Source organism: Pseudophryne corroboree, chromosome 3 (genome assembly GCF_028390025.1).
Source record: "Pseudophryne corroboree isolate aPseCor3 chromosome 3, aPseCor3.hap2, whole genome shotgun sequence".
Classification (NCBI taxonomy): domain Eukaryota; kingdom Metazoa; phylum Chordata; class Amphibia; order Anura; family Myobatrachidae; genus Pseudophryne; species Pseudophryne corroboree.
Genome location: NC_086446.1, coordinates 283,262,361 through 283,406,539, shown reverse-complemented (window position 1 = coordinate 283,406,539; position 144,179 = coordinate 283,262,361). Strand labels below are relative to the sequence as shown.

The following is a 144,179-nucleotide window of genomic DNA, read 5'->3' as shown; positions in this document are numbered from 1 at the left end:
TGAGATACATCCGATATGAGGTTGGGGCACATTTATCCTAAGTGCACATCTTCTAAAGCAGGCATTCCCAACTGCGGTCCTCGAGGCACACCAACAGTGCAGGTTTTAGTGATATCCAGGCTTCAGCACAGATGGTTAAATCAAAATAACTGAGCTACTAATTTAAGTCACCTGTGTTCAAACCTGGATATCATTAGAACCAGGACTGTTAGTGTGCCTTGAGGACCGAGGTTGGGAAAAAACGGGTTTAGTTTGATTTACCTACAACCAAAATCCCCGACAATCAAAATCCCGACAACAATTGACAAATTACTGACATTTAAAATACAGACAAGGTCAAAATAACGACATTTAAAATGTCGACAGGTTAAAAAGTCAACACACGTTTTTCATTGTTTTTAGTGTATGTCGATATATGTTGACATGAACACCATATAAGTATACCGCGTCCCATCAGTGCCTCGCTGCACTCGACACACTATTATATTCCGTCAGTTTCAATGAAAAAATCATGAAAAACTCGTGTTGACTTTTTGACCTGTCGACATTATAAATGTCGATATTTTGACCTTGTTGGTATTTTATATGTCAGTATTTTGACCTTGTTGGTATTCTGACCCTGTCGGGATTTTGACCATCGCTCAGCTGTTGTCGGGATTTTGACCGTCAGGATTTTGATTGTAAGTAAATTGACTGTGGGTTTACTATGATGTACCTACAATCAAAATCCCGATGGTCAAAATCCCGACAACAATTGACAATACTATCAATCATGAAAATACATGTGAGTTCACTTACTCCTTACAACAAACACCTCCTGCCTGTATAACCTGGACACTCAGCACAGAACTCCCTGTTTGGATATTGCAAGAACTTTCCTCCTTCACCTGAAACTACTTGAATTTGTACTTTCAGTTTTTCACAAACATCTGAATGCACATCTGTACCAATGTCATTTTGACTTTATACACTTGAAAGTCCTGTTTGAATTACCACTGCTGCTTTTTTATTCACCCTAACCTCATATCCTCTCATTTCCAACACAGTTTACAGTAAAGTTACATTTCTGCACCCATATAACCTACATGTTTATTCCGCTTGATACTAAATTATTACTGTTCAACATATACATTTATCATCACTGTACTTCCACCTGCATTTCTGCAAATCTACTGCTCTGTCTCTCATATGGCCTCTGTTCCTATTTCTAGTCTTCCTCCCTGTATTTACCACATCCACGCTATGTGCAGGTTTTCTTCAACTCCCCCATCACTCAGTGTCTACCTAATTCTTTCTTTTGCCCCATTCCCTCCTCTATCCTTCACTCCTAGTCTCCTACACCTCCTCCTCTCTCCCTTCCTCTGTCTCTCATCTATCCCTATGTTTCCCTACCCCTCCTCTCCCATTACCCCGCTTTCACCTCTTCCCCTAACCCACCACTAAGCCCTGCGACACCCCTCCTTTCCTTTTCACCTCACCTCACCTTCATCCATATCACACCGAATTCCCTCCCTGCACAGCTCCTGCCGGTTCCCTTCCTAGCTCAGAACTCACACCATCGCTAAACTCTCTTCATCCGTGTTTTAGGGGGTCAGTCCGAGTTGATCGTAACTGTGCTAAATTTAGCACAGCTATGATCAGAAACACAGACATGCGGGGGGACGCCCAGCACAGGGCTAGCTCGCCCCGCATGTCAATCCCTGCCCCATCGCTGAAGTAAAAAAGCATCGCACACAGTGATGCTTTTTATACTTCAGTAGTAACTCCCAGCCAACGCAGCTTTAGCATGCTGGCCAGGAGCTACTCGTCGCTGCCCGGCTCGCAGTGGCTGCGTGTGACGTCACGCAGCCACTGCGGCCCACCCCCTGCACGGTCCGGCCACGCCTGCATTGGCCAGACTGCGCCCATAAACCGGCGACCAAAACCGTGCCGCCCCCTCCCGCCCAGCGACCACCTCTGCCTGTCAATCAGGCAGAGGTGATCGCTAGGCAACGATAGCCGTCGGCTGTCAGCCATGCGCAGTTCTGACCTGAACGCTGCGCTGCGAAGAACTGCAGCGAGCGTTCAGGTCAGAATGACCTCCTAAATCTCTCCTCAATGCTACAGCAACTCTGATAATCTCATTCATAACTTTCCGCCAAACTCTCTCCCTCTCTCCTGTGCCCTCTGAAATGCCAGATCTATCTGTAATAAACTGATCCCCACCCATGACTTTTCCTCTCCAACTCCCTGAATCTCCTCACTATTAAAACCTGGATTTCCCCCTCTGACACCAATTCTCATGCTGTGCTATCCCCTGGGGACCTCACATTCTCACATACCCTCAGGCCGGGATCAGTACTAAATGCCGCCGGCCGGAATCCCGGCGGTCGAAATCCCGACGCTGGAATCCCGACCACACAATCCCGACAGGGGTGGCGAGCGGAACGCAGCCCTTTGCGGGCTCGCTTCGCTCGCCTCGCTACGCGCGGCACACCATTATATTCTCCCTCTATGGGTGTCGTGGACACCCACGGAGGGAGAATATGTCGGGATTGTAGCAGTCGGGATTCCGGTGTCGGCATTTCGACTGCCGGGATTCCGGGCGGCGGCATCTTGACCGCATCCCCTCAGGCCTGGGGGTCGCTATGGTGGTGGTTTTGGTGTTCTTTTATCCTCCAGTTACTCCTACCAACTCCTGCCCTCTGAACCATCTCTCAAATTCTTTTCATTTGAGGTCCATGCTACCTGTTCACCTTTGCATAGCTGTCATTTATCATCCCCCTGGCACTCTCTACAAATTCTTAAATTACTTTGCTTCGTGGTTCCCTCACTTCTTCTATCCAGATCTACCCTCCATTGTCTTAGGTGACGTCAACATCCGAATCGATACCCCTACAGAATCTTCTGCCTCTAAACTCCTTAACCTCACATCATTGCTTGGTCTCCCACAATGGACCTCCTCACGCTCTGATGTGAGTGGGCAGTCACTTGATTTGGTATTCACTCACTGTTGTGATATTTCTATTATTCCAACTCCCCATTCCCCCTCTCTGACCATCACCTGCTTTCTTTTAACTTATCCCTCTCTGCTTCTCTATCACTACCTCCTAAGGCTACCATCACTAAGCCTAAAGCTAAGAACACCGTTTCCTTATTGTCCCTGCTTGACTCACTTTTCTCTCCTATCCTCTCTCTCTCCTGCCCTGAACAAACCACTTCCCAGTACAATGCCTCCCTTACTTCTTTTAGTAACTCTGTTGCTCCAGCAACCACTATTCACCCTCACAGATCAACACCTGAACCCTGGTACTCTTAATTCACCAGATATCTGAAAAATGTTGGCCAATTGCTGAGCGACAGTGCAGGAAATCACCTTCTGAGGCATATTTATGCTCTCATCCTACAGTGCTGTTCTCCCCCTCTCTAAACAGTTATATTTTGGGAAACTCATCTCCTCCCAGTCTTCAAGGTCTCTTTGTCACTGTCAACTCTCTCCTATGCTCACCCCCACCTCAACTTCCCCCCTCACTCTCTGCCCTTGACTTTACGACCTACTTCACATCCAAATTGACTCCATTCATCAGGGCATCACATCCCACAAGACCCTCTGCAACCTGTCCCCTCCTCTTCTCCCTGACCAACCCTCCCCGTTCAACTTACCAACTCATGGGCCTCATACGGTCCTCCCCCCATCCACCTCCCCACTTGACCCTATCCCTTCCTGCCTCCTCCGGTACCTCTCTTCTTCTGCCTGTCCCCATCTTCCCCACCTTCTCAATCACTCCCTCTTATCAAGCACTGTCCCCCCCTGACTTCAAGCATGCCCTTGTCTCCCATTTAAAAAAAACCTACAGTTGATCCCAACACTCTCTCCAACTACTGACCCCTCTTTCTTTTTTACCTCCAAACTCCTTGAGCTTATTGTTGACAACCACCCTACTGCCTTTCTTTCCTCCCACTCCCTACTTGACCCACTCAGTTTGGCTTCCGTACTCTCCACTCCACTGAAACTGCCCTCACAAAAGTCTACAATGACCTCCTTGCTGTCAAATCCAAGGGCCACTACTCTCTGCTTACTGTTCTTGACCTCTCTGCTGCTTTTTGGCACTATAGACCACCCTATCCTCCTGCAAATCCTTTCTCTCCCTTGGTCTGCATAATTCTGCAATCTCCTGGCTATCCTCATACCTCTCTGACAAATCCTTCTCTGTCTCCTCTCATGATCCCCCCCCCCCCCCCTCTCACACACTTCCACTAACAGTTGGTGTCCCGCAAGGTTCTGTTTTTGGACCTCTTCTTTTCTCTCTCCATACGTCCTCTTTAGGTGAGTTCATTAGCGCTTTTTACTTCCAATAAAATTTCTTTGCTAATCTACCAATAGGGTTTGAGGTAACAATAAGGTTAAAAAGGGGCATACTAGATCGTCTAAGTGGTTGTTATCTGCCATGAAATTCTATGTTACCTTTCCTCTCCTGACCTCGCCCCCTCTCTCCTCACTTGTATCTCCAACTGTCTCTATCCCTAGCTCTACTTGGATGTCCCAGCGCTTTCTTAAACTTTACATGTCTAAGACTGAGAGCTGATGATCTTCCCACAATCCCGCATAATCTCATCTCCACAATATCATTACTTATTGATGTCACAACTATCTCCACTATCCCCCAAGTGTGCTGTCTTGGAGTTATCCTTGACTCTACCCTCTCCTTCAAACCACACATTCAGCAACTCTAGCAGTCCTGCCATTTCCATCTCAAAAATATTTCCAGGATCAGACACTTTCTCAACCAGGATGCTGCGAATAAGACCCTCATCCACTCACTGGTCATCACTAGATTGGCCTACAGTAATCTCTGTCACACGGCAGGTACTCACCGCCGCGGGTCCCGGGATTCGTCCCCTGCTGGCGCGGCTAGTGGTGGTGCTCGGTGGCCGCATGGGGACGCGGCGTGGTCAGCGGCAGGAATGGCGGCTTCCTGGAGACTGGAGGGAGGACCTAGTGGCCCACAGCCTCCCTGTGTGTCTGCAGTATAGGGGGCGGCCATGTTGGAAACCAAGTGCAGCACCAGTGAGCGTAATGGGTGAGTGTCAGCCAATCCTGTTTTTCTGCTACCTATAAATAGGCTGGAAATTTTGCATTCTGTGCCAGTGCTTTGTTGTGGTCACTTTGTACCCTAGCTCTGTGCTCCCACAGATTACTCTGTGCGTCTCTAGGTAATTTGGTCCCATCCTGCTCTCCGAGTTGTCAGCCGGCTCTCGCTGCACTACGCCCGCCAGCTCCCCAGAGCACGGTCACGGTCGACCACTCTCCCACCAGTGTCTTCGAGTTCCCCAGGATTCCCGTAGTGGTTCGTCAGCCTCAGTCTGTGTCTTTTGGTCACATCTCCGCATCATCCAGTGGACGATCCTCACAGTTCCTCAGTTACGTCTTCGCTTCAGCTAGCTAACCCGTCTTCACAGTTCTTCATTCCCATCTTCGCATCATCCAGCAACCAGTCTTCACCGTTCTCCATTTACCTGTATGTATCATCCTGTACCCAGTCTTCACAGTTCTCCTTCCACGTCTTCGCATCATCCTGCAACCAGTCTTCACAGTTCTACATCCATGTCTTCGTATTATCCAGCAACCAATTTTCACTGTTCCTAAGCCATGTCTTCGCTTCATACAGCAACTTAACTTCACAGTTCTGCAGTCACGTCTTCGTATCATCTAAAGCAAATTCTTCACAGTTCTTCAGTCTCGACTTCGTATCATTCAGTGGACATTCTTACAGGTTTTCACCCACGTTATCATCCCATCCAGAAACCTATTCTTCGCAGTTCATCTCACGCCCCACGTCACCCTGCAAACCTCGTCATAGTTCCACAGTCATGCCCCTTCTTCAAACTATCTCTCTCTGCAAGCACCAACCTCTCCCTTCAGGAGATCAGAGACTTCCTTCTCTACAGTTTATCAATCCTGAACTAGTATTAACATCCTACCGCTTAATTCTGTTTGGCTGCTGTTAATAAATATATGAAAAGGAATTATCTTCATCCTCCTTGTTTCCTGCACTCAGGAGCATCTGCTCCTTCAGTTGGTCTGAGTCCAACGGATTCAAAAAAACAGCCTGTCTTGACAGTAAGCACTGGCCAGATGAATCCGCTAGGTGACCAGGCCTTTGGAGGCGATGCTACGGCCAACAGTCTCTCATGCCTGGATAATCAAGAGTCCACCCAGTCGCAAATAGTTAAATTTATGCAAACTAGGTCTGACCGTTTGGATGCTTTTCACGTGGCCATTAGGCCCCCACAGTCCCCGGCACTGATAGTCTCCTCCTCTGCTGCAGTTCCTCCGGTGACAGTCCCAATTTCTCGACTGCAACTACCTCAACCTAGCAAGTTCGATGGAACCCCGAAACTCTGTAGGGAATTCCTCAACCAGTGTGAGATACAGTTTGAGCTTCAGTCGACCAGCTTTCCATCTGCCCGTACAAAGATCACTTACATTATTTCTCTTCTCACTGGTCAAGCATTGGAGTGGGCATCTCTGCTTTGGGAGAGAAGGTATCCAATCCTCTCCGATTATGTTGGATTTGTTTCTTCTTTCTGGAAGAGCTTTGATGAGCCGTGTCGAACCACCTCAGCGCCCCTAGATATCCTTCATCTTCGGCAGGGATCACGTCTGGTCAGTCAATATGTAATCCAGTTCCGTACTTTGTCATCAGAATTGGATTGGAATGAGGAGGCCTTAGTCGCTGCCTTTTGGAATGGCCTTTCTGACAAGATTAAGGATGACTTGATGGTCCGAAATGTGCCCACAAAATTGGATGAACTGATTTCCATTAGCAACAAACTGGACTTGCGGTATAGAGAACGTTGTTTGGAGAAATCTAGGTCTGAACGTTCAAGTCCTCGTTTCCGGTCACGACCTTGGCAAGATCTCTCTTCATCTCAAATTGCTCCCGCAACTGAAGAGCCAATGCAAATTGGTCGCTCTCGACTTTCAGAAGAGGAGCATTCTCGTTGCAGCCGGGGAAACCTTTGTATGTATTGCGGCTCCTCAGAACACTTCGTGAAATCTTGTAACCTCCGGTCGGAAAACTCCCACTCAGTAGCCTATCTTGCCACGGGCAAGCAGGTCTTTTGCCCGGGGCGCCGCCTTCCGGAGGGCACCGGTGCCATCCGGAGGGCGCCGCACCATGGCAAGATCCACTGCTGCTGTGTCCCCCGCTGCCGCTGCCCGCTGTCCCCGCTGCCCGCTGTCCCGCTGTGAAGCAAGCGTCTAGCGTCTAGTTTCCCTTCGTGGCCTGCCCGCTGTGAAGGGAAACTAGACGCGTAGCGTCTAGTTTCCCTTCGTGGAGAGGACCTTTTCTGTAATGATGTGCAGTGCGCGTTGACGTCATCGTGCACCGCACAGCAAAGGTCCTCTTCACGAAGGGAACTAGACGCATAGCGTCTAGTTTTCCTTCGTGGAGAGGACCTTTGCTGTGCGGTGCGCGATGACATCATCGCGCACCGCACATAATTTCACTGTACAGGGGGCATAACTGACCACGCCCCCTGTATGAAGCCACACCCCCTATGGCCACCCGGGGCGCTAAAAACCCTGAGCCGGCCCTGCTCCCACTCCTAGCTTACTCCAGAGAGGTTAAGCTAGGAGTTACTTTAGAGTCACGTACTGGAAAGGAGCCAACTTTGCCCATTAGTTTGGAAGCTCCATCTTCTGTCATCTTTAGCTCAGCTATGTTAGATTCTGGAGCAGCTGGGAACTTAATTTCTTCCACCATCATTCAGCAATTTAAGATTTGGACCGTGCCCTTGGAACAAGCAATTTCTATTACCACGGTGGATGGAAGTCGAATCCCGGAAGGCATAATCACCTTTCAAACTACTTATCTTAGAATGAATGTGGGCGTATTACACTCTGAATATATCTCCTTTTTCGTGATTCCCAAAGCCTCTCACGATGTGATTCTCGGTTTAACTTGGTTGCAAAAACATAACCCGAAGCTCTGTTGGCGAACTATGGAGATTCAATCCTGGGGAGAATCTTGTATCAATGGTTGTTTGGCCCCAGTTAAACCTCTTCGTTCAGCTCATGTCTTCGAGTTACCCACAGTTTACCAGTCTTACATAGATGTCTTCAGTAAGCAAGGGGCAGATTCCTTACCACCTCACCACGAATGGGATTGCCTGATCGATTTGGTGCCGGATAGGACTCCTCCCAGAGGGCGAATTTATCTGTTATCCATTCCTGAGACTCAAGCTATGTCGGACTACATACAAGAGAAATTAGCCAGAGGCTTTATTAGACCTTCGTCATCTCCTGCAGGGCCAGGTATTTTGTCAAGAAGAAGGATGGTGGACTGCGGCACTGCGGCCATGCATCAATTACCGTGGACTCAGCAAAATCACGATCAAAAATCAGTATCCACTTCCTCTCATCCCTGAGTTATTTGACCGAGTGAAGGGGGCCACAGTTTTTATCAAACTTGATCTTCGAGGTGCTTATAACTTGATTAGAATTCGTGCAGGGGATGAATGGAAGACGCCCTTTAATACTCGGGATGGGCATTACGAGAATCTCGTAATGCCGTTTGGCCTCTGCAATGCTCCAACTGTTTTCCAAAGTTATGTGAATTAACTCTTTCGGTATCTTCTTTATAAATGCTTAGTGATACACTTAGATGATATCTTAATATTTTCCAAAGATCTAGAGTCCCATCATCTCCAAGTCAAGGAAGTGTTAACTCGTCTATGGAGGAATCATTTATACTGCAAATTGGAGAAATGTACCTTCGAGGTAGCTTCCATTCCATGTTTGGGTTTTATCATTTCCGGATCTAAGCTACGGATGGACCCTGCCAGAGTCCAAGCTATTCATGACTGGTCAGCTCCCACGACTCTCAAAGGGATTTAACGCTTCCTTGGCTTCGGCAATTTCTAACGGAAGTTTAAGAGTTACTCCTCCTTGGTCGCTCCCATCACGGCCTTGACGCGTAAAGGAGCGGATCCTTTGAATTGGACTCCTCAAGCTACTACAGCCTTCCTTGATTTGAAACAAGCCTTTATGTCTGCTCCCATTCTTCGTCAGCCTGATCTTAATTGTCCATTTCTCGTGGAGGGGGATGCTTCCACAGAGGCAGTCGGGACTGTTTTGCCACTGGTTTACGAGGATAAGAAGATCCATTTATGCGGTTATTTTTCTCAAAGATTCCTGCCTGCTTAATGAAACTACGCCATCAGGGAGCAGGAATTGCTTGCAATTAAGTTAGCATTTGAAGAATGGAGATATCTTTTAGAGGGAGCTCAACATCCCATCACAATATACACTGATCATAAGAATCTTCTATATCTTCAAACGGGACAATGTCTCAATCAACGTCAAGCAAGATGGGCTCTCTTTTTCTCCCGGGTTAATTTCAAGCTCACTTATCACCCAGGATCCTTGAATAAGAAGGCTGAATGCCCTCTCCTGGTACTTCAATTCTTCTGAATCCAATGATCTAACCAGTAAACAAGTTATTGTGAGTCCAACATCTTTCCTAATGACTCGGATTTCTTCAGCTCCTATACCTCCGCCTGAGAAAACGTTTGTCGCCTCAAACCTCTGGAAATGGCTATTAACTTGGGCTCATGCTTCATATTTTATGGGTCACCCTGGGGTCCACAAGACTCTTGAATTTATTCAATGGTCCTACTGGTGGACACGTCTTAGAACTGACATACAAGAATTTATTGCCGCTTGTCCTAAATACGCCCAACACAAAAATCCCAAGCGACCACCACCTGGGTTACTACATCTGTTATCCATAGTCAAAAGACCTTGGACCCATGTCTCGATGGATTTCATAACCGATTTACCTCTGTCGAAAGGACGAAATACCATCTGGATGGTGGTAGATCGATTTTCAAAAATGGCGCTTTTCGTTCCTCTTTCAGGTCTGCTCTCGGCTCCAGTGCTTGCCAAATTGTTAATCTCCAGGATCTTCAAGCTACATGGTCTTCTTTTTGAAATAGTTTCAGATCGAGGCACGCAGTTTGTGGCCAAATTTTGGAAAGCACTCTGTTGTTCTCTAAGCATCAAATTGAATCACTTCAGCATATCATCCCCAGTTGGATGGACAAACTGAATGGGTAAATCAAGATCTCAAGCCCTTCCTTCGTTTATATATCTCCTCTTCACAAGATGATTGGTTGGACTTTATTCCGCTGGCAGAGTTCGCTCATAATAATCTCTTTCATTCATCTTCTGAATCTACTCCGTTCTATGTCAATTTTGTTTTCCATCCCCGAGTAGCGGAATTTCAGCCTCTTCCAGCTCAGGAGGTACCAGCAGCTGACTTAGTTCTCAAGCAACTTTCTAAAATATGGACTCAAGTCTGCAAGTCTTTAGTTAAAACTTCCATACGTTATAAGTCCTTCACAGATAAAAGACAGACGGCAGGACCTAGTTAAAAGGTGGGGGACCAAGTCTGGATATCTATTCGCAACCTCAAGTTCAAAGTGCCTTCCATGAAATTTGCACCCAAGTATATTGGTCCTTTCCCTATAGAAAGAGAGCTTAATCCTGTGGCTTATAAAATCAAACTGCCGTCGTCCTTCAAGATACCCAATGCTTTCCACTAGTGATGTGCACCAGAAATTTTTCGGGTTTTGTGTTTTGGTTTTGGATTCGGTTCCGCGGCCGTGTTTTGGATTCGGACGCATTTTGGCAAAACCTCCCTGAAATTTTTTGTCGGATTCGGGTGTGTTTTGGATTCGGGTGTTTTTTTACAAAAAACCCTCAAAAACAGCTTAAATCATAGAATTTGGGGGTCATTTTGATCCCATAGTATTATTAACCTCAATAACCACAATTGACACTCATTTCCAGTCTATTCTGAACACCTCACACCTCACAATATTATTTTTAGTCCTAAAATTTGCACGAGGTCGCTGGATGACTAAGCTAAGCGACTCAAGTGGCTGACACAAACACCTGGCCCATCTAGGAGTGGCACTGCAGTGTCAGACAGGATGGCACTTCAAAAAAATAGTCCCTAAACAGCACATGATGCAAAGAAAAAAAGAGGCGCAATGAGGTAGCTGTGTGACTAAGCTAAGCGACCCAAGTGGCCGACACAAACATCTGGCCCATCTAGGAGTGGCACTGCAGTGTCAGACAGGATGGCAATTCAAAAAAATAGTCCCCAAACAGCACATGATGCAAAGAAAAAAAGAGGCGCAATGAGGTAGCTGTGTGACTAAGCTAAGCGACCCAAGTGGCCGACACAAACACCTGGCACATCTAGGAGTGGCACTGCAGTGTCAGACAGGATGGCACTTCAAAAAATAGTCCACAAACAGCACATGATGCAAAGAAAAATGAAAGAAAAAAGAGGTGCAAGATGGAATTGTCCTTGGGCCCTCCCACCCACCCTTATGTTGTATAAACAGGACATGCACACTTTAACAAACCCATCATTTTAGCGACAGGGTCTGCCACACAACTGTGACTGAAATAACTGGTTGGTTTGGGCCCCCATCAAAAAAGAAGCAATCAATCTCTCCTTGCACAAACTGGCTCTACAGAGGCAAGATGTCCTCCTCATCATCATCCTCCGATTCCTCACCCCTTTCACTGTGTACATCCCCCTCCTCACAGATTATTAATTCGTCCCCACTGGAATCCACCATCTCAGGTCCCTGTGTACTTTCTGGAGGCAATTGCTGCTGGTGAATGTCTCCACGGAGGAATTGATTATAATTCATTTTTATGAACATCATCTTCTCCACATTTTCTGGAAGTAACCTCGTACGCCGATTGCTGACAAGGTGAGCGGCTGCACTAAACACTCTTTCGGAGTACACACTGGAGGGGGGGCAACTTAGGTAAAATAAAGCCAGTTTGTGCAAGGGCCTCCAAATTGCCTCTTTTTCCTGCCAGTATACGTACGGACTGTCTGACGTGCCTACTTGGATGCGGTCACTCATATAATCCTCCACCATTCTTTCAATGGTGACAGAATCATATGCAGTGACAGTAGACGACATGTCAGTAATCGTTGGCAGGTCCTTCAGTCCGAAACAGATGTCAGCAGTCAGCACTCGCTCCAGACTGCCCTGCATCACCGCCAGCGGGTGGGCTCAGAATTCTTAGCCTTTTCCTCGCAGCCCCAGTTGCGGGAGAATGTGAAGGAGGAGCTGTTGACGGGTCACGTTCCGCTTGACTTGACAATTTTCTCACCAGCAGGTCTGTGAACCTCTGCAGACTTGTGTCTGCCGGAAAGAGAGATACAACGTAGGTTTTAAATCTAGGATCGAGCACGGTGGCCAAAATGTAGTGCTCTGATTTCAACAGATTGACCACCCGTGAATCCTGGTTAAGCGAATTAAGGGCTCCATCCACAAGTCACACATGCCTAGCGGAATCGCTCTGTTTTAGCTCCTCCTTCAATCTCTCCAGCTTCTTCTGCAAAAGCTTGATGCGGGGAATGACCTGACTCAGGCTGGCAGTGTCTGAACTGACTTCACGTGTGGCAAGTTCAAAGGGTTGCAGAACCTTGCACAACGTTTAAATCATTCTCCACTGCGCTTGAGTCAGGTGCATTCCCCCTCCTTTGCCTATATCGTAGGTAGCTGTATAGGCTTGAATGGCGTTTTGCTGCTCCTCCATCCTCTGAAGCATATAGAGGCTTGAATTCCACCTCGTTACTAGAGATGAGCGGGTTCGGTTTCTTTGAATCCGAACCCGCACGAACTTCACTTTTTTTTTCACGGGTCCGAGCGACTCGGATCTTCCCGCCTTGCTCGGTTAACCCGAGCGCGCCCGAACGTCATCATGACGCTGTCGGATTCTCGCGAGGCTCGGATTCTATCGCGAGACTCGGATTCTATATAAGGAGCCGCGCGTCGCCGCCATTTTCACACGTGCATTGAGATTGATAGGGAGAGGACGTGGCTGGCGTCCTCTCCATTTAGATTAGATTTAGAAGAGAGAGAGAGATTGCTGTGATACTGTAGATTAGAAGAGAGTGCAGAGTGCAGACAGAGTTTAGTGACTGACGACCACAGTGACCAGTGACCACCAGAGACAGTGCAGTTGTTTGTTTTATTTAATATATCCGTTCTCTGCCTGAAAAAAACGATACACAGTCACACAGTGACTCAGTCTGTGTGCACTGCTCAGCCCAGTGTGCTGCACATCAATGTATTGTATATAAAGCTTATAATTGTGGGGGAGACTGGGGAGCACTGCAGGTTGTTATAGCAGGAGCCAGGAGTACATGATAAATAATATTATATTAAAATTAAACAGTGCACACTTTTGCTGCAGGAGTGCCACTGCCAGTGTGACTAGTGGTGACCAGTGCCTGACCACCAGTATATTAGTAGTATTGTATACTATCTCTTTATCAACCAGTCTATATTAGCAGCAGACACAGTACAGTGCGGTAGTTCACGGCTGTGGCTACCTCTGTGTCGGCACTCGGCAGGCAGTCCGTCCATCCATAATTGTATTATAATATATACCACCTAACCGTGGTTTTTTTTTCGTTCTTTATACCGTCGTCATACTAGTTGTTACGAGTATACTACTATCTCTTTATCAACCAGTGTACAGTGCGGTAGTTCACGGCTGTGGCTACCTCTGTGTCGGAACTCGGCAGGCAGTCCGTCCATCTATAATTGTATTATAATATATACCACCTAACCGTGGTTTTTTTTTCGTTCTTTATACCGTCGTCATACTAGTTGTTACGAGTATACTACTATCTCTTTATCAACCAGTGTACAGTGCGGTAGTTCACGGCTGTGGCTACCTCTGTGTCGGCACTCGGCAGGCAGTCCGTCCAACCATAATTGTATTATATACCACCTAACCGTGGTTTTTTTTTCATTCTTTATACCGTCGTCATACTAGTTGTTACGAGTATACTACTATCTCTTTATCAACCAGTGTACAGTGCGGTAGTTCACGGCTGTGGCTACCTCTGTGTCGGCACTCGGCAGGCAGTCCGTCCAACCATAATTGTATTATATACCACCTAACCGTGTTTTTTTTTTCATTCTTTATACCGTCGTCATACTAGTTGTTACGAGTATACTACTATCTCTTTATCAACCAGTGTACAGTGCGGTAGTTCACGGCTGTGGCTACCTCTGTGTCGGCACTCGGCAGCCCGTCCATAATTGTATATACCAGTGACCTAACCGTGGTTTTTTTTTCTTTCTTTATACATACATACTAGTTACGAGTATACTATCTCTTTATCAACCAGTCTATATATTAGCAGCAGACACAGTACAGTGCGGTAGTTCACGGCTGTGGCTACCTCTGTGTCGGCACTCGGCAGCCCGTCCATAATTGTATATACCACCTAACCGTGGTTTTTTTTTCTTTCTTTATACATACATACTAGTTACGAGTATACTATCTCTTTATCAACCAGTCTATATATTAGCAGCAGACACAGTACAGTGCGGTAGTTCACGGCTGTGGCTACCTCTGTGTCGGCACTCGGCAGCCCGTCCATAATTGTATATACCAGTGACCTAACCGTGGTTTTTTTTTCTTTCTTTATACATACATACTAGTTACGAGTATACTATCTCTTTATCAACCAGTCTATATATTAGCAGCAGACACAGTACAGTGCGGTAGTTCACGGCTGTGGCTACCTCTGTGTCGGCACTCGGCAGCCCGTCCATAATTGTATATACCACCTAACCGTGTTTTTTTTTTCTTTCTTTATACATACATACTAGTTACGAGTATACTATCTCTTTATCAACCAGTCTATATATTAGCAGCAGACACAGTACAGTGCGGTAGTTCACGGCTGTGGCTACCTCTGTGTCGGCACTCCGCAGCCCGTCCATAATTGTATATACCAGTGACCTAACCGTGGTTTTTTTTTCTTTCTTTATACATACATACTAGTTACGAGTATACTATCTCTTTATCAACCAGTCTATATATTAGCAGCAGACACAGTACAGTGCGGTAGTTCACGGCTGTGGCTACCTCTGTGTCGGCACTCGGCAGCCCGTCCATAATTGTATATACCAGTGACCTAACCGTGGTTTTTTTTTCTTTCTTTATACATACATACTAGTTACGAGTATACTATCTCTTTATCAACCAGTCTATATATTAGCAGCAGACACAGTACAGTGCGGTAGTTCACGGCTGTGGCTACCTCTGTGTCGGCACTCGGCAGCCCGTCCATAATTGTATATACCAGTGACCTAACCGTGGTTTTTTTTTCTTTCTTTATACATACATACTAGTTACGAGTATACTATCTCTTTATCAACCAGTCTATATATTAGCAGCAGACACAGTACAGTGCGGTAGTTCACGGCTGTGGCTACCTCTGTGTCGGCACTCGGCAGCCCGTCCATAATTGTATATACCACCTAACCGTGGTTTTTTTTTCTTTCTTTATACATACATACTAGTTACGAGTATACTATCTCTTTATCAACCAGTCTATATATTAGCAGCAGACACAGTACAGTGCGGTAGTTCACGGCTGTGGCTACCTCTGTGTCGGCACTCGGCAGCCCGTCCATAATTGTATATACCAGTGACCTAACCGTGGTTTTTTTTTCTTTCTTTATACATACATACTAGTTACGAGTATACTATCTCTTTATCAACCAGTCTATATATTAGCAGCAGACACAGTACAGTGCGGTAGTTCACGGCTGTGGCTACCTCTGTGTCGGCACTCGGCAGCCCGTCCATAATTGTATACTAGTATCCAATCCATCCATCTGCATTGTTTACCTGAGGTGCCTTTTAGTTGTGCCTATTAAAATATGGAGAACAAAAATGTTGAGGTTCCAAAATTAGGGAAAGATCAAGATCCACTTCCACCTCGTGCTGACGCTGCTGCCACTAGTCATGGCCGAGACGATGAAATGCCAGCAACGTCGTCTGCCAAGGCCGATGCCCAATGGCATAGTACAGAGCATGTCAAAACCAAAACACCAAATATCAGTAAAAAAAGGACTCCAAAACCTAAAATAAAATTGTCGGAGGAGAAGCGTAAACTTGCCAATATGCCATTTACCACACGGAGTGGCAAGGAACGGCTGAGGCCCTGGCCTATGTTCATGGCTAGTGGTTCAGCTTCACATGAGGATGGAAGCACTCAGCCTCTCGCTAGAAAACTGAAAAGACTCAAGCTGGCAAAAGCACCGCAAAGAACTGTGCGTTCTTTGAAATCCCAAATCCACAAGGAGAGTCCAATTGTGTCGGTTGCGATGCCTGACCTTCCCAACACTGGACGTGAAGAGCATGCGCCTTCCACCATTTGCACGCCCCCTGCAAGTGCTGGAAGGAGCACCCGCAGTCCAGTTCCTGATAGTCAGATTGAAGATGTCAGTGTTGAAGTACACCAGGATGAGGAGGATATGGGTGTTGCTGGCGCTGGGGAGGAAATTGACCAGGAGGATTCTGATGGTGAGGTGGTTTGTTTAAGTCAGGCACCCGGGGAGACACCTGTTGTCCGTGGGAGGAATATGGCCGTTGACATGCCAGGTGAAAATACCAAAAAAATCAGCTCTTCGGTGTGGAGGTATTTCACCAGAAATGCGGACAACAGGTGTCAAGCCGTGTGTTCCCTTTGTCAAGCTGTAATAAGTAGGATTAAGGACGTTAACCACCTCGGAACATCCTCCCTTATACGTCACCTGCAGCGCATTCATAATAAGTCAGTGACAAGTTCAAAAACTTTGGGTGACAGCGGAAGCAGTCCACTGACCAGTAAATCCCTTCCTCTTGTAACCAAGCTCACGCAAACCACCCCACCAACTCCCTCAGTGTCAATTTCCTCCTTCCCCAGGAATGCCAATAGTCCTGCAGGCCATGTCACTGGCAAGTCTGACGAGTCCTCTCCTGCCTGGGATTCCTCCGATGCATCCTTGCGTGTAACGCCTACTGCTGCTGGCGCTGCTGTTGTTGCCGCTGGGAGTCGATGGTCATCCCAGAGGGGAAGTCGTAAGCCCACTTGTACTACTTCCAGTAAGCAATTGACTGTTCAACAGTCCTTTGCGAGGAAGATGAAATATCACAGCAGTCATCCTACTGCAAAGCGGATAACTGAGTCCTTGACAACTATGTTGGTGTTAGACGTGCGTCCGGTATCCGCCGTTAGTTCACAGGGAACTAGACAATTTATTGAGGCAGTGTGCCCCCGTTACCAAATACCATCTAGGTTCCACTTCTCTAGGCAGGCGATACCGAGAATGTACACGGACGTCAGAAAAAGACTCACCAGTCTCCTAAAAAATGCAGTTATACCCAATGTCCACTTAACCACGGACATGTGGACAAGTGGAGCAGGGCAGGGTCAGGACTATATGACTGTGACAGCCCACTGGGTAGATGTATGGACTCCCGCCGCAAGAACAGCAGCGGCGGCACCAGTAGCAGCATCTCGCAAACGCCAACTCTTTCCTAGGCAGGCTACGCTTTGTATCACCGCTTTCCAGAATACGCACACAGCTGAAAACCTCTTACGGCAACTGAGGAAGATCATCGCGGAATGGCTTACCCCAATTGGACTCTCCTGTGGATTTGTGGCATCGGACAACGCCAGCAATATTGTGTGTGCATTAAATATGGGCAAATTCCAGCACGTCCCATGTTTTGCACATACCTTGAATTTGGTGGTGCAGAATTTTTTAAAAAACGACAGGGGCGTGCAAGAGATGCTGTCGGTGGCCAGAAAAATTGCGGGACAATTTCGGCGTACAGGCACCACGTACAGAAGACTGGAGCACCACCAAAAACTACTGAACCTGCCCTGCCATCATCTGAAGCAAGAAGTGGTAACGAGGTGGAATTCAACCCTCTATATGCTTCAGAGGTTGGAGGAGCAGCAAAAGGCCATTCAAGCCTATACAATTGAGCACGATATAGGAGATGGAATGCACCTGTCTCAAGTGCAGTGGAGAATGATTTCAACGTTGTGCAAGGTTCTGATGCCCTTTGAACTTGCCACACGTGAAGTCAGTTCAGACACTGCCAGCCTGAGTCAGGTCATTCCCCTCATCAGGCTTTTGCAGAAGAAGCTGGAGGCATTGAAGAAGGAGCTAAAAGGGAGCGATTCCGCTAGGCATGTGGGACTTGTGGATGCAGCCCTTAATTCGCTTAACAAGGATTCACGGGTGGTCAATCTGTTGAAATCAGAGCACTACATTTTGGCCACCGTGCTCGATCCTAGATTTAAAGCCTACCTTGGATCTCTCTTTCCGGCAGACACAGGTCTGCTGGGGTTGAAAGACCTGCTGGTGACAAAATTGTCAAGTCAAGCGGAACGCGACCTGTCAACATCTCCTCCTTCACATTCTCCCGCAACTGGGGGTGCGAGGAAAAGGCTCAGAATTCCGAGCCCACCCGCTGGCGGTGATGCAGGGCAGTCTGGAGCGACTGCTGATGCTGACATCTGGTCCGGACTGAAGGACCTGACAACGATTACGGACATGTCGTCTACTGTCACTGCATATGATTCTCTCAACATTGATAGAATGGTGGAGGATTATATGAGTGACCGCATCCAAGTAGGCACGTCACACAGTCCGTACTTATACTGGCAGGAAAAAGAGGCAATTTGGAGGCCCTTGCACAAACTGGCTTTATTCTACCTAAGTTGCCCTCCCACAAGTGTGTACTCCGAAAGAGTGTTTAGTGCCGCCGCTCACCTTGTCAGCAATCGGCGTACGAGGTTACATCCAGAAAATGTGGAGAAGATGATGTTCATTAAAATGAATTATAATCAATTCCTCCGCGGAGACATTGACCAGCAGCAATTGCCTCCACAAAGTACACAGGGAGCTGAGATGGTGGATTCCAGTGGGGACGAATTGATAATCTGTGAGGAGGGGGATGTACACGGTGATATATCGGAGGGTGAAGATGAGGTGGACATCTTGCCTCTGTAGAGCCAGTTTGTGCAAGGAGAGATTAATTGCTTCTTTTTTTGGGGGGGGTCCAAACCAACCCGTCATATCAGTCACAGTCGTGTGGCAGACCCTGTCACTGAAATGATGGGTTGGTTAAAGTGTGCATGTCCTGTTTTGTTTATACAACATAAGGGTGGGTGGGAGGGCCCAAGGATAATTCCATCTTGCACCTCTTTTTTCTTTTCTTTTTCTTTGCATCATGTGCTGATTGGGGAGGGTTTTTTGGAAGGGACATCCTGCGTGACACTGCAGTGCCACTCCTAAATGGGCCCGGTGTTTGTGTCGGCCACTAGGGTCGCTAATCTTACTCACACAGTCAGCTACCTCATTGCGCCTCTTTTTTTCTTTGCGTCATGTGCTGTTTGGGGAGGGTTTTTTGGAAGGGACATCCTGCGTGACACTGCAGTGCCACTCCTAGATGGGCCCGGTGTTTGTGTCGGCCACTAGGGTCGCTAATCTTACTCACACAGCTACCTCATTGCGCCTCTTTTTTTCTTTGCGTCATGTGCTGTTTGGGGAGGGTTTTTTGGAAGGGACATCCTGCGTGACACTGCAGTGCCACTCCTAGATGGGCCCGGTGTTTGTGTCGGCCACTAGGGTCGCTAATCTTACTCACACAGCTACCTCATTGCGCCTCTTTTTTTCTTTGCGTCATGTGCTGTTTGGGGAGGGTTTTTTGGAAGGGACATCCTGCGTGACACTGCAGTGCCACTCCTAGATGGGCCCGGTGTTTGTGTCGGCCACTAGGGTCGCTAATCTTACTCACACAGTCAGCTACCTCATTGCGCCTCTTTTTTTCTTTGCGTCATGTGCTGTTTGGGGAGGGTTTTTTGGAAGGGACATCCTGCGTGACACTGCAGTGCCACTCCTAGATGGGCCCGGTGTTTGTGTCGGCCACTAGGGTCGCTTATCTTACTCACACAGCGACCTCGGTGCAAATTTTAGGACTAAAAATAATATTGTGAGGTGTGAGGTATTCAGAATAGACTGAAAATGAGTGTAAATTATGGTTTTTGAGGTTAATAATACTTTGGGATCAAAATGACCCCCAAATTCTATGATTTAAGCTGTTTTTTAGTGTTTTTGGAAAAAAACACCCGAATCCAAAACACACCCGAATCCGACAAAAATAATTCGGTGAGGTTTTGCCAAAACGCGTTCGAACCCAAAACACGGCCGCGGAACCGAACCCAAAACCAAAACACAAAACCCGAAAAATTTCAGGCGCTCATCTCTACAGTCGTTACCACCTCTTGCTTCAGATGATGGCAGGGCAGGTTCAGGAGTGTTTGCTGGTGCTCCAGTCTTCGGAACGCGGTGGCTGAATGCCGAAAGTGGTCCGCAATTCTTCTGGCCACCGACAGCATCTCTTGCACGCCCCTGTCGTTTTTTAAATAATTCTGCACCACCAAATTCAATGTATGTGCAAAACATGGGACGTGCTGGAATTTGCCCAGATGTAATGCACGCACAATATTGGTGGTGTTGTCCGATGTCACAAATCCCCAGGAGAGTCCAACTGGGGTAAGCCATTCTGCGAGGATGTTCCTCAGTTTCCGTAAGAGGTTGTCAGCTGTGTGCCTCTTATGGAAAGCGGTGATACAAAGCGTAGCCTGCCTAGGAACGAGTTGGCGTTTGCGAGATGCTTCTACTGGTGCCGCCGCTGCTGTTCTTGCTGCGGGAGGCAATACATCTACCCAGTGGGCTGTCACAGTCATTTAGTCCTGAGTCTGCCCTGGTCCACTTGTCCACATGTCCGTGGTTAAGTGGACATTGGGTACAACTGCATTTTTTAGGACACTGGTGACTCTTTTTCTGACGTCTGTGTACATTTTCGGTATCGCCTGCCTAGAGAAATGGAACCTAGATGGTATTTGGTACAGGGGACACAGTACCTCAATCAATTCTCTAGTTCCCTGTGAATTAACGGTGGATATCGGAAACGCGTTTCTCACCACCCAGGCTGCCAAGGCCTGAGTTATCCGCTTTGCAGCAGTATGACTGCTGTGATATTTCATCTTCCTCGCAAAGGACTGTTGGACAGTCAATTGCTTACTGGAAGTAGTACAAGTGGTCTTCCGACTTCCCCTCTGGGATGACGATCGACTCCCAGCAGCAACAACAGCAGCGCCAGCAGCAGTAGGCGTTACACTCAAGGATGCATCGGAGGAATCCCAGGCAGGAGAGGACTCGTCAGACTTGACAGTGACATGGCCTGCAGGACTATTGGCTTTCCTGTCTAAGGAGGAAATTGACACTGAGGGAGTTGGTGGTGTGGTTTGCAGGAGCTTGGTTACAAGAGGAAGGGATTTAGTTGGCAGTGGACTGCTTCCGCTGTCACCCAAAGTTTTTGAACTTGTCAATGACTTCTGATGAATGCGCTCCAGGTGATGTATAAGGGAGGATGTTCCTAGGTGGTTAACGTCCTTACCCCTACTTATTACAGCTTGACAAAGGCAACACACGGCTTGACACCAGTTGTCCGCATTTCTGTTGAAATAATTCCACACTGAAGAGGTGATTTTTTTTGTATTTTGACCAGGCATGTCAATGGACATATTCGTCCCACGGACAACAGGTGTCTCCCCGGGTGCCTGACTTAAACAAACCACCTCACCATCAGAATCCTCCTTGTCAATTTCCTCCCCAGCACCAGCAACACCCATATCCTCATCCTGGTGTACTTCAACAGTGACATCTTCAATTTGACTATCAGGAACTGGACTACGGGTGCTCCTTCCAGCACTTGCAGGGGGCGTGCAAATGGTGGAAGGCGTGGCGTAGTATTGGGAAGGTCAGGCATCGCAACCGACACAATTGGACTCTCCTTGGGGATTTGTGATTTAGAAGAACGCACAGTTCTTTGCTGTGCTTTTGCCATCTTAAGTCTTTTAAGTTTTCTAGCAGGAGGATGAGTGCTTCCATCCTCATGTGAAGCTGACCCACTAGTCATGAGGAACATAGGAGAGGGCCTCAGTCGTTCCTTGCCACTCCGTGTCGTAAATGGCATATTGGCAAGTTTACGCTTCTCCTCAGACGATTTTAATTTAGATTTTTGGGTCATTTTACTGAACTTTTGTTTTTTGGATTTTACATGCTCTCTACTATGACATTGGGCATCGGCCTTGACAGATGACGTTGATGGCATTTCATCGTCTCGGCCATGACTAGTGGCAGCAGCTTCAGCATGAGGTGGAAGTGGATCTTGATCTTTCCCTATTTTACCCTCCACATTTTTGTTCTCCATTTTTTAATGTGTGGAATTATATGCCAGTAATATATTTATCAATAGCAATGGCCTACTACTATATATACTGCGCACAAAAACTGAAATGCACTACAGGTATGGATGGATAGTATACTTGACGACACAGAGGTAGGTAGAGCAGTGGCCTTCTGTACCGTAATGCTATATATTATATACTGGTGGTCAGCAAACTGTGCAAAACTGAAATGCACCACAGGTATGGATGGATAGTATACTTGACGACACAGAGGTAGGTAGAGCAGTGGCCTACTGTACCGTACTGCTATATATTATATACTGGTGGTCAGCAAACTGTGCAAAACTGAAATGCACCACAGGTATGGATGGATAGTATACTTGATGACACAGAGGTAGGTAGAGCAGTGGCCTTCTGTACTGTACTGCTATATATTATATATACTGGTGGTCAGCAAACTGTGCAAAACTGAAATGCACCACAGGTATGGATGGATAGTATAGTTGACGACACAGTGGTAGGTAGAGCAGTGGCCTACTGTACCGTACTGCTATATATTATATATACTGGTGGTCAGCAAACTGTGCAAAACTGAAATGCACCACAGGTATGGATGGGATAGTATACTTGACGACACAGAGGTAGTGCAGTGAACTACTGTACCGTACTGCTATATATATATAGTTATACTGGTGGTCAGCAAAATTCTGCACTGTCCTCCTACTATATACTACAATGCAGCACAGATATGGAGCGTTTTTCAGGCAGAGAACATATAATACTGGTGGTCACTGGTCAGCAAAACTCTGCACTGTCCTCCTACTATATGATACTGCTGGTCCCCAGTCCCCACAATAAAGCAATTAGCACACTGAGCACAAATATTTGCAGCACACTGAGCACAGATATGGAGCGTTTATCAGGCAGAGAACGTAGATATTTGCACTTGCAGCACACTGAGCACAGATATTTGCAGCACACTGAGCACAGATATTTTCAGCACACTGAGCACAGATATTTGCAGCCCACTGAACATAGAAACTGAGAGGACGCCAGCCACGTCCTCTTACGATCATCTCCAATGCACGAGTGAAAAATGGCGGCGACGCGCTGCTCCTTATATAGAATCCGAATCTTGCGAGAATCCGACCGCGGGATGATGACGTTCAGGCGCGCTCGGGTTAACCGAGCAAGGCGGGAGGATCCGAGTTGCTCGGACCCGTGCAAAAAAAGGTGAAGTTCGGGCGGGTTCGGATCCCGAGTATCCGAACCCGCTCATCACTACTTTCCACATATGACTTCTAAAGCCTTTAATTCTCAACAAATTTCTTGCAGCCTTGCCCAAACCTCCTAAAATTTGCACTTTGTAAGATGAAGAGTTTGAGGTTAAAGAAATTCTCGACTCTCGTCATCGTTATGGACTTCTGCAGTATCTTCTTGACTGGAAAGGGTATAGACCCGAAGAGAGGTCTTGGGTTTTCGCTGAGGATTCCATGCTCCAAAGTTGATACAAGATTTCCACTCCAAAAATCCTAACAAAGTCCGAAGGTGTTTGGAGACCACCCTCAAAAGCGGGGGTACTGGCACACGGCGGGTACTCACCGCCGCGGGTCCTGGGATTCGTACCCTGCTGGTGCAGCTGGCGGTGGTGCTCGGTGGCCGCATGGGGACGCGGGGCGGTCAGCGGCAGGAGTGATGGCTTTCTGGAGACTGGAGGGAGGACCTAGTGGCCCGCAGCCTCCCTTTGTGTCTGCAGTATAGGGGGCGGCCATGTTGGAGACCAAGTGCAGCACCAATGAAAGTAATGGGTGAGTGTCAGCCAATCCTGTTTTTCTGCTACCTATAAATAGGCTGGGAATTTTGCATTCTGCGCCAGTGCTTTGTTGTGGTTACTTTGTACCCTAGCTCTGTGCTCCCGCAGATTACTCTGTGCGTCTCTAGGTAATTTGGTCCCATCTTGCTCTCCGAGTTGTCAGCTGGCTCTCGCTGCACTATGCCCGCCAGCTCCCCAGAGCGCGGTCACGGTTGACCACTCTCCCGCCGGTGTCTTCGAGTTCTCCAGGATTCCTGTACTGGTTCGTCAGCCTCAGTCTGTGTCTTTCGGTCACGTCTCCGCATCATCCAGTGGACGATCCTCACAGTTCCTCAGTTATGTCTTTGCTTCAGCTAGCTAACCCGTCTTCACAGTTCTTCATTCCCGTCTTCGCATCATCCAGCAACCAGTCTTCACGTTCTCCATTTACCTGTACGTATCATCCTGTAACCAGTCTTCACAGTTCTCCTTCCACGTCTTCGTAGTATCCAGAAACCAATCTTCACAGTTCCTAAGCCACGTCTTCGCATCATACAGCAACTTAACTTCACAGTTCTTCAGTCACGTCTTTGTATAATCTAAAGCAAATTCTTCACAGTTCTTCGTTCTCGACTTTGTATCATTCAGTGGACATTCTTACAGTTTTTCACTCACGTTATCATCTCATACAGAAACCTATTCTTTGCAGTTCATCTCACGCCCCACGTCACCCTGCAAACCTCGTCATAGTTCCACAGTCATGCCCCTTCTTCAAACCATCTGTCTCTGCAAGCACCAACCTCTCCCTTCAGAAGTTCAGGGACTTCCTTCTCTACGGTTTACCAATCCTAAACTAGTATTGACTTCCTACCGATTTATTCTGTTTGGTTGCCGTTAATAAATATATGAAAAGAAATTATCTTCATCCTCCTTGTTTCCTGCACTCAGGAGCATCTGTTTCTCCGGTTGGTCTGAGGCCAACGGATTCACAAAAACAGCCTGTCTTGACAATCTCCTTCTATCTGGCCTCTCTGACTACCAACTCACTACACTCCAGTCTATCCTCAATGCAGCTGCTTGGCTCATCTTCCTCTCCAAATGCACTAAGTTCCCCACTCCTCTCTTGCAAGCCCTACACTGGCTACCCTTGCCATCCAGAATACAATTCAGTTGCGTAACTCACAGAGACATTTGAGGTTCTGGTCACTGGGCTCCAGCTGTGAGTGGGGCGTCAAGAAAGAAAGACAGAGGCGACTGCTGAACTAGAACAGATCTCTCTCCAGTCATTTCATAGTGATTTTCTGCAGTCACTGCTTACTGCTGTCAAATGTCACAAACTCCCTTTAAAGGGTCTGGAATATGTCTTCTGATAACAGATCAAAGTGTCTACAGTGCGCTGCAGCTGCTGTTGTATGTTATATGATGAAAGAAAGGAGAGCAGAAGTTGGTTTTAAGGAAATGCACTCATGATTATACGCAGTACGGATGGTGTGGGGCAGTATGGATGGTGTAATGGATAGAATTACTGCCTCACAGCACTGAGGTCATGGGTTCGATTCCCACCATGGCCCTAACTGTGCAGAGTTTGTATATTCTCCCCGTACTTGCGTGGGTTTCCTCCGGGTACTCCGGTTCCCTCCCACATTCCAAAAATATACTGGTAGGTTGATTGGCCCCCAACAAAATTAACACTAGTGTGAATGTGTCTGTGTGCACATGTTATAGGGAATATAGATTGTAAGCTTCACTGGGGCAGGGACTGAATAGCCAAATATTCTCTGCAGAGTGCTGCGGAATATGTGTGCGCTATATAAATAAATTGTAATAATAAATAATAATAATAATAAAATTTTTAGGGGGGTTTATCAAAGCTTGGCGAAAGATTAAATTGTGAAAGATAATGTACCAACCAATACACTCCTATCATTTTTCAAACACAGCCTGTAAAATGTAAGTCAGAAGCTGATTGTCTGGTACTTAATCTCTCACAATTTTATCTCTCTCCAAGCTTTGCTAACCCCCCTCAGGGCTCTATTTAGGGCTTGGTATGAAATACCACTGGTCGGGATGCCTGTGGTCACATGACGAACACCGGCATCCCGACATTGAAGATCCCACTGTTGGAGGGGTAAGTATTTACCCGCCACCCTAACCCTCCGGGATTGGCGGCTACTGCTAACCCTCCGTGGGTGGCGGGAAGGGCTAAACCTCGGGAGGTGGCAGCTTAGGCTAGCCCACCGAGTGCCTAACCCTAACCCTCTCCCCCTGGGCCATAAGCCTAACAGTTACCCCAATACTTACTTTGGGATGTCGGTATTCCGGCGCCAGTCTCCTGAGTGGTTTCAGGATTCTGGCGTCAGTCACATGATCACCGGCATCCCATCTTTGGGGATGCTAAGCGCATCCCCTCTATTTATTATCATTTGCAGCCAGCAAAAGATTTCTTATTACCACAATTAGCTGCAATAAAGAATTTTTATTCTTGTCAAGTTGCTGAGACGTCAGCACATGTTCTAGCCGGGGCACTGGGGAGCAACACCTTCTATTTTGCCTCCGGGTGCCTGGCATGAACTTACGCCCCTGTCTTCAGCTGTCACTGGACAAGTGTTTTGGTGTAAATATACTGGGTACCTGGCCTGGAAATAACACTTAGTAGACTGTAAATTAGTCTACATAAAACCTCCTGGATTTTCAAATGTGAGTACCTACAGTATTTGTGGATTGGGGACAATGCCACGCTTGGGGATCCATAACAACAGCACACTGACAGATAGTGTCCCAGAACAATACCACAGACACTTGGGGTCCCAGAACAATGACACACTGACTCTAGATGTCCTCAATTAATGCAAGCTGACACCCAGGGGTTTATTTACGTAGTGCTGGGTTGAAAAATCCGGCGCTATTGATCATGTTTATGCCCAAAATTTTAAAAGACAATGACGTTACAAGCCTATTTTTGCTAGTAAAGTCATTTCCCTTTTTAATTTCGGGGACACATACAATAAAAAGCACCAGGTTTTATAATACAATACTTTGTAAATAAACCCCTAGGTGTTCATGAACAATGGCTCACTGACACTTAGGGGCTCAGATCAATGGCACACTGATAAATGGGGTCGGACAGAGAAAGCAGCACACCCTGTCATGTAGTTACAGCGCTGAGGACGCATTTAGTACACTGATCTCAGAGGGCAGAGGCCACAACAGCAGCAGCGAAGGTGAGGGCTGGAGATCTCAGTGCAGCCTGTTTGGCACAGCCCTTACCTTCCTCACGGACTGCTACTCCCCCCACTACAGTGCGGCAGAAGCATGCTGCCGGACCCTCTTCTAGTCTATGAAGACACAGTGTGACTGTGGAAGCAGTGAGGAAGCTGGTAAGTGTTGTGACCTGTGGCACACACTGGAAATGGAGGTTATTTTATTGTCTACAGTAGCTACTGCAACCTTGCAGGTTTTATTTCTCTGTGTCGCTTATTCCTCTCCTTTTAGTCCCTAACTCTCTCAGTCTCTCCTACATCTCACTCTATCCCTCCCCGTCTCTCTCCCTGTCTCAGACACCCTACCCCCCACATCCCCATCTCTCTCCCTGCCTCACTCTCTCACCCCCATGTTTCGCTTTCACCCCATGTCTCGCTCTCTCTTCCCCATGTCTCTCTCACCCCAACATCTCTTGTTCTCCCACACTATTACTCCCTGACTGCCACCTTTTCTGCACTACTACTACTCCCATCCTTACTCATGACTACGACTCTGAGCTTGCTTCCCACTACTACTCCCATCCTGCCTTTCTTCCCACCACTACTCCCATCCTGCCCCCTGCTCTGAACTACTACTCCAATCCTTCCCCCTGATCCTCACTAATACTCTTAGCCTGCCTCAAGAGGTGGTGGGCGATAGGCTAACCAGCCCTATCCCCTAGCCTCACAGTACAGTACCCACCCTAACCACCACCCTTACCACCGGAAAATGCCCCTAATTCACCATACCTCCTGGCATCCTGAACATACCCTACCCCCTGACCACCTAGTCATACAGTACCCCCACAGCCCTGAGACATACACTAATCCCCCTGCCACCCAGGTATGTACACTACACAACATACCACCCCCCATCGTCAGCCCCAGGGTCATATACAGCTCATCCCCCCCAGTGTGTCATTGTAGCACTCTACACCTCACCTATCAGTCATGTATAAAATTTTATCCTTACAAATTAAATTATGCCCTCCTCACAGATTAGGTGCAGGGTCAGATTAGGTATAGGGTCAGTGGTGGAAGACAATGGAGGCGGTTGCCATCAGGCTCTAGCCCTGAAGGAGGCACCTCTCCTCCATTGTCCCAGCTTCCACCTTCACACTAAGTGCATTATGCCCCAGCTGCAGTATCTAGAGCGACCTGGTGAGCGGGACCAGGCTGGAGGTGTGCTGCTGCATCAACACCAATAACTCGGTGAAGTTTGCTAACACCGTGGCGGTGATTGGTGCAACATGTCAGGGATTGTAATGGGCATAGCTGGAGTGTCAATAGCTGATGGAGAGTGAGGGCGGGCGCTGGCAGTGTTAATTTCCCTGCCCACCCATCATCTTTCTTCCCAACCAAACACTGGCTGTCATGATGACGGGGAGCACAAACGGAGGTATATGCACTCAGAACTCACAGGTGACCTAATTCATATCTGTTTCCATAAGGGGCGCAGCTCTTCCTTTCATGTCAGCCCTCCCCAAAAAAACTTACATGTATATATCTGTGCCCCCCTCCCCAGTATGTGTCACTATAACCCCCAAAGCCCCAGTATGAATATCTCCATGTCACCCCTACCAGATCCCAATGTGTGCCATCATGTCACCACCCCAGGCCCCAATGTGTGTCAACATGTTGCCCCCACCCCCAGAAGTCAGCTTGTACGTCCCCATGTCCCCCAGGTCCCAGTATACAATATGTTGTCCCCATGTGCCTACAGGCTCCAGTATGAATGTCAACATGTTACCCCCACCCCCCAGGCCCCAATGTGTGTCACCATGTCATACCCCCAGGTTGCAGTGTGTGCCACAATGTTGTCCCCCAGACCCTAATGTGTGTCACCCTGTCCCCCCAGGAGTCAGTGTCCCCCATGTCCATGTCCCTCCAGGTCCCAGGGTAGGTGCAGTAGAAGTCCATAGCTCACTGCATCCAAGCCCCGTAATTATAGCATATGCGTAACATTGGGGGAGCATCAACATCTATCATCTTGGATGAAGGTACGCCACTGTGCAGGATGCTAGAATGGACACCAGGGATGTGCAGTCAGGGGAGGCAGGGGATTAATTATTAAAATATGCAGGTCTTACACTATGGCCCTTATTCCGAGTTGATCACTCGCTAGCTGCTTTTAGCAGCAGTGCAAACACTAGGCCGCCGCCCTCTGGGAGTGTATCTTAGCTTAGCAGAAGTGGGAACGAAAGGATCGCAGCATTGCTACAAAAAAAGATTGTGCAGTTTCAGAGCAGCTCGAGATTTACTCCTAGCTAGCGATCACTTCAGCCTGTTTAGTTCCTGTCTTGACGTCACAAACACGCCCTGCGTTCGGCCAGCCACTCCCCCGTTTCCCCAGCCACTCCTGCGTTTGTATCCGACACACCTGCGTTTTTACACACACTCCCCGAAAACGGTCAGTTACCACCCAGAAACACGCACTTCCTGTCAATCACTGAACGAACAGCAGTGCGACTGAAAAGCGTCGCTAGACCTTGTGTGAAACTGCATAGTCTTGTGTGAAAGTACGTCGCGTGTGCACACTGCGCACCATACGTATGCCACCTACTTAAATATATACAAACTGAAAATTCAGCACTCACCATAGAAAGCTCACTTATCCTTACAACATCAATAAATAAATGATAGGGGTTTAGTTGGTGAATTGGCCAATGCACGGAAGCCTGCAAACCGATGTGCTGATTTTTAGCCTGATCGCTGCATTGCGAACAACGGTAGCTAGCGATCAACTCGGAATGACCCCCCTATGTGTGATACAGTTGCCAGGTTTTAATTTTTAAGACTCTGTGATAGTGTAGGACCTGCATGAAGGTGGGGTAGCTTGGTGATCGGTTTGCAGGCTTCCGTGCATTGGCCAATTCACTAACTAAACCCCTATCATTTATTTATTGATGTTGTAAGGATAAGTGAGCTTTCTATGGTGTGTGCTGAATTTTCTGTTTGTATATATTTAAGTAGGTGGCCATGGGCTACATGCACCCCACCCTATGAGTGGTGAGTGCAGACATTGCACCCCACTTCTGGGGAGGCAAGTGCTGTGGTTTTATATTTGTTTGTGTATATATATATATATATATATATATATATATATATATATAAAATCAGTGCCTCCCCAGCCTATGACCTCACCGCACATCACTGATGGACACCACAACCCCCCAGCACACTGGGGACATACACTATCTATCCCCCCTCAACACAGACCCCATCCCCTCAACAGACCTCATCCCCTCAACAGACCCCCACCTCCATTAGGGCTGCTTCCATAAATTTATCATGCTGATTTTCCATCACAATCTGCCCCTGTCCTGAACAATTGCACACCTACACTTGGAGTACCAGAACAATGGCACACTGATAGATGGGGTCCCAGAACTATGGCACACTGATAGAGGGGGTGCGAGAACAACACCACAGAGACACCAGGGATAAAAGGACAATGGAACACTGACGCTTGAGATCTCACTTGAAAACACTGTACATTGGTTACAATACATGACAAGATACATAGGGGTCTATTCATGCAGCAGAGAAAAGCCCTGTTTTGCGGTAAACAGGGCTTTTCTCTGCTTACCGCAATTCACAGAGCGGGTTACCCTGGAGAAGTCCCTAACTTCCCCAGCGGCACCCCCGCTCTGTGGCTGAATCGCATCACCGTACGTTTGTATGGTGACTGCAATTCATATAGGAACGGAAATCCCAGTTTTCCGTTACCCTTCGCAAAACCCCATCGCCATCTCAGACAGGGAGGCTTGTACAGGAGAAGAGCATTGAAGACGTCCGTCTCCTGCCTTCTCCCCGCCCCCTTCCCTGACAAGAGCCAATCAGAGGAGCCCAGGGCATATGCATTTGCATATGCCGGGTCACCTCCTCCTTGCTGCCCTTGCCCGCCGCTGGAGGTCTCGTTTCCCCGGAGCATGCGCAGATGACACCTGGAGGCAGGGGGGACGACACTGAGCATGTGCAGAAGACCCCAGCCGCGGTATGAAGAGAGAAGACTGGAGAAGCCGGGATCGCGGAACAGCCGGATACCGCATCGCATCAGGGAACAGGTAAGTATTAATGAATTGCGTTAGAAATCTGAAAAAAACCCTGAAATAAGAATGCGATGTTTAGTGAAAAGTTAAACATAAACATCGCATTCTTACATGAATAGACCCCATAGTGTATTGTCCCTTATCTGTTCTAACTGTAAGGTGTGTTGTTGTTGTTGCTTGAACCTATGTGGTAAAGAAATAAAAGAAATGCTGCATAACTGAATAAACAACATTTCTGACTGTTGCTCCCATTCAGCATTCAGTATAAAAAGCAATTGGATAATGTGTAGAGCCCAGCTATTCTCAATGACATATATACTGCCAGCAGAACTCTCTGCATCAGCCATCCCAGTTTCCATAGTTACTCTGCATTTGTGGCAGAACATTCATTCTTTCATTGCTCACCCTACGATTATAGATGTATAGTCATAAACAAGTTGTACACGCACAGAATTTGTGAAACACATGGTAATGTACAGATAATGTGGCTATTACATTATTTTCTATTCCTTACAAGTTAAACACATCCCCCTTTAGCATGACCCTGGTGTGTATTTGTATATGCGTTTACCTCTCTCTTCAGCCCCGACAGCACTGCAGGGGGCACCACTGTGTGCAGACTCTGTCCTCACTCAGTAACTCCTCTCGCCGGACCTTTCAGCAGCAGCGCTGGGGCCTCCCGCTTTTTCCGACTAGTCCCACCCCCTCTCTTCCTCCTGCTTTCAGTTTCACTTCCTCCCCCTCTGCCCCTCTGTGATATATAATCATTCTTACTTTTCCACGTTTGCCTAAAACATTTGCACAGTACTATACAACATTAGGGCACTTTCATTAAAAATTCCAGCAGTGGGATGTAATGGCGTCCAAGATCCCCACAGGTGCAGAATACCGGCCGATCTCAGACTTTTTTTTAAAGGAGCAATCACTTATAAGGCAAAACCATGCCTTGTAAGTTACTGCCCCTTTAAAAAAAAAAAAGGAGATTTACGGTAAGAACTTACCTTTGTTAAATCTCTTTCTGCGAGGTACACTGGATTCCACAGGGAATAACATCGGGGTGTAGAGTTGGATCTTGATCCGAGGCACCAACTGGCTAAAGCTTTGACTGTTGCCTTGCACCACCAAATCTATAACCATGCCTCCGTGCACAGGAGCTCAGTTTTGTTAACCAGTCCAATGCAGTAGCAGGTAAAAGAGACGATAACAGTTAGTAGCCACAGCGAACCACATTCTCACAACAAAAGGTACCAACGGCTAATGCTATACAAACCCAAAGAAGCTAAGTGCGTCAGGCTGGGCGCCTTGTGGAATCCAGTGTACCTCACAGAAAGAGATTTAACAAAGGTAAGTCCTTACTATAAATCTCTTTTTCTGCTTCAGGGTACACTGTATTCCACAGTGAATAACATCGTTATCCAGCCTTACCTCTCCAGGTTTATTCTCCAAAGAGCAGTCTTTGGATGTGGTACGGGCTCTCTGTATTTATATGAAGAGAACAGCTTCACTTAGGAGATCTGATTCTCTCTTTGTTCTTTTTGGTTTTCACAAACGTGGCTGGCCTGCTAATAAGCAGACCTTGGCCAGATGTATTAGAATAGTGATTGCACATGCTTATGTACAGGCTGGACTTCCAGCTCCTGCTACCATCAAAGCCCACTCTACTCGGTCTGTTGGACCTTCTTGGGCAGCCCGCCATGGTGCGACCCTTGAACAATTGTGCAAGGCGGCTACGTGGTCCTCAGTGAACACGTTCATAAGGTTCTATGCCTTCGATACTTCCGCCTCCCAGGATGCTTCCTTTGGATGCCGGGTTCTTGTGCCCGCTACAGTGCGTCCCCTCCCATGAGGAACTGCAATCTCCTCGGCCCTTGACGGTGTTTCTCCCCCGAACCTACCGGACTTCACTGGGGCGCCTGTACCGAGGCGAACCACTGGAGACCGAGGTGGGGGTGAGGAACGAGTCCGGAGTTACATAAGTGTTCACTCCCTGCAAATCCAACCACACTGCCCAGCATTGCACGGACCCAAACATCTACAGGCCTACCCCACTACCATCTATAGCGCCTACACATTGTATGCGGGACGCCGCATACAAAGAGACTGTACCTCTGAGAGGAGATTCATTTGTGCAATTGACCTAAGGACATGGTACAAAATTTCTTTCTTAACAATTATTTTTTCACTTTTTCTCTTTTTTCCGTTTTTCTTCTTTTTGGATTTTTTATAACCTTTGAATTTTTTCTATAAACTTATGGACTTTATTTGTTAATTTTTAGCGAGTGCACTACGCAAATATTCAGGTCAGTAGAAATTTTATCTGCTATAACCCTTATTTCATTATTAAAAACTAAGTTTTGAATTTATCTGAACAAGTGTATATATTCTATTACACATCTACGTACTAGCTGGCACCTCGCCTGATTCATCAGGTGTTATAGGTTTACTAACGGGCATCATTTATGGTCGACATACATAGCTGGCATTTCACCTTATTTATTTAATTTATTAAATTTATGAGATAGGCACCACTTATTGCCAGCACATATATATATATATATATATATATATATTAAAGGTAACATACCCATTTACACGTAGTTAAGGATTGAGCGCAGTGCTTTAACTCCCCATTTCAATTGTTCCAATAGGTTGGTCACCTATAAAAGCACAGCAGCTTATCCTAACAAAGAGAGACGCAGTGCGCCGAAAATAACCCTCTCTAGTATTGTAGTAGTTGAGAGGAAGACATGGAAGAAGGTCCTATGGGATAGGGTGATGTATACTGGCTGTAACTATTTCTTATGTAACTGTAACTCTGTACCACTCACTTAGGCTTATACATGTAATACTGAATGATATCCTGTACGTATGTTATTTTGTATGCATAACTTTTAATATCAAATACAAATATATCTCTGAGCGTTGGACCTCAGTATACCATGTGTGAGACTACTTGCTTTCTCTTAAGGGACATAGTGCTGCGACATTTAGTGCACTATTTTCGTATATGGTAATAAGATGCACCTTGCGTCCGCAGTATATATTAACGCTAGTATTTAAATGGTTATTTCAAATAATGGAAATTCACAACAGACTCTGATGCCCCCTGGTCTTAATAGGAGACAAGGCATTAACTGAGACCAAGGAGAACAAGGGTAAAACTAACTAAGACTGACACGACTAAAACAGAGTAGGATACAAAAAATAACAAAGTAGTTTATGTGCCGCGCGGCCACCTGGAACAACAGCAAATCAAGTAATGCAGCCTAACTGCCAAATATGAACCCGTCATAATAAGGCGAGGACAGCAATGCAGAAACCTCCGCAAAAATGACACAACCAAAAATAGATAAAGAAAATACGGTTTCAGCCATCAAGTGCAGCAGAGCCGCTACTCACGACACCACGAAAGGTGTGCGCAGGAAACGACTGGAACCCAGAGGCTTCGGATACCAGACCACTCTACTGGAAGGCAAGTTGGAGGACAGCAGGAAACAATCTCTCAGACAGGACTCAGGAAACGGGATACAGGACACTGGAGTTCACAAGCTGGATGCAGGAACACACCAGAGGCAGGAAGACTGGCTCCACAGGAAGCTGCTGACAGGGACCAGGAACAAGCTTGCAGGAAGCTAACCAAGAACTGGAACATACAGGTACAATAACAAACTTCTATCACCAGCTCTGGATGCAGGGCCAGCCGAGAAATAAAGGAAGCATGCCCCAATCAGGATAGCTGGAAGCCAGGCATAAGGTAATGGCTCATAACAGTACCCCCCCCCCCTTGAGAAGGGGTCAAAGGACCCCAAAATCCAGGTATCCAAAGCAAGGGATCCATAAACAAAAACTAGACATGCTGGTACACTAGACAACGGCAAGAAGACAGAAACAAGCTGTGGCTACCCTGTTGTAGGAAAGCAAAAAGATTGGCAGTACTGAACTTGAATGCATCAAAATTCTTAGCAGCACACCATGTGAAGTAAGAATTCCAGACCCTATAATAAATCCGAGCAGAAGCCAGTTTACGGGCCTTCAACATAGTTTGAATGACCGCCTCAGAAAACCCTTTTGCCCTCAGTACTGAAGCTTCAAGAGCCATGCCATCAAAGCCAGTCGGGCCAGATCCTGGTAGACACAAGGGCCCTGAACGGGGAGGTCTGGGCGCTTCGGAAGCAGAAGAGGACTCTCTATCGAGAGACCCTTCAGGTCTGAGAACTGATGCCGTCAGGGCCACACCGGAGTGATCAGAAGTAGTATTCCTCCTTCTTGCTTGAACTTCCATATTACCCTGGGCAGGAATGACACCGGAGGGAACACGTACGGCAGCCGAAAGTTCCATGGAATTGCCAGTGCATCCACGGTCCACTGACCCGGAAGAGAATGTTGTTCCATGACCGCGCCCCAACCCTGCAGACTGGCATCCGTCATCAGAAGGACCCAGTTGGAAATCCAGAAGGGACGACCCCTGCTCAATTGTTGGTCCTGTAGCCACCAGGTCAGTGACAGGCGAACCTCCGGAGTTAAGGAGATCATGTGATTCCTGATCCAGTGAGGCAGGCCGTCCCATTTGGAAAGAATTAACCTCTGGAGAGGGCGGGAGTGAAATTGAGCGTACTCTACCATGTCGAGAGCTAACACCATGAGGCCCAGTACTTGCATCGACGAGTGTATCGACACACGTGGGCGAGATAAGAAATGTCTTATTTTGTCTTGAAGTTTCAGGACCTTCTCCGGAGACAAAAACAACCGCTGGTTGTGGGTGTCCGACAATGCCCCCAGGTCCACCATGCTCTGAGCAGGGACCAGGGAGGATTTCTTCCAGTTGATGAGCCATCCGTGGGCTTGCAGGAATTGGACCGTCAGTTCCAGATGATGAAGGAGAACCTCTGGTGAGGTTGCCAAGATCAACAAGTCATCCAGAGATGGCAGGATCCTGATGCCCTGACGGTGGAGGAGAGCCGTCATGACCGCCATAACCTTGGTGAAAATTTGTGGAGCCGTGGTCATACCAAAAGGCAAGACCTGGAATTGAAAATGTAGGTTGCCAATAGCAAACCTCAGGTATTGCTGATGCGACACGGCAATTGGAATATACAGGTAAGCATCCTGTATGTCCAGGGATACCATATAGTCCTTGGGCTCCAAAGCCAGAACAATAGAGCGAAGTGTTTCCATACGGAATTTGGAAACTTTCACAAATTTGTTCAAAGACTTGAGGTTGAGAATGGGCCGAGAGGACCCATTCGGTTTCGGGACTAGGAACAGCATTGAATAGTACCCCCTGCCTCTCTGAGCCAGAGGCACCGGCACTTGTCACTCCTGTATCCAGGAGAGACTGTACCACCAAATGGAGAGTTTTTGCTTTTACCTGATCCGAAGGGATGTTTGTTGAGCAAAACTTGCGAGGGGGACATTTCTTGAAAGAGATGGCGTACCCGTGAGTGACGACTTCCCTTACCCAGGCGTATGAAGTGGTCTGTAACCACACCTGGGCAAACCGTAGAAGTCTGCCTCCCATCCTGGAATCCCCCAGGGGGAGGCCCGCCCCGTCATGCAGCAGGCTTGTCTGTTTTGGAAGCAGGCTGACAGGCCGCCCAGGCACGTTTAGGTTTGGGCTTAGTGGATTTGGAAGTGCGAGTCTGTTTCGGGTACGCCTGACCTTTTGCTTTACCTGGAGGTCGAAAGGAGCAAAAGGAAGTACTCTTAGCCTTCAGAGCCGAAGGAGTAGTACTAGGCAGACATGCAGTCTTAGCTGATGCCAAGTCAGCAACAATCTTGTTGAGATCTTCCCCAAAAAGTATGTTTCCCTTAAAAGGGATCACCTCCAAGGTTTTTAGAGTCCAGGTCTATAGACCAGGACTGCAACCAGAGAATCCGACTAGCCAGAATGGACGTAGTAGACGCTTTGGCCGCCAGGACACCTGCATCAGATTTTGCCTCCTGAATATAATGAGAGGCTGTAATAATATATGAAAGACATTGTCTAGCAATATCAGGAAAATCAGACGGTAGTTTCCACTTCAACTTCCTGAACCCAGGCTTCAATAGCTTTTGCCGCCAAGAAGCCGCAATAGTGAGCCTATGCACAGCTACTGCAAGAGTGTAAAATTACTTCAAGCAACCCTCCACATGCTTATCCGTCGGTTCCTTCAGCGAGGTGACGGTAGTGACAGGCAGAGCAGAGGACACCACCAGACGCGTGACTTTGAGTCCACCGGCGGTAGTGTTTCCCAATTTTTACTTAACTCTGCAGAGAGGGGATAACGAACTAGCATCTTTTTAGACAGGAAAATTTAATTTCCTGGATATTCCCAGGATTCCTGACGTATGTCAACCAAGTGATCACAATGGGGTAAAACTAATTTAGTAACCTTCTGACGTTTAAACTTATCTGGTTTCTTAGAGGTAGCTGGAGGCTCTTCATCATCATCAATTTGAAGAATCAGCCTGATAGCCTCCAAGAGGTCAGGAACATCCACTTGTGTCAGAGATTCCCCATCAGAAGCATCTGCATCAGTGTCTGAAGGGTCAGTGTAAGCGCCATCTTCATCGGATGAAGCATCCGAAATATGTGTGGATTGTGAGGTGGTAATGGCCCATTTAGATGACCTCTTGGACTTAGGCGGGCGAGGGTTAGGATTTTGTTTAGTCGGAGACTGATTTAATTGCTGTAACTGAGAGGACAGAGTATCGGCCCATGGCGGATTAACTGCAAGGACAATATATGGCTGTAATGGCACAGGAGGTCCCATAGGGGGTGCAAGTCTAGTTACTAGCGTAGTCAGTAAATTAGAGAAAGCAGCCCAAGGTGGGTCTTGATTTGCCCCGTTGCTGCAGACTGATTGTGGGGTACAGAATCCCCAGTACCTGAACCCTCAGCTGCTATGTTTTCCTCCGGGTATTCCGTGGCGTCAGCACTGCATGGTGCAGGATCAACCATGGACCCACCACCCTGTTTAGCAGACTTTATATGTAAGCGTAACCTTAGGGTGTAATAGTACAATTTAAGCAGACAAATTACCTGACAAAAAAAACCCTGTTTAGTGTGACTTCAAGCAGAGCACAAACAGAGGATTTAAAAGGTATGGGGTGACTGTAAAACACAGAGAAAAATACCAAATAAGTATATCCTGTGAGACACTATATTATATGAGAACCCTGATGCACTTAGCCCCCTTCAGAATACAGAACATAGGGATAGCAATATGTGTGAGATACATGGAATAGAGATCACACAACAGCTATAGGCACACACACAGTCACATGTACAATGCAGAAATTATTACAAACAACAATAAAACTGCACTGGCAATACTAAGTAACTGTACTACCTAGTAAAGCTGTAGGTATATAGATATAACAATGCACAGTAAAGACTGGATTTATATCACAGGGTACTAGTACTAATTAACCCCAAAGTTATGCACTTGTTCTTAACTAACACTGTCTAAATGACATGTAGAATACTTAAGTTGCTTGTAAATGCACAGCGCTGATGATGCAGGCGGCTTTACAGAGGAGACATTGCCCAGCAGTTCCAGAATCAGCTCAGCATGTGTGTAATGGCGCCCAAACGCTGACAGGGAGTGAGGGAGACAGAGAGATGCAGCTCCAGGGCGGGAACATTTACAGTAAATGGCGCCTGTGGATGGGGGAGGGGCTACAGGTCAGAGCCTTATCCCCTTGCTGGGCTTCACCACCAGGTACTGCGGCGCCTATTAAAATGGATTTTTATGTTATCCGACCTTTGCCCTGGTGGCCTAGTGGGGTCCCTGTACTGCCACAGTGCCCACGCCAGCACGCATGGCCCTTCTCCTAGAGACCACGCCAGAACGTGGTTTTCAGCGGGTCCCGTCTGGGGGACCCTCTTACCTCCTCTCTATGATGCGGCCACGCGGTCCTGGAGAGCAGCAGAAAGTGTGTGTGTGCCCTGAAGAAATCAAGAGCCCTCCGCTGTAAGTACCCGGCAACCAGGGCGCAGGAGCATACAGCGCCGCTGGGGGAGGTGAGGGAGCCGCAGCACGATATGTCAGTATGACATATAGCACTTTTAAGTTCCTGTGCTGCGGCCCTTGAAGTCTTCTATCTTCTTAAAAGCTCTCTTCAGGGCTTGTTAGCTGCCTGCACTGCAGGCACCAACTTACAAACTGAGCTTCTGTGCATGGAGACGGGGTTGGAGAGGAGGCGGTGCAAGGAATCCTGGGAACAGTCAAAGCTTTAGCCTGTTGGTTCCTCGGATCAAGATCCAACTCTACACCCCGGTGTTATTCCCTGTGGAATACAGTGCACCCGCTGCAGAAAGTCCTCCGGTGACCTTGAATGCCATTACATCCCGCCCCAGGACTGCTTCAAGTTCCCAATAAAGCCTTGAACTACTATATTGTCTTGTTTGTAACCTGCCAGATACCCATAGTGGGGGAAACCATTTTGTGTGCTAAACTAATATTCACAAGAATACAGGTTATCCATTTGCTAGGATCCAGTCATGTCACTGAGACACCTCAGCTCACAATATTTCTGCCAATACTGTGTCATTGCAACAGTTACAGTGACACTATTGTTACTTGTCCCTAGTAGGTTGATGAGCATCTACATTCTCATGGATATTGGTTTAACTCAGGAGTCTCCTGGATATTCCGGGAGTGTAGACAAGTATGTTTATAAGTGACATACATAGTAAAAAATACAAAAGACAATATAACAGATGTACATACTTAATACAATATGTTTTAGTTGAAAGATAATGGCCCAGATGTGTCAAGCCTTAGAGAGTGGTAAATAGCACGGTGATAAAGTACCAACCAATCAGCTCCTAACTGTCATTTTTCAAACACAGCCTGTAACATGGCAGTTAGGAGCTGGTTGGTTGGAACTTTATCACCATACTATATATCACTCTCCAAGGCTTGATAAATGGGGGCCAATGTATTGTACACTGTAGATTATATAGATAGTAAAGACACTGAGGAGTTCTGTGACCATAGGCTTTTATATGAACTTAAAAATTACTTTTAATAATAATTTAAACCGGACAGGATACATGATCACTTTTAAAACTAAAAACATCTATTATACTATAGAAATTCATTAATTTGGAAGTAAAATAATTTCTATTCAATAAAAAAAAAAATGAAAACTGCTTTCAAACTTTTTTTTTATATTTAAACATTATGCCAGTTCTTTAAAAGTGGTTTCATTTTGGTGTTAATCTAAACCATGTCTATATTACCTTTACAAACAAGAAGTCATGTGTAATAGGGTCAGAGTTTTCCAGAGGTGCGGGATGCCGGCCGAACTCGTAAGTTTTTTTAAAGGGGCAATAATTTGCAAGGCAACACAATGCTTTGTAAATGATTGCCACTTTAAAAAAACAACCGCTGAAGTGTGCCAATCATAGTGTTGGGGGAAATAAAATAATGTAAGAAATAGGCGTGTTTTCCAAAATGCAATAAGCATTTCTTATGTTTGCATGATCTGTCTGAGAAAATGTTTTAAAGTTGCCAATTTTATTGGCACTCAGGGAGCCATCAGTTGTCAGTCAGGATGAGAAAAATGTAAAGAAATAATTCTATCTATGTATACAGTCATCTTCTATATGTAGTACAGATTATCCTCCATATAATCCAGTGGTCTCCAGACTTGGTCCTCAATTAGCCCTAACAGTTCACATTTTCCAGGTCACCTGTGGATTTTTAAAAAGTGACAGTTGTTCATATACAGCGCACCTTCCGGATGACCTGGAAAATTGAACCGTTAGGAGTCCTTGAGGACCGAGTTTTGGAACCACTGATAAAATCAATAATTCACAGATTAGTTATTGTTCTCAGAAATTGTATAACATGTGCTATAAGATTTCATTTTAAAATAAATTGGGTAAAACAAAGAGAATAAGAAAGACAGATATCCAGAAGTAGAACTTGAGTTTTATTTCTGAAGTGAAGTCAGGTTGGTTTTTGAAAGTTCCCTGAGGCCGGAATCACAGTATTTGAAAGATTATCACAGAACAACAGCTAGTCTGCATCAGCCTTCAATGCAACCTTTTATTATTAGCATTATTTTTTTGTTATTTTACTTTAAATATTAACAGGATTTTTTTTCACATAAACAATCACGTAACAGACTCACAAACATGACAAAATAAATATACAACAAGTTCACATGTTTTTTTTCTTAAATAATTAATAAATAAATAAAAACAGTATTTTATATACTGTCATCAGTGCCTGGAATATTGTGGCCTTTTGTGGTAGAGAAGACTAAGTGAATTGCACAAAATATCACTAAAGTCTTCCCTAGCACATAAGGGATTACATAAATTAAAGAAAATTAATTACAACAAAACAAAACAAAAAAATCTATTTTTTCCCCTTTGCCCAATAAAATTAAAATGAACAAAAAATATCAAAACTCCTGCTTTATAAAATATCTTTAAAAAAGTCCCATTGTTTAAAAGAATAAATAACAAAATATATAAAAAATAACTAGGTTTCATCAAAACTATTAGCTGTAGATAGCGTTTTTATTTTTTATTATTTTTTTTCCCATGGAATATAATTTATCAAGTTTTTATTTATTGTTTTAATTTTTTTTTTGGTCTTTCCCCTTATTACCATGTGGTGTCCAGTTAAAAAAAATAAATTAACATAAACTTTAAATAAATATCAAATGTTCACATATGAATTTGAATTAATAAATTATAACAGAACTTGCCAAAAAAATGTAATAATTTACACAATAATTAAATCTATAACTAAGTCTCCATGGAAGTGCAGCTGTTCTATAGGTAATATTCTAACTGGTTTGCATTCACAAACAGGTTTTTATCCTATTTACAAAAGCAGGGCTTCATTTCCAAGTGCAAAGTACACTGGATCTTAAAAACTAGTAGTTCATTTTTACAGAGATTTAAGAGTTTTTCATGTCCCTTAGTATTTTTTCCCCCTTGGTTTAAAATCTCCATGTTAAGATTCTGCACTGCATAATACACTTCTGGATGATTTCCACAGAAAGCATCAGTGCATTAGTTGATATTTTTTCTACAGGTCATTACTTGGAGCTCACACAGGTCTTAAAGTGCACAGTGAGAAATTAAATAGTAATTAGAACCCTTTAGTGCTGTATGTTGCGCAAGAGATAACTCCAAACATCCTAGTAGTATTCTAACCATTGGAAATGTGAATTGTTTCATAAAGGGAAATGGTATAAAGGCATAGTGTATAGTCAGATGTAATGATGCACTTTGGAAATATTACAGTGTATTTCTTTATGCTTTTTGGGTCACGATAGTGCATCTCAATAGTAATTTGCTGTGAAAATAAATATAAGTTTCTGTTCTATTTAATCTGGAAAGATCCTTCTGCCAGTTGCATCATTCTTATGTATCAACATGACAGGTCCTGACGTTCTTTTGAAGCATAGATTTACAAAGTAATGATAAAATATACATTTATACATCTCAGTTTGGACATGAAATGTTTCTAGATATAGGAAAATCCACTTCTTACTAGTTGTTGAAGGCTCTACTACAGGATTCTATGGTGTATTGAAAATAACCAATAACTGTCTTTCGCATAAATAAAAAAGTAGAAAACAAATCCCTGTTATTACAATAAAAATGTCCCAAAAATAAATACATTTCAGAATGTGAGACCTCAACATGTCAGAGCAGCTGACATTCATACACCGTGAGAGGTGGAGATGGTCTTGGATTTTTGCCTTTTTATAAATTCTGACAGAGAATACGAGGAGCCAAATAATTGTTGAGCTGGCAAACCAACCCAAAAGGCAAACTACCATTCCTTTAGGGTGCATAAATGTTTCTGTTGTACATTTCCTGCACTCTAGCACAGGAGGGACAAATATAATACACAATTCTAAAAATGGCAGACATTGTATCATGACACAATGAGCTGACCCTCCAACGATCTATTGCCATTTTAATTGACTGCAAAATCGCCTTCACTGCCAGGCTGGTCAGCAATACTTTCCGCCACAGCTCATAAATGACCGCCAACTGCTTATGCTAGGGTTAAGACACACAAAAAAAAAGGACTATGCAGTTGGTAACTCCAAAAGCTTTCCCTGAGAACCTTTAATCCTTTGCGCTTCTGTCGGAATTAAAGAACTGCTCTTCAAATGTTTCTTGTGAAAATCAAAAAATAAAAAGTATTGACAACTCTTCTCATGAATAATACTCGTCTTTATCTTCCCCTGCCAGATAATTTGCAAAAGACACAAGGAGTGAGATGGCCCAGACAGAGAGTCAGCAGAGATAAAGCTTCCATTTTGGCTTCTGGGTGAGTTTGGTCCATGTACAAACCTCAGGGATTTGCTGCAGATAAATTGATCACTCTGTGTTTTCATACACAGGGAGAACATGACATGGGCCGATTTACAGTCATATGTCACCACTAATTACAGGTGGGAACCTCCTTGCTGTGAATGAGCCCGGACTTCCTGTCTGGTTTCCACATTTGAAAGACAAAACAAGTTCAGTATCTGTCCAGCTTTTTGGGCTTTTTCATTGAATTTTTTTTTTTTATATTATTATTATTATTATTATTTTGGTCCATTAAGTTTTGTGATTTAATGCACATAGCACAAGGTCTGTGAACCTGAACACTAGACAAGAGAATCCTCATATTCCCTCATTACACCTGGATACCTTTGACTGCTTGCTTGATACTCTCAAGCAATGCTTTGTTCTCTGGGTTTTGGTAACACTCTTGGTTGCTGTACATGTCAGTCAAAGTAGTCACATAGGCATCAAAATTCTGTTCACTGATGGGTTCCTGTAAAATAAAAGATACATACTTTACTAGAAACACACACACACACACACACACACACACACACACACACACACACACACACACGTCTTGGATACCTTATCTAGAAAGCTATTTAAAGTCCGTTCCATAATATGGAAAGGGAAAAGTATATTATTGACCCATTTTGCTAATTTGGTCATGCACACAGTTATGATCACCAGTTTTTATGTGTTTTAATAGATTTTCGGCATGTACTACAAGAAAACTCCTTATCTGGAAAACTCCAGTCCCAAGCAATCTAGATTATAGATCCTTAGCTGTTCAGTGCCTCAGCAATATCACACCTTCCTAGTGAATTTATTGGCTGTAGACTCATGTATAGAGCAGAAAAATGTGAATCTCCATTGTGTGGAAACAGTGGTCAGCCACTAAGATATATATAAATGACTGACAGGTCCTATCAGTGAACTTTTAGGCACTGTGGGTGCCTGGCTCCCGGGCATTGTCTGCTTTGGAGTTAAAGAAGATGTACACCTATTTTTCTCTAGTACCTTTCACTTAGTAGGTGGACAATGTTACTGGTATTGGCATAGGTGAGTTTCACTGGAGAAGCATTAGTCACAAACACAAGAACCTAGCATTTCTGCTAAATGATGGAAAGAAACCATTCTATAATGTAGAAAATTCTAACAGACTGGGCTAGGGTTGAGCAGTACTCTAACTGACCACTACTCTAACACTTACCATGTGTGGAAGGCGGATATTTGTTAGACTTCTTATGAGGGCCTGGCTTAACCCAGAAAGTTCTACAAACAGGGCATCATTCTGCTCCTCTATAACCTTATTCTCATCTTCAATGTTCTTCAGATTCTTCTCCATTGATGTTATCTGTAGTAATTAGAAAAATATTTAGAATTAGCAATCCATACTAATTTAGGTCTTCCTGCATAAACACTCTAATCATAAACTATACATCCATCGGGAGATGGTTACCAGTGTGGCCTCCTTAAACTCTGGCACTGCTGCAGTATCATCCAAGATTATGACATGGACCTGACACACTTCCTAAGCCATTACCTGTCACTATACATTACTTACGCCTGATTATTCATTTAAGTAGGTAGACCACTGCTTCTCATTAGACTGTGCTTTATATCAGTCATATTGTCTCAACATCAGTTGTAAGATAGCGTAGCTGGCAGAAACATGGTCACAATGTTGATGTGCATAGTGTGATCAGATTTCTGTGTCTAAAGGGAACATCAGCAGCTAAAATTCATCGGCAACTTGTTTGAGGTGTACAATGATAATGTCATGTCATAGAAACAGGTTTGGGTTTGGTGCACTGCCTTTGATAACGGTAGGACAGATGTTCAAGATGAGCAGCAATCTGGCCAGCCAGGCATGTCCACCACAGAAGACAACATGTGCGGAACTGAAGAGCTGATTCAGGAGGATATACAGTATGCATTCGAGTTACTGATATTGCTGACAAACTGAACATCTCAGTGGGTACTGTGCACAACATCGTTCATGAGCAACTGGGGATACAGGAAAAAGTGTCCATGCTGGGTAGCGAAACAACTCACAGTAGTTCACAAAACCAATAAGATGGGATTGTCTCTAATGCACTAGATGTGGTATCATGAGAAGGGAGTAAAGTTCCTGTAGCATGTTATTACAGGCGATGAAACATGAATGCATCATGTGACACTGGAGACGAAGCAAGAATCCATTACATGGAAACACGCAGTGTCCCGACTTTCAAAGGAATTCAAAACAACTTCATCAGCAAAGAAGGTCATGGTGACCATGTTTTGGGAGCACAAGCACGTGCTTTTTGTTGATTTCATCACCAAGGGACATACTATGAATGATTACTTCTATTGTGACACATTGAGTCAGTTGCGGAGAGGAAATAAGTAGAAAATCACTTGGGTTGCTGCGAACAGGCATCTTATTGCTACACAATAATGCCAGGCCACACTAAGCCAACCGCAAGCCGTCATGTCCTGGCTTCAGGCACTTGCGGGCTTGCTGCGGTCTATGGGTGTCATGGACTAGTGGAATAGTCCCTGTTAGTCAGCATGAAGACTGTTGGGTTGTCCAACGCTCGGGATTCCGGAGTCGGTATAGTGACCGGTGGGCTCTCGACCGCCAATCACATGACTACATCCCTCTACTGACAACACTACATGTTCCTTTTGCACCAGTTTTCATAAATGTACCACCCTAAAAGTTTCTAAACATAATACAATGTGTTAAGTGTCCTGCACATTGGGCAGAGAGAATCAATATGACGGTGACAGACTACAAGACACATGAAGCACTGACCTGAGTCTGTAAATTCACCATGTCAGTTTCCATCTCGGTGTTGGATTCTGTGAGCTCGTTTATTTCTTTATTGAGCTGCTTGATTTCTTCATCATTCTCTAACACTGTGAAAAGAATTCTGTCAGAATGGCAAAGAAAAGTGGCTCATAGTCATATACAGCACAGTGCCACAGTGGTTACTATTGCTACATCACAACACTGGGGTCAAGGCTTAGAATTTTACCAGTTCCCTATATGTGTGGCATTCGCATATATATGTGTGGTAGAAAATAAAGATAGTAAGCTCCACCGGGGCAGGAATCGAAGTGAATGCTTAAATATGTAACAAACTACAGTATATAATATGTTGGTACTATATAAAGAATTGTTAATACATAAAAACAGGTCAAACACGAGCTGAAGTGGCTTCTTGGCTCAGCTGTCATGTCAGATCTCTGTACATTCAAGTATGGCAATTTTTCAGAATGCTTGGCTCTGCCAATGCATCGTGATCACAGTCTGATAATACAGGTAGTATGGAGTTTAACAAATTGCACTGTGGAGTTTGGAGTATGGAGTTTAACAAATTGAGTATAGAGTTTAACAAATTGCACTGTGTCCATTATCCTTAAGGAAAGCATGGCCATTTTTTAACTTACCATCGCTGGTTTTGAATTTTGTCCCAAGAAGCTCATCTCCTGAGAGTTTTCCCTTTTTCCCAGCAAAAGAGGCACGCGGACAACCTGACAAACTGTAAAAACAAGAAAAGAGATTTCAGTAGCGTTCTGGATAGCCAGATTATACAGAGTACCAACTGCTGCCATAATTTAGGACAGAGGTGGGTGTGGTAGATTAGACTTGGTCGACAGTGTCTAGGTCGACCACTATTGGTCGACAGTAAGTAGGTCGACAGGGACTCTAGGTCGACATGTACTAGGTCGACATGAGAAATGGTAGACATGAGGTTTTTTTTACTTTTTTTGGTGTTGTTTTCTCCATACAGTGACAGGGTACCCCAATTAGTGCTTTGCTCGCCATGCTTACCATTCCCAATTGTTGTCCACGTGGATCGTAAAAAATTAAAAACAAACGAAAAAAAGTTAAAAACTCATGTCGACCTTTTGTCATGTTGACCTAGAACATATTGACCTAGAGTCCCTGTCGACCTAGAAACCATGTCGACCTACTTATTGTCAACCAATAGTGGTCGACCTACACAATGTCGACCTACTTACTGACGACCTAAACACCGGATCCCGGACAGAGGTATACACAGGTTTTCAAAGCAGGTTTGCAAGAGAACTGGTACACATACTGATTTCTGTGAGTGGATCACATGGCCTTGTATTAGCACAAGATGGTTCATTCTTTAACCACTTTTCCATAAAACATACAAAGTTAGAACTCTTGAAGTCATTTGCTTTTACCTCCTGTGAGTTAAGAAACTCCCATTGGCATGACCTGATCCATCGCAACCAGGTGTGGGGCATGTGGGACCCTCATTCTTAAGAGATTTCCAGGAGAATGCAGATCCATTGAGAGTGCCTTCTTTCTGTCTACGAGCAGCCAATGGGCATCCAGATGCACTGCGGTGAGAGGCGTATTTACCACTGATATGGCCGAGTCCATCACAACCTGGCACTGGGCACCTGAGTAGACAGTGGAAAATGTTTTGATACAAATATAGTCATGAATAGGTCACATATTAAACACATGCATTTACAACCAAAGTGTAAGCTGAGCATGGCTGAGAAGTGAGAACACAAGCTTTTTGAATTGAGAAACTGAATATTGGTTTGGCCCACCAAATGGTTTCCTCCATAAAAAATGAAAGTTCCCAAAATGCACTTCACCTTAGATTTGCACAGTGCACCTTGATAGACTATCTATCTATCTATCTATCTATCTATCTATCTATCTATCTATCTATCTATCTATCTATCTATCTATCTATCTCTGAGGGGGCATAAACACATTACATGAGTCACGTTTGTTTGCATTAAAGCTTTTTTATTAGATTGCTTGGAGCGTTCCCAGAAATGTGGTTTACCTCTGAATGCAGCATGCCAGTACAGAGAACAATGGCTGTGCAAAGGGAGTCATTGGTCTCTTCACTTATTTTCTAGTAATCTGCAGTAGTGTGTGGATGGGTCATATAAAGGGGATTATATTATTTTTTCATTTTAACAACAAGTTTTGCTTTCTTTTGTTTTAACCCAGTGGTTCCTAAACTTTTTTGAATCACAGCATCCCTAGGCCAAAAGTTTCTTACGGAGAAGTTTAGAAATAAAAATTAAATGCAGTAAATTGTGTTATACAGTATGTCATCTTTAGGTTCAGTTATGTGGTGAGGGACAAGATTTGTTTCTGTTTGCCCACATATTTTATGATTGACAGGCACCATGACTAGTTTTGCCTATTACAGTGACCATAAATAGTCTGAATTAGTCCTGCACCACCAATCCAAGACACCCCTGCAGGTGTCCTGAGGCCCGCCAGGGAGCCACGGCAGACAGCTGGAGAACCACTGTTTTAACCTTTTTTGGTGTAGAGCACAGGGCCCTTTAAGATGGTTAATTATATCTGAAACACTGGAATGGTAAAGTTGCCACTCCAGGAAATGAAATCTTGTTATTACTATTGTCCCAAATGCACAGAAGGATTGGGGAGAGCCCCGGTGCTTTGTAGTGATCTGGATTGTGTCTGTCTCCTATGTAGTACATCTGGAAGTACATTTCTTCACTAAAGAACATTATCCAGTAGATCAAATTATAAGTAAAAGATTGTCCTTTACAGAGTGGGAATGGACGGCAAGGAACTCTCCTGGAAATGCATCACTGTAATCATGATGATAATTGTGCTCTGCAAAATGACATTTTCTTCTGCACTGCTCTGCAAAATGAAGGGCACTGTGACTAGTGCTCTGGCTTTGTGCACCAACCCCTCTGCAATTTATATTATTCTCCACAAAGCTTAGCACTCTGGCAGAAATATTATCTTACTGGAGGAAACTGAAAGTCACAGTGGGCCCAATGCTGCATTTGCACTGTGGCCAGGCCGTTTTGCACCACGTGAGTTACCTCTGATTTGTGAGCTCACTTCAAGTCAGTTGCTCAGCTAGAAGTATGAGTTTGTATTATTTATTTATTATGCTAGAAAACTAAGGGACATATTTATCATTGAATATTAATTTTGGGGGAGACCTGCAGATATGAAGAATCGCCAATATGTGCCATGGCGGGATCGCACCAGATATCTCCGATATCTGTCGTGGTCCATCCATTTCCATCTGCAAATGCAGCCACATAGGTTTCTATGGGAGCTGATATGGAATCAAATTTACCAAGCTCCGGAATGTGAAGCAGATGGTGTTAGCCTACAGTAGCTTATGAGCTTTTTTTTTGCAAATTCTTCTAGAGAGAGATCCTCCAGATCCCTCTCTGTCAACCCCCGGGGGCACGCATGTGCAGTGACCGCAGGGTACGCGAACCAGGAAGCATTGAGACAACGCTACACTATCACACTGCTTTCAACTCATCGCCAGAACAAGCTCTTATCGGAGCCTGTCTCCTGGAACCAGACAAATAGTAAATTTGCGTGAAAATCTCAATTTTCATGTTGCAAATTTACAGGAAAAATATTTAGCTCATTCGCATTAAATATGAAGATTATGATAAATATGTCCCCTTAAGTGCTTTCGGAAGCAGAAGTAAAGAAACTGAATCATTTTTATCAAGTTAATCTGAAAAAAAAAATGCTGATCTTGATTTTAATTGTCTGTAAATGCAGCACAATTTTCTACTAATATCCTCGCCAGCAGGAATCTGGGAAAATGTCATAAGAAAGCTGTGTGTTTGTACGATGAGGAGAAAATTACCAAACCCTCTGGAGACAGAGGCCGCTTTCACAGTCACACCTTAATGGCACTTATGCTACCAGCCTTACGTGGTTAATATAACTTTCATTACATCTTTGTGCAAGTAATAAACAGTGTCAAACATCTGTCTGCTCTGCGGTAACCCCTTTGAGGGTTTTCTCAGATAAACTTAAGAGGAACATGGATGTGGATGCAAAAAGGCTCCTTGTCATGTTCTTGCCTGTTTGCTGTTGGATAATTGTAAAAAGAGGGATTTGCTTTAACATCTGCCGTCGTTTATTTGAAGAATGATTAACACTGCAATGGATCCTGAATTGCTCTTCTCACAACGGGTGGTGTCAGAGCTCAGCCTTGTTCCAGGCAGCTTTTAATACCCTGATGGAGCGACAGAATAGCTTCTATTCCAGAATGCTTAGCCCAACCGCTGGGGGTAACTATTGATAGAAGGCTGGTTGCCTACCACCCAGCGACAATATGCACTTGGCAGCAACGGGAGATTATAAATATGTCGCTGTTGCGTAACACTTTCACCATAGTGACTGCCACTCACCACTGATGGAAGCTAAGATTTAAATGCATTTCATTTTTCATTTCTGCCTGTAATCACCCTGGTATACACAGTTCTTGGAAGATATACATACTTTTCATGGTGACTACCCCAGTAATAAAGAAAACATCACAGAATAAGTTATGATTTAACTGGATGCAGCGCAAGTTCAATGCACCATGCTAAATAAAGTTTACAAAAACTTCTATGGACTTCCAAGTAGTGATGTGCACCGGAAATTTTTCGGGTTTTGTGTTTTGGTTTTGGATTCGGTTACGCGGCCGTGTTTTGGATTCCGACGTGTTTTGGCAAAACCTCACCGAAATTTTTTTGTCGGATTCGGGTGTGTTTTGGATTTGGGTGTTTTTTTACAAAAAACCCTCAAAAACAGCTTAATTCATAGAATTTGGGGGTCATTTTGATCCCATAGTATTATTAACCTCAATAACCATAATTTCCACTCATTTTCAGTCTATTCTGAACACCTCACAATATTATTTTTAGTCCTAAAATTTGCACCGAGGTCGCTGGATGGCTAAGCTAAGTGACACAAGTGGCCGACACAAACACCTGGCCCATCTAGGAGTGGCACTGCAGTGTCAGGCAGGATGGCACTTCAAAAAAATTGTCCCCAAACAGCACATGATGCAAAGAAAAAAAAGAGGAGCACCAAGGTCGCTGTGTGACTAAGCTCAGTGACTCAAGTGACCGACACAAACACCTGGCCCATCTAGGAGTGGCACTGCAGTGTCAGGCAGGATGGCACTTCAAAAAAATTGTCCCCAAACAGCACATGATGCAAAGAAAAATGAAAGAAAAAAGAGGAGCAAGATGGAATTGTCCTTGGGCCCTCCCACCCACCCTTATGTTGTATAAACAGGACATGCACACTTTAACGAACCCATCATTTCAGCGACAGGGTCTGCCACACGACTGTGACTGAAATGACTGGTTGGTTTGGGCCCCCACCAAAAAAGAAGCAATCAATTTCTCCTTGCACAAACTGGCTCTACAGAGGCAAGATGTTCACCTCATCATCATCCTCCGATTCCTCACCCCTTTCACTGTGTACATCCCCCTCCTCACAGATTATTAATTCGTCCCCACTGGAATCCACCATCTCAGATCCCTGTGTACTTTCTGGAGGCAATTGCTGCTGGGGAATGTCTCCACGGAGGAATTGATTATAATTCATTTTGATGAACATCATCTTCTCCACATTTGAGGGAGGGCAACTTAGGTAGAATAAAGCCAGTTTGTGCAAGGGCCTCCAAATTGCCTCTTTTTCCTGCCAGTATACCTACGGACTGTCTGACGTGCCTACTTGGATGCGGTCACTCATATAATCCTCCACCATTCTTTCAATGGTGAGAGAATCATATGCAGTGACAGTAGACGACATGTCAGTAATCGTTGGCAGGTCCTTCAGTCCGGACCAGATGTCAGCACTCGCTCCAGACTGCTCTGCATCACCGCCAGCGGGTGGGCTCGGAATTCTTAGCCTTTTCCTCGCACCCCCAGTTGCGGGAGAATGTGAAGGAGGAGCTGTTGACGGGTCACGTTCTGCTTGACTTGACAATTTTCTCACCAGCAGGTCTTTGAACCTCTGCAGACTTGTGTCTGCTGGAAAGAGAGATACAACGTAAGTTTTAAATCTAGGATCGAGCACGGTGGCCAAAATGTAGTGCTCTGATTTCAACAGATTGACCACCCGTGAATCCTGGTTAAGCGAATTAAGGGGTCCATCCACAAGTCCCACATGCCTAGCGGAATCGCTCTGTTTTAGCTCCTCCTTCAATCTCTCCAGCTTCTTCTGCAAAAGCCTGATGAGGGGAATGACCTGACTCAGGCTGGCAGTGTCTGAACTGACTTCACGTGTGGCAAGTTCAAAGGGTTGCAGAACCTTGCACAACGTTGAAATCATTCTCCACTGTGCTTGAGTCAGGTGCATTCCCCCTCCTTTGCCTATATCGTGGGCAGATGTATAGGCTTGAATGGCCTTTTGTTGCTCCTCCATCCTCTGAAGCATATAGAGGGTTGAATTCCACCTTGTTACCACCTCTTGCTTCAGATGATGGCAGGGCAGGTTCAGGACTGTTTGCTGGTGCTCCAGTCTTCTGCACGCGGCGGCTGAATGCCGAAAGTGGCCCGCAATTCTTCGGGCCACCGACAGCATCTCTTGCACGCCCCTGTCGTTTTTTAAATAATTCTGCACCACCAAATTCAATGTATGTGCAAAACATGGGACGTGCTGGAATTTGCCCAGATGTAATGCACGCACAATATTGCTGGCGTTGTCCGATGTCACAAATCCCCAGGAGAGTCCAATTGGGGTAAGCCATTCTGCGATGATGTTCCTCAGTTTCCGTAAGAGGTTGTCAGCTGTGTGCCTCTTCTGGAAAGCGGTGATACAAAGCGTAGCCTGCCTAGGAACGAGTTGGCGTTTGCGAGATGCTGCTACTGGTGCTACTGCTGCTGTTCTTGCTGCGGGAGGCAATACATCTACCCAGTGGGCTGTCACAGTCATATAGTCCTGAGTCTGCCCTGCTCCACTTGTCCACATGTCCACGGTTAAGTGGACATTGGGTACAACTGCATTTTTTAGGACACTGGTGACTCTTTTTCTGACGTCTGTGTATATTTTCGGTATTGCCTGCCTAGAGAAATGAAACCTAGATGGTATTTGGTACCGGGGACACAGTACCTCAATCAAGTCTCTAGTTGCCTGTGAATTAACGGTGGATACCGGACACGCGTTTCTCACCACCCAGGCTGACAAGACCTGAGTTATCCGCTTTACAGCAGGATGACTGCTGTGATATTTCATCTTCCTCACAAAGGACTGTTGGACAGTCAATTGCTTACTGGAAGTAGTACAAGTGGTCTTCCGACTTCCCCTCTGGGATGACGATCGACTCCCAGCAGCAACAACAGCAGCGCCAGCAGCAGTAGGCGTTACACTCAAGGATGCACCGGAGGAATCCCAGGCAGGAGAGGACTCGTCATACTTGCCAGTGACATGGCCTGCAGGACTATTGGCTTTCCTGTGTAAGGTGGAAATTGACACTGAGGGAGTTGGTGGTGTGGTTTGCAGGAGCTTGGTTACAAGAGGAAGGGATTTAGTGGTCAGTGTACTGCTTCCGCTGTCATCCAAAGTTTTTGAACTTGTCACTGACTTCTGATGAATGCGGTCCAGGTGACGTATAAGGGAGGATGTTCCTAGGTGGTTAACGTCCTTACCCCTACTTATTACAGCTTGACAAAGGCAACACACGGCTTGACACCTGTTGTCCGCATTTGTGTTGAAATAATTCCACACCGCAGAGGTGATTTATTTAGTATTTTGACCAGGCATGTCAATGGCCATATTCGTCCCATGGACAACAGGTGTCTCCCCGGGTGCCTGACTTAAACAAACCACATCACCATCAGAATCCTCCTTGTCAATTTCCTCCCCAGCGCCAGCAACACCCATATCCTCATCCTGGTGTACTTCAACAGTGACATCTTCAATTTGACTATCAGGAACTGGACTGTGGGTGCTCCTTCCAGCACTTGCAGGGGGCGTGCAAATGGTGGAAGGCGCAAGCTCTTCCCGTCCAGTGTTGGGAAGGTCAGGCATCGCAACCGAAACAATTGGACTCTCCTTGGGGATTTGTGATTTAGAAGAATGCACAGTTCTTTGCTGTGCTTTTGCCAGCTTAAGTCTTTTCATTTTTCTAGCGAGAGGATGAGTGCTTCCATCCTCATGTGAATCTGAACCACTAGCCATGAACATAGGCCAGGGCCTCAGCCGTTCCTTGCCACTCCGTGTCGTAAATGGCATATTGGCAAGTTTACCCTTCTCATCAGATGCTTTCAATTTTGATTTTTGGGTCATTTTACTGAACTTTTGTTTTTTGGATTTTACATGCTCTCTACTATGACATTGGGCATCGGCCTTGGCAGACGACGTTGATAGCATTTCATCGTCTCGGCCATGACTAGTGGCAGCAGCTTCCGCACGAGGTGGAAGTGGATCTTGATCTTTCCCTATTTTATCCTCCACATTTTTGTTCTCCATTTTTTAATGTGTGGAATTATATGCCAGTATCAATAGCAATGGCCTACTACTATATATACTGCGCACAACTGAAATGCACCACATGTATGGCTTGATAGTATACTTGACGACACAGAGGTAGGTAGAGCAGTGGCCTTCCGTACCATACTGCTATATATACTGGTGGTCACTGTCAACAAACTGCAAAACTAAAATGCACCACAGGTATAGAATCTAGATGGATAGTATACTTGACGACACAGAGGTAGGTAGAGCAGTGGCCTTCCGTACCGTACTGCTATATATACTGGTGGTCACTGTCAGCAAACTGCAAAACTAAAATGCACCACAGGTATAGAATCTAGATGGATAGTATACTTGACGACACAGAGGTAGGTAGAGCAGTGGCCTTCCGTACCGTACTGCTATATATACTGGTGGTCACTGTCAGCAAACTGCAAAACTAAAATGCACCACAGGTATAGAATCTAGATATATAGTATACTTGACGACACAGAGGTAGGTAGAGCAGTGGCCTTCCGTACCGTACTGCTATATATACTGGTGGTCACTGTCAGCAAAACTCTGCACTGTACTCCTGCTATATAATACTGCTGGTCCCCAGTCCCCACAATAAAGCAGTGTGAGCACAGATATATGCAGCACACTGAGCACAGATATGGAATGTTTTTCAGGCAGACAACGTATACTGGTGGTCACTGGTCAGCAAAACTCTGCTCTGTACTCCTCCTATATAATATACTGGTGGTCCCCGGTACCCACAATAAAGCAGTGTGAGCACAGATATATGCAGCACACTGAGCACAGATATGGAGTGTTTTTCAGGCAGACAATGTATACTGGTGGTCACTGGTCAGCAAAACTCTGCACTGTACTCCTCCTATATAATATACTGGTGGTCCCCAGTCCCCACAATAAAGCAGTGTGAGCACAGATATATGCAGCACACTGAGCACAGATATGGAGTGTTTTTCAGGCAGACAACGTATACTGGTGGTCACTGTCAGCAAAACTCTGCACTGTACTCCTCCTATATAATACAGCTGCTCCCCAGTCCCCACAATTAAGCAGTGTGAGCACAGATATATGTAGCACACTGAGCACAGATATGGAGTGTTTTTCAGGCAGACAATGTATACTGGTGGTCACTGGTCAGCAAAACTCTGCACTGTACTCCTCCTATATAATATACTGGTGGTCCCCAGTCCCCACAATAAAGCAGTGTGAGCACAGATATATGCAGCACACTGAGCACAGATATGGAGTGTTTTTCAGGCAGACAACGTATACTGGTGGTCACTGTCAGCAAAACTCTGCACTGTACTCCTCCTATATAATACAGCTGCTCCCCAGTCCCCACAATTAAGCAGTGTGAGCACAGATATATGTAGCACACTGAGCACAGATATGGAGTGTTTTTCAGGCAGACAATGTATACTGGTGGTCACTGGTCAGCAAAACTCTGCACTGTACTCCTCCTATATAATATACTGGTGGTCCCCAGTCCCCACAATAAAGCAGTGTGAGCACAGATATATGCAGCACACTGAGCACAGATATGGAGTGTTTTTCAGGCAGACAACGTATACTGGTGGTCACTGTCAGCAAAACTCTGCACTGTACTCCTCCTATATAATATACTGGTGGTCCCCAGTCCCCACAATAAAGCAGTGTGAGCACAGATATATGCAGCACACTGAGCACAGATATGGAGTGTTTTTCAGGCAGACAACGTATACTGGTGGTCACTATCAGCAAAACTCTGCACTGTACTCCTCCTATATAATACTGCTGCTCCCCAGTCCCCACAATTAAGCAGTGTGAGCACAGATATATTCAGCACACTGAGCACAGATATGGAGTGTTTTTCAGGCAGACAACGTATACTGGTGGTCACTGTCAGCAAAACTCTGCACTGTACTCCTCCTATATAATACAGCTGCTCTCCAGTCCCCACAATTAAGCAATAAGCACAAATATTTGCATCAACATTAATAAATGGAGAGGACGCCAGCCACGTCCTCTCCCTAACATTTCCAATGCACGAGTGAAAATGGCGGTGACGCACGGCTGCTTATATAGAATCCGAATCTCACGAGAATCCGACAGCGGGATGATAACGTTCGGGCGTGCTCGGGTTAACCGAGCCATACGGGAGAATCCGAGTATGCCTTGGACCCGTGTAAAATGGGTGAAGTTCGGGGGGGGTTCGGTTTCCGAGGAACCGAACCCGCTCATCACTACTTCCAAGCACAGCTTTTGTCTGTTTTGAATATAGGATATGGTATATACCACTGTACGTGAACTCAGCCCAGGAATCTCTCCTTGGAAAAAAATACTCTTGTTAGTATTTATATCTGCCGGATCGTACGATATATTGTCTAGTGTGTACCCATTTTTAGTTATTTAAAACTTGCGTATGATAAATGCTGCTCCTGCCAATCAGCTCCCAGCTGTCATGTGTTGATGACAACTGGAAGCTGATTGGCTGGAGCACCATTTATCAAACGCAATTAGCTAAAGCTCATTGATAAATGGGCCCCTAAGTCCTTAGTTATCAACAAAGCAAACTAAATCTCATCTAGGGCCCAAGGGATAAAGGAGACTGGAATAAGGTGACAACGACACTGGCATTCTGTAATGGTAAGCTGGTGGCTCAGCAATACAAGAAGAAGCAGTTGTACTGACTTCTAAGACTGGCCTAAGTGATTATGTGGTTTCATAATGACATTCTACAAAGCAACCTCCTCTAATATCCTCTGAGCTGTATCCAGCCGCTACTGGAAATCACTGTTATCTCTGTGGGACTGGCTGAGTTTATAACAAATACTACCAGACCACCCTGCTAGTCTAATAAATATAGCGGCACTTATATGCTAAACATTATTGGGCACTGCTGGTACAACCATATTGGGGCAGACATTGCTGTTGATAGGAGGACACTGCTGGTGTAATCATGAGGTAGAACAGGTTTATTTTGTATAATCATGTAAGGGCTGAGTAACTGTTTGATATCTGACACTGCTGGGGTAATCATGGAGTTGACACTGCCAGTGCAAACATATTGGTGTAAATGTTTCTAGTGTAATCATGTGGAGGAAGACACTGCTTGAGTGGTCATTTGAGGGCAGACACTGGCCATGTAGTCATGTGAGGGCTGACCCTGCTTGTGCAGTCATGTAAGGGGTTACACTGCTAGTGTAATCACCAGAAGCACTGTTGGTAAAATGTGTGACAGAGATCATGTACACCAAAGGAGCGACCAGTAATATGGTTCCACTCCAAAGGGCACCATTTAGCCTACATAAAATTCTGTTTTGCCCAAACCATCTGATATTGTTACAGATATCTGCAACATGAGTTGCGTTATAGAGGCCAATTAAGAAATTATATGAATTTCAATAAAACAGCCTCGTCAGACACAATTAACCACAAATAAATTGCCTGCAACTAAGTATCCCTGGATTGCAGCAGTAAAAAAATTTCTGCGCAGTAAGAAGATTCATACAAAACAAAAATCACTTTCCATAACATAATAATATGTACAGTATAATGTTCCATAAAGTGAAACATATTCCAGCAAGACCTGTGTTACCCAAAACACCAGCCCTCACGCTGCCATTTGACCAAAATATTCCAAGTTCATACAGTTGTATGATGTGCTACGTTGAGCCGTGTGGGATTTAAAGCATTAAAAGTGAAAACCAAACTAAATTGTTCCAATTTTCTGAATGGGCATATTAGCTAGTAGGGACTAGTGCTTCAGGCTCCAATATGGCTGCCTTCACTGTGTGTCTCCCTGATGTAATAGGCTTCCTGCAAATGAACTGGTTGCCTGTTAATGACTGTAAGCCAGGAGTTAGTGTGCCTTGGAGACTGTGGTAGGGAACACTGCTGTACTGTAATAAAAAGTGAATTCATCTTAGCTGTGACAAAATATATAAATGTATATATCTATACTACACAGAGGAATCCTGCATGCAGTTAAGGGCACTTTAAAGTTCTAATCCTTCTACATGTTTTCATATACAAACCATATTTTGTCAGGTTTAATTTGTTTCAATCGTCAGTTTTCTCATGTATTTATTATTTACTGTAAATAACACGACAAGCTTTCGTTCTCACAAGACTCTCAGGTTCTACTCACTTCATTAGCTCCGGGTCGTCCTTGTCATCTTTAGTGGGTGTAACTTTCATTCCGCTTTTCTTGGCACGAGGACAGCCTGACAAGCTATAAATTCAGAGAGGAGGATGTAATTATTGCCATATGCTCTGCTCAGATACAGTGCATCCTATTCCCAGACTGTTCACCTGAATGGCCTCAGTGAAGCTATATTGAGAACATACTACAGAATGAGCTCAGTGAATTAGGCACCGCTGAGTCCCTGGGGCAATTATACAGAACGCTTTTTACATCACAGTAAAGATGAGAATAATGCTGTTCATAGTAATATGATAAATTCAAAGAACTCCTAAAGAATATTGCCACCAAAATCTAAACTGGGTGGACTCATGTCACATTTGTAAAGTAACAAAATGTCACTTACGCTTTGCCATTCCAGCAGCTACACCATGTCTGTAACGGTACAAGGAGGAGACGCTCTCCTACTGCTCAGGTTAGGCTTGTTTCAAACTCCCCATTAGGGAGCGAGCTTCTAGGAGTTTGACCCCCTTGGATCTCCTGATTGGACTGTTAGAGACGTCGTGGGGCATAATATGACATGGACATACATTTCAGGTGACTACAGTAGCTCCCAAATCTACATATGTTTATCCGAATGTAGCATATATTAATTCAAGCATCTTGCAGTAGCTGTGCACAGTATTTAGTTCATTTCTTCCCATCTCCCTTCACAAAAATCAAAATGAACCCATTTTAAACATTAAAACAGCCCAGACGGGTGAGTGCAGTGTAAGTGACACGTCACTGGATTGGCTGTGGCACCATGCCAACACAGAGAATGTATTCACTACATACATATATCTATGTTGTTAGATGCAATGGTCTAATTCAACTGCCAATTAACTATATAGAAGGAGTTGTAATACATAAGGAAAGCAGTCCAAAAGTTCTTTTAATTATGTTTTTTTTAAATTCCATATAATATATTAGTTGTAGTTGTTCTTCAACTTCTTCTAATACTAAAATTATGTCATTGGGTGTGCTAAACTGGCCGGTCCTTTACCTAGAGGGTGCTAAGAGGCAATAATGTTAAATAAATCATGGGCACTTGGGATTAGTTTATGAATCCAAAGGGGCGGTGGCCCTTAGGTAGAGCCATATTTATCTTCCGTATCATATAGTTTTAAAGATTAATAATAATAATAATAATAATAATAATCTTGTAAAAGAACACAGCATTGCTAAAAAAAAAGGGACCCATAATCACTAATTAGTATTAAAATAATTGTTTTAACAAATCTATAGATAATAACAAAGATATGTGGCACAGAGGTCTTGCGCTAAGTGTGCTCTATGTAGTTAGAGAATGTCTGGTGACTTATACTTTAGACTATAGGAAACCTGTAGCTCTTCTACTGCTGTTGAGCTAGAAGGGGCTATAGAGCTAAAGGTTGCTCACCTTTAATCTGCATTGCTCTAGTATACCCGGAAATGCCCTCCTAGCATCAACCTCTGTGTTTCAAGAAACTGGTACTTAATTGTGCACAGTATTAACTTACCATTACTAGTTAATTACATAATTAATATAAGTTAATATACATAATTTTGGTAACATTCCTACTTATAAACTTTTTTCAGCAACAGCCACTCCTGCATATATAAGATAACCAGCAAACGATGAGGAACATGATGCAAGTCATGGAAAGACCTCGTCCCAAGGGATTTTGTTACTTAAATCAGGAAGAGGGCCTAGGAACATACTGTGGCTTATACAAAGAAGATAATGACTTCCCAGAGGAGCTTACCTCCGATGAGATGCATAATTTCCTGTAATGTGTCCGGAGCCATCGCATCCAGGAGTGGGGCACCTGGAGAAAATGAAACAAATGATGAAAGTCAGAGAAGAGGTGGGAAAACCAGATGTACTTTCTTCATTTCAATTTTAAGAAAAGATTGTTATACATGTAATAAAATGGACAGGTGTATTATTCTTACTATTTGTGCGTAATAGTCTCTCAAGGACTCGATTTGAAGCTGAAACTAATTTTACTGGCATTAGATTCATATTCTATTGATTACACTGTTCAGGGCTGTTGTAGAGTGTCCGTTGGCTACACACAACAAAGGGTTGAATATCCAGGAGAATGCAGACTATCGATTCATGGTGAACTAATGACACCACCACTGGGCTTCATACTTCAGTGTACCTCAGTGATGTCACTAGCGCCTAGTAAATTGCTAGGCTGAGTAATGCTCCACAAAATGAGTTCTTCCATTATCTGTACCTTGAATGCCAATCATGCTCAATATCACCCTAGCACTACCTCCATCAGGAGCAGAGACCGTTTAAGGACTGATATATTTGTATCTGACATTTTATTTGCAGCAAAGTAAGAAAGCAAAACGTGCAAGGTGCAGAGATTAGCTCTGGATAAACTGAGACAAAATCTGCTCAGAGCTCAATTGACAGAAGTTTGGAGCCGATATGTATCATTTTTCACATGGCTCTTTTAGTTTTGGAAATCGAATCAGTTCATTGGGTCAGTCTCAGCAGATTTTGACAAGCAGGAGGGGCAGAAGAGAGGGTTAAGTGGAAAGGCAGAAGTAAGAGCAGCAGTTCAGCTCAGCGCAAACATACTTGAGATCAGCAGAGTGGGCAGCCATGAGGTTTCTGAGACTCTTGTCAGCAAGAGGACAACCAGAAAGGCTGAAAGAGAACAGATAGAAATCTGGATAAGCCAAAATAAAAAAAATAAAAAAAAGAGGAGTGCGGGATAGTACTAAACAGCCTGCAAGCCAGAGCGGAAAGGAGCGGTCAAGAGATGTCTAACCTGCGGTGAGAGGCATAATTTCCAGTAATGTGTCCGCTTCCGTCACATCCTGGGGTAGGACAGCTGTATGGAGAGAAGACTGTATTTTAACATAAAGCGCAAGAATAAAACAAAAGCCCCAAAAACTGTTGGAAACCCCAACAAAACATCTGTGGGAGCTTCCAATCAACTGTGTGCTGGACGTCATGTGACATAGGAACTGTTGGGCTGTGCAAAATTAGGTGAAATAAGCAAATGGTAATCCATGGAGCCTAGTATGATTTTAACTGTAATATTTCTGATACAGTTTGGAACCTTGATACTTGGGCACCATTTTTCATACTTGTCTATAGTGTTGACTCACGTCGCAATAAGCACAGTACACGTGCTGGGATACTGGAATATGATCATTAACATGCATGTTATTTCTATCAGGTTACATCACTGACTTTGTGGCACACAAAATCATGGTGTTTGCAAAGAAATGTAGATTTTCTCCAAAATTCATTGAATGGGTCAACACAAGCAGCCTGGAGCAATCTCCGTTTCTTCGGTTTCAACTAAAATTGTCAAAAGCTTTTATCCAGGCAAAACAGCTATCCAGGGATTATTTTATAGGAACTGTAAAGTGGTGAATTAATTGCTCCAATAAACATGGAAGGCATAATGCTGCGCTCTAACACTTGCTACGTTTGCTTTGTTGCTGTCCTGCCTACAACATTTTATAAGACTTATTGCCAATAAAAATTCAAACACCATGTGACTCTTTGAATGCCATGACAACCATCACTAGCAGTAATTTAATACTTAATAACCACATAAATTCAATGCACTGATCACTATGCACACCAAAACACAATGCAAATAACAAGGAACAAAAAAGTGCATACACAAGACAGTACGAGTGCAATACAATAGACACTGAGTGCCCAGCCTGTGGGACCTACAGTAGAGCAATACAAGACAGGAACTACAGAAGCAATAGGTATCAATCTACTCATGGGGGGAGGGCAAGGCAGGTGGCGTTCAAGAAATAACAACTCAAATGACCATATCCACAAGTAAAAACTTCTAAGGTTTCTTGGATTCCTAACATAAAAGACTCTCTTGTCTACAAGGTTTCTTGGATTTCTAACATAAAAGACCCTTGTCTACAATTCTTTGTTGCAGGCAAGTAACTTTCTGAAATGTCTACTTCCAAACATGTGCTTTCATTCATACTATTCTAAATCTGCAGGCTCTCATCCAGATATACTGTAGAGTATTTTCAGGCTAATTGATGCAGGTAGAAGATGAAGATGCAGGTAGAAGATGAAGCATTGCAGACTCAGAAAATCCACCAGTCAGTTTCGGAAAATATCTAGTTCCTAGGACAAAAACTAATCTAATATGTAATAATGCTGGGGAACGATTAGCATGTTGTTTGTGTAATCTGATCACAGTGAAATTTATACATTCCAGAATAAAGACAGGAGGTCATGGTTAAGGGGCCCTATACACTCGGCGATGCACCGCCGAGGTGCCCGACGGCCGATACGGCCGACGAGCAACCCGGCGGCGGGGGGGCAGTGACGGGGGGAGTGAAGTTTCTTCACTCCCCCCGTCACCCGGCTACATTGAAGTGCAGGCAAATATGGACGAGATCGTCCATATTGGCCTGCATGCACAGCCGACGGGAGACCAGCGATGAACGAGCGCGGGGACGCGCATCGTTCATCGCTTAAGTCTCCACACTGAAAGATATGAACGAGTTCTCGTTCATTTATGAACGAGATCGTTCATATCTTTCAGAATATCGCCAAGTGTGTAGGGCCTATAAGACTGGAAAGGGGAACTTAAACATTTGGCCCCAAAAAGGACTACAGTATGTCTAGGGCCTGGAGAATGTTTATAGTTTTTAAAGGAGATAATCCTATATAAATATTATACATTTTTTGACATTTTTCTTTTTTCGCTACTTCATCACTGATGTTACCAGATCCTTTTAAGGAATGTTTGAATAGACATGAAATTCACTGACGTCTAGTAAATCCAATTTTCATGAAATATTGCAATGCATACATTTTTCGGAGTGTGTATCGACACACCAAGTGTAGCCAACCACTACAGGACTGGATCATAATGGCCAAATGTTTCATTCCACAAATATCAAAATTTGCATTGCATAACCTTCCAATATCACTTGTCCTCTTGCTGTAAAGATACATCACTCACATTTCTATGTAGTTGTGTTCTAAATTAAGGTTTTGTGCAGAACTTACTCATTCAGGAGGGTTCCTGCTTTTTTTCCTCCATCGCCCCCTTTTGGACTTGCGCACCCCCCATCACGTACTGGCCGAATATCCCGTTGTGCAGCAAAATATCTAGGAAAATATTTTTCAAGTAAGTCCAACGGGAAAGCCATGTTCTGCCAGACTTAAAGTATACACATCGCCTGTACAAATGGGAGGAAGATATTTTGTAGGCTAAATCAGGGTTTATGAGAATAGATCCAATTAGTTCACTCGGAAATAGTTACACTGCCGAGGCTGTACTAAGGTATAAGGCATGCCATACCCGATATCATTAGTTTCACTTCCTAGTGAATTGGGCTGCGTTCTAATGGATATTGATTCAGCATACAAAATAGTTGCCTCCACAGTGTGTAGGAGATGGCTAAATTTTAATGTAGGGGTACGTCTGGGCAAAATGGGGACCTTTTACATGTTTTAAGGGAAAAAGAAACGGACAAACCAAACTAAATTGCCCTGTGCTTCAGAATATAATTTTTTTTAGCCTAGAGCACATGTGTGTTTTCAGAATCACAAAACATTATATTGTAACCCCAGTGATGGCATATAATTTTACTGTAACACTTCATAAAATATCTTTATGCCCCTAGGTGTTTCCTAAAATCCTCTTTTATTAACTGGTGTTAAACAAGAGCACCTTAGATAATGAATGGAACGCCAATGTTGCCAGTAGACCCACTTACCTGCCCTCCCAACAAGAGTATGTTATGGGCCCTTATAAACAGTTTCACAAACTTCCCTACTTGCCAAATCAGTATTCATGTGTCTGCTTCTCCGACTAAGCTAGTGTGTCTCGCATGCATAAATAATTCAAGATATGTTGCACTTTACTTACGTCAGCAGCTCTTTCTTGCTGTCCTTGGAAAGAAATTTCAGTTTGAAATTGCTTAGTGTGACATCGCCAGGGTATTTACGCTCTTCAAAGTTCTCCTCCTGCATCTCCTGGTCATCAGCTTCTGATGAAGCAAAAGAGGCTCCAGCAGGTTCGGACTTCAAAGAAATATGTAGATTAAATTTAGGAATGTCAGATATTTTTCTTAATTGATTTTCAGATCTACAGCAAGGTGCGTTATAATGAGCATGCGCATTAAGGGGATGATTCAGACCTGAACAGCAGGCGATCAATGATTAACTGCAAATGTGCACTGCAATGCGCACGCGCGTCTGCAAACAACGATAGGCATCACCGGTCAGCGACAGGCTGGTGCGAAAATTTCAATCGCACAGCCATTCGCATGCTGAATGACAGGAAGAGGACATTTGTGGGTGGTAACTGACCGTTTTCTGGGAGTGTCAGGGAAAACACAGGCATTCCCAAGCATTTTCAGGGAGGGTGTGTGACATCAGCACCGGACCCGATCAGCCTGTTCTCTTCACACTGTAGGAGTAAGTCCTGGGCTGCACACAGACTGCACACACTGAAAAAATCATTCAATGGTGAGCGAGGTGCGAACGGATTTGGAGCTGACTGAGGGATTTTTAGCAGCTCGGCGTACACATGCGATCGCACACTTGTATGGCGAATATACACTCCCCTTGGGTGGCAACTATCTGATCGCAGGACAACAATTTTAGCAGCCCAGCGATCAGGTCTGAATCACGCTCTAAGGCTTGAAAAAGTTCAAAAGGGATTCAGTTTATGGCAGCAACAGGATCACAAATGCTCCAAATATCCTTTTTTGAATAACCTTAATATCCATTTAACCTTTAGGCATAGCCAGGGCTAATTTGTAGAGACAGGAGGTTCTTACATCATTACATGGTTACCAACCTAGTGCTTCACATCAGCAGCCACAGATGAATGCATTGCCACTGGCCATGAAGTACTATTTGCTGCAATAAACTTTACTCCGTCAGCAACTATTGTGCTTTAAGTATCCGATTAGTGAAATGGTCCATTAGAAACACACAAGGTGTCCCTCACAACCTACTTCTTCATGTTCCTCTTCTCGTTGGCGATTTGGTTTGGTGTAGTCAATAGGCCCATCCCAATCATCTTGCCGAGAGGTCTGGCTGGATTGGGGTGAAGTCATGGTGCTACTTGTGGCACTGGTGCAGTTTTGGCGTTGGGATTGATCTGGAGATTTCATACTAGGACTACTACTGCAACTGCTGCTGCTGGGGAATGTGCTCTCCCGTTTCCGATGTTTGTTCATACTCAAGTCCAATGTGCCATTTTCATCTACTTCAATGTCCATAGACTGTAATCACAGACAAAGGTAATTTTTTTAACCACATCTTCAAGAGTAGATGTTCTTCAGCAGAAGAAGGATAGAGGGATGTACCCTCTACAGCAGGGTTTCCCAACCGCGGTCCTCAAGGCACACTAACAGTCCTGGTTTTAGTGATATCCAGGCTTGAACACAGGTGACTTAATTAGTACCTCAGTTATTTTGATTTAACCGTCTGTGCTGAAGCCTGGATATCACTAAAACCTGCACTGTTGGTGTGCCTTGAGGACCGTGGTTGGGAATGCCTGCTCTACAGTAATCAAAGGCCATAACAACGAAAATGCTACTTTCCCTACTGCATTCCCTACTGGTAACCTAGACCAAACTTGCCTACTCTCCCAGAATGTTCATGAGACTCCTGAATTTTGAGGTGTTCTTCCGAACTCAATGGAGAGCAGAGCACCCTACTTCCCCACTGTGCAAAAGGGGGTGGGACAGTGGTGATGCAAATCACATAACAACACCCCCTGCACTTGCTCCTAAGACCTCCTCTCCAAAACACTAGAAAAGTATACAGTACCACATTTAACAGGAATCTGAATAGACAACAGAGAACTAAAACATGTTACATTTAATTTGAGGCACACCTGTATTGTTCCATCATCTTCTCAATAAGGATATGTGTATTAATAAATGTATATTAATCAGGCTGTGCTACACATAACAGCTATAGATGTGTCCTCATACATCTTGCCTCAATACACCACATAGCGAGAGATCATGATGCCTGGCGTGAGCTGACAGGTCCAGTGCAACTCCGTCCCCCTCGGGCTGTTTGGTGCGACTAGAAGGGTTGTTTAACGTGCAGGGAGGCTAGATGTATTTGGACACATCTGTACTGTAAGCTTTAATATGTCTACTGGAAAATCTCAGACGTAATAATATACCCAGAACTCATAAATCCCTCACTTAGGAACAGTAACGTAATACTCACTTTGCTTGGCAGGTCCTGCTGCTTTGTACTCAGATTCTCTGGCATCTCCCAGCATCTAGTGGAAAGATTCAAAATGGCGGTTGCTGCCATATGAGCAGCCTCTGCATCATGGGTGTAATCAAAGCCAGACGAGGACGAGGATGTACTTTTAACATAACTGCTGGATGGACTGTGACTGGGTGACGAGGCCTTTGGAAAAGGTTTAGCTAAACAGGAACAGGGTAACCCAAAGTAGGCACAATGAGATATTAGCAAACTAATTCTTTCTACCAGCACACACAATGAGGGTAAGGAGGGGAATCATTAAGCATAAATATGTGATGTGCACACATGTATTGGAACCAACATCATATTAAAAAGCCATCATTTATCTAGCACAGTTGGAAAAAAAATTGGGTGATATGGGTTACAGCAATGCTTGTTTCAACCACACCAACTTATTACATGACTGCTGTCATATTTCCTACAGCAACTGCTGTCATATTTCCTACAGCAGGATAGATGTTATTTCATCTTGGTGGCGGCAACCATTCTCCTTAATGTAACCAGATTATTCTATGGTCAAATTGATCTGTGATGGCAGAAATGTCATTAGTGTTTTATCTAGAAATGCTCTCAAATTCTTATTGGGTAAGAAAGAATGGGCTAAACTGGGATATCTATTATCTAGGTGGCATAGCCTGAGCTGACATGGGGCATTTTTATTTACCAGTTACTGGCTTGCACTCACAATAAATTGTAAAAGGAATAATTCTTCTATTGACTAACAGTATAACAAGTACCACCAATCACAGAAATAAGAGCTTTTTTGCTCCTTACCCATATAAAGGTCCTGCTGTCAATGTTCACTTTAGCTCCACATTTCAATAAAGATTAAATGACATATTTTGCAGATAACACACTTTACAATATTATCTATTCAAATATTATTAGTTATTTAATGAAAACCTGTACTTTAAAAAAAATTGTGAAATGCCATTTCATTTTGCCAGGATCCCGACAGCCGGCAACTTAAACGTATACCCATTTTACAGTGCATTTTGAGTTAATATACAGTGTACTGAATATAACAATATCTAATCACCAGCAACTTATACAACTACCTAATGAATTCCGTTCTAGGCTACCTCAGCTACCGCATATCTAGTGTATACTGACCCCTCTGGGAAATTTAAACCATGGGAGGTGTCATCTTCAATTTGCCTCTGCCTCCTTGATTAAGTTTTTCATTTAATAACTCTTTTCAGCTCAGATGGATTTTCAATCAGTGAATTAGTATGAGAATAGGAGTGTTGGGATGGTCTGTCCTGGCTATTTTGCAGGAATTTATTTTGTCAGTACAATTACCTGGAGAAATGCTCCTCTAATACTGCAAATAAGGCGAACTTATTCAGCAAGAGAAATATATTTGCTGAGAAACAAATGACTTTCCCATCAGTCCTAACCCGGCCTGTCAGTGGCACTGCCACATTTGGCCCATGGCCAACGTCATCATTCTGTGCTGTGTGTGTTTCAGCTCAGCAAAAAGGAGTGTGTCAAATTGTGCTACAAATAACCAGACCTGTCTATGAAGCATGAATGCATTTTACTGAGCCAGCAGCTGTGTCAGGATTACACATAGATCTCGGAAAGATGGATTTGTTATGGAGGAGAAAGCACTCTTGAGGCTACTGAGATCTGCAAACAGTTTTGCAAAACCTTCTTATATGCTTTATAATGGTCTAGACACAGATTATATATGCAGATTGTACTGTCACCCCCAGCTCTATCCTAAAGGGAGTCTTTGGACCTGCAGATGACTTTGGTTTACTAATATCTTCATGCTCACCTACAACATTTACTAAATGCATAACTTTATCTAACTGGCTTCACTCCAGTCTATTATTTCACTAAAGCCATTATATCATCCAAGCAGTGCTGTTTTTTTAATTAAAAGTTAAAATAATTCAGATACAACCAAAAACTATAAAATTTTCCTAAAGGTGCAGACCTGTTTTACCCAAATAAGGATTGTTTCCTGTGTAGTTTGTTATATAGACAGTTCATTTATTGTACACTCTGGACTATGAGGAATATTCATCTAAGGGCGGAACTACCTATGCCCACCTTTGCCCTATACATCAACAAGTTACTACAAGTAATAACACAGCCATAAGATTTGCTGCATACAAAAAATGTTTCACCACAACACTCTTCATATGGAATGGGTTCGGGTGACCGGCGGTAAGGAGACTGCCGGTCACCATACCGACGCCGGGATCCCGGCTGTTGGATGGCTGATGGGGGAGGGTGAGCACAACAAAGCCCTTTGCAGGCTCGCTCTGCTTGCCACTCAGCGGGTGCGGAGGATCGCTGCACTCGCCACAGGTTATATTCCCATTCTAGGGGTGTCGTGGACACCCACCAGTGGGAATAGTCAAAATAACTTCCCCCCCCCCCCCAAATCTAACACTCTCTGCACATGTTATATCTGTTGGTCGAACGACGAGCTATTCAGGCTTCGGGATCCCGGCATCAGTATTGTGGCGCCGGTCACATAACCACATCCCCTTCATATATATATATATATACATATATTCTAGTCATGCATGGCTAAGCAACATGCTAGGCTGCAATAAGAAGATCATGCTTATCACCACATATTAGGCCTAATTCAGAGATGGATGTAATCGGACGCAGCTGCTGTGGCAAAAATTTGCTAATGTCTGCAGAAGGTGTCTGAAGGAAAGATATGCATCCTGCCTACATCTCAGATCGGAAAGATACAGCAGCAGGTCACAATCACGACTGGCATAGACCATCTGAGCAAGCCTAAGTTTACTCAGAGTGGCTCCCTCCTGCAGCTTGTGCGGCCTCACCACTCCCAGAAAAAGGTGCCGACACGCGCCCATTTTCGAAATTTGGGCAGCCCTGCCCCTAAACGGCTGTAGCATGCCCCGGGGTTTGGGGGCACTGCATGTGATCTCACAGAACTCATCCTGCACATGCACAGAATGAATCATGCGCATACACAGTCCCACAAACATCGGAGAGGTACATAAACCTTTAGGTTTACGTACAGCTCTGAATCAGGCCCATTGATAAATATGACCCCTATGGGTGTTTTTATAGCACAACAAGGTGTTGGATCTATTATAACTTAAATCAAGCTAACTTAATTCATTATCGCCATTAATTACAACCATGTTGTCCATATACAGTATCTAGGTCTCATGATGAAAGGTGGTGGCTCATACTTACATTTAAAGGCTTTGGGTGAGGTTTCGCTTGTCTGAATCTTTGGGGCAAGCAAGCGTTTGCCGAAAACCTGAGCATCAAAACTTGCATAATCAAAGGTAACCTTGGAGTACTTCTCCAGTTCCTTGGCTAAATTGGCTCTTGGCGTTGCAGGAACCATGTTGGGTCTATAGCTGCCATACTGTGGAATCTCCAGCTGCTTTACAAAGCACATGGGCCTGTCATATGTGAAGAACATACAGGTTGTATCAAGATATCTATAAAATGCTTTCCATACAATCATTCAACCAGTGGCTCTCAAAGACAATCCCCACAACTAGGGAAGAGCCAATCACAATCTAGCTGTTATATTTCTGTCTCTCTAAAACATTCAAATTAACATGTGCATGGCTGCTACGGGCTTTGCACAACAAATAATGGGCCTAATTCAGACCTGGGGGTATATTTACTAAGCTCCCGATTTTGACCGAGATGGTGTTTTTTCTTCAAAGTGTCATCTCGGGAATTTACTAAACTCAAATCTCGGCAGTGATGAGGGCATTCGTATTTTTTTGGAAGTCAAAGAAAAAAATTACAAATGAATACACCATCGGTCAAATACGCCTGTTATTTGGTAGAACTCGGTAATTTACTAAAAAGTGTAATTCACAAACACTGCCGGCAATAGCCAAACACTGCCGTGAAAAAATACAATTCGTAAAAAAAAGCTAAAATATAACAGTCCTGCTTTTTTTTACCGTGTTCTGATAGGCATGCACGGATCCATGAGATCCGTGCATGTTTATCAGTGGGAAGGGGTTGGATTGTGTTAAATTTGCTGGACAAATATGCGTGGGGTCCCCCCCACTAAGCAAAACCAGCCTCGGGCTCTTTGAGCCAGTCCTGGTTCACAAAATATGTGGAAAAAAATGACCGGGGTTCCGCCATATTTCATAAACCAGCACCGGGCTCTGCGCCTGGTCCTGGTTCAAAAAATACGGGGGATAAAAAGTGTAGGGGTCCCCCGTATTTTTGAAACCATCACCGGGCTCCACTAGCCAGGTACATAATGCCACAGCCGGGGGACACTTTTATATTGGTCCCTGCGGCCCTGGCATTACATACCCAACTAGTCACCCCTGGCCAGGGTACCTTGGAGGAGTTGGAACCCCTTAAATCAATGGGTCCCCCCCTCCAGCCACCCAAGGGCCAGGGGTGAAGCCCTAGGCTGTCCCCCCCATCCAAGGGCGGCGGATGGGGGGCTGATAGCCTTTTGTGAAAATGAGAATATTGTTTTTAGTAGCAGTACTACAAGTCCCAGCAAGCCTCCCCTGCAAGCTGGTACTTGGAGAACCACAAGTACCAGCATGCGGTGGAAAACCGGACCCGCTGGTACCTGTAGTACTACTACTAAAAAAATACCCCCCAAAAAACAGGACACACACACCGTGAAAGTAACATTTTATTACATACATGCACACCACCATACATACATACTTACCTATGTTCACACGTGGCTCGGTCCTCTTCTCCATGTAGAATCCTAGGGGTACCTGTGAAAAAAATTATGCTCACATAATCCAGGGTATCTTCTTTCCTTTGTATAATCCACGTACTTGGCAAAAAAATAAAACGGAAACCCGACCACGCACTGAAAGGGGTCCCATGTTTACACATGGGACCCCTTTCCCCGACTGCCAGGACCCCCCTGACTCCTGTCAAAGAGGGTCCCTTCAGCCAATCAGGGAGCGCTACGTCGTGGCACTCTCCTGATTGGCTGTGTGCTCCTGTAGTGTCTGTCAGGCAGCACACGGCACAGATACAATGTAGCGCCTATGCGCTCCATTGTATCCAATGGTGGGAACTTTGCGGTCAACGGTGAGGTTACTTTCGGTCAACCGCTGACCGCAAAGTTCCCACCATTGGCTACAAATTTGCTGCTGCGATCAGGTCTGAATTAGGCCCACTGCCCCAGTTTTCATAAACATGCCCAAGAATGTAAAATGCCTATTTGCCCTTACCTGAGTATCCTGTCTGAGTTTGAACTATTTTTGGTGAGATCTCCGGGCTGTTGTTTCTCATGGGATCTGGCCAGTTTTTCTGCTGCAGCAATGGGGCATCCGGATAAACTACAGAAATAAAAATCACAAAACTTGAATTAAAACTATGGCCCATAATAATCTGCCATAAAAGGCACAGCTCTGTAATTTTTTATAAGTCCCTTGCTAAAAGTATGAGAATTTCCTGTCATAAAATGTTTTCATGGGCTTCAGTTCCCATCGATGGTACCTTCTGTGTGTGTTCCGGTTGCTGTTCACGTGACCCTGTCCTGTGCAACCGGGGGTCGGACACTTTAGTACATTCTCGTGCATGGCCAAAACTGTGCAAGAAAAACACAGACAACATGTAACAAAAGCAGTTTTTATTCTACCAAACATGAGCTTTGGCTCTCCAGTTGTTATGGAAATATAATTCCCATTATGCCCTGCCAGGCTGCTTTGGTGCCAGACTTTGCAAGGCAAGACGACATCTTTTCCAAAGAGGCAGCTGTTGACCCACAGGAGCAGATCGTAGCAAACAGCATATAGGGCCTAATTTAAGGTTGATTGCAAAACGTGCAGTGCAGGTGGGGCAGATGTAACATGTGCAGAGAGAGATTAGATTTGGGTGGGGTGTGTTCAAACTGAACTCTAAATTGCAGTGTAAAAATAAAGCTGCCAGTATTTACCCTGTACAGAAACAAAATAACCCACCCAAATCTAACTCTCTCTGCAAATGTTATATCTGCCCCACCTGCAGTGCACATGGTTTTGCCCATTAGAGGAAAATGTTGTTTTGCAATCAACCTTGAATTATGCCCATAATGTAGTCTTACTCGTGTGCTATTTTCAGAGCCAAGATTGTAAAAGCAATATTTTGTCATGCATGCATATTTAAATGAGCTATAAGAGGTGGCAATAGCTTCAGCGCAATCTCTACTTTGAAAGATGGTGCAAGACTTTCTCACGATGCACAAGGCCTTGATTCAAATGCCAGCTCTAAGGTAGCGTTAACCACTACTTTCATTGGAGTGTTGTTGGTGCACAAGGTAGACTAGATTGTACAAAGTACTCCATGCTCTGGTAAAGTTACTGGTGCCTAATGAACTCACTGGCTGCATTCTCATGAAATGCTGCAGTCCACGAAATGACTGCCTCATATATTAATGAAATGCAACTTATATGTAAGCAGAAAAATGGTGTAAAACTAAGAGCTTACTCTCTGGCGGTATTCTGTCCTTGTGGGGACATCCTGAGAGGCTTCTGTGATGGGGATATAGGCCTGTAACATGTCCTGTACCATCGCAGCCTGGCGTGGGGCATTTGATTTCTCGTTTTTCAGGTCTTGCTGCATCTGAGAACGAAAATATAAAAATCAGTTAAAGAATTTCAAGACAAAACAACCCAACTTTCTGTCAAACGTTTTTTTTCTTCTTTTTAATATGGTACATAGATGGAAGACACTGGGGTAAATTTACTAAGATTCGTATTTTCCCGTTTGAGGTCAAAGTTCAATCACGAATGACATCGAAAGTGTAAATATGCTACTTTTTGAATTGATTACGACTAATTTACTAAGCTGCCGTATTCTGCATTTTCGGGTTTTCCGATGTCGATGTCATTCTTTTTTTTGGCAGTGTTTTACGTGAGTGACTTGTAAAACACTGCCGACTTTAATACAATGAATCTCGGCCGGATCTGAGAGATCCGTGCTGGGCTTCATTGTGCACCTTGTAAAAAAAAATAAAAATGTTTAAATGTAAAAAAAAAATTGCGTGGGTTCCCCCCTTCTAAGGCAAACCAGCCTCGGGCTCTTTGAGCCGATCCTGGTTGCAGAAATATGGGGAAAAAATGGACAGGGGTTCCCCCATATTTAAACAACCAGCATTGGGCTCTGCGCCTGGTCCTGGTTCCAAAAATACGGGGGACAAAAAGCGTAGGGGACCCCCGTATTTTTGAAACCAGCACCGGGCTCCACTAGCTGGACAGATAATGCCACAGCCGGGGGTCACTTTTATACAGTGCCTTGCGGCCGTGGCATCAAATATCCAACTAGTCACCCCTGGCCGGGGTACCCTGGGGGAGTGGGGACCCCTTCAATCAAGGGGTCCCCCCCCAGCCACCCAAGGGCCAGGGGTGAAGCCCGAGGCTGTCCCCCCCATTCAATGGGCTGCGGATGGGGGGCTGATAGCCTTTGTTCAAAGTGAATGATATTGTTTTTAGTAGCAGTACTACAAGGCCCAGCAAGCCTCCCCCGCAAGCTGGTACTTGGAGAACCACAAGTACCAGCATGCGGCAGAAAAATGGGCCCGCTGGTACCTGTAGTACTACTACTAAAAAAATACCCCAATAAAGACATCACACACACACCTTGAAAGTATAACTTTAATACATACATGCACACCAACATACATACATACTTACCTATGTTCCCACGCAGGTCGGTCCTCTTCTCCAGTAGAATCCATGGTGTACCTGTAGAAAAAATTATACTCACATAATCCATGGTTGAAGGCTCCTCTGCTTGTAATCCTTTTGTAATCCACGTACTTGAAAAAATAAAAAAACGGACACCCGACCACGAACTGAAAGGGGACCCATGTTTTCACATGGGACCCCTTTCCCCGAATGCCAGAAACCCACTCTGACTGATGTCTAAGTGGGTTTCTTCAGCCAATCAGGGAGCGCCATGTTGTGGCACCCTCCTGATCGGCTGTGTGCTCCTGTACTGTCTGACAGGCGGCACACGGCAGTGTTACAATGTAGCGCCTATGCGCTCCATTGTAACCAATGGTGGGAACTTTTTGCTCAGCGGTTGACCGAGAGTGACCTCACCGCTGACCACAAAGTTCCTACCATTGGTTACAATGGAGCGCATAGGCGCTACATTGTAACACTGCCGTGTGCCGCCTGTCAGACAGTACAGGAGCACACAGCCGATCAGGAGGGTGCCACAACGTGGCGCTCCCTGATTGGCTGAAGAAACCCACTTAGACATCAGTCAGAGTGGGTTTCTGGCATTCGGGGAAAGGGGTCCCATGTGAAAACATGGGTCCCCTTTCAGTTCGTGGTCGGGTGTCCGTTTTTTTTATTTTTTCAAGTACGTGGATTACAAAAGGATTACAAGCAGAGGAGCCTTCAACCATGGATTATGTGAGTATAATTTTTTCTACAGGTACACCATGGATTCTACTGGAGAAGAGGACCGACCTGCGTGGGAACATAGGTAAGTATGTATGTATGTTGGTGTGCATGTATGTATTAAAGTTATACTTTCAAGGTGTGTGTGTGATGTCTTTATTGGGGTATTTTTTTAGTAGTAGTACTACAGGTACCAGCGGGCCCGTTTTTCCGCCGCATGCTGGTACTTGTGGTTCTCCAAGCACCAGCTTGCGGGGGAGGCTTGCTGGGCCTTGTAGTACTGCTACTAAAAACAATATCAAACACTTTTCACAAAGGCTATCAGCCCCCCATCCGCAGCCCATTGGATGGGGGGGACAGCCTCGGGCTTCGCCCCTGGCCCTTGGGTCGCTGGGGGGGGGACCCCTTGATTGAAGGGGTCCCCACTCCCCCAGGGTACCCCGGCCAGGGGTGACTAGTTGGATATTTGATGCCACGGCCGCAAGGCACTGTATAAAAGTGATCCCCGGCTGTGGGATTTTCTGTCCAGCTAGTGGAGCCCGGTGCTGGTTTCAAAAATATGGGGGACCCCTACGCTTTTTGTCCCCCGTATTTTTGGAACCAGGACCAGGCGCAGAGCCCGGTGCTGGTTGCTTAAATATGGGGGAACCCCTGTCAATTTTTTCCCCATATTTTTGCAACCAGGGCCGGCTCAAAGAGCCCGAGGCTGGTTTGGTTTAGGAGGGGGGACCGCACGCATTTTTTTTTTTGAAAAATTATAACATTTCCCACCCCTTCCCACTGATAAACATGCACGGATCTCATGGATCCGTGCATGCCTATACAAACACGGGATAAAAAAGCAGGTCTGTTTTTTTTTAGCACTTTTTCACGATTTGTATTTTAGCACGGCAGTGTTTGGCTATTGTCGGCAGTGTTTGTGTATTGCACTTTTTAGTAAATGACTGATTTCTACCAAATTGCAGGCGTATTTGACCGATGGTGTATTGATTCGTGATTTTTTCCAAGGACTTCCAAAATATTACGAATGCCCTCATCACTGCCGTGATTTTTGCTTAGTAAATTACCGAGATGACACTTTGAAGAAAAAACGGCATCTCGGTCAAAATCGGGACCTTAGTAAATATACCCCACTGACTTTATTTGTAAAGAAGCAGATCTGTATGACAAAATATTCCAGCTGGTGAAGCAGACATTTTCTGACACAAATAATGGGGAGATGTATCAACACTTGGAGAAAGTGGAGAGATAAAGTACTAACCAATCAGCTCTTAATTGTCATTTGCAGGCTGTGTTTGTAAAATGCCAGTTAGAAGCTGACTGGTTTGTACCAGCGACGGCTGCTGCTCCTGGGCTGAACGTGGGGGATTGGCCAGCACATATAGACATACATGTACAGTTGTATGTAATATATGTGCTGGCTGCCTTTCCTGGGGATTAGCAGTCTCAGCATGCACAAGACACAGGCACACAGAGCTCAGCCTGTATATCATTAATAAGCCCGGCTTATTGAAGATAGGCTGAACATTGTGGGCATGTGTCCCTTGCGTGCTGCGGCTGCTGATTCCCGGGTAAGACAGCCAGCACATATATTACATACAACCTTACATGCATGTGTATATGTGCTGGCCGGCTCGCCCCCTGTAGTTTTTGGTCAGCACTGCAGCCCAGGGCCAGTAGCCACCGATGGTTGTTACTTTATTTATCTCCACTTTATCTCTCTCCAGTTTGCTAAATCTCCTCCTTTGTGTCATGCACTTCAGTACAACTACTGTACTGTTAGTGTATTTCTTCTATGTATTATTGTTACATTTGCAATGTACCCAGAGTATTTATTAGTGTGAATGTACCATATTTAGATATTGAACTTTTAAAATAAAAAAGGATTTTACAGTTCCCAGGTAACATTGGTTTTTCTAGTGTCACATCTTTAACCTTCCTGTATTTCAATTTGCATATGGTAAAGGTCATGCCCTACATAGCATCGGTAAGGTGACCGTGAGAAGGGACAATGGGGGTCATTCCGAGTTGTTCGCTCGCAAGCTACTTTTAGCAGCTTTGCACACGCTAAGCCGCCGCCTACTGGGAGTGAATCTTAGCATATTAAAATTGCGAACGAAAGATTAGCAGAATTGCGAATAGACACTTCTTAGCAGTTTCTGAGTAGCTCCAGACTTACTCGGCATCTGCGATCAGTTCAGTGCTTGTCGTTCCTGGTTTGACGTCACAAACACACCCAGCGTTCGCCCAGACACTCCCCCGTTTCTCCAGCCACTCCCGCGTTTTTCCCAAAAACGGTGGCGTTTTTTCGCACACTCCCATAAAACGGCCTGTTTCCGCCAGAAACACCCACTTCCTGTCAATCACATTACGATCACCAGAACGAAGAAAAAAAACCTCGTAATGCCGTGAGTAAAATTCCTAACTGCATAGCATATTTACTTGGCGCAGTCGCACTGCGGACATTGCGCATGCGCATTAGCGACTATTCGCTCCGTTGCGACAAAAAAATAACGAGCGAACAACTCGGAATGACCCCCAATGTAAGGTGCTCTAGTCAATACAATACGATTACTGACTCAGTTGTATACGTGAATCAGTTGTGCAGCCATCAGGCTAGCAATCGACTAACACAGTGAAACTATGCAATAACTCATAACAACCAAATTAAAAAAATAACGTTGGCTAGAGTAACCTAAAATATTGTGCTGTTTACAGAATGCACAGCAGGACATGCACGAGGTTTAGTAAGAGATCTGTCAAAATCAATGAAAAGATTACAATGTTTTTAGTTCTAAAGTTTTCCATATAAGTGATATAATTGCACGAGAATGGCAGACATACACTCTGGAATTCCTCTCTAAAGGTCCGTGAACTCCGTCGTTTACGGACATATCGCGTCAGCCCCGCAGCACAGCCGACGACCAATAAAGCTACCGATATATTGGCGCATCACTGTGTGTGTACGTGCGGTCGGCCGACCGCCCGTACACATGCTGCGGCAGCCAGCGGTGGCTGACAGCTGAACTGGGCGCTCGTGTGTACACGCCCGCCCAGTTCATGACATCAGTCCCCGACAGATCGGGCAGTGTGTATGCACAGCACACTGCCCGATCCGTCCATAGATATATATGCCGATCAATTGATCGGCAAATATATCTATCAGTGTGTACCCACCATAAGATGGATGCTATCTGCAGGACAAGTCACAGACATGCAAATCTGCAGTTGCCAAAAGTCTATAAATTCCAGGAACAAACTCGGATTTTTAAGATTTGTTTTGTGAATTTTTGACAAGATAAATATTGTAAAATTTGTTAATTAATATCCAACTACATAATAATTCCTTTTTTTTATTTTGATCTCAGAAGTTCATACTTACAGAAACCGAATATTTGAAATGGAGAAAAGTTCAAATTATCAAATCCATCAGTTATTATATGATGGGGATTGTAGTGCATGGATACAGTATCATGTGTAATTTGTGTAGATGCACTAACTTAGCTACAACATGTCCCAGTATCTAACAACTAAAAGCAGATGATGTACAGTTTAAATATCTCATGACATTTTCTTATTATATTTATAAACAGTTTCTTATATAGCCAGGGGCATTTTAACAGAGGAGGGGGCCTGTGTGAAGGATCTGGGTGGGCCTCCTCCTCTCCCTGACACAGTAGGCTCCGGCATTGTGCTGAAGTCTACTGCGCATGCGCAGGTCTTCCGGAAATATGGTGCCTACTACAGTATGTTCTGGAAACTAATTTCACTACTGCGCATGTGCGGCAGCAACTTTGGCTGTGATTTTTTCCGCGACTGCAGCTCCCGATGTGGGACTCAGGAAAGGTATGGATTGTGGGTGCAATGTGTGCGGTGTGGGCTTCCTTTGCACACATTATAGAAACGCCAATGTATATAGCACAGCAACTTACATTACACTTTACAATTGGAAACAACAGTGATAAAACAAAACTGGGTAATAATAACAGACAGTCATTAAAGTGGACTTGACATCCACTCAATGTGGAAGCAGCCATTTTGTGGGCTCAACCCACCATCCTGGACATAGCAGCCTATGAATTCACTGGGAACTAGTGACATCACTAAGGCATCAAAGTGGAGTCAGACAATTAATATTCATGAATGCAGATGATCAATTCACTACAAATATTCAGCCAGCCAATTCACTAGTCACTGATGCAAAAAGTACTTGGTACCTCATGGCTCAGTGCATAGGGCCTTATTCAGGTTGGACCGCATCTGCAATGCAAACGCATTTTCCCGAATATAGGGCTAGTACGCAGAGCCCATTCTGTGCAAACCCGGCCTGGGAGGTGTGATCACATTGCAGTGATGTGAACGCCTGACTGACAGGCAGAGGCGTTTGCTTGCCCGCGATGCGGTGTTGTAGGGGCGTGGCAACAAAAAATAGCAAAACTGCAACTGAAGCTGAATAAGGACCAGCACAGGGCAAGGCCGCACAGCATGCTGAGTGCAGCCCAGCACTGTGATCACAATCTAATTGCGATCGCATTGTAATTAGATCGTGGTTGCAGCAATTAGGGTCGACCCCTGCCTGCTTAGTCTGGCTGCGAAGGCAGGCACATCTCCTCCATCGCAGCGGCCACGTGAGACGTCATGCTACTGCCTTGAAATCGGCCTGGACCCGCCCGCGTTTTCGTCACCATGTCCCCACAATACTATGTCACCACCCCACTAACGCCTCGGCCTGTCAAACGGCAGAGACTTTCACATCACTGCAATGCAATCTCATCTCCCGGGCTGCACATGCGCAGAACTTTGCATGCATTCTGGACGTATATTCTGGAAAATGCAATCGCATCGCAGGTGCGATCCACCCTGAATAATGCCCTGAGGTCCATAGTGAGAAGTGGCTGGTACAGGCCTCAAGATTATAATATTCACTATTTGCAGGCAAGAGGACCACTTTAAAGTTCTTTAAGATTGCCTTTTTTTCAGAGGCAGAGAATATGCTGACAACATCTTTTCAGATTTTTAATAAAACTTGTATTCATCCCTTTCTAGAAATATTACACAGTAACAAGGTGCTTTAAGTGCTGAAGCCGCTAAACTGAGATACAGAAAAATGTCATGTCGAAGCTAAAAATGACACAGGAAATCAATGGCCAAGATCGTTTTCCCTTTCACGTTGGCTAATCTGTTTCCGGTAAACTAGCAGACAGCCACACAGATATTATTTTACATTTTTCGCAGCACTGCTGGGAGAGTCATATTCTTAAAGCTCTCAAATGGATAAGCAAGAGGAAGTGAAGGAAAAAAAGCAAAGACTTGTAAATCGCTTATGAAGCAGAAAATTTTGCTTATCACCCTTGGCAACAGCATAATGAACTTCAATCTGCAGAAATACATTACGTACAGTCTTTTTTCTAAAACATGTTAACATCTACAGATAAGTAACACGCTTTTCTAGACAGCTTTTTGCAGTGTTGGATGTGATTGTGAATGTGTTTGATTTTAATTAAATCTCAAAATTAGTAGAATCAAATTTTGCTTTCTCAAAACAAAGCTAATGGCAATTTAACTCCATTTCTTGATTTATGGACGCTTAAGATTTAGGTAAAACATTAAAGTGCAGCCTAAAGTGATTACTATGGAGGCAGTCATTTTGTAGGTTTAGCCACAATTAAAGAGTATGCAGTTACTGAAGGCACTAGGAACTAGAGATATCACTGAAGACATATGCCTCAGTAATGACACTCGCTCCTAATGTATGTTTAGGATGCATTATCCAGGCATGTATGATCTACAACTGGTTGAAAGTAATGAATTAACAGGTTTACCGTAAAAGCTTTTTCTCATGGTGTCTATTGATCGATTTTGCTTTTCATCGGTTTGGAAATTCTTTATATTTTCGGTGGTCGTTCTACTTGGCTCCCGAACAACTTTGACTTGTTCAGCTTTCAGAGCTATCGCTTGTTCTAAAAGCCCCAGGTTCCCTCGAGTCATCATGTCATACATCTCAGACTCATCTGTTACAGCTGATTTTTGAGAATGACTGTCATCGTCTTTATCATCATCTGACCTGACCTCTACAATGACTGAAAATTCAGGTTTTGGGCTAAATGGCCCTTCACAGTGGATTTTAGAGGGGTCCTGAGAAACATGGGGCATATCTTGGCTCATCATTTCAGAGGTGTGTTCTTCTTCTTCTTCATCATCTTCAAGATCATCATCATCATCATCCTCATCAACCTCATCATCATCCTCTTCCTCATCATCTTCATCATCCATGTCCTTCTTGCAAGCCTCCTCGCACATCACATCATCTCTGGGCTCAAGACATGACTCGCTGCTCGGCTCACTGGTCACTTCGATGACTTCTTCAGCATCTTCCGTCTGTATGATGATCTCTTTGTCACATACCTCTTCCACTGCTGTTTCCTCAACCACCTGCTGGACTACCTGCACCACGCCAGAACTCGGCTTAGGGCTCTCCAGTTCACTTTCTGGCAAATGCCCTTCTGATACCAAAGTTTCTTTTGCTATTTGGCCCAAGTTTAAAAGAGAATTGGCAATGATTTCCTGATAACTGCTATAAGTGGCTTTTGTGGATGTGTTGGTGTTAGGCGACGGTCCTTCATACGCTGCTTTAACAGAGCTTTCAGATGCAGCTAAAAAAACAAAACAAAGAAAGAAATAGGTTATATTTATCCTGCCTGCAATTACATTGTGAAATACACACATCTTGTTATTATGTTGCTTGAAAGCACATCTGGAGCAAAACCCTGATTAGCTGTGTCACAGACTAATGATAAGGGCACTAGTTAGTGAATACCCAGCAGGCTACTGTGATCCTATTTATGGGAAATCCAGATTATACTTCCAATGAATGTTTGCTAGTAGTCTTCTACATTCACTTATAAGGGAGAATATGTTAATCAAGCATTTATATAACAATTTGGTTTTATATGAAGTTCCTCATATCTAGGTTTGTTGTTTGCTACCTGTACCTCACCTGTAATATGTAAAAGTCTTCCCCAACGATGGTGTGTTTCTTATATCCATTAAAGAACACTCCAACTGCCCTATTGTATATAAATCCAAATGATCTCTCCCACATATTAGTAATAAATGAATTGTAGTAGGTAAAAGATAGAGAAGCACCTTCTCTGGGGTCTGGACTGGGAGACTCTTTGGGTTCGGTGCTCTCAGATTCCTCTTCTGTCTCCACCAATGTTCCTTCAGAATCTTCAGTGCCAGACTCCTCATCTTTTGCCTCTGTCTCCTCACTGCCATCACTGTCTATGTTGTATCCCTCATCCAGGGCAAGCTTGAGAGGGTGTGACTTCCTCTTCGATGAGAGGAGCTCAGACTCTGTATCGTGCAACTTGCGTTTTCGGGCCAAGGGACAGCTTTGTAAACTGCGGGATGCCGACAGGAAAAATCCTAGTGAAATAACTTATATTTTCCAACCTATTTAAGTAAGGTTTTATGGTAAGACTAGTCTATTCAAACAAAAGCCTATATGTTTTCATGGATTCAATGAATTACCTTCTATGTCTTGCATACTTTCCACTGATGTGTCCTGAGCCAATACAGCCTGGGGTGGGACAGCTTCAGAGAGTAAAGAATAAGATAGAAGAGATGTTAGTGAAGCAGCCCTTCCCATCTCTCTCTCTCTCTCTCTCTCTCTCTCTCTCTCTCTCTCTCTCTCTCTTGCTGCTTACTCTGTATCTCATTCTGATGAACCGTATGACCTGGCCTTCGTGTGCTTCAAAATTAATGAAATACTTCACCTCCCTTAATTAATTGAGTGCTTCATTATAGTTGTACAGCTACGCTTAATTAAAGATTTGTATGTGCATGGCTGCAGTGTAAAGACACCTTCCGTGTCTACATTAACTCTGCGACTACAAAAGGAGACAATTAGTGAATGCTATCTGACATCAGATGCAAAGGATAAGAGTGAGGTTAGAGGAACAAGGCCCATGAAGATTATTGTGTTTTTAACATCTGCCTCTGTTACAAATACTGTGTTTGTGTTTTACTGGAAAACCAGACTGCGCATAAAAATAATTTACATTGAACTGCACAGTGACATTTATGTTGCCCTTATTCTTTTTGATTTGCACAGTCGTGGCCTGTTTTATATTTAATAACAAACCCTTAAAGAAGAGCTGCAGGGAACATCTTTTTTGGTTAACTACAGACATAAAGGTAAATATAAATAGCCAGTACAGCAGCAAGTACTTTAGGAGCGAGCAATTGCTTGTCATGGCTACGGCAATGTGTTTTATAAGCAGGGGCACTATATTTAAAGAAAGTCTATTATTAATATTTATTTAAGTTTAAGTGCAGTATGCCGCCTACACCTTGTGGACGTCATTTATGAAGAGCAGCAGATTTACACCACAAAATGCTTTGGATTTGCACTGTTGAGACTGGACCAAGAGCGCTTATAGATGCAAGCCTACATTCTACACATGGATGACGCCTCTACAACTTAAAGTACACACCTAGGTGTGTGAGGAAAATTCAAAATCTCCAGAGGCGCACTTTACAACACTGTAATACCCTTTACACATTAGCATCTAAATCCTGGCTCTTTGAGTGTGAACGTGCCTCAACTCGGGATTATGGTAGGTAAGAAAGCAAACTACAGTACCCTGCACTTTACCAGGGTCGGGGCTGAGACCCACGGATTTTCCAACTTTTAAACCCAGCAAATTCCCGGCCCTAAGCTGAAAGGGGTATTAATGTCACAGTAAACCCTCTTAGAACTTTCTTTGCACACATTTCATTAAATACAATTTTACTGTTGTAAATTACTGTCTGAGATAGCCTTATTTATTAATAAAATTGTAGTAATAATGAGTGAATGGACATCAAGACTACATTTATTACATGTGGCAATTGAATATTACATTGCTTGGAGAGCACATGGAAATACATTCTTTAACCAACACAATATTTACCAATGAAAGACACAAAAATGGATCCCAGGAAAGTCCATGATGAGACTGGTGCAAAACCAATTTCCTTTTGAGAAATGAAAATGGCCATGGGTCCCCTTCAAATGGATCCTCTCCTCCCCTTTAAAATCTTGCTGCACATAAGGAAACCTGTGTCTGTGCTACTCCATGTAGCGAGACGATGCACCTACTCTGTACTCTACTAAGAATACCTTCCGTTAATTCAACTCCCCCCTCTGGCAGTAAAAACTTTTACTGATTTGGAAACTGAACCACATTCCTTCATATGACTATGTGCTCCAATATGAATATAAGTGCAATGATGCAAATGAAGATGCAGAGAGGGTACAATGCTAATTTCACACTACACATTCTGTGTTTGGGAATTGGTCTTCAGTGGAGGAAGCCAATTACTAGCTAACCAGTATTTATGAAAACAAAACCTGTGTGTGCTGTGATATGACTAGGTCATATTAATCAATAGGCCGTATACTAAAAACACCATATTAGCAAAAATGTCGTAAAAAATAACAATTTGGGAACAAAATACTAAAAAGAAAGATACTGCATACATTTTTAAATAGCATTTATGAAATCTACTACAAAATTGCAAATGCAAGGCTTTAGCCCCATACACACTATACAAGATTTTGAAAGATCTTGCTCTTTCACAATCTCGTCCAGTGTGTACACTAAGGGCCCTACACATTGGCTGAGGTGCCCGACGGCCGATGGGCGACCCAGTGGTGGGGAAGTGGTGACGGGGCAGTGAAGTTTCTTCATTCCCTGACGTCACCCGGCCCTATAGCCCTGCATGCTAATATGGACGAAATTGTCCTTAAATGTCGTTCACGATGCACACTCCTGTGCATCGTGAACGACCCCCTCCCTCGACTGAACATGTACGGACGAGGGAGGTCCTCGTTAACGACAGCCAAGCTGCATGGCCGTCGTTCCCCCTGCAGTCGCTGCCTATCCCGGCCGCATCGACAAATGTGTATGTACTTGCCGATGCCGACCCTCGTCGGGTCCCCGCCACCACCAATATCGGCGGCGGCAGGGATCGGGTAGTGTGTAAGGCCCTTTAAGATGGTGAAATGAAGTCACACACCACATTTAGAAGCAGTCACATTGATTCGCTTGTGAGAGTTCATGTCTTACCTCACTTCCTGTCCAATTAGTTCAACTGGGATTCCTGGGGAGACACCAATGCATAGGTATCAGCGGGGCAGCTACTATACTGTGTAACCTATACCAACATATTGATTCTATAAGAAATGTCAAGCCTATAAAGTTTATACATAAAAATGATAGTGTATTGTTCAAGTCAGCTTCAGAAGGGGAGGGATGTATTTAAATTTTGAAAGGAAGTGAGCAATGACTATCAGAAGCAGGAGATTGTGTGAAATTTTACAGGACAATAGGAAGTAATATAGTAATATACAAGCAGTACATAGATTACTTTTTACATTTGAGAATTTGTCTTACTTTTGTACTTTTGGGGTGTTCCATAACCACCACTATGGAGGTATTCAATTAGGCCCGCAATCGTGAAAATAACATGCCTATCGCAGATTTTGTTTTGCCTGCCTGAGGTATCGGGGTTAATAGGATAGTCCGGGTGGGTAAATTAGCCATGGTAAATTACCACTGTTAATTGAATACCACCCTATATATCTGTAATTCTAACAAAAAGTAATGTAACACTGATAATGTACTGTTCTGTAGATACTGTTCATCCAAATTGTGCCTATATTTCCTACTCACAGTTGAAGCAGCCATTTTGAGTCAATATTTCTAGGAGTATCAATTCATTAGTGTTTCCAACCTCGGTCCTCAAGGCACACTAACATTCCAGGTTTTAAAGATAGCCATACTTGAGCACAGGTTATTTAGTAACTCAGCTATTTTAATTGAACCATCTGTACTCAAGCAAGGATATCTTTAAAACCTGGACTGTCAGTGGGCCCTGAAGACCAAGGTTGGAAAAAACTGCAACATCACTGAGGCAGAAAACATTTATTTCTGGTGAATTAATAAATTGAGCATATGTTTAATACACAAAATGGCTGCCTCATTGTCCATAGGAACTCTGTAATAACATATATGGTAACTGCTTCAGAAGTCAGAGATAGAAATGGGTTTGCAGATTTCCTAGCAGGCAGTAAAATAACCCGTAAGTTTCCTTGTCTCTTGTGAAGTGATGCCTAGTATTCAGAGAACAAAGTGTTTGTCATCCCACCTCCCTGGGAGTATTGTTAAGATTCAGGCAGATCTATGTTCTATGTTCTTTTCACAGAACCAGCATGTGTGTCCCTGGATCTCATACTAGTGGGGCTTTCAGAGGCCGCCCCCAGAGACCTCCTGGCATCCTTCTCTCTGCCGCCGGCACTCTGTACACGGATCTTTGTATATAATTAGGAGCTTTCCAAAGTTCACATTGCATTAATTATAAATCAGTGTATTCTGCTGGTGCATTTTGTGAATGAATCTAATATTGTGTGATGTGATTGAGATATCTGAAAGGAAAATGAGCCCTTACCTCTGATTTTGGATCGTGTGCGAGTCCTTTTGTCGTCATTCTCTACATTCATCTGAAATGAAAGAGATTTCCGGGAAATATTATAGAAGAATTTTAATAATGAGGCATAACTTAAGATACAGTAATACATGTGCTAAATTGGAGCAGCAGCAATAGAATTGAAGAGTAATGTAAAATCCTTCTTTGCAGAACCTCAGATGAGTTACAGTCTACCTGTCATCTCCATGAAGACAGCACTTAGCTTCTAAGGGTTCACTCATATTAATATATATTTATAAGCAAACCTGCACTGAAAATCTGACGATTGTGGAATTTACCAGAGGGGAAATACTTAAGAGTATTACTGGGCTAGACTAGGTAAACACTTTTTTTTTTTAAAATGGTTACTTTGCCTCAATCAGACCTGCAACCAAAGCCGCCCACCCCCACCATTGGACACACAAAAATGGTAGCCACCAGTGCTTGCTTAAATATCGATGACTGATAATCCTTCTCTATTACAACTACTACTATTATTATTAATCTGCTACTTTATGTATCAATTGGTCTCCCAGGGGTGTGGCGAGGGTGGCTCTAGTGGAGCGCGAGCTCTGGGCACCTAAACATTTGAGGGTGCGCAGCTGCCTGCCAACACCTCCCCCCCGTATGCTATACTGTGGGCCACTGGACAGGCAGCCGCAGAGCAGAAAGAGGAGACGCACCGATGGATTCGGAGACTAGGTAGGGAACAGGGCAGGCCAGAGGCGATAGCAGGAGACACTGACAGCCAGCACATGCCATAGCTCTGCCGCCCTCTTAATATGTCTCACTGTCTGCTTGCAGTGTGCAGCAGGGTAACTTCTATCCTGCTACACCACTCTCTGCCCTGGCTGCTGCAGCACCTCTCTCTGTTCCAGCAGCTGCTGCTGCTGCAGCACCTCTCTCTGCATTAGAAGCTGCACAGTAACTTATATAAGCGACTCTACTGTGGCATAACGTGTACAAGCAGCTCTACTGTGATGTAACGTGTATTAACGGCTCTACTGTAGTGTAACTTGTAAAAACGGCTCTACTGTAGTGTAATGTGTAAAAACGGCTCTACAGTGGCATAACATGTATGAGTGTCTCTACTGTGTTTTGTAACCTGTATAAGGGGCTCTACTGTGTGGTGTAACGTGTATAAGAGGCTCTACTGTGTTGGGTAAAGTGTATAAGGGTACTACTGTGGTGTAATGTGAATAACTGACAATACTGTGCGGTATAATCTGAATTGGTACTATTCTGTGGCCACGTCCCTTCCCCATGAAGCCATAACCCTATATTTTTGTTGCACGCCTTTGGAGCGCACTGTCCCTATTTTAAGCATGGGGCCGCACAAATGAAACTTTTGCCCTGAGATCCACAAGGTCTAGAACTGGCCCTGTCACCAATTTGATTTTTTTTATTTTTTTTATTTTCAAATGTAACATGCACGCAATTCAGTACAAAAGAGGGGGCGTCAAAAAATACCCTTGCTATGTGCACCATGGTACCTAGCTACACCTCTAGTCCCTACACCACTTCATTCGGGCAGAGCCATCTTTAACGTCTGCTTTATGTAATGATCTTCTTCAATGATCAACGGTGAGTAAAAGATCTGTGCTTTATAATAAATGATAATAATCTGAGATGATGAAAGAGCGGGTACCACCGCTTAAGTTTTGCCAACACAGTCTGCATGTCCTTACCACAAATCCAGCCCTGTCTGAGCTCAGCCCTTATTGTATATTGATCAGTGATGGCACAGCCACATTACTGCCACACATGAATCTGAAACGCAGTTCCCAGTTCAGCGTTTTGCTGCATTTTGGAGCCAAAAGGTCGACTATTATTTGCTCCCATACTTTGGCAGATTTTCTTTCCAAACAGACAACTATTTGGATGGTTAGACAGATAGGGGTAAATGTAATAGGGTCCAAGTTTTTTGTGTGGGACAAACACGCACCTTTTCTACATTAAACGGTGCAAGTTTGTGCCAAAACTGAATCAATGTAATAGCCTGCAAGTTTCTAAGTTCAAGGCTATTAATCATTGGCGATTGTGTACGAGTTTTTTCGTATGAAAATTCACACATTGTAATGTGAGTTTCATTACATTATGCTAGTTTGACAGTAGCATGCACAGATCAGTAGATCAGTGAGAACTGTGCATGCTTCTGTCTATGAAAATTAAGAAAAAGTTAAAAAGTTGAAAACACAACTAGCCTTGAGCTGGTCCTGGTTGAAAAATACAGGGGAAAAATTGACTGAAGCCCCCCTGTATTTTAACAACCAGCACTGAGGCTAGATTTCTCTCCATTATAGACTATGGAGAGAACTCTGAGTGACAGGCCAGCCCCACACAGAATATCAGCGCGGAGCTCCTCAGGATCTGCAAGCTGATTGACTCACAGGTTTCCTAGTGACACATACCCTTCTACATGTCCGGTGGTTCGGATTTGCATTTTTTATTTTTTTAACCCCTGATCTACACAGGAATAGGTGAGTATGTTTTTTTTTTTTTTTTTATAGCTACCGTAGATTTCTACTGGAAAAGAAGGCCAAAGTGCAACTGGAGATTGTAGGTAAGTATGTGTGAGTGTGAGCATGTATGTGAGTGTGAGTATGCAAGAGTGTTTAATAAACTTGTACTATCTACGGTGTGTGTGTACTGTCTTTATTTTAATATTTATTTTACAGGGGGGCTACAGGTACCAGTGGGCTGATAATGCTCCACATGCTGGTACTTGTTGCTCTCAAAGTACCAGCATTCGGGGAAGGCTTGTTGGTATCTGTGGTTCCACCTGTAAAAGACAATATTAACTCGGCACCCACCGGCCACAGGTTGCAGGGATAGCATCAGGCTTCAGCCCTGGCCTTGGGTGCTCTGGAGGGGGGAGGCCCCTTTATTGTCCCCCGGCTGTGGCATTATCTCCCTGGCTAGTGGAGCCCAGTGCTGGTTTAAAAAATATAGGGGCCCCCTACTTTTTTTTTTCACCCATATTTTTGAAACCAGAACTGATCCAAGAGTCCAGTGCTGGTTGTTAAAATACAGGGAGACCTCAGTCAATTTTCCACCTGTATTTTTTTCAACCAGCACCTGCTCAAAGAGCCCAGTGCTTGTTATGCATTTGGGGCGGTCACACATCATTTTTTTTTTTACTTTTTAATTCTTTCTTAATTTGCGCAAACAGAAGCATGCACGGATCTCACTGATCGGCGCATGCTTCTGTCAAACTCGCCAGCCAGAAGCTGGTCTATAGTTTTTGCAAGTTTTGGTAATGTTTTTTTCAGTAGGTGCAAGTTATAAACTTGCACCCTTTTACAATACCTGAGTTGTATGTGTGCAATGGCAAAACATCTGGATGTGAGTTTTGCCATTGCGAGTTTTGGGATTGTAGCAAACATGCGAGTTCGCATGTTCCTGCACCCTATTACAATTGTGAGTTCAGCAAAATGTGTGAGTTTTAGCACTAAACTCACACATTTTCCAAAGTCAGACCCTATTACATTTACCTCATGATCTTAAAAGGGCAAATATTTGGGAGTTTCAAGAGTATCAAGGAAGAAAATAAGAAGAAGAAAAAGGGAAATTAACAGAACTGAAGATAGGCTACTGTGAAAAATGGTTTACAAGTAAGAGCAAGATGTGGATAGCCACCCGTAACACCACCCACCCAACCCCCAATTTCAGAGGGATCCCTTAGATCGTCCCACCAAAATCGGGATTGTGTCGCTGAAATTGGGGATGGTTGGGAGGTATGAACATCTAGTAAAGACGTTATATAAAATAAATTGATTTACATTACATTTTATATACCCTAGGGCTCATTTTGTAAATAAATGAGCTGTTATAAGAGACAAGCAGGATTATAGCACAGCCAACCAAGAGAGAATTTAAGCAAGCTTTCTAACACTGATTAGAAGTGTCTCCATATTACTCTCTCCAGGGCACAGCCAGTGAACTGCTGCTTTGTATGTATTTGCAGAGTAGAAAGCGTTCATTTAATATATTCTATTTGGATGTTCTCTGGGCTGTTTCATTTCCTGGGAAAAAAAAATCCTGGGGAGAGAAGTGCTTTGTAATTATTGTGTATATGAGTGCAGCAGAACACTACCCATCTGCATCATCTGCTCCTGTCGTCACTACCCATATAGCTACTGAGGAATGGGTACATAAAGCTCACACATATCGGACTTTACAGAGAGATCCTTATTAGTAAGTAGTAATATATGTTACATAATTATAGTGACTTGTATTCTGAACAAGGGAGACTGTAGTTAAACAACAAAATATATGTTTTATATGTGCGGACAGATCGTGGTGGTCCACGGGCTAAGATCACCCACAACTTGTAGCCCTCCCTCAGGCTAAACCCTTACACACAGACACAAATTTGATTATCCTTAAGCTGCTAAGTTCATTAATCATTAATTCCTGCCCAGCTCCTTTACCTCAATAATAGATGCATTGTGCTACTTTGACGGGGGGCCTTGGGCAATTGGCCATAATGGCCTCAGAATCCATTTGCCCTCTCTGCAGCCAGTGATAGCCCACTGCTCTTATACCACCCATTTTACTAAGTGGCCTCATGTCACTTGTTGATAGAATACCATTCACTTTAATTAAAAAGTTACAATATGTATGATAAATGGAAATAACATTTTTATCAATACATATAATATAACTAAAATATACAAAAAAAAACACATTTTTTTTTAAATACTAACATCACAAAAATAATATTGTTATATCCAAACACCACAAAATACAAGGTACATGTTTAGCCAAAACTTCAGATTTTTGTTTGAGGCTACAGAATTAACAAAATACATTTGAGACCTGAGAGAGATCTATTTTTTAACACAATTAATGTTATTTTTAAGTAAATACAGATTGATTGATTGATTGATTGATTGATTGATTTTATTAAACTGGGAAATAAGTACATGTGGATCCATGGCTGCAAAGTATATAGACATATATTTTATATCCTTATGATAATATTAATCAAAGTCCCAAGTACTAATAGATTTTGTAAAACACTCATGTTTCTAAACATGGGTTAACTTTTTCACTAATCCGTTTTATTGTTCTAAAAGCAGATTGTTTAAAATCTACTTGTGCAATGGATCTGAAATGTTCAAATTTGGTTTATTTTTATAGTATTCCCTGTGGGGGTGTCCTTCCTGCTGCTTCATTTAAATGTCCCTGACAGCGACCCATTGTCAGCTTCATTCAGAAGACAAGTCAACAGCAGTCACATCCTGATCAGTTGACACAAAGGATTCCGCTGCTGCCTCGTTCCCCGTGACACTTGTGTGTACGTGTGTGCATTCATACGTGTTTCACAAGGTCTTTACTAGAGAAAGCTGATTCACATACACACAACTATATCCTGTCTCTTTAAAGTGCTACTTTAGCCACATGGAATGTGCTATAACACTGAAACAAAATATGGTTCAGTGTTCACATAAACAAAGGTCTCCACAATTGTTTTTATTTTTACTTTTTGTCTTCCAAGGCTCATGGTCAATTTGCCAGTTCAGTGGCTCCTCGTGAGAAAGTGCATTATAGAATAAGTTATATAGTCACTACAAGGCTCAACACATACTCTAGCCCCTCCCCCACCAACGTTTATGTTTTATAGTCCCATCCGCCCTCCCATATATGTTTTATAGTTTCTCCTCAAATGGTGCTCCTTTTAGCCTCATTCTTGTCGCAGGGTGTAAAATGTGTTCCAGGCCCAATCTACGCTGAGGATGTAAGCATTATAGCAGGGAAGATTCAACTAAATGCCCCTTCTCCACTATATATATATATATATATATATATATATATAAAAATGCCCGACTTGCGCTCCTAACGCCCCAAATCCAGCAAGGTATTCCATGACACAGTCAAACTTTTGCACAGCCACAGACACTGCATTTCTGCTCTTCAATCCAAGTGCAAAATTTGTGCCACAGAACTACATTTGCATTTTCTGCATAATAATAAACATGCCTTCGTGTGTTGTATCTAGTGATGAGCGGGCGGGTTCGGTTCCTCGGAAACCGAACCCCCCCGAACTTCACCCATTTTACACGGGTCCGAGGCATACTCGGATTCTCCCGTATGGCTCGGTTAACCCGAGCGCGCCCGAACGTCATCATCCCGCTGTCGGATTCTCGCGAGATTCGGATTCTATATAAGCAGCCGCGCGTCGCCGTCATTTTCACTCGTGCATTGGAAATGTTAGGGAGAGGACGTGGCTGGCGTCCTCTCCGTTTATTAATTGTTGATGCAAATATTTGTGCTTGCTTATATCTTAATTGTGGGGACTGGGGAGCAGCTGTATATTAATATAGGAGGAGTACAGTGCAGAGTTTTGCTGATCAGTGACCACCAGTTTTATCCGTTCCCTGCCTGAAAAAAACGCTCCTTATCTGTGCTCAGTGTGCTGCATATATCTGTGCTCACACTGCTTAATTGTGGGGACTGGGGAGCAGCTGTATTATATAGGAGGAGTACAGTGCAGAGTTTTGCTGACCAGTGACCACCAGTTTTATCCGTTCCCTGCCTGAAAAAAACGCTCCTTATCTGTGCTCAGTGTGCTGCATATATCTGTGCTCACACTGCTTAATTGTGGGGACTGGGGAGCAGCTGTATTATATAGGAGGAGTACAGTGCAGAGTTTTGCTGACAGTGACCACCAGTATACGTTGTCTGCCTGAAAAACACTCCATATCTGTGCTCAGTGTGCTGCATATATCTGTGCTCACACTGCTTTATTGTGGGGACTGGGGACCACCAGTATAATATTATATAGGAGGAGTACAGTGCAGAGTTTTGCTGACCAGTGACCACCAGTATAGGTTGTCTGCCTGAAAAACACTCCATATCTGTGCTGCATTGTGTAGTATATAGTAGGAGTACAGTGCATAATTTTGCTGACCACCAGTATATAATATATAGGAGTACGGTACAGAAGGCCACTGCTGTACCTACCTCTGTGTCGTCAAGTATACTATCCATCCATACCTGTGGTGCATTTAAGTTTTGCACAGTTTGCTGACCACCAGTATATAATATATAGCATTACGGTACAGTTGGCCACTGCTGTACCTACCTCTGTGTTGTCAAGTATACTATCCATCTAGATTCTATACCTGTGGTGCATTTCAGTTGTGCAGTTTGCTGACACAGTGACCACCAGTATATATAGCAGTATGGTACGGAAGGCCACTGCTGTACCTACCTCTGTGTCGTCAAGTATACTATCCATCTACATTCTATACCTGTGGTGCATTTTAGTTTTGCAGTTTGCTGACACAGTGGCCACCAGTATATATAGCAGTACGGTACGGAAGGCCACTGCTGTACCTACCTCTATGTCGTCAAGTATACTATCCATCTACATTCTATACCTGTGGTGCATTTTAGTTTTGCAGTTTGCTGACAGTGACCACCAGTATATATTGCAATACGGTAAGGAAGGCCACTGCTGTACCTACCTCTGTGTCATCAAGTATACTATCCATCTAGATTCTATACCTGTGGTGCATTTCAGTTGTGCAGTTTGCTGACACAGTGACCACCAGTATATATAGCAGTACGGTACGGAAGGCCACTGCTGTACCTACCTCTGTGTCGTCAAGTATACTATCCATCTACATTCTATATCTGTGGTGCATTTTAGTTTTGCAGTTTGCTGACAGTGACCACCAGTATATATAGCAGTACGGTACGGAAGGCCACTGCTGTACCTACCTCTGTGTCGTCAAGTATACTATCCATCTACATTCTATACCTGTGGTGAATTTCAGTTGTGCAGATTGCTGACACAGTGACCACCAGTATATATAGCAGTACGGTACGGAAGGCCACTGCTGTACCTACCTCTGTGTCGTCAAGTATACTATCCATCTACATTCTATACCTGTGGTGCATTTTAGTTTTGCAGTTTGCTGACACAGTGACCACCAGTATATATAGCAGTACGGTACGGAAGGCCACTGCTGTACCTACCTCTGTGTCGTCAAGTATACTATCCATCTACATTCTATACCTGTGGTGCATTTCAGTTGTGCACAGTGTATATAGTAGTAGGCCATTGCTATTGATACTGGCATATAATTCCACACATTAAAAAATGGAGAACAAAAATGTGGAGGTTAAAATAGGGAAAGATCAAGATCCACTTCCACCTCGTGCTGAAGCTGCTGCCACTAGTCATGGCCGAGATGATGAAATGCCAGCAACGTCGTCTGCCAAGGCCGATGCCCAATGTCATAGTACAGAGCATGTCAAATCCAAAAAACAAAAGTTCAGTAAAATGACCCAAAAATCAAAATTGAAAGCGTCTGATGAGAAGCGTAAACTTGCCAATATGCCATTTACGACACGGAGTGGCAAGGAACGGCTGAGGCCCTGGCCTATGTTCATGGCTAGTGGTTCAGATTCACATGAGGATGGAAGCACTCACCCTCTCGCTAGAAAAATGAAAAGACTTAAGCTGGCAAAAGCACAGCAAAGAACTGTGCGTTCTTCTAAATCACAAATCCCCAAGGAGAGTCCAATTGTGTCGGTTGCGATGCCTGACCTTCCCAACACTGGACGGGAAGAACTTGCGCCTTCCACCATTTGCACGCCCCCTGCAAGTGCTGGAAGTAGCACCCGCAGTCCAGTTCCTGATAGTCAAATTGAAGATGTCAGTGTTGAAGTACACCAGGATGAGGATATGGGTGTTGCTGGCGCTGGGGAGGAAATTGACAAGGAGGATTCTGATGGTGAGGTGGTTTGTTTAAGTCAGGCACCCGGGGAGACACCTGTTGTCCGTGGGACGAATATGGCCATTGACATGCCTGGTCAAAATACAAAAAAAATCAGCTCTTCGGTGTGGAATTATTTCAACACAAATGCGGACAACAGGTGTCAAGCCGTGTGTTGCCTTTGTCAAGCTGTAATAAGTAGGGGTAAGGACGTTAACCACCTCGGAACATCCTTCCTTATACGTCACCTGCAGCGCATTCATCATAAGTCAGTGACAAGTTCAAAAACTTTGGATGACAGCGGAAGCAGTCCACTGACCACTAAATCCCTTCCTCTTGTAACCAAGCTCCTGCAAACCACACCACCAACTCCCTCAGTGTCAATTTCCTCCTTACACAGGAAAGCCAATAGTCCTGCAGGCGATACCGAAAATGTACACAGATGTCAGAAAAAGAGTCACCAGTGTCCTAAAAAATGCAGTTGTGCCCAATGTCCACTTAACCACGGACATGTGGACAAGTGGAGCAGGGCAGACTCATTGACTATATGACTGTGACAGCCCACTGGGTAGATGTATTGCCTCCCGCAGCAAGAACAGCAGCGGCGGCACCAGTAGCAGCATCTCGCAAACGCCAACTCGTTCCTAGGCAGGCTATGCTTTGTATCACCGCTTTCCAGAAGAGGCACACAGCTGACAACCTCTTACGGAAACTGAGGAACATCATCGCGGAATGACTTACCCCAAATGGACTCTCCTGGGGATTTGTGACATCGGACAACGCCACCAATATTGTGCGTGCATTACATCTGGGCAAATTCCAGCACGTCCCATGTTTTGCACATACATTGAATTTGGTGGTGCAGAATTATTTAAAAAACGACAGGGGAGTGCAAGAGATGCTGTCGGTGGCACGAAGAATTGCGGGCCACTTTCGGCATTCAGCCACCGCGTGCCGAAGACTGGAGCACCAGCTAACATTCCTGAACCTGCCCTGCCATCATCTGAAGCAAGAGGTGGTAACGAGGTGGAATTCAACCCTCTATATGCTTCAGAGGATGGAGGAGCAGCAAAAGGCCATTCAAGCCTATACATCTGCCCACGATATAGGCAAAGGAGGGGGAATGCACCTGACTCAAGCACAGTGGAGAATAATTTCAACGTTGTGCAAGGTTCTGCAACCCTTTGAACTTGCCACACGTGAAGTCAGTTCAGACACTGCCAGCCTGAGTCAGGTCATTCCCCTCATCAGGCTTTTGCAGAAGAAGCTGGAGACATTGAAGGAGGAGCTAAAACAGAGCGATTCCGCTAGGCATGTGGGACTTGTGGATGGAGCCCTTCATTCGCTTAACCAGGATTCACGGGTGGTCAATCTGTTGAAATCAGAGCACTACATTTTGGCCACCGTGCTCGATCCTAGATTTAAAACCTACGTTGTATCTCTCTTTCCGGCAGACACAAGTCTGCAGAGGTTCAAAGACCTGCTGGTGAGAAAATTGTCAAGTCAAGTGGAACGTGACCCATCAACAGCTCCTCCTTCACATTCTCCCGCAACTGGGGGGTGCGAGGAAAAGGCTAAGAATTCCGAGCCCACCCGCTGGCGGTGATGTAGGGCAGTCTGGAGCGAGTGCTGACATCTGTTCCGGACTGAAGGACCTGGCAACGATTACTGACATGTCGTCTACTGTCACTGCATATGATTCTGTCACCATTGAAAGAATGGTGGAGGATTATATGAGTGACCGCATCCAAGTAGGCACGTCAGATAGTCCGTACGTATACTGGCAGGAAAAAGAGGCAATTTGGAGGCCCTTGCACAAACTGGCTTTATTCTACCTAAGTTGCCCTCCCTCCAGTGTGTACTCCAAAAGAGTGTTTAGTGCAGCCGCTCACCTTGTCAGCAATCGGCGTACGAGGTTACTTCCAGAAAATGTGGAGAAGATGATGTTCATCAAAATGAATTATAATCAATTCCTCCTTGGAGACATTCACCAGCAATTGCCTCCAGTACACAGGGATCTGAGATGGTGGATTCCAGTGGGGACGAATTAATAATCTGTGAGGAGGGGGATGTACACAGTGAAAGGGGTGAGGAATCGGAGGATGATGATGAGGTGGACATCTTGCCTCTGTAGAGCCAGTTTGTGCAAGGAGAGATTGATTGCTTCTTTTTTGGTAGGGGCCCAAACCAACCAGTCATTTCAGTCACAGTCGTGTGGCAGACCTTGTCGCTGAAATGATGGGTTCGTTAAAGTGTGCATGTCCTGTTTATACAACATAAGGGAGGGTGGGAGGGCCCAAGGACAATTCCATCTTGCACCTCTTTTTTCTTTCATTTTTCTTTGCATCATGTGCTGTTTGGGGACAATTTTTTTGAAGTGCCATCCTGCCTGACACTGCAGTGCCACTCCTAGATGGGCCAAGTGTTTGTGTCGGCCACTTGGGTCGCTTAGCTTAGTCACACAGCTACCTCATTGCGCCTCTTTTTTTCTTTGCATCATGTGCTGTTTGGGGACTATTTTTTTGAAGTGCCATCCTGCCTGACACTGCAGTGCCACTCCTAGATGGGCCAGGTGTTTGTGTCGGCCACTTGTGTCGCTTAGCTTAGTCACACAGCAACCTTGGTGTGCCTCTTTTTTTCTTTGCATCATGTGCTGTTTGGGGACAATTTTTTTGAAGTGCCATCCTGCCTGACACTGCAGTGCCACTCCTAGATGGGCCAGGTGTTTGTGTCTGCCACTTGTTTAGCTTAGCTTAGCCATCCAGCGACCTCGGTGCAAATTTTAGGACTAAAAATAATATTGTGAGGTGTGAGGTGTTCAGAATAGACTGGATATGAGTGGAAATTATGGTTATTGAGGTTAATAATACTATGGGATCAAAATGACCCCCAAATTCTATGATTTAAGCTGTTTTTTAGGGTTTTTTGAAAAAAACACCCGAATCCAAAACACCCCCGAATCCGACAAAAAAATTTCGGTGAGGTTTTGCCAAAACGCGTCCGAATCCAAAACACGGCCGTGGAACCGAATCCAAAACCAAAACACAAAACCCGAAAAATGTCCGGTGCACATCACTAGTTGTATCCCTCTTCCACATTCACAGCACGGAACTGATCTATACATGTAATACATTTCTAAAATATTAATAGTGCCATCTGTGATCAACAACTTTGGAAACAACTGTATCATCTGTCTGTAAGCAAATCAAGCACAAAGACTTTCATTGACATATATCAGTGTCGGCATTGTGAAAGCTGACATAGAGACTACATACCTTTTAGCTTGGTTCTAAAATTATTTTACATTTCTGGTTATACATAGAGACCAATAATAGTTTATTTTAGCACTATTTCTGTTATGGAATAAGCATAGTGGATGATTTTTTCTTATGTCTATCTATTAAGTTATTATATTCTGAAAACCATGTAGAATGTGTAGTTGCCACATAATTTCCATAACTTTTAAGTTTGGTGCTATTCATCAACCCTTTAATGCAGGATATATCAGAGGAATCTCCAGCATTAAGGGGGTCATTCCGAGTTGATCGCCAGCTGCATTCGTTCGCTGTGCAGCGATGAGGCAAAAAAACGGCACTTCTGCGCATGCGTATACGGCACAATGCGCACGCGTGGTGTACTATTACAACGAACAAAGACGTTTTGCACAGGGTGTAGCGATGCTTTTCAGTCGCACAGGCAGCCGCAGAGTGATTGACATGAAGTGGGTGTTTCTGGGTGTCAACTGACCGTTTTCAGGGAGTGTTCGGAAAAACACAGGCGTGACAGGAAAAACGCAGGCGTGGCTGGTGAATGCAGGGAGTGTCTGTGACGTCAAATCAGGAACTGAATGGTCTGAAGTGATCGCAAGCGCTGAGTAGGTTTGAAGCTACTCTGAAACTGCACAAAAATATTTTGTAGCCGCTCTGCGATCCTTTCGTTCGCACTTCTGCTAAGCTAAAATACACTCCCAGTGGGCGGCGGCATAGCGTTTGCACGGCTGCTAAAAACTGCTAGCGAGCGATCAACTCGGAATGACCACCAAAGGGCCTAATTCAAAGTCAATTTTGTTTATAAATCTACGTGTGTTTTTTTTAAATGCGCAGGAGCTGATCTGCCAGTGGGCAGATATGTTTCTGCGATGCCACTTGCACTGCCCCAAAAGTTGTGATTTTTGCCCTCACCTTGGACTTGGTGCTGGTTAATCTTTGTTTTTTGGGACAGCTGTTAATTTTATCGCCACGGGTCCACCTTTGGTTCAGCAGCTCACCTCGAAATTCATTTTCTGGGGGAACCAAAAAGAACAAAATATTAGTATGTAGAGAGACATGAATCTAAAGTTATATATTCTCATCCCCCCCTCATTTGCTTTCCTGTGAAATATCTGCATATTGGGCCTGATTCATGTTTATAAGTAAAGCAAAAAAGCAAGCAACTGGGCAAAACCATGTTGCACTGCAGGTGGGGCAGATGTAACACGTGCAGAGAGATTTAGATTTGGGTGGAGTGTGTTCAGACTGAAATGTAAATTGCAGTGTAAAAATTAAGCAAACATGTGTGGGCTACATGCAAAAGCAGCCAGTTACCCTACACAGAAAAAATAAAAATGCATTTGCTCCCCTTGCATAGCAACATGGTTTGTTCCATACACAAAGTTACTTGATTTTTTTGCTTTACTTTCAAACATGAATCAAGCTTATTGCCATAATTTTTCAGACAACATTTTTTAGGACTATATAGAGTGTTACAGATTTCTGTAAACATTAGTATATAAAAACAAAGCATCAGCATCATTTTCTTTTTACAATCATAAAAAACTGGGATGTTGAAGTTTCTTCTCCAATACGGTCCTATGTGGTTACTGCTCTGCCTAGGTATAATATCTGCTCCTACAGTACAATGTGAAATGTTTTATTATGTTTTACTGCTGGTATGATTTATTTAACAAGAGCACTCCGAACCCTTTACGAAAGAGGAAAAAGCCAGGTGCGAGACATAGCGTCATACATCCGCACATTTTGGGATTTAAATAAAAAGGGTATAAGGACAGATTCATGATGTAGAGTGACACTTGAGTGGTGTTGTTGGGGGTTGCTTGATGCTGGGGGCTTGGATGTAATGAATACTGAATTCTGCACTGTGATTTGCTTGCCCACAAATCTTCCACAGCTGCATTTATAAAACCTGATGGATCATAGTGCAGCTGGGGGGTGGGGGCACAGCTATTATACTCCTGCTCTCCTCTGTCACTCCCTCTTTTGCATTCACTGTAATGAATCTCGCCTGCAGTAAAAATGGCATTTTCCTCCATCCAACTCCAGACGCCTTCTCTCTCCTATTACTGTTCTTATGACATCAAGTGTTTTGTCGTGTGGCAAGATATCACAACATGCCAGTCAGCAAGGCTTTAAATGCTAATTGTGTTTTTTTGCTGTTCACAAACATAAGTGCTAGTGATTGATAGGTGCCAGGATATCTCCGCTCATACCAGGCGGAAATGTATCGTCTGTTTAACAGCAACTGGCTGCGATGTTCAAATCTTTGCTCCAGTATCAAATATTATCTTGTCTCATGCTTTTGTTATTATTGATTTTTGCATAGCAAACAATTTCACACAGAGTCGTGCGCACAGAATTTGTCAAACATGGTTTCCCTGGCCAACTGAGCTGACAATGTAGTTTTGGACGACTTGGACTCAAGGTGACTTGTCCAAGGTCAGAGGGAGATGACAATGGGATTTGAACAAGGGTTTCCAGCACGTTTCTCATCTCATCCTGGGAACAAGTGCCCAGAAGAGTAACTGCAGCATTATGAGTATTATGAACAGTAATGGGCCAAAGTTTCATTCATAATATTTGTGATTTAGAGCTTTGCTTGCTGGAAGGTTATGCAGCAGTCACCGGTACGTCTCTGTATTATACTACTTGGCCACACCAACACAGGAGGTGATGAAATAAAGTTTCAAGCGCATATCACAAAATAAAACTTTACGCTTTTATCTTGTTTTGTGGGGCACAGGCCAAGTAAACTCATTCTAGTGCTCAGTGTCACGAAAATAAGAAAAAAAAAGTCACTGTATTTATTGGTGCAAAAGGAAATGACTTCACAAAAAGAATTAATGAAGAAGTACATTCAAGCCAATGAATCTATCATGAAAAGTTCACCAGTATGAAGACTGGCACTTTGTACCAGTAACATCTATTATATAACCATAAAAAACTACAACTGGCTTTTTGGTAAAGTGCCTTTCAACAGATCTCCCACAAATGGATTTTAATGTCAATCCTACTTGCATTACCTTGAAATATGTACATCTCCCCCCTTGACACACACACACACACACACACACACACACACACACACACACACACACACACACACACACACACACACATTATTTCATACCGTGAAAAGAAGCACATTACACTTTGTGATACATTTTCCTAGAGCAGTGTTATGACTAATAGTAATAAAATGATAATAAAGGCAGAATCCTGCAGATACAAGGATTGTTCTTTAGCCTGCGGGTGGGTTGGTAAATCTATGAATGAAATATTTATAACGACTTGCTACTCATAGAAATTAGTAGTAATGTTTACATTCTTCATATGCTATGAAACATTATTCATCCACGTGTGACAATCTCCCGAGGAATGCCACTGCAAGCATTGATCTATATATATATTTATGCATTAGTAGATAAGCTATATATAAAAATATATGCACAGTCTTATTTCTTTCGTAAGATTTATATGACTTACTTTTATATTACAAATAAATAAAATGAATGGCTCCCTAGCTGCTGTAGTGCTCTGCTGACAGGCCACTGAAACATATGTGTGTCCCAAACTAATGTAGCCAGTGGATATAATATGCCCATCTGGACCAGAACTGATGGACTGGAGTGGAAATGCTGTTTCATTGGCCTATGAGGGATGACATGGACATCTTCAAGACCTGATAAACTTCTTTACGTTCCAAATTACTAGATTTGGTCAGTTTGCTTGTATCATGTGTGGCCAAATTAGGTACAGATCTAGTTTTAAAGCAATTAGTGATCAAAGTGTTAAGCTAGGTACACGTTACCCAATTATCAGGCCAATCAGCCGATAATTGACTGACCAACCCGATAATTGGATAGTGTGTATGCAGGTCAATGGTCATATCGGGGTGGATAATGTAGTGTGTGTTACACGTGCTATACCTTTCCTGACCTCCCAATCCCATTGTAGAGATCAAAATAAAGCAAACACTGAATGAAAAATAGTTCAGAGTGTAACGGTACACATGGTACCAATAATTGTTCTGTCAGATCGGAACATTTATCAAATCAGCATACACTATCGGATAGTCTGTACCCAGCTTAAGTGAATATCTTGATTAATAGCTGTATATTACTGATTTGACATAAAACCCCAACATTGTTGTCATAGTAACTATTTTATTATGTAACAATTGTATCACTTGGGATCAAGTTGATACGGATGCTGTTTATCCTAACTGAATGGGATGGATTGAGATACTGTTTTATCTCAGTTTCTGATATTTGGGGCACTTCAAACTATCAAGAAATAGAAAGCCAATGTACTTTTTAATTTCTTAAAATTATTTATTATAATAAAAAGGTTTTTATGCATCGGTCTCTATCCCTATATCCAATACTAATCCTAATTATATATATATATATATATATTATATATATATATATATATATTGTACATAGCTACACAATAAATCTGGAACTCTCCTATATGAAGCCCAACTACCTGTGTGCACATAGTATATAATATTTTCATATATCCACATACTGTAGCAAGGTAAAGAATTCCACACCACACACGGCACTACAAAAAAATAAATAAAGAGCTGCTTCATCCATTCATACATGCATATATATATATATCTGAGCTGAAGTACAAATACAATAATGAGTGTTTATCTAATCCTCTCTGCCACTCCTCTGCATCAGGTTGCTATGTTGGGAAGGAGGTGCTACTGTAACTGAGTAGGCATCTGTGCAGCCTAGCTTTGTAGGAGAAGTGCACGGTGTTGATTGGTTGAGTAATACAATGGGATGGGGCCAGTGATGTCCATGCAGTTCAAATGACTGCAGTGACAGGAACTGTAATAAAAGTGAGGATGGGACTAAACCTGTCTGTAATGGAGTATGAAGGAAAAATTTATTATTTACTTAACAGTTATTCAATTATGTTACTACTGTAGTTCCTAGTGAACTCTCAGGTTGAATATTCAGTCACCCTTAAAAATGTCTGCCTCTACTGTACATTACGTTCAGGAATATCATACTGAGATATGTTACCATATGTAGTGACCACAGCTATTGAAATCAGTAGTGAGTAACTCACTAACTTACTGCATTTTCACTTTATTCTTATTTTTTGACAGCTGGGAGTTCACAACTAAAGGGCTACAGTGCCTGATCTACAATATGCCTTACGTAAAACAACTCATGACAACATCACAAGTATTCAGGTAAAAGTTTCCATACCTTGAGAAAGCCTATTCAAACCACACCTGAATCGTACAGTCCTATCAGGACTCTTTTCCCAACAGTTGGGAAAAACATCCCATTCCTACTGTGCTGCAAACATCTGCTTTTTTAAGGAAGGGTGTAGCCTAGAACTTTTAGGACGAGATGTCATGAAGTCCGAGTTGGCCAGAGGTGCAAGTTCCTAGCCTAACTTGGACGGGTTTTTTAAAGCGGCAATCATGTACTTACATTGCAAAAACCATGCCTTGGAAACAATTGCCACTTTAAAAAACGTCCGAATTTGGCTGGGAACCCAAAACCTCTGGCCAACTCGGACTTCATTACATCCACCCCTAATGCTATACACGATCCTGGGAGATGCGACATGCACCAACTGGTGTGGTAATGTCCCTGATTGGATAAAGCCAAAAGTTGTTACAGCATGTCCAGAAAATTATTTCTAAGTGACAGAAGAGGAGCCTGCAAGGAAACAATGGTATATGTCCATTTCTACAGCACAGGTGACAAGTATGGTAATAAGGGGTGTGATACAGGAGGCTGGCGGTCGGGAGGCCGGCAGTCACATGACCGACACCGGCATTCCAACAATTAGAACAATTAGAATGCCGACAGAGGATGGGGTCATTATTTTAAACCTTCCCTGTCCCCTACCCTAACCCACTTTGGGTGGCGGCTAGGGCTAATATAGTGGGTATGGTGGTGGCTACGGCTAACCCCCCCCCCCTCTAGAGCCTAACTCTAACCCTGCCTCGGGACCTAACCCTAACCATCCCCCTAATACTTACCTATGAGATGTTGGCAGTCAGTATTCTGGTATCGGGATTCCGAATGGTGTCGGGATTCTGGCGTTTGTCATATGATCGCCAGTATCCAAACCGCCGGAATCCTTTCAGCATCCTGTAATAAGGGCTACCTGTAGGAAATAACTGACAGGAAATATGTTGTATGCAGGAAAAGAACTACCGTAATGACTCCAAGCAACTTCAGTTCTGAAAATCCATGGAAACATTTACATTTAGTTTGGAATGTTATTATTAGCTCTATTATATACACTATGCAAACGCTTCTTTTGAGTTTTAGTAGTCCTTTAAGACATACAGTAGCTAAAGTAAAATATAAAGTGGCTGTAACTTATTAATTTATTTTGCACTGGACCTAAAGTTAATTTACATACATAATGTAGTCACTTATTTAGAAGCAAATGCTGTTTATGTTGTGTTTTGTTATTAAATAAAAGGGATCTTTTAATTTTTTTTGGTCCCTTTCCCTCCCTGTCAGGTTTTATAAGATCACCCCCTTAACAAATAAGTCAGTTCAGTGACATATATAACCATTTACTAAGGAGAACCATATCTATCTACAGTACAAAGTGACAAACTGGAATATTTAGCTGCCACTGTTGAGTAAATATTAGTTTAGTGCTGGCAGACAGGCATACACCATAAAATAGACTGTTGACAAAATGATACAATAATTCTCCTTTATTATTGTTAATGCACATAATTCATCAGCTCTCATCAGTGAAGACAAAATAATTCCCCCTATACTTCTCCCGGAGTATACAGGAATTTCTCTGCAGAAATCAGTGTATATTATAGGACAAATAATGGTGCAAATCAGCTGTCAACGTAAAGCAAGATGTAGATATTGGGTTACATAAAAGCTGATCTAAGATATCTCATTTCAGGTGACCTACAGGGATCAGATGCAGATGGAGTTGCATAGTGCCGGATGGGTGATGAGAAAACATTCCGAACTCAACAAGAAACAGTTATTCTATGAATTCACACACCTCTACCTCAAAAAGATATAATACACATGATAAATTATGTTTATTAATTCACAGGGAAGGAATGTAGAAAAATTCATTTATGTAGACGGAATCACTATGAACTAGTTAGATGGATCACTGAGGTGTGAGGTATAAAGTATGATACCTCAGTGATGTTATTGCTTCCTAGTAAACTAATATATAGAGGGGAAAAAAATCAAAGGAGAGACTAAGGAATTCAATTGTTGTTTGGGTGCCCTTAAGTAATGGGTGCACGGAGGCAGCTATTCAATTGTCTACTGAAAGGGCGCAACTGCATGACATCTGCGTGTAGCCTAATGAGGGGGTGAGCAGAAATCTGTGAAAAGACGGCTGTTTGGGTGCTCAACCAGATTTAGCTGCTTTCTGGGAGAAATTTAAAAAAATTGAGGGCGCCAAACGTAATGGGTGCCCATCAGAGCAATTCAATTGTTGCTCTGATCGGGCGCCCATTCCTTTATAAGCTCCCAAATAGATGGGGAGCCCCGCCTCGGCACCTAAGCCACAGACTTTTCTTCTCGCACCTCAGAAGGCTGTGAGAAGATATGTCACTCCAGCACCTAATGGGTGTCTAAACAGAGCAACAATTGAATTGCTCCTTATTTGTGTCTAAATATAGCACATGTGGGCGCGACAAGCGTGATAAGTAATGCAGTCAACAAAACAACTGAATAGCTCTATCAGGTGCCCCTTACTTATCGTCGCCCAAAAAACTATTGAATACACCCCACAGTGTTCTTGAAGATTCTTTCAGCCCACAAAATGGCTGCCTCCACTGCATGCATTATTTTTACTTTGAATGAACCTGGAAAATAGTAGGTTCAGTATATTACTGTACAACCATAGGGTATACGTAATAATATAAAGGACAATATCTTTATGTGCAATATGTTCCATTATATGATGACTAGTTACCAGCCAGTCAAAATAATGGAACAACATAACAGTAATGTCAGCGCCGGTGGCTGTGCATGCTGGAATGGAGCAACACTTAAACTGTTTCATCGGACGCAATTTAGTGGCGCCGGAGCGCAAAACACTTGAATTCCCCCCCACAGAGGTGAGGAGCAGCTTTAGCCTTTTATTATATAGGATAACAAGACCAGGGGGGCTAGAAGTGAACTTGTTATGTATTATAGCTGCTATTACAGCATACTGTTTTCCTAGGTTTGCATATATTAGAATTCTTTGTAGCTTTTCACAATAGATTGGGTTAATGCAGTATTGTAAACATGATACATTTGGCACCGTACTATTCTGCCTGGTTTTCAGCAGGAAAACATTGATTTGGTTGATGATAACGTATCCCATACAGTATCTCATAGGAATGGGCCAGGGATTCATTAAAAGACCACCTGAACTCAGAATATTCACAGGGTACAATAGTCCAATGCAGTACAAAGTATAGTGTATCAATTTAGCCTTCCAGCTAAATGCATCACTGTGTACTTTATACAGGAGCTGAATGAAACCCTGAGAGACCTTAATATTAATCATCAAAGTGCAGGAATAGATTTTCTCAGTCACTCTGTGTGCACACATCCATCCTTCTACTGGAATACATTTTCCACACTTGCTTGTTCTATTATTCTGCACGCAGTAAAGAAGGAAAAAAAATTATGCAGGAAGGCGTGAAAGCACCAATAGGAGGGGGTGCCTAACAATCTAGCGCATTGTAACAATAAATTATTACTCCATATTTCTCTACCCACTTCCTTGCTGATATTTGTGGCTTGCGGACAAATTAGGAAGAAAATGTATTGTTAGTGTACAGGGGAGAAATAAAGGTCTATCAATATTCCTCTCACAGTTATGGAAAAACTGTCCTTTTACAGGAATGATCTCTAACCACTTCCTCTCTCCTTCACCCAGCAATCTGCATTTATTTGGACAAAAAATAAGATTACATTCCTTTAAATGCTGCCAACATGCTACTCATGATTCCAGGATTTATGTTATACAGATATAAAACTTTCTTACAATCTATTTCTAATGCAGTAATAGGTATCTGTTAAGGGGCCATGCAAGAAGCTGATACAAATGTATGTTTTTACTCTAAAAAGATGCATACACAGCAGTTAGATTTAATTAGTTATAGGATATTCTTTCTGGGTCTGTTTAAAGGGCTTCTGCCGCGTCTCAAATCGTATTAATATACAAACAGATCTATGAAGAAGACTTGTCAGCTACACACAGTGGGGCGGCCATTTTGGAGGCCAAACCAATATTTAGCCTATTAATTCACAAGGGAATTTACTGACTGTACTCCTATGAATATTGGTTGACCCCATAAAATGACTGTCTCTACTCTCTGTGATAGGTTCATAACCTCCAAAACGTCATCTGGTTTTCATGTATATTTGGCCACTAGGTGGCATTCTGTTCCTGTCTATGTACTTTTGATTAGCCTTGATGTGGTGAAATATTTATTTTTAGTCAATAGAGAAATCAACACGGCAGATCAGATGTTGATAAAAGTCAAGAGGAGCAAAATAATTTGTCAAACTTGACAGATCTTGTGTGTCACAAATGTAAATGGTGTAATAAAATAATTTAGTGAGTATTATTTTGCAAAATGAAATTGCTTAAAAATGCAGTTTGAATATATTAGTTCAATATTTTTATTAATACAACTTTTCTTTTAAACTTTCTTGCTTTGAAAAATAAGTTTTTGAAGAAAAGTAATGAAATGATGGTAAATAGAACTCGTTACCGGAAAGAATCAGTATTCTACTCAGATTCACTTCCTGCTCTCTAGGTAGAATAACTGGGGGGGAGATGTATTAACCTGGAGAAGGCATAAGGAAGTGATAAACCAGTGATATGTGCAAGGTGATAAAGGCAGCAGCCAATCAGATCCAAACTGTTAATTTACATATTGGAGCGGATTGGCTGGTGCCTTTATCACCTTGCACATATCACTGGTTTATCACTTCCTTATGCCTTCTCCAGGTTATTACATCTGCCCCAGGATGTTTAAAGTTAAATAAAGTAGTAAGTAAATAAATAAAGTAAATAAATAAATCCTGATATGAAATAATTATATTTTTCTTATACAGTAACTTATTGAGAAGGAGAGGTATATTCTGTGATGGAAAGTTTATGTACTAGTGAAAGTAAATAACAGGTCACCTTCAGGTGTACTCGGCCTATAAATGTCTCTCTTTTATTGTCCCTGAGAATACATGGCAAAAGAAATATGTTATCCGCACTGAGGGGGAGGAGGTATGGACAGAGTAAGCAGTAGAGAATCCGACAGCAGGTTGGGAAATGAGAAATTGGCAGGTGGGTCAAGTGGTCCTTATCTCCTGTCAGTCTATGCCTTTGTAACTGGGGAATAGAAAACAGACGTTAACCATCCATCTGTCCGCTGCTGACAAAGTAAAGGTGACAAGAGGAGGTCTCTTACTACAGGGATGACAAGAATACTCCCTTTCTGGCCTTGATCTGCAGCGGTTTGCCTGCTGTCAGAGCCACGCCTCGCCTACCTGTCTGTTCCCTGGGAGACTCTCTGTCCATCTGTCATCCCACACAGGGAGTTAGGAGAAACAAATTTGTAAAGAATAGGGCAGATGTAAGTCTGATCAAACATTAGGCACGTTCAGGCTGATCAACTTTCAGAGCATTGCTAAAAAGCAAACAAAGGGAGGAAGACAGTTTTCACCAGGTAAATACATTACCATACTGGACTGGTGACTGGTCCCACTGAGGCTGTTAGTGTTATTTGAATGACACCTGTCGCCATGGACGAACATATGATGTTTTTAAAAGCACTAGTGTATATTTATGTTGGGTTGACGCGATGAGTTTAATGCTGGTGAAATGTCAGGTAAAAAGACAACGGCAGTCACTGCTACACAGTGGGTGGCACTAACACAAGGCAGGGGCAGGTGGTCAGACATAATGGGGCACTGCTTTTCTCCAGAACATTTCATACAATGGCTAAAAGAATGATGGGAAATTATACAGGTCATTCTGCTGCTGCTGCTGCTGAGTGATGCTGTGCGTTGCACACACTAATAAGACAATTTACACAACAAGCAAAGGTACAATACTTGTGTCAGTGCTACCTCAAACAAACATTTTTTTAATGAAAACTAAGTTATCTTAAATTATTTGCTATATGTCAACTTTTAGCATAAAATACAGGCACTGCAGCAGTTTCTGCCAAATGGTCAAATCTACAATTAATGCAAAGTAACGGGAAATTCATGAACGCCAGATAGTAATACATACTGCAGAACGTATGGCTCATGGAAATGATAGAAGCACCACCGAGTCTTATTATCTTTGTATATTAAGAATTATGTGTACGCCATCATGATAGTGGCAAATACATGGATCAAAATTAAAAAATAATTTAGATACCTGAGCTGGCTGCAACTGGTATCCTCATACCTGCCTATTCTTTAGATGTCCTACATAAATCCCCACAACTGCCACTGGTTTTCCCCCTAGTACTCTCCTTCATTACTTTGTCTCTGATTTAGCATCTGAACCCTTTCACATTTAGTAATAACCAAATGCAAGCTGTGTACTTTAATCTTCCAAACACAGGCGCACTGCTGTGAAAATCATACACATGCAGCTCCCCGTCATTGCATGCCCCCATCCTTTTCCATTTATATGCAAATGCTGACCTTTCACCCCAGCTGGCTACATGAAGAATTTTCCTAAAAATGCAAATAAAAGCATGCAATTTACCCTCCTCCAATGTTTTATTCCCTTTTTTATGTTAGTGTACAAGAGGCTGAGCGTAGATGGCAGAAGTAATTATTTTTATAAATCTATACTGTCGGTGGTGTAAAGCAGTCAGCTGCTCCTCTTTCTGTGCTGGTTATGGGGATGGAGTAGTTTGTCTCTGGAGCAGTCTATCTCTAAGCACATCTCGTCAAGCTCTAATTCATAAAGAAAGTGTTTAATATTTGTGCATTTTTTTTAAATAATATCTAAAATTAATATAGCACCATCAATTTCAGCTGCACTATTCAAGCAGGTGCAAATAATGGAAAACTATAGCATAAATGGTTCATCGTAATCATTAATGCTGCTGTATGTTTTATTTCCATGTATTGTACTCTTTTTTTTTTATATGTATCATTGACTTTTACATAACTTTACGCTTCCTTCCAGCCTCACTGCTTCCCTTGTTCTACTGTCCTGCTGTTTGAGCAGTATATCACTTGAACATTTTTTACATTACCTTAATATAATTATGTAGTGTTGTGGGAACAAATTACTATTGCTACAAACATATAAAAAAATAAATATTTTTTTTGTTAGTGGAGTCAATCTACAGTAGAGAGCTTATTTGATCCCTTCAGCCCATCCCACTTACACTTTAAAGTTACTCTTCCCGTTGACCACTCACTGCCATTTTATGTTCTGATGAACCAATACACAAGGACGCAGAATATCAATTTGCTAGGTTTCATTATTTATTTAACTTTTTCTTGTTTGTTTGCACTGTGTTATTGCACTTTTCACCTCATCTTTTTGTGTTATTTGTGAGTGTGCCATATCTGTGGAGGTTTTGGGTGAGACCCTTATGGGACACCCTCTTCCTGGTTCCCTGAGGCTCTCTCCTTTTGGAAAGAGATGAAGAATCAGGTCCTCAGGGGGAAGTTTTGTCCTACTCTAGGGCGAAAGGGGCAAGCCTGAGCCTAGCGGCTCCGGGGGTCGGGGTTTCAAGGGTTCCCAACTAGCTATGGCTAAGGGGGACTTGAAGAGTCCTTTTTCCCCTCAGTGAGACCTTTTGTCTCCCGAGGGGATGAGGAAAAACAGGGCCCTTCTCCATTTGGAGCTGGTACAAATCCCATGCCACCCGCATGGTTTTTGCTCTGCACTTGGTGTCTGAAATATGCACTTCGGGCTTTAATTAAAACATTTTTAAAAAAGTGACATCACTTTGTGCCTCCTGTTGCTGTTTAAGTTAAGTCACAAGTTACAAGTGAATGTAAAAAATTATATATTATTGTGTAAATTTACTAGACAATGTTCTAGGTAGCTAAATAAGCGACAGAGCAAAGATTTGAGAAGCACTGAATGCTCCCTTCAATCTTTGAACAATACAGTATAACTTCAGGCAGTGATTGACTGCATTCACTTGTGTACAGGAAAGAGCTTGTATAAGTCAGGAAGATGTCTCTGGTTCCATTGTAGGTAATTTCCCTTTAAGATTATCTTCAGATAAACTTTCCCAAGTATGGAAGCTGTCCATCACTGTGAAAGTTTCACTTTAGTCAGAGTATGCAACCTACATGCTGTATGTCAGTTCTTTCCAGAATGACATCCACAAGTTAAATTAAACACAAAATGATTTTAGTGCAGCACCCAGAGTCCAGAAACCGGTATAGTGCTCAGTAATATAACGGTGTGACATGTTAAGGAGTTTAGCTAATCCACTGTTTGACAGATGTATGAGGCAGGTCTACTAAGAGCAGATTATAATTCATCTGTCCTTTCAACTGACTCTTGCTGCTCTCCGAGTGGCTGTGTGCCCTCTGCAATGTTTTGTCTTACAATTTGGTAAGAGATTTGTGATACTTTCTAGGATAAAGACAAGAATACTCATACTAATATATAGGACAAAAGTAAAAACTATACTTATGAACTATGGAGAACATAGACATCCACAAAATTTGTTTTTAAACATTCATATATACTACATCTCCCCATTGAAGAGGATCTGTCTCCTAGACACAGTGGAGGCAGCCATTTTGTATGTTGAGCCTATATTCATGAGGAGGTTCATCAAGTCCCTCAGAAATGGTGACATCACAGGGGCATAAGGCAGTTTGTGTCTCACAGTTGTTTCAAAGTGTTTTTATGGGTTGTTTTAATCGTGAGTTGATTCAATCCTCAAAATGGCTAGCTCTTAACACTGTATGTTTAAGATAGATTTCTTTTAGGTCCTGACACACACGTGTAGGTTCAGGGGAGTCATCTCCCAGAAAGTTTTGCAATACATAGACCATAGGCTACAGTGATGGGCTGGTCGTCTGACACTTCTGGCAAATTTTCGGCCATTCAGATCACAGGGAGAGCCAGGTCGGCGGTGCGCAGTGCAGCCTTCCAGCTCACTTCGTCCACCCCCCCACCCCCCCGATCGTTTACGGTTGGCTCACAGATAAAAGGGGGCATGCCATAAGGCTGACCCCCCCTAATTCATGGCACACCACCTATGAGTGGTAGCCATGCCTACCCTTATCATGCATGTGCAGCAGAATGCCAGGCCTGCAAAATGGCCCCAGTCCATCCTTGGCTACAGCGGCTAACCCCATCTGAAAATGGTGTTAGGTGCTGGGGCTAAACTCCAGAATGCTTTTAATTCTGGAACTTGGTAAATGGGGGCTGTGGCTGCTTTTGGTAATAGAGGGTCCGTGGCAGATACAGAGATATCTGCTGCGGTCTCTCCTTCATACATTTGAGGGATCCTTAGTACTTGCGGGTAGCCCCTGAAAACTATTTTTTTTTCGGGGGGTTCAGGATGACTGACCGCCAGATGAGATGCTGGTGGTCACAATACCGACGCCGGAATCCCATTCTGTAAAATTTCAACAGGGGCAAGGTTAGTATGCTACCCTCTCTCCCCTACCCCATAACCCTCCCTTCCCGCAGCCCAACCCTAACCTGCCCCCAGTAGTGCCTAACCCATCCCTCTCCACAGCCTAACCCTACCATTCCCCTAACCCACAGCCTAATCCTAACCCCCCCCCGCCCCCCCGGGTGGCATCTACACCTAACCTTACTCCCCCAACCTTACCCTTCCCCCCCCAGCCCTATCACTAACCCGCCCGCTATACTTATGGCCTGGATGTCGGTTGTCGGTATTCTGGCGTCAGTATGCCAACTGCTGAGCTCCTGACAGCCAGCATCTTAACCGCATCTCTTTTCGGGGGATATGCAAAAATTATTCAATGATAAATAGTTGCTTAAAGTCTGCTACGAATGTAGAATCCATGAAGAAATATTTAACAAAAGGGAACACATCCTGAGATATGTCTTCAGTTTCATAAAATCTTACAGAAAGGTGATATTTATCTCCACTTCATGAGTTTGGAATTACAAATGCTAAATAAAAACAGCCACAGACAGAAAGAAGCTTAACAAATTAGATATTATGAGGGTATTGTATGGAAATGACACTCCCCAGACATTAATAAAGTTTAAATATTTAATGTGAAGAGCTCTCATTTTGGAGGCCTCATTACTTTGTTAGACAAAATAATAACTGCAGCGGAGTGGCCATGTTGTTATGCAAAGAGGTGCAAAGCTACTATAACTACATGTATATTGTCCGAATCTGATTCATGGAAAAGAAGTCTTTGAATGAGGCAAGTGGCCTGCAGGCTGACAGATTACACAGTCCTGCACAGGGTGACCAGGTTTGGTTACCTGATATACTTTATTACAAATTGGCAGACCATTGTTCTGTGTGTGGCCCCAACATGCCAGATCAAAACCAATCTGAAAGCCGAACAATTAAGTCAGTCAATAGCCTCCGGGAGCTCATCGGCCCACCTGGGAATAGAGGGGAGGGGTCAATGTGGCCAGATAAACATTAAGTTCTGATTGCTAGACCCAGCAGCTGAAGGGATAAACCTGTGTCATTTGGAATGTGTGGCCACACTGCTCACAGATTAAGCCAGTGATCAAGCCAGAAAGCTGTATTGCAGACACGTGGCCAGTAATATAAGCTGAGGGACATAATCGTACTATGCTGGACTGAAAGATCTAATAGTATATAGATTGTGTTTTAACCAGATTCTGACTGACTGTATCACCATTTCTAGGGACAGTACTCTGAACTTGACTTAAAAGGCATATTTATTAATCAATATTTGTGGGATATTAAAGATCAGACAGATGTACTATGGAGGTATTGCAGCAGATATCTCCAATATCTGCTGTGGTTCCCCTATTTCCAACTTCAACTGCAGCCCCTATAGGCAAACAATATTTATCACATCTTCATTAATAATGCTGATTGTGATAAATATGCTCCATAATGAGAAAAAATATTTTGTAGAGGGAATATATCATACAACAATACAATGATGAAAGAGTTTTCCTACGTTGAACAAGTTAAGATTTATACCATTTTCCACAATAATTCGACCACTAGGGGGAGTGTGACATTAGAGACTATTGATACTTAAGTTTACCATGGTGAAGAAAAAGGCATGGCAGCTTCAATTCATATTAACGCTACCATAGTTTATATTCCAACAACTGCGTGAACACTCATTTATTTTCACTACAGAGCTCATTGAATGTCATCTGCTATCTCTAAAGACCGGACTGTTCAGCAGCATAGCATGGTATTGTACTTTAACTCATTTGGATCGATGAACTTTGTGTTTGATACTATATAATTCCCATATATCTGTGTGAAATGGAATTATTTACTTTATTATACTGGGAGATCCTTCTCTTTCCATCTGTGGCTTCCTGCTGCCTCCATTCCCCTGGTCACAACATGTCACTGCCCCTGTCAAGTGTCACATGCAGCCTTGTCCTCACTAACATGATTGCTTGATTGGATAGTTCACTGCTTCTCACAATTAGCACCACACTCCTCTCCTGCTGACCATTCTCATGATTTGTTAGACTAATAAAGGCTGACATGAAGATTGAATAGAATAATGTGCTAAAACGCTAGTTAAGTACACCATAATAAAAGCAAGAATATTTGCTGTATAATGTACACTACAGCAACACATTGTTGGATTCATACAAAAGTTGATAGAGCTGTGTCATAAGTAATCATTGTAATTTGTAAGGAGAGGCACTCAGAAGCCATAGAAAGAGGCCATGTTTTTTTTTCCACTGGACAGGGGACAGAAGAGCAATTCCAAGTAGGAAATGAAAGACAGCTGTGTTCATTGAGCAATCTGGACAAGCTGATTATAAAATGTAATGGAAATGGGCATAACAGGGGCTGTTTATCCAGTAAATACTGGCTTTTAAATAAATGACAGTGAATGGATAAGAAAAAGGGTTAAGTATTGAAAATGTGTAAATACAGCGAGCGTGTGCAGTGGGCGGGAATCTGCACACTCAGCTACCTCTGCTCATCATGTGACTTCCAGCAATAATTCACAAGCTTCTTGGGCAATTTCACCCCTATCTAATTACACTCACTCGCACAGCAGCTCTCTGCCTCTCATGTTGTTGGTTTTTTTTTTTCTTTTTCATTTCAAACTGGCATCAGTGTTAATAAAAAGGCTGAGCCTTGAAATGACAGAGAAGGGAAATTATCCCACCCTCCCCCCTTTAAAATATTCTGCTGCTTGCATGAAGCTGGCAGATATTATTGCCAGGAAGGAAACTTCTTCAGTGCCTAAAACAAGAATATGCATTGTAGCTGACTCAGTGGAGTTTTATTAGCACTCAGCCAAGTATCTCTTCATCTGTCATTCATTATTTTTATTTGATAAATAAAGAGAACAGTTGCCAGCTGCTATTGAACTACATTTCCCATCTGGCAGACCATACTGGGAGTTGCAGTTCAAGCACAGATTTTGAGCCAACGTTTACATCCGGCTTTTCACCAGATCAAACCAAGTTTACACCTTGTATTTTGTAATTGTTGTCGCATGTGGTTTATTGCAGAGTAATTACATGCTGTATCCAATAGCAACCCAAACAGAATCAGCTTTTAGCAGTTCTACTATAGTCCATCTAATGAAAGCTGAGACCTAATTGGATGCTATGGGTTGCTTACTGCACATCTGCGCTGACTGCACTAGTTTGGTTATACATTCTGACTTTTGTTACAATGCCCAAACAGGAATAGCATCTTTCATTTAATGTAATAATGCCAATATGTTCAATAGCAAGAAAGGGGCTTAGAACTGTATTCATAGTAGTCTACTAATGACAATTTCCATAGTGCCCACAAAATCATGTCAGTGCTATGGTAACAGATAGATTATGTATATTTACACCCCTTAAATGAATAAAACATGATGCACTGTGGGGTCATTGATGAGTCAGTCCCTGCAATGGGCAAAGCAATTATCTTAAAGGACTATAGAATACATAAACTTGTAAGCAGACACTTTAATGATGGCTTGTACTATCCACTGCTTGATTATACTATGACCGAGAATTGTCTCTATCATTACTTTCTTATCACCATAGCTCAATCATAAACAAGAATAGGAGTGACATACTGTATCATAGTACTCTCATAAAGCTTCTGACCAGCAATGTTCAATAACATTTTGTGGTGATCTAGTGTAATTCTGATCATATAGGCCACTATACAAAGTAAACCTTCAATAAAAACTATACATTATTTGGCTTCCAGGTGAAATACGTAGGCAGTATTCCTCACACTGACATGAAATGGTTAACATATGTTTTTATAATCCTGAAGTCAGGCCTTTAATTCCACCAAAAGAAATGGTCTGTCCATTCTGTAGAGGCTCTGGCCTCATTCCCTAGCCAAGGTCAGGCCTCTCTCTGAAATTCCAGGCCACTTCTTACTGCTGCTTTCAGTTTATTGGTCTCTGATGAAGTCTCAGCTGTTTAATTCCCAGTAATTATGGATAGCTTGAAAGGTCTGGTGTCACCTGGTCCTACAGCCACCTCTCAGCCCCCCTGTAACCTCGCTCCGAGTGATGAGCCGTGGAAATCAGCTCCTGGAGAGTTCATTTGTAAAACAATGGAGAGCAGAGCCTGGAACAGCTATAAAAAGCTTATGAATGTATCAGGCAACAAAGGGAGATTGAGATTGTCAGGCGCTCGTCCTGTACGCCAACATAATAAAGACACAAGTGGGGTTCAAAGAAAGACACTTAACCCACAGCGGTGCTTCTGGGTCTCCATGTACTCTGTTGTATACTAGTGATATGAACAAGCTGAACAAATTATTTCTTCACGCTGAGCTCAAATTCTTTCAGGTCCCGTGTATTTCATATGTTTTCAAACTAGACCAAGATATCAGCATAAAGACAGACTGGCTAGTAGTCATTAAGAATATTATACCGCTACTTCCAACAAACATACCTCTGTCACATATGAAAAATGGATGCATGTTCCCCACAATAAAATAATAATAGTTACACATATGAACATTGAAATTGCAGAACCACTTGCATCCACTAGATTTTCTACTAGACACAAGGTCAAAGTGAAAACACGCAGCTAACCTCGTTCCTACTGTACTTCCATACATGATTAACATGGGACACAGTTATTGTGCATTATTTCTGAGACCTGCAATACAATCAAGGCTCAAATATATTTTGCTAAAGTCCATCAATCAAGAGATATTTGGAATGTTTGATCAAAACCATCTGTACAAACTGATGAAGACTATAGGTAATAATAGCCTGGTGTGCTGTGTTATAAATCCACTCATGGATACACTTGTTCATTTCAGCGATGAACTATCAAATAGAATATTAAAGGATATCTGTCATCTATACACCATGGTGGCAGTCATTTTTTGGGCTGAACCAGTATTCAGCCTATCAATACACATGTGACATCACTAAAGCATGATCGGGCTGTCTAATATGGATAAGTTCTACTTATGCATTTTGACAGGTAGTTCCTAGTGAGTGACTGAATAATTCATAGACAGCATTAACTCTAGGTGCAGAGTTTCTACAGCATACAGGCTCTTGTATTTAGGGATTCAGCATTTCACATTCAGTACTGTATGCAGGAAACTAAGCTCCTTAGGAAAGTAAAACTGAACAAAGTTTGTATAAGTGGGCTGTACTAGTGTATATGTAACTGGGCTAGATGCATCGTCACTTGGAAAGTGATAAAATGGAGAGTGAAAAAGTACCAGCCAATCAGCTCCTAACTGCCATTTTTCAAACACAGCCTGTGACATGGCAGTTAGGAGCTGATTGGTTGCCACTTTTTCACTTTCCATTTTATCACCTTCCAAGCGATGATGCATCTGGCCTACTGTCTCCATTCTTCAATAATATTTACACCTCTAAACCAGTCTTTCAAATCAGCAAACTGGAAATGGGGGATGCACTACTTAAAAAGTATACCGCCACAAAAGATCCCTTGAGGTGTAATGCACAGTCTTGAATTATATAAGAGACTAAACACAACTGGATGTTTAAAAGTCTTAGCGCAAGTAAAACCCACTTTGATCCCCGAAGCCATACATTTGTTGTAAGAAAAAAAAAACATGGCTGGTCCAGGCTACATAAGCCCTTAACTCCACACACCCCATGTGCCTCTGAAATCAGAGCAGAGAAGTGTCTCTGAATTATAATGAGTGAACAGTTCTGACACATGGTTCTCTCAGGAATGGACACAGTGGAAATCGAGTGCAAACAACTGCCAGTGTTATAAAGGAAGACCAAGTTTCTAGGCGTATAAGTGCTATTGGTGCCCTCAGGGCTGTTCAGCAGTTATAACAAGGCCCTCTAGAGTCACTACAAGAATCTCATCTAATGATTCACGCTATTATTGAGCTGGCAAATAGGTGAAATTGCTGAAGGCACTGCATAAATGTGTCCATTCCTGAGTAGGCATGTGTTTATGTGCATAAGTGAGTGATAACATTAGTGAGAGTAGGATGTTGGGCACTATTAGTGAAAGGCTACTTATACTGTAAATAATATGCAAATAATTAAACAGTTATGCCATATAAAAAGATATATTGCTATGTAAACGGTCAGAATAACAGTTTTCACATATAACAAGCAATACTATCTAACAAAACATTGAGCTGAAAAAGTAACTGCAGTAAGTTCCAGTTGCCAATGCATCCTCTGCACAGCATTAGCTGTTTGTGACCCAAGGTTCCGCAATATGACTAAACTTTTAAATAGTTTTAAAATGAGGCTTTGTGTGCCAGTGCCCCCAAGGGAGCAGCCATTATTGGTCAGCCAAAGTTACAGTACTGTACATGTAGTTGGGAGAGTTGCCCCCGGCTATGTGGTATGAATTCCTTATATTCAAAACGTATCTAATACCTCACGTATAAGAATAAAGGGGCAGATGTATTAACCTGGAGAAGGCATAAGGAAGTGATAAACCAGTGATATGTGCAAGGTGATAAAGGCAGCAGCCAATCAGATCCTAACTGTTAATTTACATATTGGAGCGGATTGGCTGGTGCCTTTATCACCTTGCACATATCACTGGTTTATCACTTCCTTATGCCTTCTCCAGGTTAATACATCTGCCCCAAAGTCGTTAACACTTAATAAAATCTTAAACCCAAATCAAAACATTAATGTACCTGTCCCTACACCTAGACCAAAACTGTAGTTAAATCCATGACAAGACCAACTTTACCACATCTCAGAACTTCTCAACATGCTTTTCCATTATGATTATTTGTTGATTCTTCTCTCAGAGCATTTACACTCTACAGTTCTCCAAACAAATAAGAATTTCCTTCTTACATTGCTGTGTGACTCTGAGAGCATCAAATACATTTATTTATGCAAGTATGTTATGGTGAGGGACATGATTGTGCAAACAAACTCCATATGCAAAAGTGGTGCTACCTAAAAGAAAATGTAAACCAAAACATACATCTCGCCTAAAATGTTGATAACTTAAATAAGATATACTGTAATTCATTAAAGAGATATGAAAAAAGTTACCTAAAATATGAACTACACAGAAAAGTAAATAGGGCACAAAACAAATGATAAAACAAGTGTTGTTTAATGTAGCCCCTAAAAAGATGTGTTTGTACATGTAATGGTTAAAAAGATACATGCATATAAAGAGCATACATGAGTGTCACAATATACATGGTGATAAACAGTACATATTATATAAATATATTAAATGACAATGTAAATAGTTTGCTACTGTACGTATTATATTTTTTAAACTTAGTACAATATAATTCTGCAGGGGACAAGCCATTGTATCCTTTACACACACTCTCATACACAGATGAGCGATGGCCCTGTTGGTTGCAGAGCTCGCCTCTCGACACACAATAATCACAGGACACAAAGCATTATGGGCAGGGAGGCGGCTCACAGCTTTGGTTTCTATGACAGCATAAAAGGCTCAGAGTGCAAACCTCTGATTCCTGGATTCCTGGTTCTTTGTTTGCCATTAATTAAAGTGACCATATGGAGCGAGCTGATAATGGCAGCAGATGATCCAGAGAAGAGAAAACAACAATGAATTTGGAAGCAGGAAAACTGGCCTGCAAAAGATTTCTAGCCCTGTGTAGATATAAAATATGATCTAAGGGGCCTGACAATCAATGTCAGATAATGTCGTAAGGCAGATCACACAAATCACAACACGCAGGCGCACTAATGGCAGCATAGACAGATAATAGCTACGACTGGGGAGAAAAAAACTTAACAATGAGACAAAGTACTTTTTCTATCTTTATACAGAAAATAAGCTTACTGCATAAAGGGCACAAAAAGATTGTGAAACTGGCAAATATCAATAATCCTAAATCCTCCATAAACCACTTTACAGAACATTAGAAAACTTTATCTTACTGTCCCAGATGCTACATTTTCTGGAACTCTGCTTAATTTTACCACAACATTTGAAGCATAACAATGTACCTCTTCCACTCTCCTTTACTTCCCACCCCAATTTCCCCTCAATATTAATGATTACATTTGTATATTTTAAGCTGCAAATATGTTACATTTTATGCTTAAACACTACAATATATATATTTTTTTGTAATCTACTGTATCCTGAACTAAACATTTCCAGAACACACTTACTGGTACATATTATAATGCAAAGGTAATTGATTTAGCTATGAAACAGAAAGCAGAAAGCAATGGGAGGTGGTTCACTCACTACAAATGTTATTCCTTTTTCCATGTTGTTGCTCTAAACACCTTAACTAGTTATATCCGGATTTGCCTGACCCAGAAATCACTAAGCCCCAAAGACAATATTTACCAGTATGCTGCAACTCATCCACAGAGTTTACTCAGATATAACTCCATACTGGGGAGTGAGGAGAGGAACCCTACAAAGTATATAGGCCCCATAAAGAATATATTAGCTTCCTTACTCCTAGGTCAAATAGTAGGTCGTCACTGGTTGAGAGCTGTCCTAGGTCCTGAATCTTCTGTTCTCTATATGTAAAGCACACAACACAATGTGACTTACCATCTTCACAATGACATCAGAGGGAGCAGTCATGGGATCTGCATGGTTAGAGGGCTGTGATGGAGAGCAGTCCTTACTCTAATAGTAAGCTGTTTGTTGGTCCCACTTAAAGCTTTTCTCTCCTTCCAGTGAGCAGTCCTGATGGCTGGGGGCTCATTCCCCTGATTACCAGGGTCATTAACAGGCTACGATCACAAAGGGTGGGGGGCTCCGGAACTCCAGCTTTGCAATGTATCTGTTTACTCTCCGAGGTGAAGGAAATTTACAGTACAGCATCAAAAAAGATGGAGCAGCTCACTTCCTTCAGGGAGACAGTGGGCAGGCCCAGCTCATCACATCAACCTATTATTGCCTCTGCTACAGTCAACAGAAGGTGCCTGGCTCAACCAAGCTGATTAATAATTAATATGCAACATTGTTGGAGCTTCTTCAATGGGGAGGGCACACGGAGGGGCTGTGCACATTACAACTGTCATTTTGGCTACCCCCGTGCATTGACAGCTTTTGGTATAGCCCAATAATTTCTAACAGAAACACCCAGCGGATGATAGATGTCTTGTGTGTGCAGGGCTGAGGGAAAGTTCCACTCTGGGTCCATTTCTGATGGGCAGGGGTGACCTTTCCCCTGACACAGAAGGTGCAACTTTACAGTGGTCCTCCACGAAACTGACAGTCTTTCTACCAGCTCTTTAAAGTCCTAGCAGTACAGTAAACAACTACACATGTCACCAGAAACAAGAACATGGAGCATTTAACTCTTTATTGACTACCCCTGTGCAAGTAGACCTGCACTACAGATATATGACTGCAGTGTTCACTTTCTGCATCACTTCCAAATCTCATATCTCTCACACAACAAAAATGACTTATAATAGGTTAGATTACAATGAGTATGTTTGCAAATCACTATTTACATACATTTACATGTTTATCCTACCATATGTCTATATGCAATGTTATAAATGATTTTTGAAGAGATGATTTTTATATTACAAATTTCCAGCCTTCATTCTGAACTAATGTAAGAAATACAACTAAATTAATTCATGCACAAATAATATGATCACCCCATGCTAAATATGCTACATTCATATACAAAATAAAACATAATAACACAATAAAATCAGGCTACAATAATAAAAACAATGGCAAGCATAAATGAAAACTGATACCACAAAAATGCATTGAGGAAAAGAACTAAAGAAACTGAGACACTAATTTCTGACATGATTTTAGTCATAATACAGTACCTATGAAAGATGTACTGTAATTCTGTTTACCTTCAACTTGGTATTATAACCAAAAAAGGAAACACATTTATATCAGTTCCCCATTTAAGATTGTTGTCAAAGAATAAACTTTACAGTATAATAAAAATAATAAATCTGTGACATGAGAACTGCAAGCTCTTAAGCAGATATATGCTGCAAAGTGTTAAGAAACATCAGTGTTTGGCTGTGATTAGAAGCTCTGTAGGTCCCCCTTCTGCAGATAGTTGTTCTAATGATATGATCTTTTTATAATGTAAAATGATTTTTACAACCAATAATACTGGAGAGGATACCAGGGTAACTACACGCAACAGAACTAGCTATATAACTCACCCCTAAACTAAACACTAAACTAGACTCTAATCACACAGAGTAATTCAGCTACTGCCTTAGTTACCCATGTCATATACTTAAGTAGTAACTTAGTTAAAATGTAACATGCTTAAAACTATACACTCTTATGACTGTGTTTTATTCTGTAGAAATGTGTGATAAGTTTAGTATAACTTTGACCAAAGTACATAACGGATTATAAAACAATCTAATCAGCTTGATACCTGGTACAGTTTTTCATATGAACCAAATCTTTGTCACACACACACACACACACACACACACACACACACACACACACACACACACACACACACACACACACACACACACACACACACACACACACACTCTCTCTCTATACATAACAAAAAAGGCAATATTTTTATTTATTTATTTTCTCTGATGCAGAGATGCACTTCTCTTAACTATATTATATAAGAACGACTTTATAAATCGTTCTTTACCAACTTAACCCTCATCTTTCGTTCGAGAATAAATCAATGCATTTTGTCAAACACAGTGTCAAATTTGAGGCACAACAGAAATACACTTAGTACCTGTTCAGTATAATAACCATATAAACAACGATACAGTAAACAAAAGATAAATTAGTGTACACTATAGTAGGGTGTCAGGCCTATAAATCTATGGGAAGTTAAATACAATATAACATTAACACAATCTTGTTCAGTGAAACGTATAGTCGTCACAATATAAATGGTAGCGGAGTATATTTGAGAACGATTCAGCACCAAACTGCTGTGGACAGCTCCTTCCCTGACACTCGCTGCCCACAGACTATTCCCAGCCCAGCGCTCGCTGTGTGGCATACTCAGCAGCAGCATCCATTACAGCAATAAGTACTATTCGACATGTAAGCGACTCTGTATTCACTGACTTGTAAAACACAGTAACATAAGAAAAATACAGAAAGAGCTTTGAACTCACTGTAAACATGAGTTCACAAGTTTGTGTCGATGAGTATAGCTATGCATCCCTGAGTTATCTGCACTAGTTTATACTCTGTTATGAATATATATATATATATATATATATATATATATATATATATATATACTTTCACACACTAAAATACTGTATTAACTCTCATATTATTGAGTTCAAATATCAAATATGTCATGTATATAAATTAGGATTGATAAAATGTAACATCCACGGTTTATAAAGCTGACAGCACTTAATGAGGCAGCAGTTTTCTGAGCAGACTCACTAACTTCAGACTGTAGCAGAATTAAAGACAACTTGAGTCTGCAGTTTGTCTAATTGGCACAAGTCTCACTGGTTAGCAGCTGGGTGAAGATTTGCCTACTCCTTGCTATGCTCCTATGCAGATGGGCGTCCTTAATACTGCAGACTACAATTAATGCTGTTGTATTTGATGAATTTAAATGGGTTTGCATTAATATTGTATATGGAACAGCTGAAGGGCTGAGTATACCGGCAAGGGGAGACCCCTGGCAGATGGAAGAAACAAAAAAAAGTTGTAATAAGCCCTGAGGCTAACACTGTCATAATGCCACCCCTCCCCCTACCAATAACCCACCCCTCAGGACATGCAATTCCTTTGTCTGCAAAGAAAGTACAAGTCTAAAGTTTTCTTTCTGAATGGGATGACAGACTTGCATTCAACTTTTTTTTTTTTCCTACATTAAGCAAGTGCTGGGACTGTGTTTTTCGTTGTATAGTGAAACTTGGCAGTCATTCATCCAGTCTGCTCTGTCCTTTGTATTCTGGGACCGTTTGTAAAAAGCACCCAGTGTAACATATAATAACATCACAATATAATAGCACCAAATGAAAACAAGTTATTACAGTTTATCTGCCAATGAAGACTATGTGACATTGCTGTTGTTACTGTGAAAAGTAAAACTAGTTTTTCTAAAATATATAAGCACACGGAAAACAAGGAATAAGGAGCGGAAATTACATTTTATTGTGCTATTAAATTGTGAATTATGGTGATTAAAATGGCCAACACCGTATAAAAATCATGTTTTTTAGAACAAGCACTTTCAAAGCCTGATATTTTACCTGGATAATCTAGCAATGATCAACAGCTTCCACAGTACAGTTTTTCATCAATGACGGGATTCATTCAGTTAGTTCACTATATCTACGTTGAACTGCACACAGTTCTGAAACATACAATTAAGCTACTGTACACTGTGTTTACCCACATCCAGGACATGTAAAGAGAGCATGCAAAGAGTTATAGACACCCCTAGACATCCAGAAGAAGTAGCGACAGAAAAAAAAGTTTACAAACCTAGAAAAGTTTCACACAGCGTCATCTTTGCTTCTTGTCTGTGTCCCAGGATCCACTTTAAAACAGCTCAGTCAGAAGTTACTTCATTCCTGAAAAGTTGCAGCAAGTACCAAAAGCTTATGTGTCCAGGAGGCCAGCACTTGCACTGTCCAGTCCAATCACAGCCGGCCAATAATAAGTGCACAACAATAGCTTCTCCAGGCAGCCAATCCAGCCCCTGTACACACAAACAATTACTATAGACAAGGGAGACAATGAAAAAGCTCCTGCCCATAGACTATTCAGAAACTGCCTGCTGCAACTACGAAGCCCCTTACACTTCCATCTGCTCACTGGGACACTACCAGGCCACTTTACCATATAGTACAAAGTTTGTAGAACACATGGATTGTGTGTGTACACTGTATGTGTGTGTGTGTGTGTGTGTGTGTGTGTGTGTGTGTGTGTGTATCTGCATCTCTCTCTCTCTCTATATATATATGTATGTATATCTATCTATCTATCTATCTATCTATCTATCTATCTATCTATCTATCTATCTATCTATCTATCTATCTATCTAATGGATTGTCCAGAATTGTTACTTGCATTTTTTTTTTATTGCTCTCACCTCAGAATTAGCCCCTGTATGTTATATGTCTATCCATTGAAACATCAACTGGCTAGATCACACATAAAAATCAATCAATCAGTAGTTGTCTTCTATATTTACATACATAATTGAAAACTTATAGGCATGCAAGAACCACTGGGTCAACAACCAGCCTGAATTAATACATTTGCTGTATAGTGCAGTGCAATATGATAGCGCTATTTAAATAAAGGATTATTATTATTATTATTATTATTATTACTACTACTACTACTGCTAATAATGAGAATATTAATATATTAATATGTCTTTAAATTAGTTACCATAGGCTTGTTAAGAAGGCTAAGTATGAGATTATTTATTAACAAAGTGCAAATGTATAGATTAGTAACCCACAGCAATATGGCTGGATTAAGGTTTGTGGGGCCCCCAGGGCAACTAACTTGTAGGGGCCCCTAACAATATAATTACTATGGTGATGTTATTACATCAGTATGATCTCGAAACTTCTAACATCTCTTGTGTAGGTTGTCATTGTTATATTTTATAATAACACAAAAGTTTAAGTTACACAATCTTCTAGAATTGTGCAGGAAATTGTTATACTAGTTATAATTTGACATACATACCGATATACTTATATTAATACTTAGCTACATACGTGGTCAATGACCACGGTTAATTGTATCGCAAGGGTCTATCCTATTAGCCCCGATGTGGTGTGCTCCTCCCCTCGATGGCGGCACTTACCAGGGTTTATGCTTCGGGTGCATAGGCATTTCTATAATGGGTGCAGTGTGTGGTGCACACAGGCTCCTGGGTCCAGGGGGCCCCACACCACACACCCTGCACCCATATATTATACTTACCCCTCCGGAGTACCGAGATGGCAGCCCTGCAGTGCGGACACAAATCACTGTACCCAGGAACAAGGCGTGGACGTTAGGTTCCCGGAGACCTGCGCATGCAAAGTAGACTCTGCCATTATGCCAGTGTCTACTTGGTGCCGGAGAGGAGGGGGCACGCAGCGGAGGCTGCAGACAGGTCCCCTCCTCTCTTGAAATGCTTCTGTTCGGGTGTCTCTTGCACCCAAAGCATAATCCGCAATAAGTCTCCTGCCGGAGCCGCGATATCACATGTGGTCGGGGCCTCTAATTGGATACCGCGATAAAGAGCAAACAGCTGTTTTTATTGACCTAAACGGCATCAGTGCTAGTTGTACACCCCCCAAATTCTGCAAACAAGTTAATTTTTACTTGCGACTGTCTTTTTTCCATACAGTTATGTATTGGGATCAGAAACCAGATATTGGTGCAGATAGAAAAGTCAGATTAGTATTCCTTGAAGTTTAAAGAAGTCAGTCATGTCCCGTATCTGGTTTGAGAGACTGCAGTTTCTAGTACAAATATTACAGAGACCCACCAGCAGATGTGTGAGTTATCCTCCAGGGTCCATTATTAGATAGAAATATTGAGTCATTATTCTGTAAACAGCGTTATGCCATCAACCTTATACACTGGTCTGTCATGCTGGTAGTATCAGGCAATATGGTTTATGAGCAGTAACTTCTGATAGATGAATGAGGAAAGTGGAATGGCAGCTGTTGGGGTACAGGCCAGATATTTCATTACTGGAGACACTCAGCAGATGCACCACATTACTCTCTGTGGGCTCTGTCCTGTGTCATCTGAATCTCACGAACATTACATTGATTGTTCTAATGTTTATTCTCATACAGAATGTTGAAGGCAATTTTACGATTTATATATGTGTACAGAATGGTAGATTAAAAAAAAACAACAACAACCCAGAAATACGATTAAGCATGCAGTATGCAGGGCCAGATTAACAATGGGGAGGATGGAGCTCCAGCTCCAGGGCTCCACATAAAAATAGGTTCATCACCATGATTGCATGATGATGACCAGCCACCAGCTGGCCACATGGTCAGCCATAAATCATAAGGGTTAAAACTGCATTTCTATTTTTCACACAAAATTATGCAGTCTTTGCATTTTTATATATTTAGGGAGACATTGGGGCGTATTGTGTTCTTGCCTACATGGCATTGGCCTCACCACCTCCGCTTCTCATAATAGGCCCATCACATTTTCAGCCCCAGTCCCATCCTGGCACAAACTGGCTTTCTTTTGAAATCTAGTTTCAGAGAGATTGCAGGGGTTAGCAGAATGCATGGCATGCCGTTGAGGAGGCCTTTCATGTTCCATCCAAGAGGTGTGTCTAGCTCCACCTATGGGCATGTCTGTAGCCACTCAGGGGTGTGTCCTACAGTGGCAGGTGAAAACTATAGTGCGAAGAGCAGCATACCACCAGAGCAGGTTTATGCTTAGATTTATGTTATGTATTAAATTCTGTCTCTGGTGGGTGGAGAAGCCGAGGTTTCCTGCTTCTGCCAGCACACCTGGCTGACAAGCATTATGATGGATAGGGCTTACAGGCGCATTCTGTGTGAGATATAATTACAGTATAGGGATGAAAGTTTCTAAACGTGAAGATACATAGGTAAACCAAAACAGTTTAGTTTCCTCATTTATTGGGTGGGATGTACTAATGGGAAAATGCGGTAAAAACCCTTTTCCGTGGTTTTACAGTACTTCCTGTAAGTACTAAGACCTGAACGCCGGAAATCCGATGCGGAGGGTACCACCAGCTATAGCTGGCATTACCCTATAGAAGCCTATGGGCTTCTTCCCACATCGGTGCTGTCAGAGGGATCCGATCGGATCCCTCCCAGCATCTCTCACGGCCGTCATGTCACTTTGCGCAAGAGCAGACGGAGTCCCATGTAATAATCCCAGAAGCATACCTCCCAACATTTGACAAACGGTGAGCAGGACATCTGCGTGTGAAGCCACGTCCATGGGTGAAAAGGGTGTGTGGTCTATGTGAAATGGGGTGTGGCTTTGCAGGAGTGCCACTATCACAAGCTACGCCCCCATATTTGTCACTGAGGAGGCATGCCCAGCGCTCTGGGAGCTGCTGGCATGCCCTCTTTTCCTCTGTCTCTCGTGAATAGACGCTGTGCGCAGCAGTGACAGGAGCCTCCCAACTGCCCCCCACACCGCGGGACACTGCGGCAGGGCCGGCCCTAACCAATATGATGCCCTAGGCAAGATTTTGGCTGGTGCCCCCTAGCACCACCACTGGTTGCACCTCTTTCCCAGTACCATCACCCCTCACCCATAGCAGTCCTTATTTTGGTGTTTGTACCCCCTATATTTTAAATAGGAACAGTTCGCACATTTGGCGCACAGCCCAAAAAGGGTGTGTTTTTGCTGGCAAGGGGCATGGCCACACAATAGTACCCCCAATTCCAATTACGCCTCACAGTAGTGCAACTTTATTCACATTTGATCATGCAATAGTGTCCATAATTCATATTACATCCCACAGTAGTATTACTTTACCTTATAAACATTACTCCTCACAGTAGAGCCCCTTATTCACATAACATCACATTGAATTGCTCCTTATTCACATTACACCACACCCTATTGCTCTTTATTCATATTAGATGACACAGTAGTGCCCTTTCTATACGCAACGCCACATAGTAGAGCACCCTATACACATAATGCCACACATTAGTAATGCATTTATACACATAATTCCACACAGTAATGCCCCTTACACATTATTAATGTCCTTATAAACATAATGTGCCTTACACATTATGACAACCTTTATTAATGCCCTTTTACACATAATGTCCCTTACATATATGCCGCACATTATTAATGCCCTTATACACATAATGACACATAGTGCCCCCTACACATTTGCTGCACATTATTAGTGCCCCTATACACATAATGACACACATACAGTAGTACCCTGTTACACATATGCCACACATTATTAATGCCCTTATACATATAATGACACACATAGTGCCCCTTACACATGTGTTGCACATTATTAATGCATTTTTATATGACACACATAATGCTCCTTACACATATTCTGAACACTACTGCACAACCAACCCACTCACATGCACACAGCACTCACACTTCCACTAACACTGTGACCTCTGCCTCTGCTTGGATACAGATGTGTCCTCATAAATCTTGCCTCAATGCTAACGTCGGGCACCTTTTTTTATGAAAATGCATCTTATTTGCATTGCTATGTGGCTAGGGTGCACAAGCAGATTCTGCTGATTAAAATGATATGCAGCATGTCTATATACTGTGTGAGAGTGTGGCTGTATCTGCATATGAAATGCTATACAGAATATAGGCATGCCGCATATCATTTTAATCAGCAGAAGCTGCAGATGCCCCTAGGCATATCAAATGCCCTAGGCAATTGCCTAGTTTGCCTATAGCTATGGCCGGCTCTGCACTGCGGCCCGAGGGTGGGACATTTCCCCAAAAAACAGGACTGTCCCGCGAAAATTGGGACAGTTGGGAAGTATGCAGAAGTCCGGGGACTGGTGGGAGAGCAGCCCTTTTTGTTACTAACCGCATATGTTAGAACATATGCGCTGAGTAACACTGTGGTAAGTGGCGGGATGTACCACATGTCACAACTGAGGGCTGGTGTTGACCTGAAACAGCCTCAGTTTTAGGGGCTGGTGTAAACTGTAAATGGGCGGTAGAATAGGGGCTGGTGTAAATATGGGCGGTAAAATAGGACTCCTAGACATACAGATGACTTGTACCACCAGTGCCCGAAGGTGTGACCACGACAACAAAGATAAAATGAATGTTTGTTTATTGAACACAGTTCTGATGGTACATCGGCAGTTGCAAAGACATGATATGAGAAATTATTAAAAACAGTACACAGTTCCACAAGAAATAGCAAAAGCTGGTATTCCCTTAGGTGTGGTATCCGCACAAGGCTAGCTTGGGAGATTAGGAGATAGAGAGTCCTTTTACAATCACCTAGGTGCTGTATGGTAGATGAAAGCTGGAACTGGTCAGCAGATGTTGTACAGAGGCTGAACGTGCTGTAGAATGAGTAGTACACGTAGACTGACAGTTTTGCCGGATGGAACCGATAACAAAGAACTGTGGATGAAGTGAAGATGAACCAGTGTTATCAGAGGAGTTGAATGACACTGGTGACGCTAGAGATCGATGAATTTGAAGAACAGATGACTTGAGCACTGAAGATATTAGGAAAACCGATGGCGGAGCACCGATGACATCAGGAAGCTGAACACCGCTGGGAGCCAAATGCTGGAAGCCGGTGTTTTAGAGCACTGCCAATAGCAGAGGGCAATGAGGATACTATGGAGTCAGGCAGGCACCGCAGGGTGGTGATTGGGTCTCTGAAGAACTGAAGACACAGGAGCTGGAATACCTGGAACACAGTAATCACAGAGAGCAGAGACAGGATACACTGGTAATGACAACCAAAGCACTGACAACTTCCTGGTTCAGGATCAGTCCTTTTATACCCTCAGGCAGGGATTGGGTCAGCAATCAGGCAGAACTCCGCGATGCTGTAGATTGGAGGAAATAGCGTCATGTGATCAGAACCAACATGGCTGCACCCATACTGGTCTTTGGAGGGAAACCTGGTTTGTAATCCCATATGGAGATTTTACAGTAATGGCGGTTGCGACCGCAGGGGACAGTGGACGCCAAGCTGCACAGCAAACCCACAGAGGCGGCGGCAGAGGCCACAGCGGGCGAGAGGCACCCCACAGACCTGTTAGTACTTTGAACTGTAATAATAGCCGCAAAGGCCGCAGCTGACAGGGGACGCCACACTGATCCATCCAGGCGCTGAGAGCGCAGCAATGGCGGCGGAGGCCGTGGCTGACAGGAGAAGCTATGCAGAGCAGTCCAAGTGCTGGGAGTGCAGTAATGGTGGAGCCCGCGATGGGCTAGAAACGCCATTCCACTTATAAGAGTTCCTTGTGACAGCATCTGCGGACTGGCAGAGAGGAGATATGAAGTAAGGATGTTTAGCAGAATGATTGAGACCCGGCCCTGGAATGCTGAGCCAGCCTCAGGAGACACCTGAAAGGTAAATAATGGTGTCCTGTAACCCGGATCATGACACCACATATGGTTGGTACATCCCACCCACTGTCTCTTCCTGTGCTAGTGATATCCAGTGCCAGTCTCCTCCCAGGGCCCTTGTTTCCTATGCAGAGGGCCTCATCAGCTATGCCGCAGCAGGTCAAATAAATAGTTCTGCTGGCTACATTTAACCCTAGTAGTTCTGGAGGTAATGGCTTTAAAAAAAATAAAGGCGAGAGTTGCCATTGTAAAAAAAAAAAAATACAAACACTATGTGTCAATGATTTACAGGCATGGAGGGCATTGTGTTATTATTTCCCACTGGATATGTGGCAAGAGCAGGTCGTGGGATTTTACTGCCTGTCCCTTTAAAGTTTTTTAAAAATATAAAAATTGAGGGTTCCTAGTAGTAGAATGCATCAAATTGCATCCAATTAGTAGAGCACGTTATACACCTTACGCCAGGTAGAGCACATTATACACATTACAACAGGTAGACCATGTTATACACATTACACCAGGCAAAGCATGTTATACACATTACACCAGGTAGAGCACGTTATACACATTATGTCAGGTAGAGCATGTTATACACATTACACCAGGTAGAGCACATTATACACATTACACCAGGTAGAGCACATTATACACATTATACCAGGTAGAGCACGTTATACACATTATGCCAGGCAGAGCACATTATACACATTATGCCAGGAAGAGCACATTATACACATTACGCCAGGTAGAGCACGTTATACACATTACACCAGCCAGAGCAGGTTATACACATTACACCAGGTAGAGCACATTATATGCATTATGCCAGGTAGAGCACATTATACACATTACACCAGGTAGAGCACATTATACACATTATGCCAGGTAGAGCACGTTATACACATTATGCCAGCCAGAGCACATTATACATATTACGCCCAGTAGAGCACGTTATAGGCCTGCTTGGCCTTCCAGCATGCACATTCATGGGGGCGCAGTGGGGGATTGGGTTGGGAAACCAGCCCAGGAAATTTCTGGAAGCAGCCCTAATGGTGGCGGGGCCTATCAAGGTGGGTGGAATACTCCCTCCTCATAGTGACTGACGTGGCCTTCCTTGTGTCTTTTGCTGTAGTTGAGTCTGCAACTTCAAGCTAATGCCACTGCAAAGCCATTCTCTGGTGTACATCTGTGCACCCAAATGTACAAGGACTTAATGTACATTTAGTGTCTACAGACTCTGCAATATATCTTGGTGCACTATCAGTCGCACTATCTGCTAGGTGCAGATCATACATCTAAATATGGCATACAATGTGAGCGATTCAGTGTCTCTGTATACAACCACTTTTAGCAACATGCCCACTCGCATACTATGCTACATCTTAGAGCCTAATTCAGACCTGATCGCAGCAGCAAAATTGTTTTCTAATGAGCAAAACCATGTGCACTTTGGGGGGGGGGGGGGGTGACGGACAGATATAACGTGCAGAGAAATTTAGATTTGGTGGGTTATTTTGTTTCTGTGCAGGGTAAATACTGGCTGCTTTATTTTTATAAATTTCAGTTTAAACACACCCCACCCAAATCTAACTCTCTCTGCACATGTTATATCTACCCCACCTGCACTGCACATGGTTTTGCCCATTAGAGAACAATTTTGCTACTGTGATCAGGTCTGAATTAGGCCCTTAGTCTGAATAGCCAACCCCCTGTAACCACACTGGAATGCCTAAAATATTTTCTAATGCACTTCTTTGTACATGTGGATTCAACTGTACTATGCCTCTGTATGAACATCATTAGGATTTATCTGCGGTGCAACTCAGATGAAAAACACCACACTACTGCGTCCAACATCGCCACTGGTCAGGCTCAGAATAAGGCCCATAATGCTCTATTATCTTGGCAAAGTCAGTCCATTTTAGGCGTGGCAGCGTGCAAGTCTAAGGCATGCGTGCGCTTTGGACGTGCAATGAATGGGGCCGCTAAATATGCAGATTGGCACAGCTGTCCTATTTGTCCTATCCTGAATCAGGGTTGCATTTGTCTTACTCTACATGTCTCTAATAGTGGAGCTTCAAATATTAAGGGCTTGTAATTTTTTTATTTACTGTACAGGTTTTTTTTTATATACATTTTTATTGGGTCGCGCGCACCCCCCCCCCCCCCCAAAAAAAAAATAATAATAGCTGTTTTCTTTTTCTATTTCTAGGCTATTGACTTAATATATGCAGAAAAACTATGTGACCTCACTCAGTGACATTTGTCTATTCTCACTATATGCAGTACTATACTGTCTATTCTAATCAGTGGTCATTGCTTAAGGCGGTATCCTATTAGCCCCGATGCTATTTTGGCTGACCAAAACAGCCGGATATCGTAATTAATGACCGATGGTCATTATTGCAGTATCTAATTAGAGGCCATTTTGATTTACTGAAATTGGACCCGCAATCACGTAAAAACACATGGGATCGGGGTAAGTCCCCGATCCCATGTGTTATAACGGCTCCAGCGGCTCTTTATGACGTCTTTTGCTTCAGGTGCCTGAGGCATCCAAAGCATAATCCCCGATAAGTGCAGCATCAGGGCTAACAGGATAGCAGCGGTAAAGTAAAGTACGGCTGCTAATAGGATACCACCTGTCTTACTAGATTCCTTATGCTCCTACACTATTTGTTTTATTACATTCTCTCATCTTTACCTTTTATCCTTTTTCTGTGTTAGTTCTGTAATGCCTTGCAGTTCTTTACTCTTGTTCCATTTGTTTATCATATACTCTCTCCTCTATTTTATCATATTTATATTATTCTTATTATCTTCATGGGCAGCACAAGAGGTATAACATACCATGTAGACATGGCAGCATTACTGGATGGCCGAGTTGCTGTACTGCAGAGATGGAGTAACAGAATGAATGGGGACAATGCAGTGTACTGAGTGCAGTGGGCTGTCTGTCATGCAGGGGTGGGGCCACATATCAGCAAACAAAACAAAACAGGCCTTGTGGATACGTCGGCCCACCGGTAATCTTCCCTGTGAGTCCAATGACCAATACGTCCCTGTCTCTATCCTTCTATATCACACCGCATGTAGGTCCCGATCTCTCTATATCATACTACAAGCAGGTGCCTATCCCTCTATATCAAACCACAAGCAGGTCCATATGCCTCTATACTGCACCGCACGCAGGTCCCTATGACACTATATTACACCACACGCCGGTCCTTATACTCCTATTTTCTTCTTTGCAAGTCTAATATCCTCTATCAACAGTGCAAGTCCAATATCCTCTACTATCGGAGCAAGTTCGATATTTTCTACCATTGATGCAAGTCCAATATTCGCTACCATTGGTGACTCCTAAATTATTCCTTTCTAGTGCTAACCCAGGAGACCAAGATGGGGTCACGCATGCCCCATCGGGCGCAGCTAATCCCAAATTCCGTTGCAGGGATCCCTGGTAAATACCACCGATGGGGTAAGACTCCGCCCGTGTCTTGGGTCTTAGTCAACTGCCTGGTGTTAGTTTATGTACTCCATCTACTACTTCTCCATAGCAGCTAGCACTTCAGTCTCTGATGTGTAGGAACTATATTAAGCCTCCTAACTTCACGCTATTCTCAAACCCAGCACCATACGGCCTTACCACAATGAACGAGATCCATCCACATCAACTCCAAATCCTGACACTCTGTACGCTCTTTGAAGCCTCACCTTTCCCTTTAGTCTCTATACTTTATTCTCATTTCTTTCATCTACCTTTTCTCTATCATATCTCACTTTCTCTAAAGTCCTAGTGGATGCTGGGGACTCCGTAAGGACCATGGGGAATAGACGGGCTCCGCAGGAGACAGGGCACTTTAAGACAGAATTAGGAATACTGGTGTGCACTGGCTCCTCCCTCTATGCCCCTCCTCCAGACCTCAGTTAGAATCTGTGCCCGGACAGAGCTGGGTGCACTTTAGTGAGCTCTCCTGAGCTTGCTAATAAGAAAGTATTTTGTTAGGATTTTTTATTTTCAGAGAGATCTGCTGGCAACAGACTCTCTGCTACGTGGGACTGAGGGGAGAGAAGCAGACCTACTAACTGCGGATAGGTCATGCTTCTTAGGCTACTGGACACCATTAGCTCCAGAGGGATCGAACACAGGAACGCACCCTTGGTCGTCCGATCCCGGAGCCGCGCCGCCGTCCCCCTCGCAGAGCCAGAAGCCGGCGTGAGAAGCAAGAAGACTTCGAAAGCGGCGGCAGAAGACTCCAGTCTTCATATGAGGTAGCGCACAGCACTGCAGCTGTGCGCCATTGCTCCCACATTAAACCCGCACACTCCGGTCACTGTAGGGTGCAGGGCGCGGGGGGGGGGGGGCGCCCTGGGCAGCAATTAAGTACCTCTTGGCATAAAAGAGCATATATACAGTTGGGCACTGTATAAATGCATGAGCCCCCGCCATTATTTTACACAAAATCGCGGGACAGAAGCCCGCCACTGAGGGGGCGGGGCTTCTTCCTCAGCACTCACCAGCGCCATTTTCTCTCCACAGCTCCGCTGAGAGGAATCTCCCCAGGCTCTCCCCTGCAGATTCACGGTAGAAAGAGGGTAAAAAGAGAGGGGGGGCACATAAATTTAGCGCAAAATCACTATATACAGCAGCTAATAGGAAATAGGAAAATGCAGATTTCCAAACGGTTACTTATGGCGTATTCTTTCCCGCCAACGGACAGGTTACGCTGGGAATCCTCCCCTAGGGTAGTCAAAGCTTTGACACGCTTATCTAAGAGGGTAGCCCTGACGTCACAGGATACGGCCACCCTAAAAGATCCTGCGGATAGAAAGCAGGAAGGTATCCTGAAGTCCGTTTATACACATTCAGGTACCCTACTAAGGCCGGCAATTGCGTCGGCCTGGATGTGTAGTGCTGTAGCAGCATGGACAGATACTTTGTCTGAGGAACTTGATACCTAGGACAAGGATACTATATTACTGACCCTGGGGCATATAAAAGACGCTGTCCTATATATGAGGGATGCCCAGAGAGACATTTGCCTACTGGGCTCTAGAATAAATGCAAAGTCAATTTCTGCCAGAAGGGTCCTGTGGACTCGGCAATGGACAGGTGATGCAGACTCAAAAAAGCACATGGAGGTTTTACCTTATAAGGGTGAGGAATTGTTTGGGGACGGTCTCTCGGACCTAGTTTCCACAGCTACGGCTGGGAAGTCAAATTTTTTGCCATATATTCCTTCACAACCCAAGAAGGCACCGTATTACTAAATGCAGTCCTTTCGGTCACAAAGAGGCAAGAAAGTCCGAGGTGCGTCCTTTCTTGCCAGAGGCAGGGGTAGAGGAAAGAAGCTGCACAATACAGCTAGTTCCCAGGAACAGAAGTCCTCCCCGGCTTCCACTAAATCCACCGCATGACACTGGGGCTCCACAAGTGGAGCCAGGAGCGGTGGGGGCGCGTCTCCGAAATTTCAGCCACCAGTGGGTTTGCTCACGGGTGGATCCCTGGGCTATACAGATTGTGTCTCAGGGATACAAGCTGGAATTCGAAGTGATGCCCCCTCACCGTTACCTCAAATCGGCCCTGCCAGCTTCCCCCATAGAAAGGGAAGTAGTGTTAGCGGCAATTCACAAATTATATCTCCAGCAGGTGGTGGTAAAGGTTCCCCTCCCTTAACAGGGAAGGGGTTACTATTCCACAATGTTTGTGGTTCCGAAACCGGACGGTTCGGTCAGACCCATATTGAATTTAAAATCCCTGAACATTTACCTGAAAAGGTTCAAGTTCAAGATGGAATCGCTCAGGGCGGTCATTGCAAGCCTGGAAGAAGGGGATTTTATGGTGTCTCTGGACATAAAGGATGCTTACCTGCATGTCCCCATTTATCCACCTCATCAGGAGTACCTCAGATTTGTGGTACAGGACTGTCATTACCAATTCCAGACGTTGCCGTTTGGTCTCTCCACGGCACCGAGAATATTTACCAAGGTAATGGCAGAAATGATGGTGCTTCTGCGAAAGCAAGGAGTCACATTTATCCCATACTTGGACGATCTCCTTATAAAGGCGAGGTCCAGAGAGCAGTTGCTGATCAGCGTAGCACACTCTCGGGAGGTGTTACAACAGCACGGCTGGATTCTGAATATTCCAAAGTCGCAGCTGATTCCTACGACGAGTCTGCCCATCCTGGGCATGATTCTGGACACAGACCAGAAGAAGGTGTTTCTCCTGGAGGAGAAGGCCCAGGAGCTCGTGGCTCTGGTCAGAGACCTCTTAAAACCAAAACAGGTGTCGGTGCAGGATCTGTTGCACGCGAGTCCTGGGAAAGATGGTGGCGTCATACGAAGCCATTCCCTTTGGCAGGTTCCATGCGAGGACCTTTCAGTGGGATCTGTTGGACAAGTGGTCCGGATCGCATCTTCAGATGCATCGGCTGATCACCCTATCCCCCAGGGCCAGGGTGTCTCTTCTGTGGTGGCTGCAGAGTGCTCACCTTCGTGAGGGCCGCAGGTTCGGCATACAGGACTGGGTCCTGGTGACCACGGATGCAAGCCTCCGAGGGTGGGGGACAGTCACTCAGGGAAGAAACTTCCAGGGGCTGTGGTCAAGTCAGGAGACTTGTCTGCACATCAATATCCTGGAACTAAGGGCCATATACAACACCCTGAGTCAAGCGGAGCCTCTGCTTCGCAACCAACCGGTGCTGATTCAGTCAGACAACATCACCGCAGTGGCTCATGTAAACCGCCAGGGCGGCACAAGAAGCAGGGTGGCGATGGCAGAAGCCACCAGAATTCTTCGCTGGGCGGAGAATCACGTGCAAGCACTGTCAGCAGTGTTCATTCCGGGAGTGGACAACTGGGAAGCAGACTTCCTCAACAGGCACGACCTCCACCCGGGAGAGTGGGGACTTCATCAAGAAGTCTTCACGCAGATTACAAATCGATGGGAACTGCCACAGGTGGACATGATGGCATCCCACCTCAACAAAAAGCTACAAAGGTATTGCGCCAGGTCAAGAGACCCTCAGGCGATAGCTGTGGATGCACTAGTGACACCGTGGGTGTTCCAGTCGGTTTATGTGTTTCCTCCTCTTCCTCTCATACCCAAGGTGCTGAGAATCGTAAGAAAAAGAGGAGTGAGAACAATACTCATTGTTCCGGATTGGCCAAGAAGGACTTGGTATCCGGAACTGCAAGAAATGCTCACAGAGGACCCATGGCCTCTGCCTCTCAGACAGGATCTGTTGCAACAGGGGCCCTGTCTGTTCCAAGACTTACCGCGGCTGCGTTTGATGGCATGGCGGTTGAACGCCGGATCCTAGCGGAGAAAGGCATTCCGGATGAGGTTATTCCTACGCTGATAAAGGCTAGGAAGGACGTGACAACAAAACATTATCACCGTATATGGCGAAAATATGTTGCTTGGTGTGAGGCCAGGAAGGCCCCTACAGAGGAATTCCAACTGGGCCGTTTCCTTCACTTCCTACAGTCGGGAGTGACTATGGGCTTAAAATTAGGGTCCATTAAGGTCCAGATTTCGACCCTATCCATTTTCTTTCAAAAGGAACTGGCTTCTCTTCCTGAAGTTCAGACGTTTGTAAAGGGAGTGCTGCATATTCAGCCCCCTTTTGTGCCACCAGTGGCACCTTGGGATCTTAACGTGGTGTTGAGTTTCCTGAAATCTCACTGGTTTGAACCACTTAAGACCGTGGAGTTAAAATATCTCACGTGGAAAGTGGTCATGCTATTGGCCTTAGCTTCGGCTAGGCGTGTGTCAGAATTGGCTGCTTTGTCATGTAAAAGCCCCTATCTGGTTTTCCATATGGACAGGGCAGAATTACGGACTTGTCCGCAATTTCTGCCGAAGGTGGTGTCATCTTTTCATTTGAACCAACCTATTGTGGTGCCTGCGGCTACTCGTGACTTGGAGGATTCCAAGTTACTAGATGTAGTCAGGGCTTTGAAGATTTACGTTGCCAGAACGGCTGGAGTCAGGAAAACTGACTCGCTGTTTATCCTGTATGCATCCAACAAGCTGGGTGCTCCTGCTTCAAAGCAAACTATTGCTCGCTGGATTTGTAACACGATTCAGCAGGCTAATTCTGTGGCTGGATTGCCGCATCCAAAATCAGTAAAAGCCCATTCCACAAGGAAGGTGGACTCTTCTTGGGTGGCTGCCCGATGGGTCTCGGCATTACAGCTTTGCCGAGCAGCTACTTGGTCGGGTTCAAACACTTTTGCAAAATTCTACAAGTTTGATACCCTGGCTGAGGAGGACCTTGTGTTTGCTCATTCGGTGCTGCAGAGTCATCCGCACTATCCCGCCCGTTTGGGAGCTTTGGTATAATCCCCATGGCCCTTACGGAGTCCCCAGCATCCACTAGGACGTTAGAGAAAATAAGATTTTACTTACCGGTAAATCTATTTCTCGTAGTCCGTAGTGGATGCTGGGCGCCCGTCCAGAGTGCGGACTTCTTCTGCAATACTTGTATATAGTTATTGCTTACATAAGGGTTATGTTATGGTTGCATCAGGTTTGTCTGATGCTATGTTGTCGTTCATACTATTAACTGGGTATGTTTATCACGAGTTATACGGTGTGATTGGTGTGGCTGATATGAGTCTTACCCTGGATTCCAAAATCCTTTCCTTGTACTGTCAGCTCTTCCGGGCACAGTTTCCTTAACTGAGGTCTGCAGGAGGGGCATAGAGGGAGGAGCCAGTGCACACCAGTAGTACTAAATCTTTCTTAGAGTGCCCAGTCTCCTGCGGAGCCTGTCTATTCCCCATGGTCCTTACGGAGTCCCCAGCATCCACTACGGACTACGAGAAATAGATTTACCGGTAAGTAAAATCTTATTTTTTTTCCTTTCTTATTTCTCACATAACACATCTTGTATAATATAACATACTTCCTTTTCTTTCTAATCTCTCACATAGAGCATCTTACTTGCCTTCTTTTCTCTCTCTCAATCACCAACTTTTCTTTGCTGTCTCAGGTGCCTTACACTTTTTTTTCACTGTACTCTCCTCATTCCTAACCCACATTCCCTTCTTTACTTTCCCTCATCCTCACACCTTGCTCTTCTGCATCTTATGCAATGTTTTACTCTCTTCTTTCTCTTACCTCTTCCTGTCTCTGTCGTCTGTTGTCAGTCACATGGCAGCAGTGCCGAGTGCTGATCCTTCCCACTGCAGGACATCATGCAGAGAGCAGGGCTTGTAGTATGAGGAAGTGCTGCACTGCCAACCGACCGAGCAGCTGCACACAGACTGCAGCATCACTGATAGCGGTTTTGCAGGGTGCCGTTTTTAAATGCTACCCTGAGGAGCTGAGCTCCGATCATGGCAGCTGGCCCGGTGGAGGGGTGAGTCAGCCATCTGAGGGAACAATGGGACTGGCCCAGCAGGAACTGGCCTGGTGTCCCAATCCGCCCCTGCGGGGATGTTCCGCGAGGTCATGCCCTGTGAGCCGTGTCCATGCTTCTTTTTCATTGACGTGCAGTGAAGTTAATGGCTGTGGAGGTACTGGTTAGTAACATAGCCAGATTTACACACACACATACTGTATATGTAAAGCATATAAAATAAATAATCACAATTTATTTTGTTGCAGTTTTGTTGAGTTTTGACTATAAAAATTCTTAGAATACAAAGATAATATTTATAAGTTATAAATATCTTTTTTGAATTACTCTAATAATTTTTATAGTCAAAACTGGAGTATACTGGAGTATGACAGGTGAGGCTCTGCACATCACTGCTCTTTTTTTTTAAACATCTCACATCAATCACATCAATGCCATAGCTCTAATATAGCCTCCTCAGTCCCTCCCTGACTGCACTATACATATCCATCCTATAGTATATAAATCTAGAGCCTTGGATTGGCTGGTTCTGATGTAGTGTTGGACATACTGTACATCTGTTTTTTGTGTGTAAAATATGCATTTTTGTACTGTGCATGTGGTTGAATGGGCATGAAAAATGACTCCATATGCTTAGAGTGGTGAAATGTATGTAGGAAGGGTGTGCAAGTGTAGGACTAATACAGTAAGAATCTTCATGCAAATGCAACTTGACCAGATCAGAACAACGCAGACACATAGGAAACATATATCTAGGAGGTACTGGATCCATGGTGCAAAATAATCACTTATGATGAAGATGATGTTTGGCAGCCATTCTGGCTGACTGAATGTGTGTTGATTCCTCCATTTAATACTATATAATTTATAAGTGTGGCTGCTGCAGTCAATTCAGGGCAGTAACTACGGGTGTGAGACCGTACAGAATGCAGAGCTCTGTGGGTGGCACTGTTGCTGCCCCAAGGCTGTTATTTCTGGCTAGTTGTGTGTCTGGGATGGTATACTGCAGCCAAAACTGCTGCTGCAGTGTCGCCAAGAGTGTCCATTGGACATTCTAGACAGGCACCCTCTGGTCTGTTCCACCCTCAAATTGACCTAAGGACACTCTGGGCAGTTCAGCACTTCCTGATGGTGGTGGCACATCCCCTGTGTGTGACATCATGACGCAATGCGCTTAGGGATGCTGCCCACTGAGTTTATTCATTTTATTTCATATTTGCATTCAGTCCACAGGAGCAAAGAAGGTTCCCATTCAGTTTTTAAAGGTGAGGACAATGGATTACTACCCCACAAGCTCGCTGCCTAGGTGTCATCCTTGACTCTGAACTATCCTTTGTTCCACACATTCAATCTGTCTCCAAATCATGTTACATACATCTAAAAAACATATCCAAAATACATCCTTATCTTACACAAGACACTCCAAAAACTCTAATCCATGCACTCATCATATCCCGCATTGATTATTGCAATAGTCTCCTTACTGGTCTTCCCAAACATAATCTCTCACCACTACAATCCATTTTGAATGCAGCTGCGAGGCTAATCTTCCTCGCTAGACGTTCTTCGTCTGCAGATCCGCTCTGTCAGTCCCTCCATTGGTTAACGGTATTCTACCATATTCAATATAAAATACTTTTACTTACATACAAGGCTATTAACCAAACTGCACCAACATACAGCTCTTCACTCATCTCAAAATATCTCCCTACCAGACCTCTCCGTTCTGCACAAGATCTGCGTCTCTCATCCCCACGTATTACTTGTTCCCACTCAAAATTACAAGACTTTATCCGTGCTTCGCCCACTCTGTGGAATGCCCTTCTACCCACAATAAGACTCACCTCTAGTCTCCAAACCTTTAAACTTTCCCTGAAAACTCACCTCTTCAGACAAGCCTATCAAATTCCAGACCCACCGACATAACCTTCAATGCTTCTCTTTCTAATCACATCCTCTCTGTACAGTACACATAACCTCACATTTTGTCTTCCAACATTGCTGGGTGATCATATCAAACAACCAATTATGAACCTAGCAATCTGGTGGACCATTATGCAAT

General features: G+C 43.6%; 1 protein-coding gene across 4 annotated transcripts; it reads right to left on the bottom strand.

Moving 5' to 3' along the window:
• Positions 1-41,139: 41,139 nt before the first annotated feature.
• On the bottom strand, positions 41,140-122,511 carry MYT1 (myelin transcription factor 1). Of its 4 annotated transcripts, none has more exons than XM_063959214.1 (24): positions 122,256-122,511; positions 100,011-100,111; positions 87,080-87,131; positions 85,699-85,732; positions 83,117-83,179; positions 82,730-82,986; positions 81,406-82,236; positions 73,662-73,796; positions 72,693-72,783; positions 72,425-72,532; positions 70,428-70,642; positions 67,188-67,393; positions 65,954-66,223; positions 64,858-65,012; positions 63,993-64,094; positions 61,753-61,815; positions 61,560-61,628; positions 60,727-60,789; positions 58,946-59,029; positions 47,739-47,960; positions 46,971-47,062; positions 46,333-46,436; positions 44,743-44,886; positions 41,140-44,019 (listed from the first exon to the last, which is right to left on the bottom strand). In XM_063959214.1, the coding sequence occupies exons 3-24, from the start codon at positions 87,129-87,131 to the stop codon at positions 43,879-43,881; spliced, it is 3,501 nt and encodes a 1,166-aa protein (XP_063815284.1). In that variant the 5' UTR covers positions 100,011-100,111; positions 122,256-122,511; the 3' UTR covers positions 41,140-43,878. The 4 variants fall into 4 exon arrangements, with proteins under 4 accessions (XP_063815284.1, XP_063815285.1, XP_063815286.1 ...); XM_063959215.1 differs by lacking the exon at positions 122,256-122,511 and adding an exon at positions 103,750-103,815; XM_063959216.1 differs by lacking the exon at positions 61,560-61,628.
• Between the last annotated feature and the right edge of the window lie 21,668 nt (positions 122,512-144,179).

What these genes read in the sequence shown, in the direction of transcription:
- MYT1 (XM_063959214.1), bottom strand. Translation starts at nt 87,131, where the DNA reads ATGAATGTAGAGAATGACGACAAAAGGACTCGCACACGATCCAAAATC. An exon ending in AGTTTCTTAACTCACAGGAG is followed by an intron (nt 47,063 to 47,738) that starts GTAAAAGCAAAT and finishes TTGTTTTTACAG; the next exon opens with TTTGTCAGGTTGTCCGCGTG. An exon ending in ATATCCGCCTTCCACACATG is followed by an intron (nt 44,020 to 44,742) that starts GTAAGTGTTAGA and finishes TTTATTTTACAG; the next exon opens with GAACCCATCAGTGAACAGAA.